The sequence below is a fragment of the Homo sapiens genome, chromosome 14 (genome assembly GCF_000001405.40).
Source record: "Homo sapiens chromosome 14, GRCh38.p14 Primary Assembly".
NCBI classification, from domain to species: Eukaryota; Metazoa; Chordata; class Mammalia; order Primates; family Hominidae; genus Homo; species Homo sapiens.
The window spans coordinates 25,323,382-25,467,560 of NC_000014.9; the positions used below are offsets into that span (position 1 = coordinate 25,323,382).

The 144,179-nt window shown below is 38.1% G+C and overlaps 1 long non-coding RNA gene and 2 pseudogenes across 1 annotated transcript; 2 read left to right on the forward strand and 1 right to left on the reverse strand.

Moving 5' to 3' along the window:
* The first annotated feature begins 27,913 nt into the window (after positions 1-27,913).
* LOC112268135 (uncharacterized) lies at positions 27,914-120,929 on the forward strand. The gene is made up of 3 exons (XR_002957614.1): positions 27,914-28,159; positions 53,012-53,091; positions 120,584-120,929. It is a non-coding gene; the product is annotated as an uncharacterized LOC112268135 (long non-coding RNA).
* On the forward strand, positions 34,384-35,387 carry OR7K1P (olfactory receptor family 7 subfamily K member 1 pseudogene; annotated as a pseudogene).
* On the reverse strand, positions 101,530-108,860 carry LOC401767 (glycerol-3-phosphate acyltransferase 4 pseudogene; annotated as a pseudogene).
* Positions 120,930-144,179: the final 23,250 nt, after the last annotated feature.

The window sequence follows — 144,179 nt, forward strand, 5'->3', positions numbered from 1 at the left end:
AAAATTAAACAGCTGATATCTTTTGCAATGTGAGATCTCACAATAATAAGTATAGACTAATGATGTTAACAATAATAATAGCTTATGGTTTGATTTTCACTTTATTCCAGACTGTGATCTAAGAGTTCTATATCTATAAACCTATTTAATCATCATCAGGTATACTGATAGTAGCCCCTGTTTACAGTGAATGCACAGACATGTCACAAGGTCACATAGCAATGTCAGAGAATGGCCAAGAAGGGATTCAGACCCAGGCTTTACAGCCCATGCTTCCAAACATTTCAGTGTGTCAATAAACATGGAATTTGAAATCTGATTATTATACCAATGACTACCAAGACTGAAGTATATCCAATTCTCAAATGAATTATACATCCATTTATCTCTTGGTCCCCTTCCCTTTTCTCACTGCCACAGAAAAATTATAATTTTTAATAGTTATTAATAATCAAATTTTATCCTTAGTATTATACTTAGACCTCCTGGAACCTCATCTCCACTCCAAGACAATGCTTGAACTAGACCCTTTTATGCAGAGTGAGGTTACCAATAGACTGGGAAGATTAGCTCTGAATACAAAAAAGAGATGAAGGGTGGCTTCTGGGTCAATTGCATGGAGTATTCCAGAAAGTTAGAAACAAATCATAGTAGGTTATTCAAAGTCCTAAGTTATAATCTTTTTTTTTTAAGTTTTTTTTTCTTTTATTATTATACTTTAAGTTTTAGGGTACATATGCACATTGTGCAGGTTAGTTACATATGTATACATGTGCCATGCTGGTGCGCTGCACCCACTAACTTGTCATCTAGCATTAGGTATATCTCCCAGTGCTATCCCTCCCCCCTCCCCCCACCCCACAACAGTCCCCAGAGTGTGATGTTCCCCTTCCTGTGTCCATGTGATCTCATTGTTCAATTCCCACCTATGAGTGAGAATATGCGGTGTTTGGTTTTTTGTTCTTGCGATAGTTTACTGAGAATGATGATTTCCAATTTCATCCATGTCCCTACAAAGGACATGAACTCATCCTTTTTTATGGCTGCATAGTATTCCATGGTGTATATATGCCACATTTTCTTAATCCAGTCTATCATTGTTGGACACTTGGGTTGGTTCCAAGTCTTTGCTATTGTGAATAATGCCGCAATAAACATACGTGTGCATGTGTCTTTATAGCAGCATGATTTATAGTCCTTTGGGTATATACCCAGTAATGGGATGGCTAGGTCAAATGGTATTTCTAGTTCTGGATCCCTGAGGAATCGCCATTACAAGAAAAAAACAAACAACCCCATCAAAAAGTGGGCGAAGGACATGAACAGACACTTCTCAAAAGAAGACATTTATGCAGCCAAAAAACACATGAAAAAATGCTCATCATCACTGGCCATCAGAGAAATGCAAATCAAAACCACAATGAGATACCATCTCACACCAGTTAGAATGGCAATCATTAAAAAGTCAGGAAACAACAGGTGCTGGAGAGGATGTGGAGAAATAGGAACACTTTTACACTGTTGGTGGGACTGTAAACTAGTTCAACCTAAGTTATAATCTTACACTATTTAATCAAGCTGTTCATTTGTGCAGGTTACTAAACCTCTTCTCTGATATTTCCTAGACAATAAAATGGAGATGCTAATACTTAACTAGTGGCTTAATTATTCATTTTATAAATGTATTTTGAGCATCTATTATGTCCAGGAGTACATTAAACCAATCATGTTTGGGCCCTCACTCAACTTACAGTCCAGTTGAGAAGACAGAAAAAGTATAAGCAAATCAATAATTTCAAAGAATGATAAGTACTCTGAAAGAAATTCAAGAACAATGGGATGAAGTGAATAGTGGGAGAGGTCAGAGATAACTTATTAGTTAAATGAAATTTGGACTGACAAATAAATGATGTGATGGAACTGATACAATAATGATGAGAGAGAAGACAGCAGAAACAGAAGGAATAGCCTGGGGAAAAGCATCAAGGTGGGGATGCACTTTACATACAGAAAATACAAAAACAGGCCAGATAACTCAGATGACATGACCCAGAGGGAGTAAGGAGGGAGGTGAGGTTGAAGAGAAAGCCCAGAGCCAGACCATATTAGTTGGAACTTAGGGTAACATTTGCTGTGAAATCGTGGTATGCATCATTATGTTTTGAGAACATGGTAAATTTATCAACAATTTTATATAAAATTTATCTTGGAGAGGATGGGCTAAAGGTGGGTTGCACTAGCCTTCCTTATATGTGGTTATCCTCTGTGTAGCATCAGATGTTATTTTCTTGGCAGTCCCCATGTTTCCACACATTGACTGTTGTTGCTGCTACCTATACTATCATGCTTATTTTGTGTATTCCCATTTTAGCACTTCACAGAAATCATATAATCTTAATGCTGGAAGGCCTCCACGGATCAGGTAGGCCAATGTCTTAATTTTACAGATGTGGAGACAGAGACCCAAAAGAGGAAAAGTTTTCAATGCTTTTTGCAGAACCTCTGCAGTCTCTGTGAGAGTTTTTTTCTTCTGTTTATGAACTTTTAAATCCTTCAGTACTTCTGTGCCTTTAATGGTTCTGGTCATTTCCACATCCCCAGGGCAAGCATCCTGAATACTGATTCTTTCAGATATTTTGCAAACTCACTTCCCATTTTAAGATGGGACAAGAGCAGTTTCTCCCTAACAACTTGTTATTGTACCTGCTTCCGTTCAAATTTAGTTAATTTTCTCATGAATAGTAAAATTTCCAGCACCGTAAGCCAGCTCCTTTTTTCCTGCTCTCCTTCAGGTTATGGCTGCTTAGTGAAGCAGAACCCATTTTTTTTTTTTTTTGTAGAGACCTGTGGATTTATCAACTGTCTGCAGGAAATGTTCTTATTCACATTGCTCTTTTTGCCTGAGCTATAAGTTGTTGTAAATGTCTAAAGTCTCTTGCCTGGGTGGGAAAATAAAGTGATCTTTTCTCACTTGCTTAGTCTGACTCCAGCAGTTTGCACATTTGAAGTGAAACATTGCTTAAATTGTTCCCAGTTTTCTTTGACATTTCCTGAAAGGCAGAGTTTAGGCAGGCTTTTTCTATTATCATTCTTTCTTTGCTTGTACCATTTCTGGCTGTGTTGAAGGAGATTGATAGACACCAGCATAATATCTCACAAATGGAACTGTTGTTGAGAGACTGTTTCTATGTGTGGCACTGGGCTCATTCTACCTGAGTAAACGTTTCTAAACCATTTGCTTCAGGCTTGATTCTCATGTTTGTCAAGTAGAAAGTATTGTTCCACTAGCTCTGGATCTGAACTCAACTTTTATGAACTTCTTGAAAAAAGGAAATAAAGACTTTAGACATGACATGGTATCTAGTTCACTTATTTATTAAAAATAAAACTTTATAGAAAATTTGCAAAAAAGTAAATGATATAGAATAGGGAACACATGATGGACCTATGTAGAAAACAAATTACTTGGGTACAACTTCCCAAATAATGCACAATGTCCCTTTGTATCTTTTCTTTATTGTTATTATTATTGTGTAAGTTCTGGGGTACATGTGCAGAATGTGCAGATTTGTTAAATAGGTATACACGTGCCATGGTGGTTTGCTGCACCTATCCACCTGTCATCTACATTAGGTATTTCTCCTAATGCTATTCCTCCCCTAGCCCCCCACACCCCAATGGGCCCCAGTATGTGGTGTTCCCTTCCCTGTGTCCATGTGTTCTTATTGTTCAACTCCCACTTATGAGTGAGAACATGTGGTGTTTGGTTTTCTGTTCTTGTGTTAGTTTGCTGAGAATGATGGTTTCCAGCTTCATGCATGTCCCTGCAAAGGACATGAACTCATCCTTTTGTATGACTGCATAGTATTCCATGGTGTATATATGCCACATTTTCTTTATCCATTCTATCATTGATGGTCATTTCGGTTGGTTCCAACTGTTTGCTATTGTGAACAGTGCTGCAATAAACATATGTGTGCATGTGGCTTTATAGTAGAATGACTTATAATCCTTTGGCTATATACACAGTAATGGGATTGCTGGGTCAAATGGTATTTTTGCTTCTAGATCCTTGAGGAATCACCACACTGTTTTCCACAATGGTTGAACTAATTTACACTTCCATCAACAGCATAAAAGCGTTCCTATTTCTCCACATCCTCTCCAGCATCTGTTGTTTCCTGACTTTTTAATGATTGCCATTCTAATTGGCATGCAATGGTATCTCATTGTGGTTTTGATTTGCATTTCTCTAATGACCAGTGATGATGAACTTTTTTTCATATGTTTGTTGGCTGCATAAATGTCTTCTTTTGAGAAGTATCTCTTCATATCCTTCACCCACTTTTTGATGGGATTGTTTTTTTCTTGTAAATTTGGTTAAGTTCTTTGTAGATTCTGAATATTAGCCCTTTGTCAGATGGGTAGTTTGCAAAAATTTTCTCCCATTCTGTAGGTTGCCTGTTCACTCTGATGATAGTTTCCTTTTCTGTGCAGAAGCTCTTTAGTTTAATTAGTGTAATTTAGTTTAATTAAGTCACATTTGTCAATTTTGGCTTTTGTTGCCATTGCTTTTGGTGTTTTAGTCATGAAGTTTTTGCCCATGCCTATGTCCTGAATGTCCTAGGTTTTCTTCTAGGGTCTTTATGGTTTTAGGTCTTACATTTAAGTCTTTAATGCATATTGAGTTAATTTTTGTGTAAGGTGTAAGGAAGGGGTCCAGTTTCAGTTTTCTGCATATGGCTAGCCAGTTTTCCCAACGCAACTTATTAAATAGGGAATCCTTTTCCCATTGCTTGTTTATGTCAAGTTTGTCAAAGATCAGATGGTTGTAAATGTGTGACATCTTTTGTGAGACCTCTGTTTTGTTTCATTGGTCTATCTCTCTGTTTTGGTACCAGTACCATGATATTTTGGTTACTGTAGCTTTGTAGTACGGTTTGAAGTCAGGTAGCATCATGCTTCCAGCTTTGTTCTTTTTGCTTAGAATTGTCTTGGCTACTTGGGCTCTTTTTTGCTTCCATATGAAATTTAAAGTAGTTTTTTTTCAATTCTGTGAAGAAAGTCAATGGTAGCTTGATGGGGATAGCATTGAATCTATAAATTACTTTGGGCAGTGTGGTCATTTTCATGATATTGATTCTTCCAATCCATGAGCATGGAATGTTGTTTCATTTGTAGTTCTCCTTGAAGAGGTCCCTCACAGCCCTTGTACAAACTACCATCAGAGAATACTATAAACACCTCTATGCGAATAAACTAGAAAATCTAGAAGAAATGGATAAGTTCCTGGACACATATACCCTCCCAAGTCTAAGCCAGGAAGAAGTCAAATCCCTGAATAGACCAATAACAAGTTCTGAAATTGAGGTAGTAATTAATAGCCTACCAACCAAAAAATGTCCAGGACCAGATGGATTTATGGCTGAATTCTACCAGAGGTACAAAGAGCTGGTAGCATTCCTTCTGAAACTATTCCAAACAATATAAAAAGAGGGAATCCTCCCTAACTCATTTTATGAGGTCAAGCATTACCCTGATACCAAAACCTCACAGAGACGCAACAAGAAAAGAAAATCTCAGGCCGATATCCCTGATGAACATCGATGCGAAAATCCTCAACAAAATACTGGCAAACTGAAACCAGCAGCACATCAAAAAGCTTATTCACCACAATCAAGTCAGTATCACCCCTGGGATGCAAGGCTGGTTCAACATATGCAAATAAATAAATGTAATCCATCACATAAACAGAATCAATAATAAAAACCACATGATTATCTCAATAGATGCAGAAAAGGCCTTCAACAAAATTCAACAGAGCTTCATGCTGAAAACTCTCAATAAACTTGGTATTGATGGAAGGTATCTCAAAATAATAAGAGCTATTTATGACAAACCCACAGCCAATATCATAATGAATGGGCAAAAACTGGGAGCATTCCCTTTGAAAACGAGCACAAGACAAGGATGCCTTCTCTCACCACTCCTATTCAACATAGTATTGGAAATTCTGGCCAGGGCAATCAGGCAAGAGAAAGAAAAGAAAGCATATCCAAATAGCAAAAGAGGAAGTCAAATTGTCCCTGTTTGCAGATGACATGATTGTACATTTAGAAAGCCCCATTGTCTCAGCCCAAAATCTCCTTAAGCTGATAAGCAATTTCAGCAATGTCTCAGGATACAAAATCAATGTGCAAAAATCACAAGCATTCCTATACAGCAATAACAAACAGAGAGCCAAATCATGAGTGAACTCCCGTTCACAATTGCTAAAAAGAGAATAAAATACCTAGGTATACAACCTTTGTATCTTTTCTCTGCATCTTTTGTTTTAGTATCTGTACAACTTGGAATAAGAAATGTTTATTTAGGAGGGGCTTCAAGATGGCTGACTAGATGTATCTGGTACTCACCTCTTGTATAGTGGGGACCAAAATACCAAGTAGATCGTCACACTTCATATAGATCATCTAAGAGAGAACACTGGAAATCAACAAAGTGATGGGAAGTCCTAACAGCAAGAAAGGAGATGGAAACAAGGCAGCCTGTTTGACCAGGATCCGCTGGGCATCTGAAGTGGCTCCCTAATAAAGGGGAAAAGTAAGTGAAAATCCCCCAGCAATCCATGTTCCTGCATGAACTCCTATAATATACACTGTTGGGGAGCCTGTCAACTCTCTTGAGCCTCTAGGGAACTGCCTGGAGATTGTGAGAAAGCTTTGCTCCAGAGAGAGAGCTCACACTGGATCTCACAAACCCATAAGTCCTGAGCTGCTGCAGCACAGCACCATTTTGAAAGCACAGCCCCTGGCAGCCTACATCCTGCCCTGCTGCCAGGGTCAAGGAAGGAGCCATGGGCAGCAATCTCATTTCCCCCTACCCCCAGCAGAAAGGCAGCCATGCATTTTCACATGTCCTAAGGACAAATTCCACTGCCTGTGTAATACCAAGACTGCAGGCTGCTGCAGGGCTGAGGAGCAGCTGCCTACCTATGGCAGCATCCAGGGATAACATCCCTCCTATATCTAGTAGCAGGGCTGCAGTGCAGCTGTGGCCGCCCCTACTTGAGCATTCCACTGGTTTCCTGGGGATTGCCCCATTCCTATCACAAGGAGCACCTGCATGGACCATGGGGGAGCCTGAAGGCAGGTCTGCCCAGCTTTGCTCCACTGCCTCCAGTACCTGAACATACCATCCAGGGGTCTTACAATTACCCTCACACACCATCTAGGGGCTTGGGGAATCACCCAGCCCAGTTTACTAACAGTGGCACCTGAGAACTCCTCCAAAGGTTTGAAATCAGGCCCACTCAACCTGCCACTACCCCTGTAGCTGGCACCCACCCACATGCACCACCTATAGGTTAGAGAAATGGCCCACCCAACACATTGCAGCCAATGCCAACATCAGCATGGGTTGCTTGGGTCCCTGAGGGTTGTCCCACTACTGTTACTGTCATTGCCCATGCCATGCTTGTTGCCCAGGGGCTTGAGAAACCATTCACCTATTTGACCCACCATATCCAATTTTCATATCAAAAAAAGCCAGCTGGAGGCTTAAGAATTGACCTGTCTATACCTGCCAATGCAAATTCCAGCATACACTGCCCTGGGTCCCATGAAAAGGCACTCTCAGTCCACAGCTGCCATTCCTGGGGCCTGAAGACTGGCCCACTGAGCATCCCAGTCCCCAGGAAAAATTCGTCACAGCCTCCACTAACAATTATACCCTAAGCCACCAGGAAATCACAGACACCACTGACACTGTTTACAGCTAAAGAAAACAGAGACTACACTACTGAACACACCCAGAATAAAAACCAAAGTGCCCTACCCAGCTACCATTATTGATACATCGTCAGGAAAAATTCTTCCCCTATGACAGAAATTTTAAAAAATTGGAAGAAGTTACTGTTACAGCAGGTGCACAGATATCAATTTAAGGAAACAAGAAACATGATAAAGCAAGAAAATATGACATCTCCAAAGGAAAATAATAATTCTCCAGTAAGAGATTGCAACTAAAAAGACATTTAGAAAATCCTGGGGAAATAATTTGAAACATTAATACTAAAGAAACTCAGTGAGATACAAGAGAATTGTGGAAAAACAATACAAAGAAACCAGAAAAACAATTCAGGATATGAATGAGAAATTTACCAAAGAGATAAATGTAAAGATGAACCAAACAAATTCTGGAGCTAAATAATTCATTGAATAAAATACAAAATACATTTGAAAGCTTAAACAACAGACTAGATTAAGCCGACAAAGAATCTCAGAACTTGAAGACAGGTCTTTTGAAATAACCAAGTCATATAAAAAATAAGAAAAAATAATAAAAGAATGAGCAAAGCATTCATGACATCTGGATATATGGGACACTATAAAGTGATGAAATATTCAAAATTTTGGCATCCCAAAAGGTGAATAGACAACAAAAGGGTTAGAAAACTATGTAACAAATAATAGCTAAAAAAGTCCCAAGTCTAGCAAGAGATTTAGACATCCATATACAAGATTTCCAAATAGATACAATGTAGAAAGGTCTTCTCCATGGCACATTACAGTTGAACTGTCAAAAGTCAATGACAAATAGAAAATTCTGAAAACAGTAATCAAAAAGTATCTGTCACCTATAAAGGAATCCTTATCAGTAACAGCAAATTTCTCAGCAGACACTTTAGATGCCAGGAAAGAATGAGATGATACATTCAAAGTGCTGAAGGAAAAACAAAACAAAACAAAACAAAAAAACACTGTCAGCGAACTTACTCTCTTCCCCCTTAGAAGAAACAGAATGGCTAAATAAATTTTTAAAAATGACCTAACTGTATTCTGTCTACCAGAAACTCATCTCACCTATAAAAACACATATAGAAAAATAATGAGATGGAAATAGATATTTCATGCAAATGGAAGCCAAATGTGAGCAGGAATAGCTATATTTATGTCAGATAAAACAGATTTTAAGCCAAAACAGTAAAAATAGAAAAAGTCATTATACAATGATAAAGGAATCAATTCAACAAGAGAATATAATTCTGAATATATATGTACCCAATATTGAAGCACCCAGATATATAAAGCAAATATTATTGGATCTAAAGCAAGAGATAGATTCCAATACAAGAATATTTGGGGACTTCAACACTTCACTTTCAGCATTAGACAGCTCACCCAGACAGAAAATTAATGTGAAACATTGTACTTAAATTGCACTTAGATCAAATGTACCTAACTGATATTTATAGAATGTTTTATCCAACAGCTGCAGAATATATATTCTTCTCTTCAGCACACAGAAATTTCTCCAGGATAGACCATATGTCAAGACACAAAACAAATCTCAACAAATTTTTTAAGTTAAAATCATATCAGGTGTCTTCTCAGACCATAGTGAAATAAAATTATAAATCAATACTGAGAAAAATTTTGAAAACTATAAGCACATGGAAATTAAACACTGTACTTCTGAATGACCATAGGGTCAAGAAATAAATTAAGGAGGAAATAAAAAAACTTGAAACAAACAAAAATGAAGATGCAACACACTAAAAACCTATGCAATACAACAAAATCACTGCTAAAGGAGTTTATAGTAATAAACACATACCAAAAAAGTAGAAAGAGTTAAACAATTTAAGGAGGTACCTCAAGGAACTAGAGAAGCAAAAACAAATCAAACTCAAAAATTACTAGAAGGAAAAATAATAAAGATCACAGTAGAACTAAACAAAATAGAGACTAAAAAAAGTACAAAGAATCAATGAAATAAAAGGTGTTTTGTGAAAAGATAAATAAAATTGATGAACCACTTGCTAGACTAACCACAAAAAGGGGATACCCAAATAAAACCAGAAATGAAAAAGGAGACACTACAACTGATACCATCAAAATACAAAAGACCTTCAAAGATTATTATAAACAACTGTACACTAACTAGAAAACCTATAAGAAATAGATAAATCACTAGACACATATAACCTGCCAAGATTGAATTAGAAAGAAACAGAAAACCTGAACAGACCAATAATGAGTAATGAGATTGAATCAGTAATCATCTCCCAAAAAAGAAAAGTCCAGGACCAGGTGGCTTTACTGACAAATTCTACCAAACTTTCAAAGAAGATCTAACACCAGTTCTCCTTAAATTAGTCCAAAAAATTGAAGATGAGGAGTTTCTCCCTAACTCATTCTATACGGCCAGCATTATCTTGTGTCTTGGTCTATTTGTATTGCTCTAAAGGATTACCTGAGGCTACGTAATTTATAAAGAAAAGAGCTTCATTTGGCTCATGGTTTTGCAAGTTGTACAAAAAGCATGACACCAATATCTGCTTCTGGTAAGGACCTCAGACTGCTTTGACACATGATAGACGGCGAAGGGGAGCCAGAATATCACATGGTAAGAGGAGAAAGAATGACAAGGGAGAGAGGTGCCAGGCTATTTTTATACCATCAGTTATCACAGGAAGTAAAAGAGTGAGAAGTCACTCATTATGGTAAGGATGGCAGAAAGCCATTCATGAGAGATCTACCCCCATGATCCAAACACCTCTCACTAGGCTCCACCCTAAACATTGAGGATTAAGTTTCAACATGAGATATTTGTGGAGGGACAAATATCTAAATTATATTACTTTGCTACCAAAACCAGACAAAGGATACAACAACAACAACAACAACAAAGAAAACTAATATCCCTGGCTAACACAGACTCAAAAATTCTCAACAAAATACTGAATCCAACAGCACATCAATAAAGTAATACACCACGATCAAGTGGGATTTATCCCGGGGATTCAAGGATAGCTCAACGTATGCAAATGAATAAATGTGATATATCATTACACAATGAAGGACAAAAAACACTATGATCATCCTAATAGATGTAGAAAAAGCATTTGGTAAAATTCAACATCTTTCATTATAAAAGCCTCAACAAACTAGGCAAAGAAGGAACGTACCTCAACATAATAAAGACTATATATGACAAACAATAGCTAACATCATACTTGCTGGGGAAAAGTTGAAAACCTTTCTCCTAAGAACTGGATCAAGACTAGAATGCCCACTTTTACCACTGCTATTCAACAAAGTACTGGAAATCCAAGCCAGAGCAATCAGGCAAGAAAAAAACAAATAAATAAAAGGTGTCCAAATTGGAAAAGAGAAAGTCAAATTGTCACTCTTTGCTGATGATTTCATCTTATACCTAGAAAAACATAAAGGCATTTCCAAAAAAAACAAAAACCTCTTTGGTCTAATAAATAAATTTAGTAAGGTAGCAAGATACAAAATCAACATACAAAAATCAGAAGCATTTATATATACCAATAATATACTGTCTGAGAAAGAAATCAAGAAGGCAATCCCATTTACAATAGCTACAAATAATAAAATAAAATGCCTAGGAATACATTTAACAAAGGAAGTGAAATACAAAGAAAATTACAAAACCCTAACAAAAGAAATTGAATAAGACACAAACAAATGGAAAAATATCCCTTGTTTATGAATTAGAATAATTAATACTGCTAAAATGACGATACTGCTTAAAGAAATCTACACAGTCAATGTAATTTCTATCAAAATAGCAATGTCATTTTTCACGAAGTAGAAAACAGTCCTAAAATTTTTATAGAACCAAAAAAGAGCTTGAATAACCAAATCAGTATGGGCACTGTATTAATCCATTTTCTCACTGTTAATAAATACATACCCAAGATTGGGTAATTTATACAGGATAAAGGTTTAATGGACTCATAGTTCTACATGGCTGGGGAAGCCTCACAATCATGGCAGAAAACAAGGAGGAGCAAGTCATGTCTTATGTGGATGGATGGCAGCAGGCAAAGAAAGAGCTTGAGCAGGGAAACTCCCCCTTATAAAGCTATCAGATCTTCTGAGACTTATTAACTACCATGAGAACAGTATGGGAAAGACCTGCTCCATAATTCAATTAACCCCCACTGGGTCCCTCCCACAACATATGGAAATTCAAGATGAGATTTGGGTGAGGACACAGCCAAATTATATCGGGCACAAAAAACAAAGCTGGAGCCATCTTCACACTACCTGATTTGAAAATATGTTTCAAGGCTATATTAACCAAAACAACATGGTATTGGCCAAAAAAAAAAAAAAATCACAAAAAACAAACAAACAAAAAACCCCCAGACACATAGAACGATAGAACAAAATAGAAAATCCGGAAATAAATCCATTGATTGCTCTTACAGCAATCTGTTTTTCGATAAAGACATCAAGAGCATACGTCAGGAAAAGGACATGCCCTTCAATAAATGTTGCTGGGAAAATTGGACATTCATATTCAGAAGAATGAAACTGGACCCCATTTCTCATAACATAAAAAAAAGATGGACTAAAGACTTAAATATAAGATTTTATAAAACTATAAGCTACTAGATGAAAACATAGGGAAAACATTTTAGGACATTGGTCTAGGCAAAGATTTTATGGATAAGACCTCAAAAGTACAGAAAACAGAAACAAAAGATAAATGGTACTATATTAAACTATTAATGTGGTGCAAATTAATTGCAGTTTATATTGTTACTTTTAATGGCAAAAACCACAATTTCTTTTACACCGACCTAAGAAAAAGCTTATGCAAATAAAATTAGTCACCAGAGTGAAGAGACAGTCTGTTGAATGGGAAAAAATATTTGCAAACTATGCATCTGACAAGGAATTTATATCCAAAATATAAAATAAATTCGAACAACTCAACAGAAAAAAAAAAAGAATTCCATTAAAAAATGGGCAAAGGACATGAAGAGACATTTCTGAAAAGAGGACATACAAAGGCAAACAGGTATATGAAAAAAATGCTCAACATCTGTAATCATCAGAGAAATGCAAACCAAAGCTACGATGAGTTATCACCTTACCCCAGTTGGAATGGCTGTTATTAAAAAGTCAGAAAATTACAGGTGCTGTTGAGAATGTGGAGAAAAGTGAACTCATACACTGTTGGTGGGACAGTAAATTAATACAGCCACTATGGAAAACAGTGTGTAAATTTCTCCAAAACTAAAAGTACCATATGATTCAGCAATCACATTATTGTTTATCCAAAGAAAAAGAAATGAGTATATTAGAGGGATACCTGCACTACCATGTTTATTCCAGCACTATTCACAATTGCAAAAATATGGAATCAACCTAAGTGTCTGTCAACAGATGAATGGATAAAGAAAATGTTGTATACACACACAGTGGAATATATTTGGCCATAACAAAATGAAATTCTGTCATTTGCAGCAACACAGATGGAACTGGAGATTATTCTGCTAAATGAAATAACATAATATTTATGTTATGTTATTAGGCATAGAAAGTTAGGCAGAGAAAGACAGATTTCCCCCATGTTCTCACTCATATGTAGGAGCTGAAAAAAATTGACTTCATCAAGGCACAGATTAGAATGATTGATACCAGAGGCTGGGAAGGGTGTGTGGGTTGGGCCAGGTGCAGGCGGTGAAGAGAGATTGGTCAATGGCTACAAATACACAGTTAGATAGAAGGTATAAGTTCTAATGTTTGATAACAGAGTAGGATGACAATAGTTAGGAGCAATATATGGTATATTTCATGGCAGCCTCAAGAGAGATCTTGAAATGTTTCCAACACATAAAAATGATAATTACTCAAGATGATAGATATGCCAAATACACTGACATTATCATTACACATTCTATGCATGCAAGAAATATCACATGTACCCAATAAATATGTAAAGTATTTGTATCAATAAAAAGTATTATATTGTATCTCTATAATATATGTATCCATAAAAATAAGCTTATCAAATAAAAAATAATAAAAATATTTATTTGAATTAGTTAATTATGAATTAAAATTTTAATTCATCAGATCATCTCTTTTCCTTTTTTAATTAATTAATTTTTAAACATTTAACAAATCATTTATTGGAAGTTTTTTTTTTTAATACTTTAAATTCTGGGATACATGTGCAGAACATGCAGGTTTGTTAAATTGGTATACACGTGCCATGGTGGTTTGCTGCACTCATCAATCCGTCATCCTCATTAGTTATTTCTCCTGATGCTATCCCTCCCCTAGCCCCCCACACCCCGACAGGCCTCAGTGTGTGTTATTCCACTCCCTGTGTCCGTGTGTTCTCATTGTTCGACTCCCGCTTATAAGTGAGAACATGTGGTGTTTGGCTTTCTGTTCTTGTGTTTGTTTGCTGAGAATGATGGTTTCCAGCTTCATCCATGTCCCTGCAAAGGACATGAACTCATCCTTTTGTATGACTGCATAGTATTCCATGGTGTATATGTGCCACATTTTCTTTATCCATTCTATCATTGATGGTCATTTGGGTTGGTTCCAACTCTTTGCTATTGTGAACAATGCTGCAATATACATATGTGTGCTGTGTCTTTATAGTAGAATAATTTATAATCCTTTAAGAATAGACCCAGTAATGGGATTGCTGGGTCAAATCGTACTTCTGGTTGTAGATCCTTGAGGAATCACCACACTGTTTTCCACAATGGTTGAACTAATTTACACTTCCATCAACAGTGTAAAATTGTTCATATTTCTCCACATCCTCTCCAGCATCTGTAGTTTCCTGACTTTTTAATGATCACCATTCTAACTGGCATGAGATGGTATCTCATTGTGGTTTTGATCTGCATTTCTCTAATGACCAGTGATGATTAGCTTTTTTTTTTCATGTTTGTTGGCTGCATAAATGTCTTCTTTTGAGAAATGTCTGTTCTTATTATTTGCCCACCTTTTTATGAGGTTGTTTGTTTTTTTCTTGTAAATTTGTTAAGCTCCTTATAGATTCTGGATATTAGCCCTTTGTCTGATGGAGAGATTGCCAAAATTTTCTCCCATTCTGCCTGTTCACTCTGATAATAGTTTATTTTGTTGTGCAAAAGCTCTTTAGTTTAATTAGATCCCATTTGTCAATTTTGGCTTGTGTTGCCATTGCTTTTGGTGTTTTAGTCATGAAGTCTTCACTCATGCCTATGTCCTGAATGGTATTGCCTAGGATTTCTTCTAGGGCTTTTATGATTTCAGGTCTAATGTTTAAGTCTTTAATCCATCTTGAGTTAATTTTTGTATAAGGTGTAAGGAAGGGGTCCAGTTTCAGTTTTCTGCATATGGCTAGCCAGTTTTCCCAACATCATTTATTAAATAGGGAATCCTTCCCCCATTGTTTGTTTTTGTCAAGTTCGTCAAAGATCAGATGGTTGTAGATGTGTGGCGTTATTTCTGAGGCCTCTATTCTGTTCCATTGGTGTGTATATCTGTTTTGGCACAAGTACTATGCTGTTTTGGTTGCTGTAGCCTTGTAATATAGTTTGAAGTCAGGTAGCATGATGACTCCAGCTTTATTCTTTTGCTTAGGATTGTTTTGGCTATACAGGCTATTTTTTTGGTTCTATATGAAATTTAAATTAGTTTTTTCTAATTCTGTGAAGAAAGTCAGTGGTAGCTTGATGGGGATAGCACTGAGTCTATAAATTACTTTGGGCAGCATGGCCATATTCATGATATTGATTCTTCTCATCCATGAGCATGGAATGTTTTTCCATTTGTTTGTTTCCTCTCTTATTTCCTTGAGCAGTGGTTTGTAGTTCTCCTTGAAGTGGTCCTTCACATCCCTTGTAAATTGTATTCCTAGGTATTTTATTCTCTTTGTAGCAATTGTGAATGGAAATTCACTCATAATTTGGCTCTCTGTTACTGGTGTATAGAAATGTTTGTGATTTTTGCGAATGGATTGTGTATCCTGAGACTTTGCTGAAGTTGCTTATCAGCTTAAGAAGATTTTGGGCCCGACGAGGGGGTTTTCTAAATATAAAATCATGTCATCTGCAAATAGAGACAATTTGACTTCCTCTCCTTATTTGAATACCCTTTATTTCTTTCTCTTGCCTGATTTCCATGGCCAGAACTTCCAATACTATGTTGAATAGGAGTGGTGAGACAGAGCATCCTTGTCTTGTGCCGGTTTTCAAAGGGAATGCTTCCAGTTTTTGCACATTTGGTATGATATTGGCCATGAGTTTGTCATAAATAGCTCTTATTACTTGGAGGTATGTTTCATCAATACCTGGTTTATTGGGAGTTTTTCACATGAAGGGCTGTTGAATTTTATCACAAGCCTTTTCTGCATCTATTGAGATAATCATGTCGTTTTTGTCATTGGTTCTGTTTAACTGATGGATTACATTTATTGATTTCTGTATGTTGAACCAGGGTTGCATCTCAGGGATGAAGCTGACTTAATTGTGGTGGATAAGCTTTCTGATGTTTTGGTGGATTCGGTTTGCCAGTGTTTTATTGAGGATTTTCACATTGATGTTCATCAGGGATATTGGCCTGATATTTTCTGTTTTTATTGTGTTTCTTTCAGGTTTTTGTATCCAGATTATGCTGGCCTTATAAAATGGGTTAGGGAGGATTCCCTCTTTTTCTGTTGTTTGGAATAGTTTCAGAAGGAATGGGACCACCTTCTCTTTGTACCTCTGGTAGAATTCGGCTGTGAGTCCATCTAATCCTGGGCTTCATTTTTGGTTGGTAGACTATTAATTACTGCCTGCATTTCAGAACTGTTATTGGCCTATTCAGGGATTTGACTTCTTCCTGGTTTAGACTTGGGAGGGTGTATGTGTCCAGAAATTTATTTATTTTTTTTCTAGATTTTCTAGTTTATTTGCACAGAGGTGTTCACAGTATTCTCTGATGGTAATTTGTATTTCTGTGGGATCAGTGGTGATATCCTCTTTGTCATTTTTTATTGCATCTATTTGATTCTTCTCTCTTTTCTTCTTTATTAGTCTGGCTAGCGGCCTATTTTGTTGATATTTTCAAAAAATCAGATCCTGTATTCATTGATTTTTTTGAAGCATTTTTCATGTATATATCTCCTTCAGTTCTGCTCTGATCTTAGTTATTTCTTGTCTTCTGCTAGCTTTTGAATTTGCTTGCTCTTGCTTCTTTATTTCTTTTAATTGTTATGTTAGGGTGTTGATTTTAGATCTTTCCTGCTTTCTCTTGTGGGCATTTAGTGCTATAAATTTCCCTCTAAAAACTGCTTTACCTGTGTCTGAGATTCTGGTATGTTGTGTCTTTGTTCTTATTGGTTTCTAAGAACTCATTTATTTCTGTCTTAATTTTGTTATTTACCCAGTAGTCATTCAGGAGCAGGTTCATGCATGTTCAGTTTCCATGCAGTTGTGTGGTTTTGAGTGAATTTCTTAATCCTGAGCTTGAATTTGATTGCACTGTGATCTGAGAGACTGTTATGATTTCCATTCTTTTGCATTTGGCCTCCAGACACTTTTAAGTTTTTCTTTTAATGTCTTCATTGACCCATTGGTTGTTCAAGAGTCTGTTGTCTAATTTCCATGTATTTGTGAATTTTTTGAAGTTCCTTCTGTTATTGAGTTCTAGTGTTATACCATTATAGTAAGAAAAAGTATTTGATATTGTTTCAATCTTCTTGAATTTGTTAAGACTTGTTTTCTGACCTAACATATAATCTATCTGTAGAATTTTCCATGTACAGTTGAGAAGTACTCTGCGGCTGTTGAATGGAATATTCTGTATAGTCTGTTAGGTTCATGTGGTCTAGAAGAGTGCTTAAGTTCAAAGTTTCTTCATTGATTTTCTCTCTGGATGGCCTGTTTGTTGCTAAAAGTGGGGTGTCAAAGTCCTCTGCTACTATATTGCACTCTCTGTCTTCAGATCTATTAATATTTGCTTTATATATTAAGGTGTGCTGGTGTTGGATGCTTATATGTTTTAAATTGTTATATCTTCTTGCTGAATTAACACCTTTGTTATTATATGATCTTGTCTCTTTTTGCTGATTTTGACTTGAAATCTATTTTGTCTGATGTAAGTATGACCATTCCTGCCCTATTTTGGCTCAGTTTGCATAAAATATCTTTTTACATTCCTTCAATTTCAGTCTATTTGTATCCTTGAAGGTGAAGTGAGTTTCTTAGAGGCAGGCAGCATATGGTTGGGTCTTTTTTTTTTCTTCTTCTTCTTCTTTTTTATCCATTCAGTCACTCCACGTTGTTTGATTAAAGAATTTAATCCATTTACATTCAAAATAATTATTGATAGATAAAAGACTTATTGTTTCTACTTTGTTAATTGTTTTCTATTTGTTTTGTGGATTTTTTTGTTTCTTTCTTTTTTGTGGCTAAGTGATTTTCTCTAGTGTTGTGTTTTCATTGCTTGATTTTTATTTTTTGTGTATGTACTATAGGTTTTTTTCTTTGTGGTTAGCATGAGGCTTAAAAGTCATCTTAATAAACAGATTGTTTTAAGCTTATAACAAACTTAACTTTGATCACAAAAAACTTTATATTTTTACTCCATATCCTCACTAGCATTTTAATTTATGATGTTACAGCTACATCTTTTTATATTGCTTATCTCTTAACAAATTATTATAGTTATTATTATTTTTCGTAGTTTTGTCTTTCACTATTTATACTAAAGATATAAATGATTCATACACCATCATTACAGTATTAGAATGTTCCAAATTTGACTGTGTACTTACTTTTACTAGTGAATTTTATACTTTCAGCTATTTATCTTACTCATTAACTCATTAGCTCCCTTTAGCATTTCCTTTTTTTTTTTTTTTTTTTTTTTTTGTTGAGATGGAGTCTTGCTCTGTCACCCAGGCTGGAGTGCAGTAACCCAGTGGCTCACTGCAACTGTGTCTCCTGGGTTCAAGCAATTCTTCTGCCTCAGCCTCTGAGTAGCTGGGATTACAGGTGCCCACCACCACACCCAGCTAATTTTTGTCTTTTTAGTAGAGGCAGGGTTTCACCATGTTGGCCAGGCTGGTCTCGAATTCCTGACCTCAGGTAATCTGCCTGCCTTGACCTCCTAAAGTGCTGGGATTACAGGTGAGAGCCACCATGCCTGGATAGCATTTTTAGTAAGACAGGTTTAATGATGATAAACTTCCTTAGCTTTTGTTTATCTGGGAAAGTCCTTACCTCTCCTTTATTTTTGATGCACAGTTTTGCCAGTTATAGTATTCTTGTTGACAGGGTTGGTTTTTTTTTTTCTTCTTCAGCACTTTGAATTTATCATCCCATCATCTGCTGGCCTGTAATGTTTCTAATGAGAAGTCTACAGCTAGCTGTGTCAAAACCCTTTTACATGTGATTTGCTTCTTTTCTCTTGCTGCTTTCAGAATCTTCTCTTTGTCTTTGATTTTTGACAGTTAGATTGTAATATGTCTTGTGGTAGTCTTACTTGGATCAAAACCAATTAGAGACCTTCTTGTACCTGGATACTTATATATTTCTGAAGGTTTGGATACTTTTCTGTTATTTTTTTAAATTATATTTCTACTCCTTTATCTTTATTTTTCTCCCTGTGACTTGAAAATTTTCTCCTTTATTTCCTCTTATGACTTGAAAATTTGCTCTTTTGATGCTGTACCATAAATCCTGTATGCTTTCTTCATTTCTTTTCATTCTTTGTTCTTTTCTCTCCTCTGACCATGTATGTTCAGATAACCTGTTTTGGGGTTCATGTATTTTTTTCTTCTGCTTGATCAGTTCTGCTGTTGATGCTATCTATTTCATTTTCCATTTTAGTCATTGTATTTTTCAGCTGCATAATTTGTTTGATGTTTTACAATTCCAATATCTTGGTTAATTTTTTTGTTCTGGCCACTTACTCTTTTCCTCATTTGGTTAAATTGTTTCTTTGGATTTTCTTGAAACTTGCTGAGCTTATTTAAAGAAGTAATTTTGAATTTTTTGTCTAGGAAGTACATATATCCATTTTTATGGTGTAAGTCATTGGCATTTTATTTTGTTCCTTCAGTGATGTTATATTTCCCTGATTGTTCTAGATCCTTGCGACCATGCATCAGTGTCTGTGCATTTGAAGAAGTAGGTACTTATTTCAGTCCTTGCAGACTGGCTGTATCTGGAAAAGACTTTAAGTAGTTTGTCTAGCGGGACATGGTGGTGGGCGCCTGTAATCCCAGCTACTTGGGAGGCTGAGGCAGGAGAATCACTTGAACACAGAGGTGGAGGTTACAGTGAGACAAGATCATGCCACTGCACTCCAGCCCAGGGTGACAGGATGCGACTCTGTCAAAACAAACAAACAAAAAAACAAAAAGAAAACAGTTTGTTGAGAGATTCTGGGCAAATCAAAATTCTCCTGTATCAGGGGAACCCGCCCCCAATATTTCAATGTAAGTTCTTTCTATTTTCCCTAAGTGTCAGCCGGTCTGAGAAATAAAGAGAAAGAGTACAAAGAGAGGATTTTTACAGCTGGGCCGCCGGGGGTGACATCACATATCGGTAGGTCTGTGATGCCCACCTGAGCTGCAAAACCAGCAGGTTTTCATTAAGGACTTCAAAAGGGGAGGGGGTGTACGAACAGGGAGTAGGTCATAAAGATCACAAAGCAAAGGGCAAAGCAAAGATCACAAGGCAAAGGGCAAGATCAAAAACTCCTGATAAAGGTCTATGTTCAGCTGTGCATGTATTGTCTTGATAAACATCTTAAACAACAGAAAACAAGGTTTGAGAGCAGAGAACCGGGCTGACCTCAAATTTACCAGGGCTGGGGTTTCCCAATCCTAGTAAGCCTGAGGTTACTGCAGGATACCAGGGTGTATCTCAGTCCTTATCCCAACTGCATAAAACAGACACTCCCAGAGTGGCCATTTATAGACCTCCCCACAGGAATGCAATTCTTTTCCTAGGGTCTTAATATTCCTTGCTAGGAAAAGAATTTAGCAATATCTCTCCTACTTGCATGTCCGTTTATAGGCTCTCTGCAGGAAGAAAAATATGGCTCTTTTTGCCCGACCCCACTGGCAGTCAGACCTTATGGTTGTCTTCCCTTGTTCCCTAAAATCGCTGTTATTCTGTACTTTTTCAAGGTGCACTGATTTCATATTGTTCAAACGCACGTGTTTTATAACCAATTTGTACAATAGTGGTCCTGAGGTGACATACATCCTCAGCTTACGAAGAGTAACAGGATTAAGAGATTAAAGTAAGACAGGCGTAAGAAATTATAAGAGTATTATTTGGGAACTGATAAATGTCCATATTAAAATGAAATCTTCACAATTTATGTTCAGAGATTGCAGTAAAGACAGGTGTAAGAAATTATAAAAGTATTAATTTTGGGAACTGATATATGTCCATATTAAGATGAAATCTTCACAATTTATGTTCCTCTGCCATGGCTCCATCTGGTCCCTCCGTTCGGGGTCCCTGACTTCCCGCAACACTCCTGCGGCCACTGGAGATGATGAGGTGTTGGAGAAGAGAATCCTGCAGCCTCTGAAGCTGTGGTGATGCTGGAGCATACCTGGGCTTGCTGCAGCTGGCAGAACCCTGAGGTGGGCCAGAGGTTGATTGTGCACTTCAAGCATGAAGCCTGGGACTGTGTGGTTCCACTTGGCATTGAGATTGGTCTGAAGGCTTTGTCTGCTGGTATCAGCCTGGAGTTTGGGGCCAAGAGGGGCTGCCTGGTGCTGGGTTTTACTGTGGTGGGCCTGGCTTTGAGGTCTGATACAATGTCCTGTGCTCATTTATCTCTCTTTTTTCCCATTGGATGGCCTGTCTTTGAGGTGGACAGAAGGGGAATATAGGTAACGTAAAACTCCTTCCTTCCCTCTTCAATGCATCTCTTATTATTGTGTTATGCCAGGTACTGTGATCTCTCACCTGATTTTCTGAGCTCTTATGAAAATATTTTTCTGCATGGATAGTTGTTCTAATTGATGTTTCTGTGGATGGACAATTGCTGGAGAGTCCTATTTCACCATCTTGCTCTACCCCTTTCTAATCTCCATTCAAAAGATAAAATTAAAGAATAGACTGATTAAATAGCTTGCCTGGGTCACATATTTCATATCTGCTGGGTGGCTACAATACCTGTGCTCTGAGTTTTAGATGCTTTTCTGAACTTTAATGTTTGTTGTTCTAAACACTTTTTAGACCACTTGAATATAGATTAAGCTCCATGTATTTAGAAAGGTTAAGGTTGACCTTTGTGCCAGTCATTCATTTGTTCACATGGTTTTGGTTTAAACTTGACCCTAATGTCATTTAAGGTGAAAGGTTGAACTGGAATGGCTTTTTTTCGTTAAGGAATTAAAAGTAAGAAAATTATTGCATTTCAAATATGGCCATGTTTTAACTCTTCTATGGTAACATATATGAAGCCAGACTTTCTTTCTTTTGCAGAGGAAATTACTTCTATAGAATCTGCTTATCATTATGCTGTGATAAACCCAGCTACTGTGACAAATCCCAAATCACCATACACATCTGGTAAATGTCAACTGACTTTACTGGCTTTCTAGGTTTAGGAAAACATAAATCCATATGTAAGAAGAGAATTTTTTAAATAATTAAGTATATCTTTAAACTGCAAGGGTTCTGAGCTACAATATCACTAGAATGGAGTAACTGCCAGGAAAGCTTCTCTGTTTTATCAAAATTCTTCATTTGTCTGAAATTTAGAAGCATTTGCTATATCAAATTCAGGCTAGGATCAGAGTTTATGATAGGAACATTTCTAAAATTGCAATTCTATATAAGTCAATCTGATTTATTAATAGTCCATTATTCAGTAAGACAACCCCAATATTAATGCTCTACAGGAATTTATGGAACCAATTACTCTTCAGAGATTGTCACTTGTTTACTGTGTACCATGCAGTAATGTTTGGTTAGGAATAATTCATAAGTCAACATAAATGTAGTATGCAAGTAAATCAGAGAGGAAAAGTTTTGGAATGAAGAGAGAAAACTTTCACGATAAAGGGTTACAATAGAAAGTTGAAAAGACATGAGAGCCCAAGGCAGGAGGATCAGTTGAGACCAGGGTTTGAGACTAGCCTGGGCAATATAGCAAGATTGCATTTCTTTATTTTTACTTTTATTTTAGGTTCAGAGGGTACATGTGCAGGTTTTTGATGCAGGGAAACTTGTGTCATGGGGTTTGTTGTACAGATTATTTCATCACTCAGGTACTAATCCTAGTACCCAACAGTTATTTTTTCTGATCCTCTCCCTCCTCCCACCTTCCACCCTCAAGTAGGCCCCAGTGTCTGTTGTTCCCCTCTTTGTAAGACCCGATTTCTTAAAAAAAAATATAGTCGGGCATGGTGGTGCACACTTGTAGTCCTAGCTGCTTGAGATACTGAGGTGGGAGGATTGCTTGATCCCAGGAGTTCAAGGTTATAGTGAGCTATGATTGTGCTGTTGTACTCCAGCCTGGGTGACAGAGTAAGACCCTGTATGAAAAAAAGATTGAAAAGAAGGTCAACCAGAATATTAGGGAATAGAATAGGATAATTACCTATAAAATCATTAGTATATGAATATTTTCTGTTTCTGATGAAATAGAAACTCTTTGGAAAGGTTTGAGAAACATTGAGGCCATAGAAATAAAATAACAGTAAAAGAGTGAGAAGTAAATTAGTGTATTTCAGCCCTGGATGAACATTAGCATCACTTGAGGAGCTATTAAAAAATACTAATCAATCTGAGACAAGACTTGAGCACATTATTTGAAAGTCCCAGGTGAGTCTAATGTTCATCTAGAGTTAAGAAACTCTAAATTAAATGATGCTTTGAAGGCTATTTATAGGTCTCTTACTTTTGAAAGATCAAAGATGCGAGCCATAAACAGCTTTATATCAAATTTTATCTTCATAACATTTCAAAATCTTTGTTTTCTGTGAAAGTTCTTAAAAAGAAATCTGACTTATTAGAACAATAAAAGCCCCTGATGGCTTATATTTCACAAACTTTTATATTTTATACTTTTATTTGGGTGATATATTTTTTAAAATTTGTGGTAACCCTTTCTTACTCATAGTAGCTATGGAAGAAATTAAAGAAAAACACAACCCTCATTTTAGAAACAACTTTAAAAAGACTATAGCTCTGTTTCTTCATGTTGATTTAAACAACAGCTGCCCTGCTTTTTATTCTTCTTTCTAAAGAAATCATCAAAAATTCTGTTTGGTATTTATATGATATGAAACATCTATTTTGTGTAAACATAGAATAACTTTCTACATGACATTATACATTTGTCAAAACCCATAGAATATACAACTTAAGAGTAAACCCTAACATGAATTATAAACTTTGAGCTATAATAATGTGATAATATTAGTTCATCAGTTGAAACAAATTTGCCACTATGGTGGGGGATGTTGATAGTGGGGGTATGTGGGGATAGGGAGTATATGGAAACTCTCTATACTTTATACTCAATTTTGCTGTGAACCTAAAACTGCTGTAAAATTGAGTTTATTAGTTAAATTTTTTTCTTTACTTTTCTTAGGAATTTAAATAGTAGTAACCAGGACTATTGGCTTTTTAAACTAATTTACAGCCAGTTATAATTATAATGGCCAAAGATACTTTATTAGTTTTCTATGATTGCTGTAACAAATTGCCAATAAAGTTGGTGACTTAAAATAATATATATTTGTTCTTTCACAGTTCTGGAGGCCAGAAGTCCAAAACCTGTATCAGTAGGCTAAAGTCAAGGTGTTGGCAGGGTCATGTTTCTTCTGGAGGCTCTAGGGAAAATCTGTTTCTTGCCTTTTCCAGTTTCTGGTGGCCGCCAGCATTCCTTGAGTCATGGCAGCATCATTTCATTCTCTGCCTCCATAGTCACTTTGCGTGTGTGTGTGTGTGTGTGTGTGTGTGTGTGTGTGTGTGTAAAATCTCCCTCTGTTTCCTTCCCATAAAGATACATGTGGTTGCATTTAAGGCCCACCTGGATAATCCAGGTTAATATCCCCATCTCCAGATCCTTAACTCAATCACCTCTGCAAAGACCACTCTGCCCCCAATTTTTGCCATATAAGATAACATTCACAGGGCCCAGGGATTAGGAAATGAACATATTTGGGGGTGGGGAGGGACACATTTTTCAGCCTGTTGCAAACACCAGGTAAAATCTTGACCTTAGGAAAGTTTACTTTAAAACGTGTGCCATGGACATAGATAATAGAAGGATGGCTACCAGAGTCTGGGAAGGGTAGTAGGGATTGGGGGGATGGTGGGGGTGGTTAATGGGTACCACAAAAATAGAAATAACAAATAAGAGCTACTATTTGATAGCACAGTAGGGTGACTATAGTCAATAATAATATATTTTAAAATACAGAATGTAATTGGATTGTTTGTAACTCAAAGGATAAATGCTTGTAGGGATGAATACCCCATCTAAAACAATAAAAAGTAAATAAAATGTGTCCCAGGTTAGAATGCCACCTAGTATCCTTCCATCATTCCTGATGCATCGATGGGAAGCATTGGTAATGTTCTCTTTTTATCCATTGCCTGAGCTTGTCTGTCTCTTTACATGGAAACCAGAGTGTGTCCTCTCCCCATCTCCAGTGACAGCTTCTGAGGAAAGTATTATATTTGATAAATGCTTACCTTCTACTGTGTTTCCTAGGCACATGGTGGTTATATTTATAATAATCATAATTACAATAATACATATTTATTGCATTAATTAAATAACAAGATCCCCATCCTTATCCTGCCTTATTTAATGGAAAAGGCAAATCTTGATGAGGTATTCCTGTATGTATGATAACCAATGTAATAGAGAAGGCCTCAGGTTTGTAGGAAACAAAAGAAATGTTTCCATTTAGAAGCAGCTGCAAGATAAAATTTAACGCAATTTCCAAGAACCCTGCCAATATGAGAGTTGCTGCTTGCCGGTCTTGTCAGTCTGTTGCCTCTATAATATAGCTAGTAAAATTAATTAAAATAAAATGGACTTTCAACAGAAATCGTTCGGGAATTAGAAACAAGTGTTAGCCATTGAGCTTTTTAGGTTGTTAAAGCATGACCTTAAAATGCATAAACCTGAGTGAATTTGGCAACTTGAAAAAGGCTTAGGAAACTTTTTGAAGCATCAGTAGCAGCCTGACCCTTGGTTTCAGAAGATACTATTTCCAGTACTTCAGAGGCGTGTGGGTGGACTGAGTCATTCTCATTCCTTCCCAGTGCAATCTCTCCTTTCCATCCTCCCCCAGCACCCATGAGCAATTGGCTCCCTTCTGTCCAGCAGAAGGCAATAACTTACTGAGAGTGCTTCTGAAAAAAAACTTAAAAAGCCAATCACACATATAAACATATAGCAAATCAGGATTCATTAATTTACCATTTATCAACTCTGCTTCCTTCCACTACTCTGATCCAAGCTGGAATATTGGCAAGAACACTTGGATATATCAACATCAATAATGCCAGGCCATTTTTCAGGTTAAACCCTACTGTAGGGTAAGAAGATGAATAATGAAGCATAGAACAAATGGCACTGGATGCTCTGTTCTGTTGGCACTGTTGATTTTCTTTTGTGCATTCTCAAGAGTGGGATTTAATTCTGTAAGAGAGAACCTGAAGGTCTTTGCATCTGTGAATCATGAAGTCTCAGCAACCCACAAAGCCCCAGGCTCCTTTCAAAAATATTTGTTGGACACGCCAGGAGATTCTCTATACCAATAAGGGCATGGTTAGAGATGACACTTTGCTGTCACTTTTGTGCTGCCGTCTCTGCATCTAGAAGTTATGCTCCTTGGGTTGCACTTGTGTCAATTAATTAGATATTAATAGCGGAACATATGTGCTGCTCTCCCCTGCTGCCTCTTGGCTTTAAACGGGCTGCTGAGGGTCGGTGAGAGATTACTGATATGTATGAAGACTTTGGAAGGATGTGAGAGGGGAAACATATTATGCTTCCAATAACTTCTAGATGCTTGTTCCCAGCTCCTGCTGCTCTGCTTTGCCAGAAGATGACTCCCTCCTGACCCTGCCTGTCATCATTTTTGTCCTTGAAACTCTCCCAGAAACAATTCATTGAATCAGAGATACTGTGGCTTTCCAGAGGCCTGCCTCTTGTAACATTCTTGAAGATAAATATTTAGGGGAAACAAGAAAGGCCATTAAGACTTTGTTTTCAGGGATATTGAGTTGGGAAAGCTAAAATGTGCCTCAGTACCTGACAGACAATGGGACATCCTCCAGTCCTGTGTTTCCTAATGCTTGCATGCCAAGTACAATCCCTTGAATGCAGCTTCCTAATCAGGGTTTTGAAGTGGAGGGTCTTCTAGGGAAAGACCTAAAGTTCCACTTTTCATTTGTTGTTTTGGCAACCCCTATTGTGATGGTTAGTATTAGGTGTCAACTTGATTGGTTTGCAGGATGCCTAGATAGCTGCTCAAGCATTGTTTCTGGTTGTGTCTGTGAAGGTGTTGCCAGAGGAGATTCACATTTGAGTCAGTGGACTGGGAGAGGAAGACCCACCCTCATTGTGGGTGGGCACCATCCATTCAGGTGCCAGAGTGGCTAGAATAAAACAAGTGTAAGAATGTGGGATACATTGGCTTGCTGAGTCTTCTGGCTTTTATCTTTCTCACATGCTGAATGCTTCCTCTCGTTCCTCCTGCCCTTGGATATCAGACTCGAGGTTCTTCTGTTTTGGACTCTTGGGCTTACACCAGTGTATTGCCAAGGGCTTTTGGCCTTAAGCCACAGACTGAAGGCTGCACTGTCAGCTTCCCTGCTTTTGAGGCTTTTGGACCTGGGCCGAGCCACTACTGGCTGCTTTCTTCCTCAGCTTCTGGACAGCCTATCATGGGACTTCACCTTGTGATTTTGTGAGCTGTTTCTCCATAATAGACTCCCTTTCATATATACGTATACCCTATAAGTCCTGTCCCTCTGGAAAACCCTAACTAATACACCTATTCTGTTTATCTAAAAGTCTAGCTAGTGGTCAGATCACTCACTGTGCACTGCCTATGATTTACCCTGCCTGTTCCAATAGATGACAAATCCTCAGGATGATAGCCTATTCAAAAAAGAGCTATTTTGTCAAAATTTCCAGAAGACTACTTTAAGTCTGCTGCTCATGGCGACTGGGACTGCCTCCTTTCATCACAAGCATACTTTTTCTCTTGCAGTATCTTTGCCCTGAGTAAAGCCTGTCTGCTCCAGTCTAGTCTGGGTGATTCAGATATGAGGACACTGGGAGTCACGTTGGCTGGTTCCGTTTCTGCACCACCTTCGTGAGTTACTTGGGTGAGTCAGTTTTGAGTTCAGTCTTCTGATCTATTAGATGATTGGGTTGGATCAAATGATGTCTCAGGTTCCTTCCAACTTGATTACCTTTGGATCAAAAGAGCTTTTTGAGTTACTTGGTATATTCTCAATAGCTGTTCACTTATTTGTTACACAGAAGGTTCTAGGAAAAGATCTAGGACCATCCCTATTCTTTAAAACCTGATATGTTCAAAAAATGGTGATGAACTACATGTTCATCACCATGATAATTCCTACATTTATACAGAGATAAGTAGTTTTATAAAGTGTGTTCACATTTATTATCTCAAATGGCCTGCTTAGGGCAGGCAAAGCTGGGGTTCAGAAAATTAAGGTGCTTATTCAAGACCTTGAGGCTAGTTGTTTTCATCTGTTTTGTGTTACTATAAAGGAATACCTGGAGCTTGGAATATATAAATAAAATAAGTTTATTTATCTCAGTTTTGTAAGCTCTACAGGTATGGCGCTGACATCTACTTGGCTTCTGGTGAGGGCCTTAGGCTGCTTCTACTCATGGTGGAAGGATAAGGGGAGCCAGTGTGTGTAGATATCCTATGTCAAGAGGGGAAGCAAGAGAGAGAAAGGGGAGGTGCTAAGCCTTTTTTAACAACCAGCTCTCATGGGAACTAATGGAGTAAGAACTCATCACCAAGGAAAGGGCATTAATCTATTCATGAGGGATCTTCCCTTGTGACCAAAACACCTCACATTAGACCCTATCTCCAACATTGGGAATCAAATTTCAACATGATTTTTGGAGGGGTCAAACATCCAAACCATAACACTAGTAAATGAGCTGGGACTAGAATCCACTTTTTCTCACTTGAAGTTTGGCACTCTTTCCACCTCACTGTAATAAAATAGTACTGAAACAATACAAGCCAGAATGCAGTAATATCATCCAAATGGTATAGACTATGCTCTGTGTATGTCTTCTGTAAAGAAGGTAACAAGTGAGTGGAAAAAGGTTACATTTTAGTTTCTCTTAAAAGATATTACAAGTGTCAATACTATTGCCATGGTGAACATTCCTGTTAGTTACATTTCTTAAGTACCATAGTCACCAGTGCAGCATTTATTTTGTTTTTATGAGCTAGACTTTATAGTGCTGGTTGTTTTCCTATTCTGGGCTGGTTTTTCCACCACCAAGGATCTTTGTTTGTATACCATTTTCTTATTTTGGTGCTTGAAAGAAATGATAGGTTACCTTGATAGAGAATGTTGATACCTGTACAAATTAGCTTTTCTCCTACTGTATAGAGGTCATCCTTATCAGAAATCTAATCTATAGCACTCTTCTTTGTTCTAAGAAATGGTATAGAATCAGATTGGCTGGTTTACTATTTAAGTCTCATCAAAGACCAATTGGAAGGATATCTCTTAACTTGGCATGACTAAGCTTACAAGCACTAGAGGGTAGAAATTAATGAGCAATTTATAGTTGTAGAATATTTTTCTTATTAGAATTGACTTCTCTTCTAATATCATTTTTTATTCTGTGCCTTTGTAAATTTTAATTGAATTAAATTTTACCAAAGAAGGACAGTAGCATTTGAGGTATACAGAAATGTTTAATACATTGGGGATGGGAAAAGAGAAAAAAAAACAATAGAGAGCCCAATTAATTTCTTCCCTGTGAACTCCCTATGAACCTTCTACAGTTAAGAGAGCAAACTGTACTCAAAACTCCATTGTTCAGGAAAGAGTCTTTGTTTAAAGAACTAATGCAAATTCCAAGACTTCAGCTTATTGAATTTACTTCAATGGCTTGTGGCCAAAAATTTAATGAGGACTGAAACAGCTGATATCTCCCAGCATTCAACTCTGTACCACCGGGTCTACAGCTGAGAGAGAGAGTTGTCTTAAAGTTCAAGACAGAGTTAATATATTCTGTCTATTTGCAACTTTCATCAGAATGAAGTCACCTTCATAACAATGACTTGTAGCATGAGTTTGTCCTCATTTGCCATTTTTAGCTGAAATTCTGAGTGAAAATAAAGGAAAATAAATCACTCTGTCCTTTTCTTTCTCTTTTTACCTTACAGATTTGGGGACTGCTTTTAAATTTCACAGTGACAGGGATGAGAGCAAAGGAGAAAATATCTTTTTAGTAATTTGCAAAGCTAATTTGAGTGATTAGCTTCATGAATGTTAGAAGAGTAAACCTGGAATTCTTAGTCTCACTGAATAATTAATAAGTAATTCTGAGTGGACCAAACTGAGATGAAGAATGAAAAATGAGAAGGCAAGGAGCACACAGTTCTTAGATCTCCCTGTTTTATCTCTATAAGCAATACACTGCTTTCAACATTTTTCAGTGTCTACCATTTATTGAATATTTAGAAGATAATGCACTACTATGTCATGCTTAGGGTATCTGAAAGACAAAGAGATGTGAATCCCAGTCCTTTCCATGTGGAACAGAGCTAGATTGATACAGAGAAATTAGGTTATTATTAGCCATTGTATGAGTGTGTGCATATGTGTTTATGTGTTTATGTGTATGTATGTATTTATATGTGTGTATGTATGTGTTTATGTGTATGTACGTGTACATATTTTCCTTCTGGGATCTTGACAAGTATCTTGGGAATTACAAATTGTATTATTTTCTCTGGATCAAAAGTGAGTAGGAATATTAGCAATCAGCATCAAACACTTGGATTTCATTTCAGCACAAGAACAGGCAGGAAGCTTCCTACCTTGCTCTTGCCTTACAGAATCTGGATAGGGTAAAATATTGGGCATTAGATAACAATAGGAGATAAACCCGAGATTAGAATGTTACTTGGGATCTTCTAGCTTTTTTCCTAGAGATGTATTTTTTCATGCTGAGCATACAACACTAACTCTAGTCAAATTAATACCAGCTTTTAATCTGAGTTGAAACTCTAGAGATGTTGGCTCTAATATTCACATGTAGAATAGCTGAACCTCAGGCACTGATGCTTTAACAAACAACACAGTTCAGCAGAAATAGACTTTTACTGTATATTATCAAGCAGGTGAATTTAATGTGAAAGTTATTTCCATAATTAAGGCTATTGAGAGTGTCACTGTAATTGTAGATACTTAAAAAAAGTTCCTTTCTAATTATCATCTGAGGGGTATGTGCTCTCAGTGGATTAATGATAGTATTACCCACTGCTGAACTAGACTCAGGATTAAATAGACCTAACATCTGCTGCTGTGACATCTACCCAATGCACTTTATGGTAATATATTGGGTCAGGCCTCTATTGACTTGTCTTTAAAAGCTATGTGTGCTTCAATTAGCTAGAAAGTTCTAGCATAAGTGGACTTAATGCCTGAATTAATGGGAAACCTCTTTCAATTTTCCACTTTATTTTGCAAATAGAAATGGAATTTCAATGCATGGCACAGGGTAAATGCTAAATATTAAGTTTATTGGGGATTTTATTTTAACTTCAAGCATTTCTTTTTTAACATCATAGAATGAAATTGACTAGGATAGAGAATAGTTTTTAAACTTTAAAATTTTCATTGTGGAAACTATAAATTGACTGAGGGAAAATAGGGATTCCTTGGGGAAAGGAGGTGGCTTTTTTGTAAATCAAGGCCATGAAACAGTGCGGCAAATTATCTCTGTACATATAGGTATTGTGAGTCATATTAATTAGAAAGTGGCAGTTTTTGGGGCAGGTAGGTCTGAGTTTGACAGCGTCCTCAGAATAATTATTATATGCAAATCTATTTTTATTAGGTAATAAAATCTATAAAATATTCACTGTTTATTTTTAATTATTACATAAATGATTGTGTTTTTTCCAAAGCAGCAAGCTCAGAATGCAAAGAGCTGAACTTGATAAAGAAGTTAGTCAATTGGCATGAGAATTTCTACCTAGAAAACATATTTTTTCCAATATGAATTTATTTTGATATAACTGGCTCTAATATCCTACTGAGGTTTTATAAGAGATGTTCCAGTGTGTGGCAAGGTAATGAGATAATGGAATCCTTGTGAGGTTTTATATGCTGGAAAGTCTTTTGGGGGTTTCCAGCCCAGCATGTAGGGAGCTTAGAAGTCACCACTTCTTCCTGACAACAAGAGAAACACTCAACAAAATGAGAAATCAACAGCTCTTCTTAGTTTCATCAGAGAAGTGAGGTCACAGGGAAAACCAGTGTCTCCCCAAGTTGGAGAGACAGACAGTCAGATACAGAGGATTACAACTTACCAGAACAGAAACCCACAACCAGGAAATTCCTTCAGAAGCAGTGATGGGGTAGGACAATCTGAACTGCAATTGATGTATTACTAGGGGCTCGGTGTGAACAAGTCTGGACAAGACCCCAGGGCGGGGGCTGAATCATGGGGGACTCTAATTTTTGTGAGTTTCACCTCCAGTAGCTCTACTAGGTCCTCACATAAATATCCCTTTGTACTTCTGTCAGAGGTGTATGAACCAGCACAACTCCATCTTGAATAGGAGCTGGGTAAAATGAGGCTGAAATCTACTGGGCTGCATTCCCAGACGGTTAAGGCATTCTAAGTCACAGGATGAGATAGAAGGACAGCACAAGATACCGGTCATAAAGGTCTTGCTGATAAAACAGGTTGCAGTAAAGAAGATGGCTAAAACCCACCAAAACCAAGACAGCGATGAGAGTGACCTCTGGTCATCCTCACTGCTATACTCCCACCAGCACCATGACAGTTTACAAATGCCATAGCAATGTCAGGAAGGTACCTTATATGGTCCAAAAAGGGGAGGCATGAATAATCCACCCTTTGTTTAGCATATCATCAAGAAACAACCATAAAAAGGGGCAACCAGCAGCTCTCTGGGCTGCTCTGTCTATGGAGTAGCCATTCTTTTATTCCCTTACTTTCTTTATAAACTTGCTTTCGCTTTACGAACTCTCCTTGAATTCTTTCTTGTGTGAGATCCAAGAACCCTCCCTTGGGATCTAGATATGGACTCCTTTCCTATAACACTTCCAGCAGGTGGGAGGGAAAAAGGAATCTTTTTAAAATGTTCCAGAGCACTCTGCTCTTCTTAATAAGGCCTACCCTCAGGAGAAATTATTTTACCAGAGTCTAATTTGCTGGAATTTAATTACAGTGGAATCTACCTGAGATGAGACTCTAGCCATTTTGTCCCACCTAATGGGGAAAAGAGACAGAGAAGCACTGATGAAGTTCACAATACAGAGGCACAGGCTTACCAAAAAAAGGATACCCAATCAGAGTAGAAAACTTCAACTCTCTCCATACCATTAAATACCTATTTATTGGTATTCAACTTGTATTAATACATCACGTTCGGATTTGAAAGAAAAGTTGGAAGGCATATAAAAGGCAGAAACAGTTGGAAGAGACTGAACAAGCATCAAAACCAGCCTCAGATATGGCAGAGGTGTTGGAATTATTAGACTGATAACTTTCAACAACTATAATTAATATGTTAAGGGCTCTAATAGAAAAACATAAACTGGATGTGGCTGAGGCAAGAGTCTCTGAGCTTGAGGATATAACAACAAAAAACTCCAAAACTGAATAGCAGAGGAAAAATAAAACTGAAAAAGAAACCCAAACCCCAAACCAAAAATACCAGAATAGGATATTTAAGAACTGGGAAACAACTACAAAAGGTGTAACATACATACAATGAGAATAACAGAGGAGAAGAAATAAACAGAAGCAATATTTGATGTAATAATTACTGAGAATTTCTCCACATTAATGTCAGACACCAAACCACAGATCTGGAAATCTCAGAGAACACCAAGCAAGATAAATGCCAAAAATGACACATGAGCATATCATATTCATACTTCAGAAAATCGAATATATAAAAGAATCCCAAAAGAAGCCATAGGGAAAAAAATACCTTACCTACAGAGGATCAAAGATAATAATTACATCTGACTTCTCCTTATAAAACATAAAATCAAGAAGAGAGTAGAATGAAGTATTTAAAAGATTGAGGCAAACCCCCCCCCACCAAACTAGGATTCTGTATCCTATGAAAATATCCTTCAAAAGGAAAGGCATAACACTTTCTCATACAAACAAAAATTGAAGAAATTGGTTGCGAGTAGATCTTCCTTGCAAAACATGTTTTTTAAAAAAAGGTCTTCGTAGAGAAGGAAAATGATACAAGTCAGAAACTTGGGTCTACATAAAGGAAAGATGAGTATCACAGAAGGAAATAAGTGAAAAATGAGTCTCAGCCACATGGGACCAAAGAATCTAACTCGTGTTTTGGAATTCTTCCTCCTCCACTTCTTAGATGACTTGGAACTGCAGCCTTTCCTCTTCAGGCTGTCCCTGAACCATGCACCTAGTCACAGTGCTTGCGAACTTGCTCACATCCTTCTGACTGTCAGCTTTGCCCTCACCTCCACAACCCCATGACTTCAACCTGTCCTTAGCTGACATTGGTTTCACCCCTGCCACAATTTCAAAGATAACTGTAGACCTCCAAACTCACAGCAGAATCATTTTATACATGAGCTGCCTGAAATAGATGTCTTTTAAAATTATTTTTGGATGTTTGCACAATCTACTCATGACTGTGATGGCCTATGACCCATTTGTGGCGACCTGTCATCTCTTGTACTACACAGTGATCAGGAATCCCCACCTCTGTGGCCTCCTGCTTCTGGTCTCTCTCTCTCTTTTTTTTTTTTGATCAGTCTTTTGGAAACCCAGCTGTACAGTTTGATGGTGTCACAAGTTCTCTCATGCAAATGTAGACATTCCTCATTTCTTCTGTGACCCTTCTCAGTTTCTCCACCTTTCCTGTTCTGACACTGCCACCAATAACACATTAATGCATTTTATTGGTGCCATCTCTGTGGTCCATTCTCAGGGATCCTTTACTGTTATACTCAAATTATGTTCTCCATACTCATAACCCTATAAAATGTGGGAAGTATAAAGCAAACCTTCTCCACCCATCGCTCTCACCTGTCAGTTGTTTGCTTATTTTATGGAACAGGCCTTGGAGTATACCTTAGTTTGGCTGGCTCACCTTCCCCAAGAACAGGTGTGGTGGCCTCAATGGTATATACCACAGTCACCCTCATGTTGAACCCTGCATTCACAGCCTGAGGAACAGAGACATCAAGAATACCTGGTGGTGGCTCCTCAGCATAACTGCCTGGTATCAATACCTGTGCTATCCTTTATGGAGTGTGGTTAGAAAAAACAGCAAACTCAAATATCTGGAGCCAGAAACGCTGCATGTTTGGTTACATATTTTTTTCAGCTCTTATGGCTTTCAATCCTCTTGTTGTTTCATATCTGGATATTGCTTCTTTTTGTAAATCTTTAATGGGATCAAGAGAGTATTCTGGAATCCTACCTACATTATAATCATGATTGAATCCTATTACAGCTGTAGAGCCCTCTTTATCTCTCCTTTGTGATCCAGACATATGGGATAAATGTACAACTCTCTGTTCTAAGAAATACCATTTTCAGAGCAGTTTTAGGTTCACAGCAAAACTGAGAGGAAGATGTAGAGATTTCCCATATACTCTCACACATGCATAGACTCTCAAATTTTCAACATCCTCCACCAGAGTGGTACATTTGTTACAACTGATGAATCCACATTGACACATCATAATCACCTAAAATCTGGAGTTAGCTGAAGGGTTCATTGTTGGTATTGTACATTCTATGGGTTTGCACAATTGTACAATGATGTGTATCCATCATTCTAGTACATACAGTATTTTCACTACTCTAAAAATCCTCTATGCCCTGCCTGTCCATTCCTCCCCTTTTCCCCACCCCAACTCCTTGTAACCACTGATCTTTTACATCTCCAAAGCCATGTAGTTGTAATCATACAGTATATAATACATATAGTCAGTTGCGTGTAGTAATTTGACCAGCTGGTAGCTTAATAGTCTGTCCCTAGGGGGAGTGGCATAAAGTAAGACAGATGATGAAGAGAGGCAGTTATTTATAAAGCAAATTTCTGGGAAAAAATGGCTAGTCCTCCATAGTTAGATCAGATTGGGGTAAGTATTTCATATGGTTTCTGAGCAGTGGTGGTACCAATCATTGTGAGGAGAACAGTGTGTAGGCTCTGTGACACTTCTGGATTAGGTGAGATCACAGCTAGTAACTGAAGATACAGGAACTGGTTCTAGTTTCAGAGAGGGCATAGATGAAGCTTAAACACATTTCAAATGTCTTCTATTCCCAAGAGTCCATATTACTGGAATTGAGAAAAGGGAACAAATCTGGAGATTCAAAGGTCCTAATGTACATTTAGGCATTTTTTTCCAATCATTAGAGACCTGACCTGCTAGGCTGACCTGGTAGCTAAAGGTCTTCACTACTTGATGGAATTGGAGTGATTAGCATATGCAGATAAAGTAATACTATTAGCTACCATTTGTTATACTCCTACTATGTACCAGTTATCTGTATGTTTTAAGTCTCATAACAATACTGAAAGATGTTTTATTACTTCATTGGACGGTTTATCTTTAAACCGTCCAATGAAGTAATGAAACACCTTTTTCTTTCTGCCTTCAAGAAAAAGAGAGCTATATTTTTAAATTGCTAATGATAAGCTCTCTAGGTATGTGGGACTACTGGAAGAATAAGAAAATGATAGAATAATAGAAGAATAATATTAGAGGAAAAATATAGGAGGAAACAGGGCCTGTGAAGAAGGTAGAGGAAGGAGAGAAAAGATGTACTCTGGGCAAAACAAAGAAGGGCAAAAGCATTTTCACCTTTGGAAAAGAAAATAGGAGATTACCAGAGAAGAGTACTAGTGACCTTGGAGCTAATTCTGAGAGGTTGGTTTGAGAAATGTTTTAAGATTGGGCTGGGAAAACTGGCTAGGCATATGTAGAAAGCTGAAACAGGATCCCTTCCTTATACCTTATACAAAAATTAATTCAAGATGGATTAAAGACTTAAATGTTAGACCTAAAACCATAAAAACCCTAGAAGAAAACCTAGGCAATACCATTCAGGACATAGGCATGGGCAAGGACTTCATGTCTAAAACACCAAAAGCAATGGCAACAAAAGCCAAAATTGACTAATGGGATCTAATTAAACTAAAGCGCTTCTGCACAGCAAAAGAAACCACCATCAGAGTGAAGAGGCAACCTACAGAATGGGAGAAAATTTTTGCAATCTACTCATCTGACAAAGGGCTAATATCCAGCATCTACAATGAACTCAAACAAATTTACAAGAAAAAAACAAACAACCCCATCAAAAAGTGGGAGAAGGATATGAACAGACACTTCTCAAAAGAAGACATTTATGCAGCCAAAAAACACATGAAAAAATGCTCATCATCACTGGCCATCAGAGAAGTGCAAATCAAAACCACAATGAGATACCATCTCACGCCAGTTAGAATGGCGATCATTAAAAAGTCAGGAAACAACAGGTGCTGGAGAGGATGTGGAGAAATAGGGACACTTTTACACTGTTGGTGGGACTGTAAACTAGTTCAACCATTGTGGAAGTCGGTGTGGTGATTCCTCAGGGATCTAGGACTAGAAATACCATTTGACCCAGCCATCCCATTACTGGGTATATACCCAAAGGATTATAAATCATGCTGCTATAAAGACACATGCACACATATGTTTATTGTGGCACTATTCACAATAGCAAAGACTTGGAACCAACCCAAATGTCCAACAATGATAGACTGGATTAAGAAAATGTGGCACATATACACCATGGAATACTATGCAGCCATAAAAAATGATGAGTTCATGTCCTTTGTAGGGACATGGATGAAGCTGGAAACCATCATTCTCAGCAAACTATCGCAAGGACAAAAACCAAACACTGCATGTTCTCACTCATAAGTGGGAATTGAACAATGAGAACACACGGACACAGGAAGGGGAACATCGCACACTGGGGACTGTTGTGGAGTGGGTGGAGGGGGCAGGGATAGCATTAGGAGATATACCTAATGCTAAATGATGAGTTGATGGATACAGCACACCAACATGGCACATGTATACATATGTAACAAACCTGCACGTTGTGCACATGTACCCTAAAACTTAAAGTATAATAATAATATAAAATAAAAAGATTGGGCCCTTTAGAAGCAGAACCTGAGAAGAGGATTCTTATGGAAATATTTAGTGAAGGAGGGCTCTCCAGTAGTGGAACCTGTAAAGAAATGAGGAAAGCAGGGTAGGGCAGAAGAAACTAAGAAAAATATGAGTTCAGGTGAAGTGTAGTCTCATCCTGATTGAAATGGACCTTGGAGCTTGTGTGGCCAGCAGCAACTGGGCTTGCCTATTACGGCATGGTATTATCCACTGGCTATGAGCTACTGGGGGTTGGTGTGTGACTTCCCAGTATCTCCAAGATAGGCAGGGTTCAGAAGTGAGCCATTTGCATCCAATACCCACAGACCAGGCTTATATAAGGGGATCATGTTGAGACACCAATAGCATCTGTTATGGGAAGGGGAGAGCCTGCTGCTTGGGAAGAGTCAAGTGGATGGGCCTGGAAAAGACCACAATAAGAGGCATCAAACAAGTTCTCAGGACCACATGGAAAGCAGGTCTTTACTTGCAGACCTCCTAGTCTTTGATTGAGCACTTCCCATTATCTGTATCTAAGAGCTCTTTCAGCTCTTGCCCTCATGCTGTCTGGTAAGGATCTTATTCAACTGCATCTAGAACTTTGCCTGTTGGTGGACCAGCAGGGCTAGTATCAGTCTGTTCCATAGGAATATACTCAGTGCTCATCACATTGCCCACTGTGGATATCCCTATACTTAGTGTCTAATAAAAACAAAGAATTGATAACTAATGGTATAGAGGTAGGCAGACTCCTTATACTTGTAACTGGGGGAGGTGCTGAATTAAAGCAGCTTAGACAGCCTTTACATTGGAAAGTGATTAACAGTTAGTTCCCTTGTAGTTATTAATAGCTGCTCATGTAGCTCACACTCCTGGAAATGTAAGGCCTCTGGTAAACTGAGTCAGAGAATATGGCTTACCTGTGAGATCATGGAAGTCCTCTTTTTCTCACATTTAATTTAAATCCTAGAACACACATACTGGGACTATTGCCCAGAATTTCAGATTGTTAAAACTAGGTTGAAGAAGAGATGCCAATACTCTTGGCCAAACAGCAGCAGGCCACTAATAGCAGGCCTGTCTCACCACCTCTCACACTCCTGTGTAGGAAGATGGGACTTGGATAAAAAGTTTTTACTCCCAATGGCCCAATGCACAAACCAGAGGAAAGAGAGAGAAAATTGTTCTGTGTTCTGGTCATTGGGTAATGCATCTGAAATCCAGTTCAAAGTGTCATACTTACGGTAATTGGGTTTCTCCTTTTCTGTGAATAAGTAAAGAAGGCAATATAGACTTGGAAATACATCTCGTTAGACTGAAAGGTAGGAAACCTATTTTCTGTTCTTGGTTTTGTCCTTGTGTAACCTTGAGAAAGTCATTGAACTTCTCCGTGCTTCTGCTTCTCCACTGTAACTGTGTAAATGTTTCCTAATCATCTTCCTAAATAAGAAATCAGGATGTGATTATTTTGCAGCCCAATTATTTTACTAATGATAAATGTGCTTGGGATGAGCTCAAAACGGGCCATTCAGGTGGCCTGGTCAAGGTGTTATGGTCATGCTGGGCTGTCATTAGAAGGAAGGAGACAAAGACGACTATGTCAAGTTACTCAATTAGGCAATTGTGTAAAATAATTCAATCCACTCAACTGAGAAAGAAAAATAGTCAACAAATTACTGTCATAGAGATAACTATGTCTAAAATTTGTTTAAGTGGCTTTTCAATTTTTGACTAATTTTCTTGGCAGCAAGCAAACTTTTTGGAAAATATGTTAAAATGCATTTTTATAATCTTTTGAATTCTTAACTTTTCATTTTATGAAAATATTATGAAAATTATATATTTGATTCTGATACTTGATGCTAATAGCAATGATACAACTCCACGTTTCTAAATTACATCTATTTAACTTGACCTCACAGAATTTTACATTTATAACTATCACACAGGTGGTGGGTATGTGGTTTCAGAGACATTAAGATATAAAGCACCTGGGGTGTGTACTAGTATTCACTCTCAAATTAGTTTAACGATTAACAGAAACTGCATATAAACTGTTTTGCTTTTTTATTGTCCTTTTCTTTAATCTGCTAAATTTCTATAAGTATCAAGAGAATATAAACGAGAGAAAAAAATAAGCAAAGGCTCTGGATCAATTACCAATCATCTCTGAATTAATTCTTTTCTTAAGTTAGTTTCTCTTAGACCATTGCCCTTTTTATCCCTCTTTAAGATTCTTGAGGGCTTTCTCCTTCCTGACTTTTGTCCTCAAACATTCTCATGAGGTAGACTTGGGAAGATGGTAACAATTGTATGTAACACTTGTGAAACATTTCTCAGTTCACCAACTCATACATATGGTCCCATTTATTCTTTCAGAAAATTGGTAGATTTGGTAGAATAGGAATTATTACTCCTTATCTAAATATGAAGGAATTGAAAGGCAGTTTTCCATGTGGATCAACCCGTGGCCCAGTGCACATGGATAAATTTGGAAAGTGACACAATAAGGAATGCCCACAAATGCCAATGGGATATTCAGGAAAGGAGTCTGTTTTTGCTGGTTTGCTCTGTTTCATATCCCTTTTTGAGTTGCATTCTCATTTAATATTTTAAATTTATTTCTTAGGAAATATTTGATACTTATAAAACAACAGTATAAAATACATATGAGGATTATGAAGCATAATGATAAGGTGAATTCCCATGAAACCAGCACCCTACATAAGAGTTAGAACAATACTAATAGAATTTTTTATTTATGTGTTACTCTCTTGCTTCTCTGCCTCCCTGATTGCTCCCCACCTAGAAATAATGACTACTTTAGATTTCGCATTTTTCTCTTAAAAAGTATTTAAAATCGTATATGTAGATTCTCCTCAACAATTCGTTGTTTAATTAGTTTTGCATTGTTTGATTTTGACCTTTACAAAAAATGACAACAGTTTATAGTCTTAGGAGATTTGCTTTTTTCATTCAATAGTATGTTTAAAGATTCATTTCTGAAGATTTGTTTGATGTGGTTTATTCATTTTTATTGTGGAAGAATAGACTTTACTAGTTTATTCATTTGTTTATCCATATCCTTGTCAATGAACCTTTGGATATTTGAGTGGTTCCCCAATCTTTTTTAAAAAAATTTTTTTTAATACTTTAAGTTCTAGGGTACATGTGCACAACGTGCAGGTTTGTTACATATGTATACATGTGCCATGTTGGTGTGCCGCACCCATTAACTCCTCATTTATATTAGGTATATCTCCTAATGCTTTCCCTCTGCCCCTACCCCCACCCCACAACAGGCCCCAGTGTGTGATGTTCCCCTTCCTGTGTCCAAGTGTTCTCATTGTTCAATTCCCTCCCATGAGTGGGAACATGCTGTGTTTGGTTTTTTGTCCTTGCGATAGTTTGCTGAGAATGATGGTTTCCAGCTTTATCCATGTCCCTACAAAGGACATGAACTCATCCTTTTTAATGGCTGCATAGTATTCCATGGTGTATATGTGCCACATTTTCTTAATCCAGTCTATCATTGTTGGACATTTGGGTTGGTTCCAAGTCTTTGCTATTGTGAATAGTGCCTCAATAAACATACGTGTGCATGTGCCTTTATAGCATCATGATTTATAATCCTTTGGGTATATACCCAGTAATGGGATGGCTGGGTCAAATAGTATTTCTAGTTCTAGATCCTTGAGGAATCGCCACACTGTCTTCCACAGTGGTTGAATAGTTTACAGTCCCACCAACTGTGTAAAAGTGTCCCTATTTCTCCACATCTTCTCCGGCATTTGTTGTTTCCTGACTTTTTAATGATCACCATTCTAACTGGTATGAGATGGTATCTCATTATGGTTTTGATTTGCATTTCTCTGATGGCCAGTGATGATGAGCATTTTTTCATGTGTCTGTTGGCTGCATAAATGTCTTCTTTTGAGCAGTGTCTGTTCCTATCCTTCTCCCACTTTTTGATGGGGTTGTTTGTTTTTTTCTTGTAAATCTGTTGGAGTTCATTGTAGATTCTGGATATTAGCCCTTTGTCAGATGAGTAGATTGCAAAAATTTTCTCCCATTCTGTAGGTTGCCTGTTCATTCTCATGGTAGTTTCTTTTGCTGTGCAGAAGCTCTTGAGTTTAATTAGATCCCATTTGTCAATTTTGGCTTTTGTTGCCATTGCTTTTGGTGTTTTAGACATGAAGTCCTTGCCCATGCCTATGTCCTGAATGGTATTGCCTAGGTTTTCTTCTAGGGTTTTTATGGTTTTAGGTCTAACATTTAAGTCTTTAATCCATCTTGAATTAATTTTTGTATAAGGTGTAAGGAAGGGATCCAGTTTCAGCTTTCTACATATGGCTAGCCAGTTTTCCCAGCACCATTTATTAAACAGGGATTCCTTTCCCCATTTTTTGTTTTTGTCAGGTTTGTCAAAGATCAGATGGTTGTAGATGTGTGGTATTATTTCTGAGGGCTCTGTTCTGTTCCATTGGTCTATATCTCTGTTTTGGTACCAGTACCATGCTGTTTTGGTTACTGTAGCCTTGTAGTATAGTTTGAAGTCAGGTAGCATGATGCGTCCAGCTTTGTTCTTTTGGCTTAGGATTGTCTTGGAAATGCAGGCTCTTTTGTGGTTCCATACGAACTTTAAAGTAGTTTTTTCCAATTCTGTGAAGAAAGTCATTGGTAGTTTGATGGGGATGGCATTGAATCTACAAATTACCTTGGGCAGTATGGCCATTTTCATGATATTCATTCTTCCTATCCATGAGCATGGAATGTTCTTCCATTTGTTTGTATCCTCTTTTATTTCATTGAGCAGTGGTTTGTAGCTCTCTTTGAAGAGGTCCTTCACATCCCTTGTAAATTGGATTCCTAGGTATTTTATCCTCTTTGAAGCAATTATGAATGGGAGTTCACTCTTCACTCATGATTTGGCTCTCTGTTTGTCTGTTATTGGTGTATAAGAATGCTTGTGATTTTTGTACATTGATTTTGTATCCTGAGACCTTGCTGAAGTTGCTTATCAGCTTACGGTGATTTTGGGCTGAGATAATGGGGTTTTCTAAACATACAATCATGTCATCTGTAAACAGGAACAATTTGGCTTCCTCTTTTCCTAATTGAATGCCTTTTATTTCTTTCTCCTGCCTGATTGCCCTGGCCAGAACTTCCAACAATATGTTGAATAGGAGTGGTGAGAGAGGGCATCCCTGTCTTGTGCCAGTTTTCAAAGGGAATGCTTTCAGTTTTTGTCCATTCAGTATGATATTGGCTGTGGGTTGGTCATAAATAGCTGTTACTATTTTGAGATATGTCCCGTCAATACCTAATTTATTGAGAGTTTTTAGCATGAAGGGCTGTTGAATTTTGTCAAAGGCCTTTTCTGCATCTATTGGGATAGTCATGTGGTTTTTGTCTTTGGTTCTGTTTATATGCTGGATTATGTTTATTGATTTGCATATGTTGAAACAGCCTTGCATCCCAGGGATGAAGCGCACTTGATCATGGTGCATAAGCCTTTTGATGTGCTGCTGGATTTGGTTGGCCAGTATTTTATTGAGGATTTCTGCAGCAGTGTTCATCAGGGATATTGGTCTGTTATTGTTCTATTCAGATTCAACTTCTTCCTGGTTTAGTCTTGGGAGAGTGTGTCAAAGAATTTATCCATTTCTTCCAGATTTTCTAGTTTATTTGCATAGAGGTGTTTATAGTATTCTCTGATGGTAGTTTGTATTTCTGTGGGATCGGTGGTGATATCCCCTTTATCATTTTTTATTGCATCTATTTGATTCTTCTCTCTTTTCTTCTTTATTAGTCTTGCTAGTGGTCTATCAATTTTGTTGATCTTTTCAAAAAACCAGCTCCAGGATTCGTTGATTTTTTGAAGGGTTTTTTCTTTCTCTATTTTGTTCAGTTCTACTCTGATGTTAGTTATTTCTTGCCTTCTGCTAGCTTTTGAGTGTGTTTGCTCTTGCTTCTCTAGTTCTTTTAATTGTGATGTTAGGGTGTCAATTTTAGATCTTTCCTGCTTTCTCTTGTGGGCATTTAGTGCTATAAATTTCCCTCTACACACTGCTTTGAATGCGTCCCAGAAATTCTGGTATGTTGTGTCTTTGTTCTCATTGGTTTCAAAGAACATCTTTATTCCTGCTTTCATTTCGTTATGTACCCAGTAGTCATTCAGGAGCAGGTTGTTCAGTTTCCATGTAGTTGAGCAGTTTTTAGTGAGTTTCTTAATCCTGAGTTCTAGTTTGATTGCACTGTGGTCTGAGAGACAGTTTGTTATAATTTCTGTTCTTTTACATTTGCTGAGGAGTGCTTTACTTCCAACTATGTGGTCAATTTTGGAATAAGTGTGGTGTGGTGCTGAGAATAATGTATATTCTGTTGATTTGGGGTGAAGAGTTCTGTAGATGTCTATTAGGTCCGCTTGTTGCAGAGCTGAGTTCAATTCCTGGATATCCTTGTTAACTTTCTGTCTCATTGATTTGTCTAATGTTGACAGTGGGGCGTTAAAGTCTCCCATTATTATTGTGTGTGAGTCTAAGTCTCTTTGTTGATCTCTAAGGACTTGTTTTATGAATCTGGGTGCTCCTGTATTGGGTGCATATATATTTAGGATAGTTAGCTCTTCTTGTTGAACCGATCCGTTTACCATTATGTAATGGCCTTCTTTGTCTCTTTTGATCTTTGTTGGTTTAAAGTCTGTTTTATCAGAGACTAGGATTGCAACCTCTGCCTTTTTTATTGTTTTCCATTTGCTTGGTAGATCTTCCTCCATCCTTTTATTTTGAGCCTATGTATGTCTCTGCACATGAGATGGGTATCCTGAATACAGCACACTGATGGGTCTTGACTCTTTATCCAATTTGCCAGTCTGTGTCTTTTAATTGGAGCATTTAGCCCATTTACATTTAAGGTTAATATTGTTATGTGTGAATTTGATCCTGTCATTATGATATTAGCTGGTTATTTTGCTTGTTAGTTGATGCAGTTTCTTCCTAGCCTCGATGGTCTTTACAATTTGGCATGTTTTTGCAGTGGCTGGTACCAGTTGTTCCTTTCCATGTTCAGTGCTTCCTTCAGGAGCTCTTTTAGGGCAGGCCTGGTGGTGACAAAATCTCTCAGCATTTGCTTGTCTTTAAAGGATTTTACTTCTCCTTCACTTAAGAAGCTTAGTTTGGCTGGATATGAAATTCTGGGTTGAAAATTCTTTTCTTTAAGAATGTTGAATATTGGCTCCCACTCTCTTCTGGCTTGTAGCGTTTCTGCTGAGAGATCTGCTGTTAGTCTGATGGGCTTCCCTTTGTGAGTAACCCGACCTTTCTCTCTGGCTGCCCTTAACATTTTTTCCTGCATTACAACTTTGGTGAATCTGACAATTTTGTGTCTTGGAGTTGCTCTTCTTGAGGAGTATTTTTGTGGCATTCTCTGTATTTCCTGAATTTGAATGTTGGCCTGCCTTGCTAGATTGGGGAAGTTCTCCTGGATAATATCCTGCAGAGTGTTTTCCACCTTGGTTCCATTCTCCCCATCACTTTCAGGTACATCAATTAGATGTAGATTTTGTCTTTTCACATAGTCCCATATTTCTTGGAGGCTTTGTTCATTTCTTTTTACTCTTTTTTCTCTAAACTTCTCTTCTCACTTCATTTCATTCATTTCATCTTCAATCACTGATACCCTTTCTTCCAGTTGATCGAATTGGCTACTGAAGCTTGTGCATTCGTCATGTAGTTCTTGTGCCATGGTTTTTGGCTCCATCCGGTCATTTAAGGACTTCTCTGCATTGGTTATTCTAGTTAGCCATTCATCTAATCTTTTTTCAAGGTTTCTAGCTTCTTTGTAATGGGCTCGAACTTCCTCCTTTAGCTCAGAGAATTTTGATCATCTGAAGCCTTCTTCTCTCAACTCCTCAAAGTCATTCTCCGTCCAGCTTTGTTCCATTGCTGGTGAGGAGCTGTCTTCCTTTGGACGTGGATGGGTGCTCTCATTTTTAGAATTTTCAGCTTTTCTGCTCTGTTTTTTCCCATCTTTGTGGTTTTATCTACCTTTGGTGTTTGATGATGGTGACATACAGATTGGGTTTTTGTGTGGATGTCCTTTCTGTTTGTTAGTTTTCCTTCTAACAGTCAGGACCTTCAGCTGCAGGTCTGTTGGAGTTTGCTGGAGGTCCATCCCAGACCCTATTTTACTGGGTATCAGCAGCGGAGACTGCAGAACAGCGAATATTGCTGAACAACAAATGTTGCTGCCTGATTGTTCCTCTGGAAGCTTCGTCTCAGAGGGGTACCTGGCCGTATGAGGTGTCAGTCTGCCCCTACTGGGGGTTGCCTCCCAGTTAGGCTACTGGGGGGTGAGGGACCCACTTAAGGAGGCAGTCTGTCCATTCTCAGATCTTAAACTCTGTGCTGGGAGAACCACTACTCTCTTCAAAGCTGTCAGACAGGGACATTGAAGTCTGCAGAGGTTTCTGCTGCCTTTTGTTTGGCTATGCCCTGCCCCCAGAGGTGGAGTCTACAGGGCCAGGCAGGCCTCCTTGAGCTGCGGTGGGATCCACCCAGTTCGAGCTTCCCAGCCACTTTGTTTACCTACTCAAGCCTCAGCAATGGCGGGTGCCACACCCCAGCCTCGCTGCCACCTTGCAGTTTGATCTCAGACTGCTGTGCTACCAATGAGTGAGGCTCCGTGGGTGTGGGACCCTCCGAGCCAGGCACGTGATATAATCTCCTGGTGTGCCGTTTGCTAAGACCGTTTGCGCAGTATTAGGGTGGGAGTGACCCAATTTTCCAGGTGCCATCTGTCACCCCTTCCCTTGGCTAGGAAAGGGAATTCCCTGACCCCTTGCACTTCCTGGGTGAGGCGATGCCTCGCCCTGCTTCAGCTCACACTCGGTGGGCTGCACCCACTGTCCTGCCCCCACTGTCTGATGAGCCCCAGTGAGATGAACCCGGTACCTCAGTTGGAAATGCAGAAATCACCCATCTTCTGTGTCACCCACGCTGGGAGCTGTAGACAGGAGCTGTTCCTATTCAGCCATCTTGGAACCGCCCCTTGTGGTTCCCCATTCTTAATGAATAGGAACAATGTTTATATGAACTTGTGCTTGTATGCAAGGGTTCTGTACATATTTATGCAGGAGCATGACCATAAAATATGCATCTACTAAACTTCAGCAGGTTATGGCATGGTGCTTTCCAAAACGGTTGTATAAGTTACACTCTTACCAATAGTGTAAGAGAGTTCTAGTTGATCAACGTTCTCACTATTTTATTGCTATTATCATATTTGTACATCTTTTCCCTCTTGTGGGTGTATATAGTGCTTTGTCTTGAAGTTTCAGTTTTAAATAGAGGTGGGATCTGCTTCTTTTAAAGTCCTTAATCTCACCTAGCAGTTGCCACCTCTCCTAATCCATTTGTTTGCAGAGAAATTGGACTGTGCTTCACAATTAAATAAAATCAGGGTCTGCTGCCCTACAGAGAAAACTTGAATTCTCTCATGCCTTCCTCCTGCTTCCTCATTAATACATTGTGCCTTCACCAGAACACAGGAAGAAGACACAGCTCCTTAGTCTTAAGACTGTTTCTTCTGCCACTCTGCTTACTCAGATTGCACAAACAAACATATGTGAGGCAGATCCAGTTTTTCTTGTTTTTGGTCTACTGCAAGCATGACTGCTCTGCTGAGCATATTAAGATCTGAAGCTGCATGGTTAGTAATATGTTGAGTGAAAGAGTCAGAAATTCGCAGTGGGGCATGAATGATGGATTTTCTATAGCAGCAGGGATAGAATCTGCTGCTCATCAAAGGCTGAAAAACAGGCCTCCCTTAGAAGTCAAGACAGAAGAAAAATGAGATTGGAATGAGAAAGTACATGATAGAAATGTGGATGTCTTCAAAGAAATATGAAAGTTAATGATTACGGGCATATGCGAGCTCCACACTGAGATATGCCTGTCCAGATAGCAATATTTTCATAGGTATTTAAAGACCCTGGAGATGTTCTTCAGCCCAAGAGAATATCAGCAGATATTCTGAAGCCTAGAAACGGTGAATGACTTGCTCAGGATTACACAGCTAGTTATTCACAGACCTAGACTAGACTCTGGGATATTTGAGTACCACATAAGCATGCTTTCCATTAAAGCACAAACTATTGCTTCCTCTATTTGGCTCTCTGCTTTTCCTTCTGCTGATTAAACTGAAACAATGCCATAGTATACAAATTCACAAATTAGAAATATATATTGTATTCTGTTAGAATAAAGGTTCATGACAAAAATGAAATAATTTTTTAAAGAATTTATATTTGAGTTCTCACAACCAAAATATCTTCTTCCTTTCTTACAAGCCAGTTGTGGTACAGGGACTTCTGTGAAGTGTGACTTGTTAGAAAACCTTCCCAGAACATTTTATTGGAATGGGAAATTGGTCAGGGAAAGGAAGGAGGCCAGGCAAGCAGGACTCACAGGGAATGATGGTCCAGCTCCACAGGGAATCTTGAAGATAGAGTAGACCACACCTTGGAGTTGTTTCCAAGAGGAAACAAGGAAGCTAGGGTATTTATATACACTTACAAGTCAGTCTTTGGTTAAGGTTATCCCTGTGGTGAGAGGAAGTGAATCCCCAAGCACTTCTGGCTTTCCTTTTGCACAAAGCAGATTCCAGCAGCATGAAGGAAGCCCAACAAAGACTCACAGCTGGCCGTCAGGATTAAAAAGCACATCAGTAGTTGGCGTGCATGAACGTGGTAAAGAAATCCAAAGAGATATAGCAGAGCACTGACTGCTTCCGTGGCTGCTTTAAACTAGATCTTTCCTATTAACAGAATTCTCTGAAGCAGTGGTGGTGTAGTAAAACTCTACTACCTAATATATGTCCTTGGGCTGTCTCACACATGGCTGATAAAAAAACAAATTCATACAATATTTTTTGGGGAAAGTTTGGCAATATATCTCAAAAGTCTTAAATGTAGAATTTTCTAATAAAAATAAGACATATTATTTATCAAGTGTTTAATATGTTGCAGATATCATACTATGTGGTTTATTTCTAGGATCTTATCTAAAACTCTCAACAACCTAATAATATAGATATTATTACTATCTTCATTTTATAGATGAGGAAACTGAGTCTCATTGATTGATTGAATTGCCCAAGTCACACAGTTGGTAGGTGGTATAGCTAGAATTTGAACCAGGTCTGTTTAATTCCAGGTACTGTACTTGATTCCAGAACCATTTACATTAAATGATTAGGAATAGGTACACAAATTTTATCCATAGTAATGTCCTTACAGTGTTTTATATTAAAAAATTTGAAACTACCACAAAAACCCAAGAGGACAGGGTTCAGTGAGCTTCTGGATAGCTGAACATATGGAGGTTACTAAAGGTGGCACACTCAGGGAGGACATGGAAGCTTTGTACCCTTTCCCCCATATCTTGCCCTATGCATCTCTTCATCTGTATCCTTTACAATATCCTTTATAATAAAACAATAATGCATTAGTCCATTTTCACACTTCTATAAAGATACTACCTAGGACTGGGTAATTTATAAACAAAAGAGGTTTAATGGACTCATAGTTCCACATGGCTGGGGTGGCCTCAGGAAGCTTACAGCCATGGCGGAAGGTGAAGGGGAAGCAGGTGCCTTCTTCACAAGGTGGCAGGAGAGAGAGAGAGAACACAGGGGAAACTGGCACTTTTAAAACCATCAGATTTCATGAGAACTCCTTCACTATCACGAGAACAGCATGGGAGGAAACTGTTCCCATGATCTGATCATTTCCCATTGGGCCCCTCCCTCAACACATGGGGATTACAACTCGAGATGAGATTTGGGGGGGATACAGGGCCAAACCACGTCAAGTAAACATTAAAAAAATCTGAAACTATTAATATTTACATGTCTAAAAATTGAGGTCTAGTTGAAGAATTTGTATTAGAACTATTTGATGGGATAATTTTTAACATAAAACTAATATTGAAAATCTGTATTTTGTTTGACATGAAAAACTGTTCGCTATACAATATTAAATGAAAAATCAGGTGAAAACAGCTATAGATTATGTTTCCATTTTTGCGAAAACAAAATAACAAAACAAAACAAAACTACACATGAATGGTTAGTGAGCTATGTGAAATAACAGATCTAAGCACTGGATGGTATTTTTGACCATTCTTTTCTAAAGGTTTATGAAATGCACTCACCTCTTGCTATGGTTTAAATGTGTCCCTCAAAGTTAATGTGTTGGAAATGTAATCTCCAATGAATCAGTGTTGTGAGGTGGGGCCTAATAAGAAGTAATTAGGACATAAGGGCTCTTCCTTCATGAATGAATTCATGCTATTAAAACCAGAGTGGGTTAGCATTGTGGGAGTTGGTTAGTTATGAGAGTGGGCTTGTTATATAAACAAGTTCAACCCCTTCTTGCTCCCTCTTGCCCTCTCTTTGCCCTTCTTCCATGGGATCATGCAGCAAGAAGGCCATCACTAGATGTTTTGTTCTTGGACTTCTGAGCCTCCAGAACTGTAAGCCAAATAAATTCCTGTTCTATAAATTGTCCAGTCTGTGGTATTCTGTTATGGTAGTGTAAAATGGACTAATCCACCTTTCTAATTCCTTTTCAAGGCATCTCCACAAAGTAGTGAGGGGCTAGAATTTTTCTACAAATATTTTGAATTTGATAACCACAAATGGATGAAGAGGACCCTACTAAAACCTTGCCCATAGAGTAATTTAACCTGTTTTCATACTCACTTCCTAAGATTTGAGCACTGTAATCCTGGTAGCCTCTGCTTGGAAAGTTCTTTCCCTCTAAACCACCCTATTAATTCATAAGCATTTTTCACATCTCAACCCCAGGAGGGTCAGCCATCCCTTCTTTTTCAACATTTCTTTTCTCACTTAATAAAATATGTAAGCGCAAGATATTATGCTGGGCACCAAATAGGACACCAGAAGAGAAATTAGCTTAGGGACTTGTGTTCATAATATGTCACAGAACATTTGGACAGGAAGAGATATATGGATGAATGAGATTCAAAATGAGATTTTTCAAAGGCTTATTCTGAAATGAATGGGAAGGGTCATGTGTGTATTTACAAATAACTCATAAGCTGTCATGCATATCCATTTTTAAGTGCCTATTAAACTACCAAAATAATAATAATAACAACTATAAGCTGTCATGCATATCCATTTTTAAGTGACTATTAAGCTACCAAAATAATAATAATAACAACTAAGGCCATAAAGGGCCATATATGGTTTACAATTCTTCACAAATATTACTCCAGAAATAACAGGATATTTGGAGGAAGATCTCCAAAAGGTAAATATTTTAGTCTTTGTTACTTATTTCCACAACTAAAGCAAATGGCTATTGAGTATAAGCATCTGCAAATATTTTTCTTGAGCATGTTGTTTAAAGAAGGAGAACTTGGTTACTGGGCTAGTTTGAGGAAAGCACTTTGGGCAGAATTACTTACCTTATTACACTTGATAGATGTATGGTGACGTGCATCACTTTAGGTACCACTCACACAACCAGCCTGAAGGACAACCACAGAGGACAGCAGAGGAATAAATAGAACTTTAAACAGAGAACTTGGTGTTACTTCAATAAGTCTCACATGTGAATGAGTAGGAGGCTCTGAAAGTTGATGTTCAGAAGGATATCATAAATCAAAATTCATTTGGCTTTGAAAAGTTGTCTGGAAGAAATACATAATATAATTTATCCTTATTCTTCTTTTAAAAAGCCTAGAATATCATTTGCTCTTATATACTGTATTGGAATCTATTCAGATTATTCAAGTGTTATAGTTCAACAATCCTTGGTGAAAGGCCAGGAAAACCTGAATGACAACACTACATTTGTTTTACAGGTAAAAATGGAAATTGTACAATCAAAATCGAGCTTCAGAAATATAATTCAGCATGAGAGAGTTACGCAGAAATTAGTGATCCCATTAAAAAGATGCACTTTAAGAATAAATATGATTTTTGTTAGTATTTAATTTTAAAAAGTTTAAATAAAATGTCAAAAATTGTGGTGTACATTGGTGCACTCATCCCATTTGAAGTTTTGTAGACTTAAATTTCTGCTTTCTACTAAATTATTTTTTGTTTACCCTATTTTTCTACTAACTTTGTGTTATTCACATCCACATATCCAAAGGTAATTAAAATATTGATGACTATTAATTTTATGAGAATATCTATACTGATATCTGTCACTTGTTCATTATGAAGACCTAATGGAGGAGCGATATCATTCCCTTTGATGTTAGGAGATCTAATTTCTAGGTCCAGTTCCATTTGTAATAAGCTCGATGACCTTGGGTAAGTCACATAATTATATGTTAATCTTCAATTTTCTCATCTATGAAATGAAGTTGGACCATATGATTTTGAAAGTCCCTTCTATCTCTGAAATTATACTGTCAGCTCTCATTTTTACTAATTTGGAGGAGCAATGATCTGCTGTTACGACACAGTAGATTAATCCCCACTGTATTTGCCTAATTGGCATGAAAAGCGACAGAGACTGAGGAATGGATGCAGCTGTCTTTGGTGCAAGTGGGTACAGGCTGAAGCTCCTCAGTGCTCACTCCTGAAGATTTTCAGTGCCTTTCCATTTTTCATTAGCCCCACTGTCCACATGCTCTTGACCATTCTCAGAGTCGGGATCTGACCATGACTCTAGTGACCTTCAATATATATAATCATAAGTTGGTGTCCTTTGTCTTATAGTTGTTTCCTGAAGAATCGTCTCAAATGTATACAAATCCTGGCATTTAATTGTGGGAATGGATCTGCTACTGTGCACAAAAGTGAGTTGCTTAAGAATGCCTTATCTATTTCACATTGGAGTGCTATAGACTGTAAATCTATGGACATGATCTTGGGAAACCTCTCTGACCTATCTCAGAGTAATGTTTTTAAACACATAAAATACACAGGATTGCAAAGAAATGAAATAAATAGAAATACAGTTTCATTAATAAATCAAAATTTAAGACCTGTATGAATATCATTTTCATCTAGACTGTAAACTCCCTGAGATCAGGAAGTATGTCTCGTTCATTGATTTATCCTAAGTGCTTAACACAGTGCATAGTTCAGTCACTTATTTAGTGACACTATTTCAAAAATCTTCTTTCTTTGAAGTCTGCATCCTCATCAGATTTTAAGTTCCTTGGGGATAAGTGTAGACGCTTATCCACTATTGCCTTTCCAGGTCTTATATGGTGTTCCAAACTTAGTTGGTGCTCAACTAACATTTATTAAAAGGACATATAGTTGAGCTAGCCCTGTACATTTTCTGCTCTCTTCTGGCTACTTTGAGTACTGGGTTATTGGCTTATTGCTGGCAATTCTGTTCTCTGGAGGTACAGGTTGGCCTGAAGTCTTGAAGAACTAAGGAGGAGGGTATATTAGTCTGCTAGGGCTGCCATAACAAAATCTCATAGACGTGGTGACTCCGACATCAGAAATTTATCCTTTCATAGTTCTGGATGTTGGAAAGTCCAGCATCAAGGTTCTGGCAGGGTATGCTTTTTGGTGAGAGTTGTTTTCCTTCCTAGCTTGCAAATGGTCACTTTCTCAGTTTCTCCTCATATGGTAGAGAGAGAAAGAGCTCTCTTGTATCTCATCTTATAAGGACACTAATTCTATCATATCAGGGCCCCATCCTTATGTCCTCATTTAGCCTTAATTACTTTTATAAATGCCATATCTCCAAATGCAGTCACGTTGGGGGTTATGTCTTCAACATATGGATTTTGGAGTGATACAGTTCAGTTCACAGCAGAGAGTCAGTGTGGTGCACTGAAATATGAAGGAGACTCCAAAGTCTCATTCTGGCTGTGCCATTAACTAGCCAAAGAGAAAATCCACTGTTTTCTCACATGTAAACTTTTTGACTAGATAATCTGAAGTTTCTTACCTACATTCAAATTCTTTGCACCTGTATGAAGATCCCAGTGAATCTCAGTAGAACAAAGTTGCTGCCCAAACTGAAAATTGTCTTTTAGAATATTATCATACATCATTTCTGAAAATACCACACAATCAAGTTAACTTTTGATTGAAGTGCTTCAAAGCTTTTCAGTGAAGTTTAATACACAATATGGGTTGGTAAATTAATGCCAAATCAGTAGTTCAGAGATCTGTACGGCTTCCTGGAGAATGAAATGGCTTGAATTTGTAACTGGCATTAGGAAAGCTAGCAGTGCTAGAAAACTAAACTAACATTCACTTTTACTTCTTAAAGTTACTTCTTTAGATCTTCTCAGGGTCATATTGATTCCTTCTTTGTTGTTATTCAAATAGAAAGAGGTAACAAAATAACTTCTAGAGTGTATTTTTTGAAATAAACTTATATCTAGGAAATTAATAAACAAATATGATTAATAGAAGTATTCATTAGACATTAATCAAATAGTGACTTCAACACTTTTAAAAATGTTTATTTCTGTCCACATGCTCTTCCCCTCTGATTTCTAATGTGTTTAATATTCTTCATAGTAATATTATGCAAGCTAAACTAACTGATATGTACTGCTTTGCTGAGAATTTCAATATTTTATAGCTTGATTAGAACCAGTGTTTCTTTTCTCAGAAAGAAAAAGGCTGACAATGTTTAATAATTTTTTATAGAGCGTTTCCATGATTATTAGTGTTTTAAAAAAGGTCAGACATTTGAATAGGTTTCATAAGTCTTAAAAGCAGCAAAAGCTTTTGAATTGATTAATTTGGGCTACTAATTTTACAGAGTACTAGAAATAAAAGGATTTTGAATGATAGTATAATCCAGCTTTGATGGTATAATCCAACTCTCACACATTACAATGCCCACAAATTCTCTATGACTTGAAGTTATACTTAGCTGCAGTTATTTAATCAGTCATTCAAACCACTAATTTATTTATGTTTTCATTTATTTATTCATCATTTGATGAATGAGGCAGTACAGCATAGTGGTTAATAGAATGGGCTTAAGTTAGAATCCTGGTTTCTCTATTATTAGTAGTGTGTGACCTTACTCAACTTCAGGAAAGCTTCTGTTTCCTCATTTTTAAGAAGGTGCTAATGGAAATGCCGACTTCTCAAATTTGTTTCAATGATTAAATAAGACTGTATTTGTAAAACATTTAAAAGGAGTGCCTGACACATATAAATGGCTCAATAAATGTTAGTCCCTCATATATACCCATAAGGCTGTTATAAGGATTAAATAGATGATGGGTATAAAGATTTCAGCCAAGTACCTGGCAAATAGAATCCATCAACAAAGGTGAGCTAGTATCATTAGGAAATATACACGTAGGTTTTGGGGACAAAAAGATGAATAAGTATCATTGACTTTTTAGAGTCCCTTCAGTCTTTATGTCTTATTTCTTTAGGAAAAACTAGGCTAGGAGAACACAATTCAGGTTCTCTCCAGATGCAGAAGATAACTAGAAAATGCCGAACAGAAAAATAACCAGAAGAGTTCATTATGGTTTTTTTCCAGAACGATTACTCAGTGGCTTGTCCCACAGATGAAAGATATTAACTCATCTTCATTTAGGAGCTTCAGACTAGGGGAAATAAAATTATGGAAGAGATGAAGTGGAGATAGATAAATCGTCTTTGAAGATAGACTTTAAAATTTTAATTTGTTTTAGAAAGGTTAATACTTAGAAGGGATTGACTAGAGTCTTAAATTAATGAGCAATGTGACTAAGGAGATAAAAGAAACACTAAATGCTACCAAGTCCCAAAAATTAAAAAGGGGGGTATCTTTGGAAATCTTATGGAGTTAAATTTGAGCAAATTAAGAGCATAATTTTCATACATAGAAGTTAATATAGCATAAAATTGATTATTTAAAGAAGTAGTACTGCTATACAGGATTCTGGGAAAATAATGAAAAGGTCATAAATAGTTATTCAGAGAAGCTGAGATAAAGGGTAACATCTTCCATATTCTTACAGGACTTCTCATGGGACTTTTGGCAACAAAGTCTATATTATATGGACTGAAAACCTAATCCAATAAGGTTATACTATGCTCCCATATTTTTTCCATTGCTAGTTAAGTGGATAATTGATTATTGTTATTATGATAAACCGGTGAGCTTTTATTGTAGTTTGGAGAATTTACATAGAAAAATTCTTTCTCCAGTTTAGCAATTCAGTATGTAAATCTCTCACAAGACATTCATGTTTAGGGTAAATCTAAAGCCTTCATAATGCAACTGAAGCCATTTTTTGCTTTTGTCTCAGAGGATGTTGAATTCTATTGCTCTAATAGCTCTTAATGGGCAAAAAATAAAAGGAATAATATGATTTCTTCAGCCTTTTTTGCAAGGATGTTATTCTGTATTTATTTAATTATCTAGGTGGCTGTCAAAGGTTTCCATAGTTCTCAAATCAGAATATTCCATAGGGTTCTGAACTGTATGTATGGTCATTATTAAGTCCTGTAAATAAGCACATCTCATTGTACCTATGTCCTGAATCACTAAACATGTACTGCAAGATTATGTATTCTTCCAGATATGCATCTTTTAATGCTTTCATTATACCTTCAACTGATGCATTATTTAAAACTTTAATATGCCTCTCATGTTCCTGTTAATACATCCATCTCAGTGCAATTTTTAAACCATTGCATCTCATTTTACATTTTTCTTCATGCATCTCTGTGCTCACTTCCATTTAGCCATTTCATTATGCTTTCTCACTATAATGCTCCTTTTTATTAGTTTTGGATTTCTCCCTGAGAGTGGGGAGAGAGGTGTGCTTGCTTCCTCTCCTCTCGTCTTTAGTATGACCTCAGTAAGATTTTCTAATTTTTTTGTAGCTATCCTCTCCTATCTGAGAGGATCTCCAGGGATCATTCTAGAAGTTTCTTTTCTGAGTGAATTTTCTGCTTTGGCTCTTTTTCATTCTTTACATGAACTGTTTGTTTTCTAAGGAAACTGCTCCTACATACTGTTTATTCAAAGCCCTCACAGACTATATTCTAGGAACTTCTGTGGCAGGAGAGGTGGGGGAGAGTGTTCATGTTTATTGTTTTACCAGGTATTTTAAGTTTCCTTGTATTCTAGCATTGTTGAATAAAAACTGACAGCATAGACTCTCTGTGTACATTACTTTGTGTGATCTATATTAAAAGAAAAAAGTGATGAGAAGGCAGCTCTTATTTATTTTTCACAACATTTCAAGCCAGTTTTATGTTTTGATTTGTCAGTCTTTTATTAGGTCCTAAATGGAACATATGAGGCAGAGAAAACACCTTTTCAATATTATTTGTTGATATTTTTCTCAAAGGCAGATGTCTAATATTCATATTTCCCAGTAGACTTCTGGGAACCATCAAACGTGAATATGGGTGATAAGTAGGACCAAAGTGCTGCCCCCATTTTTTCCCCTTTGTAAGCCACCATGATTCTTGAAATTACCAAAGCTAGTTATTGGTGAAACATTTTCTATGGTATCAATTAAAGGTTCAGACAAAAATTAGCATTAAATGATTAGGGAAATATAGCTGATTTTAAATGGTATCTGTCTGGCAATCTTTGGAGCCATCTCTTCTAACTTTCTTTTTAAAGTTTCATTTATTCACTTATTTCCTTATTCATTCATACTCACTGAATGTGTGACACATGCCATGTCTGTGATTTCTACCCAAATTGAAAAAAGATAGAATTTATATTATAGCCTTCAGTATAGTCAGACAGACACTGAAAGTCATTCTACTGATGAAAATGAAAGAATTTCTATTATTTGGAAGGACAATGAAGTTGCACGCAGAAAAACACTTAGTGATCTGTGTCTGCTACCTGAATCAAGGCAGCCCTGTCAACCTGAAAGAAATTTGGAGGATATGTATTCTTCTGTCTATGTCTGCCTTTGGGTGAGGCCTGAGTTATCCTAAAGTTGGGCAGCTGTCCATCATCAGTAAGACACTTTTCAGTATCCATTTAGAAACAACATGCAGCTCAGGGTGTATTTCCCTCCTCCCCAGTAGGGGTCGTAGACTCTATGATATAACTTGCTGGAGATGGTGGTTTTTGATGTGTTCCAGTGGAAACAGCAAATCATAAGATCCCAACGTGGCTAGAGAAGCTCTTCCTCCTGCAGAATGACTCAGAGTGAACACTGATCACCCCAACACTGGAGGCTATGTCACTAGAGTCTAGCCTGAAGTCAAAATAGACTTTTTTTACTTCGTACTTCTAAGCATGTCAGCTTGCATTTTCATTATTTTATTATAGTAAACATAATTGTTTTATAATCTTTCTGATAATTCCTATCTGACATCTGCTGCTATTTGTTTTGTTTTGTTTTGTTTTTCCTTGCTGGTTCCTTGTTTTCTTTTGTGTGTCATTTTCATTCTATTTTTCTCAGTGTCCTTAAAAAATGATTTGCGGTGGTACTCCGCAACCTAGAATTATATCATCTTAGTTTGGACTGAATAACAAAATACCATAGATTGTGTGGCTTAAACAACAAATGTTTACTTCTCACAGTTCTGGAGGTTGAGAAGTCAAGCTCAGGGTGCCAACAGATTCACTGTGTGGTGAGGGTCTTCTTGGTTTGCAGACTAGCACCTTCTCACTATATCCTCACATGGCAAAGGGAAAGAGATCATCTCTTTCGTTTCTTTCTTTCTTTTTTTTTTTTTTTTTTTAACTTTCAAAGGTCCCAGCTCTAAATTCCATAATCTTGGGGATTAGAGCGTCAACATATCCATTTTGGAGAGTCAGTTCATAGAAGATGGTGTCTTCCTCTAGAAAGAATGTGGATTGCCTTTTGTTTTAGTGTCTTGAGGCTCCTATAATAAAATACCTTATCCTGAGTAGCTTATAAACAGCATAAATTTATTTCTCATAGTTATGAAAGCTGGAAAGTCTAAGGTCAAGGCTTAGATCTGGGGTCTTGTGAGGGCCCCTTCTTCATAAACAGCACCTTCTTGCTGTATCCTCATTTGGTGGAAAGAACTAGCTAACCCTCTGGGGTCTCTTTTACCAGGGTACTAATTCTATTCCTAAGGGGGCAGCCCTCACGACCTAATCACCTCCCAGAGACCCCACCTTCTAATACCATTACCTTCAGAAGTAAAATTTCAACATATGTGTTTTGGGGGGATACAAATATTCAGACCATAGCAGTTTCTGCCAGATGCTGAGCGCACTCAGGGACCAGTTTAAACCAAGTTTACAGATTCAGGTTTCCTTGACCAGGCAGAATATGTATATATGAATGGCCAGCTTGTGTAAAGTTTGGATTATGGCCACTGCCACTGATTCTAAGGGATTTTTTTTCTTATTTTTGCATCTGTGACACAGCTATGATTTTTGAGTGTCTGTGGCAGGAAGGAAACAAACAAAACTCCCCACAATCTTAATTTTTGTAAGCCACTAAATTTTGAGGTTGTTTGATTAACTTGGGCTAAGCTGAGAATAATGAGAATGCTATACAAAAATTTTTGTTCAGGGATTTTTACCTTTATTTTTTAGTAGTGTAAAAAGAGTTTCATTAAATTAACAAGAGGTTTTAAAATTAATTATTCATCAACAAGATAGAACACTAAACATTCATTAAAAATTCTGTGTTGGAAGAATAATTATGGAAGCAATGCTCATGATATTATTAATCAAAAGCACTTTACCTTGTAGTATGTATCACATGATTCTATCTGGGTAAAATGAAAATAAATTAAATGTATATTTCCTTTTCACATTTTTTTACATTTTCCAATTGCACAATAGTCATGAGTGACTTTTATGTTCAAAAATAAAATGCCTTCTTTTTAATGCCATCTTCTATTTTCCTAAGCAAAATTTAGTATCTTTCCTCTCTGAATATGTGTTGTTCTGTATCACTTTGTTTAGAGATAAGATTTTATTTTATCCTGTCAATCTCTTAAACAATAAAAACCATATCTATCTAACATTATTAGGAGAATCAAAAGAGATAATTCTTATAAAGCAATGAGCATAATGTCTTGCATATAGTAACCACTGAATAATTTGTTTTTATGATCTTGGCAGTTTTAGAGATGGATATAATTTTAAGTCTTTTGGCAAAAGTGGAGTGGCAGGATGATTTTTTGGGTGAGCACTTACTCCTCTTTGCTCCTGGAAAGTTATCATTTCTTGCAAGTGAGTCTTCATCTTCTCATCGGGAGTTTCAGAACCCAGATTCTTGAATACACACATGCACTACCCATTTCCAGTATGCTCCACTGGAAGGTGCTGCTAATGTAAAAGACACGATTAACATACGATTCATGGGAGATGAATCAAAAACAGTTTTTGTTGTCTTCAATAGTCTCTTAAAAATGTATTCAGTAAGAGCATCTTTTTTCTTGCCACTAGATTACTTTTCTTCTTACTCATAGATAATGAATAGTTTAAGTCTAGAAACATATTTTCAATTTAGAAACTTTCATTGTCCAATCCAAAACAAATTAGCATTTCATTCTTCATTCAGAAGAATGGCTTCTCTGTGTCCTCCTTTAGTTAATGCTGAAAGTTTGATTTGGCAATTGCCCACTTTTGGGGAAGGAGCTATATTTGTCTTTTTGTTTCCCCTCTGTACATGCTCACTGGCTACTTTTTAGACACCATCATGATCCACAATCTCCTCTTGGAAATTCCTCTTCACATTCTAATCACCTTTTAGATTCTTGGTCTAGCTGAGGGTTCCAAAAGTGACAGAAACATTTGTTGAATATTTCCTTGTAAATTCTGTATTTTGCCTTGGCACTTCACTTTGGTATGCAAGCATGATTGTGTCTTGGTGGCCGGATGAGCATTTCGGTGCTGACATCCTTTTATATGACTGTTTTAAGGAAATGGTAGAGCACAGCAGTGAGACAAAGGCGTTGGGAGGAGCAGAACTCTAGCAGTGCTGGAAAGCCGACGGGAAGTAGTAAACTTAGTGGTTAAAAACACATATTTTAGAACTCAGGTAAGCTCTTCCACTGATTAGCTATAATTTCGGGCAAGTAAATTAACTTTAGATTTCTCATCTGTAAAATAGGATAATAATAGTGCCTGTCCTATAGTCTGTTATGAGGATTGCATGGGATAATGCATGTAAAGAATTAGCACAGTGTCTGGCATATGGCATGATAACAGGCCATAAACAGATTTAGCAAATATTGTCAAAATAACATGATGATGTCCTTGTGGCTTTGCAACTTTGAAGTTGTTTCAGGTACTATCCTAAAGTCTGTCTGCTTCTGAAAGCCACCCTCTCCTCACACTTTTTACCTGACACTGACAACTATATTTATCTATAGTTCCCATTGCTATAGAAATAGAAAGTCTCCATCTATTAGAGCTTTTAGCCCAAGGAACACTTGAGACTTGGTTCAGGTGGAGTCTGAGACCTGGCTTGGTTATCTCAAGATCATTATCTCCCCATTAACATGACTTTAGGTGTGATTCTACACTTCCCCCTAACTCCCAGCTATAATCCATATGATTTTCTTCTCAGCCTTGATACTAAAATGGCCTTGGATAACTTTTCCTCTCTGCTTTCTTTTCTGAATTCTGCCTCATAGTCTAAAACCATACCACATTGATTTGACTAAAATGCTAGCCTTTTCATTTAGAATATTTTTACGTGTTTCTATAATGCTCTTTCTAAATCACAAAGCAATTTTGTCATTAAATCATGTATGCTCTCTTTAGTTCCACTTCAAAATGGCTTTCCCAGAGTCAGATGAAAGTCTTCAAAATGACTTCTGACAACTATCAAAGAAAAATGGCATTCTTGCCACCACGTTGTTTCTAATCTATGAGAAAAGGGTGACAGGCATTGAAGAAAGAATGTAACCACTTTCACTAGAGGATTGCTAATTTAGTAAAGTTATCAAAACTCCCCAAATCATCAGTTAAAATATTTTTTCAAGATTTTTGTCATCCAACTTGTTTCACACATACTTTGTGTGTGGAGGTGGGGGTGAGGTAGGGATTGGGGGGGTAGGGTAGGGTAGGGGTAGCTTCTTATTTCCAAATAATCAAGCCTAAACATCTATTGACACTAAATTAGAACACCCTATATTTGGATCAGAGGCATGGCATGGTGGTTCATTTTCACATTAAAAAATGTGTGATGGTTAATGGATGTGATGATATGCATCTTTTTAAGCACCTGAGAAAATGTCTTTAAGCTACTGTTTTCTTTCAACTTTAGCTGCTGGAAATATGCAAAATTTTAAATTTTACAGGTGTATTAAAAGATACATTTAAGATTAGTATCTGTATAATAGACCAAGATATTTGTAATTTTTCTTTCCAAGTTTTCTCCATTTTTTTCATTGATACAGTGGAGAAAGAACCTTGGCATTTGGGTGCATTGCAGTTGCCTCTATTATCTGATTCAGTGTGATCTAATAATAAAATATAGACTATGTTAGCCGCACCACCATCATAGAATTTCAAGGAATAAGAAGTAGCAGGACTTAGGGAATATTACAATCTAATAGAGGCCAGTGAATCTTTTATAAATGAATGACTATTCATGTAAAAATATTTGCCTTAATTTTGTGTTAATAGTATGAGAAATGATGCTCAAAAATTCCTAATATTTGGGGAATCTGTATTCTAGGGTTCTGCCCTTGCACTTGTGTCTCTCAGGCACGTGGGTTTCTGTAGCAAAACAAAGGGCGGCAAAATTGAGTAGGAGGTAACATGATACTTTGCAACTTTTTTCAGGGCAGTAATACTTAGAATGATTTTCCTCTATGATTTTGCTTCACTATGATGTGCTTAGGTATGGTTTACTTTGTATTTATCTTTCTTGAGTTTCATACTTTTTGAATCTTTGACTTGACATTTTTCTTCATTTTTGAAAAATTATTGGATATTGTCTTCTCAAATATTACCTCTACCTTTTTTTCTACCTATGCCTCCTGGAACTCCAATTATGTTCATGCAACAACCTTTTCATTGTGTTCTATAAGTCCCTTTCCTTTTCTCTATAATTTCTAATCCCTTTTCTTTAACTGTTTCAATATGTATATCCAGTTCACTGATCTTTTCTCTGGCTGTGTTCAACTTGCTGGAAAAGGAATTTTTTCCAAATATTTGTTAATTCACAAAATATGGAGAAACTGCTATATGTCAGGAACTATTTTAGGCATTGGGGGTGCATTAGTGAACAAAACATATAAATCCTGCCCTGGTAAAACTTATATTCTGTGGCGGGACACAGACTATAAATAAAAAGTATAAGTAAGTATTTTATGCAGTACTTTAGAAAGTGTTGATTACTGTGGAAAAAATAGAACATGGTAAATGTCACCAAATCAGGCCTCATCAAGAAGGTGACATTTGAGCAAAGGCTTGAAGGAGATGATAGAGTGAGCGACAATGGGACAAGCAGTACAGAGAGCCTATGCTTTAACAGGATCACTCTGGCTGCTGTTGAGAAGAGATTATGAGGTCAAGACTGAGAGCAATAGACAAATTAAGGGCTACTGAACCAGAAGTAGCAGCAGATATGGTGAGAAGAGACTGGATTCTGAAAATATTTTGATTATAAGACTAACAGGATGTGCCAGTTGACTGGGTAATGTGAGAAAAAGAGAGATGTTGAGGTGGATTCCAAGCTTTTTTGCCAGTAGCTGATACAGAGAAGTGTGACGGGAAGACAGGAGTTCACTTTGCAGCATATATTTGAGTTATAAAACACTCAAATGCCCGTGTAATTAGGCAAGTCATCACACTCTCAGCCACTTCACCCAGTTTTATTGCTCATTAATCTTATTAATTTTTTCATGTGTTGTTTATTGTTTGTTTGACTATTAGAATGTGAGTTACAAGAAAGCAGGGATCTTTTCCAACTTGTGTACCACCGGATCTTAGAATGTTTCTTGGCAAAAAAGTATGTGCTTTATAAATATTTATTGAATTAATTAATGAATGCATACAGTTTTCCAAATTTGCAGTGGGTAGATTGATACTTGCATTGCTGAATTCTTCACTGTAGTTGCGAAGGTTAAATAGCATATAAAAACACAAGCAGAATATAGACATAAATGCCTCTATATCTCTGTGACTTTTAAAATTAATGTTGATTTCTGTATGGCTTAAAAAGCAGGCTGGCATAGTGATTTAAAGCACAGGCTTTGGAGCCAGAAAGACCTTGATTTGAATCCTAGTGAAGCTATTTTCTAATTGAATAACTTTGGGAAAATTGATTAATTTTCTGTGCCCTTTGTTTCTTCTATAACTTGGGAATAATGATATTATCCTTAGTTTTTTGGTAACTATTCAATAAAATTATGCTCATAAAGGGTATGTGAGACATAGTAATTGTTCAAAGTCAGTTATGATTATTATTATTATTCTGTCTCCTAGTTGATATACCTGACTGGGAATATTTATAATGTTTACAAGGCACCATTATATGTCTTCTATGCAGACCTCATGTTCTGTCTATTGCATCTTGTTTTTTTTTTCTCCTATCCGGTAGAACTTTCCTTTTATCAGCCTCTTCATTCCAAAATTTACTCCATACCGCACAGTTTTGGATGATGGTATTTTCTAAGGACTAAAGATTAATGGAAAGGACAGCTAGGGACAAAAGTAGCCAGACATGTTAGGCAATAGAATTGAGCAAAAGTCAGTTACCTGACATTAAATTCAGGTGTAGGGGCTTTTCATTTCAAAACCAGTAAACCTGCCAGAATTCTTAAGGAAAAAGAAGTCCCAAAGGTGAAGTTCTGTCTTCTTTGCTTTACACAGTTACAGGTGGGAAAATCAGTGAGGTGGTATAATCACACAGAAAGGATTAATGCCACATGAATATTCTCCTATGATTGTGTAGCTGGTGAGCCTCCTTATGCTTATTCTCAGAAGGCTGTCTTGATAACTTTGCCTTACAAACCTCTAATGAGTGAGTGACAGAGGATGAGGGAAAGTGGAGGAGAGGGCAGCAAGTGAAGGTTGATCTACTGCCAATAACTAGCCAGGCTCTGAGCAGGGATCTACCCATTGGGAGCAAGCCTGGAAAAGCGCATTAGGACTTTTTCTGGAGGGTAAGCTGTAAACTGTCAGCCATAGCTGTTTTAAATGACTAGCAAACACCTCCAGGGTCTCCTTTGTCCTTTGAAGGAAGATTATTTTTGGTTTAAAGTTTGGAGTAGTAAAGCCATGTACAATGTAGTGTGTAAATGAAACAGTAAAACTAACTTTGGCATACAACAATTTAGTGGAAATTGATGAATATCACTAATGCTATTTGGCACTTTTTAAGAAGGTCCTTGTCAAGGGGCTTTATAATTTAAACAAAAAAGTGCTCTGTCCTTGTAAATTATATTCTGGTGAACTCTCTAGTAAAATGCTAATTATTTTTCAGGTGCCAAAAAAAAGACAGAATACAGGAGCCGGGATGGTATGCACAGCAGGGACAGAGGTGCTCTTAGTGGAAGCTGGATCTGGGGCTCATGGGTCTGCCTGTCCATCATGTTGACAGCAGTAATTAAGCTTTCTAGACACAATGCAGTCAACTAAGTGTGTTAATTTTTTAATGCAACACTGCAGAATGATACAATGGAGGGCATTATAGCAAAGGATAAACTTCCTACCCTAAGATGCTGGTGCCCTGAGAGGAGTTAATGGCATAACAGAACAAATACCAGTTTGCTGTGTGCTCATTAAATTTTAAAAAACTTAACAGGGAATATAGAGATAGAAAGTAATAAAATGAGATAATTTTACCTTCTGAATTTTTTTTAACTTTTCTTGTGTTGCCACAGGTACTCAGCATTACCTGCATGAAATACGTCAAGGAATAGCTGCTCTGTTAGCTATGTAATTGGGCACTGTAATTCACTTGTCCTTTTCCTTCCTCCCTCTGACTCTTAACTACCCCATCTTACTAAGACAAAGGCAAATCATATATGGGTCCATTAATTTGGACACAGAAAAAGTTGGAAGTCTGGCATTTCTTCCATTTACTTCGGACAGTGATGGCTAACTTTCAGAGGTTCTTGTGCTCATGTTGTTTAGCTGGAAGAGACAAAATGATCATGCTGACTCAAAAGATTGAATGTGGGCCAAGGACCCAGGAGAATGCTCAGAGTTCTGTGACCTCTCCGAAATTACAGCAGTATTTCAATGTATGAACATGTTGGAATTTTTCTGAAAAGTTTTAAACTTTCAGCCCTTTGAAATTATATTCAGTATTTTGATGTATAGACATGTTTGAATTCTTCTGAAAAGTTTTTAACTTTCTGTATATTTTCAAATGTGTCCATAAACCTGTAACAGTTAATGCGTCTGGTTTGCATGCCCTTACACACTCCTTTGTACATATTCAAATTCCACACATCTTCCAAAATCAAATCTCATTGTTCATGAACTTTCCGTAACTATTCTGACTCACAATGCATACTTCCATCTCAGAACTTGAATGAAAAAAGTACAACTGTTGTAAGTGTCCCCAGAGAAAGTTATTTGGTGTGTGAGAGAAAGGAAATGAGGATGGGATGTGGTTAAGGGGTCAGGAAAGTCTTCCTGGGGAAGTGATGCTGGAGCTGAGGTCTGAAGGAAGGTCAGCAAGGAACAAGGAAGAGAGAGAGAAGAGTAGATGCTTAAGGCACATTTTAAACTGATGACTAGAGTTGATTTGGCGATGGTTGGTTGAAGAAAATTTTCAGATATTCATTATGAAAATGGTTGTTTCCCTTTCACATATAAATACTAGAGCTAGGGGCTAGGACTATGACAAGACAGTCTTGCACACAATTGTGTAGATTCTGCCTACTTGGGGTAACATCTCACTTTGCAATTGAGAATATTTTGTGTGACTGTGTTTTCTTCTAAATTTATAGTTTCTTTTAGGTAAACGTCTAGGTCTACTCCTGAGATTCTGAATTATGTCATTGATGGGGCCCAGGCATTGGCACTTTTCAAAAACTCCCCAAGTGATTTTAGTGAGAAGCCAATGTTGACAACTACTGTTAGAAAGCCACCAAAGAAACATTAACAGGATTTACAAATTATAATACCCAGTGTTGACAAGGGCATAGGACACGGATACTCTCTAACACTGCAGCTGAGAGTTTAAATCACTGTGAACTTTCTAGAAGACTATTTGATAATACATTTCAAACACTATACAATTTCGTATTTTTTTCCCCTAGCAATTCTGCTTAAGGAGTCTACACTAAAGAAACCATTTAGTATATGGACCAAGATTTTATACAAGGTTGCTCTTCAGAGTGTTTCTATGACAAAGGCTGATTGAAAACAATTTAAAACCCTGGCAAGAGGGGATTAGTTAAATTAGTCAATTCTTTTTAGCAGTTCTTTTTATAATGATATACAACTACTAGAGATGATATAGCAAAATGCTTAGTGATATGTGGAAGTGTTCAAGGTATAAAGTGAGGAAAGCAATTACAAAGTAGTATGTATAATGCCTGTACTAAAGAAAGAATTGGAAAAGCCACAACAAAGTATTTAACTATATCACTGTTAAATAATATTTTAGGCCCGGGGCGGTGGCTCACGCCTGTAATCCCAGCACTTTGGGAGGCCAAGGCGGGTGGATCACCTGAGGTCAGGAATTCGAGGCCATACTGGCCAGTGTGGTGAAACCCTGTCTCTACTAAAAATACAACAATTAGCTGGGTGTTGTGGCAGGTGCCTGTAATCCCAGCCGCTTGGGAGGCTGAGGCAGAAGAATTGCTTGAACCTGGGAGGCGGAGGTTACAGTGAGCCTAGATCGCTTCCCCTGCACTCCAGCCTGGGTGACAGAGCGAGACTTCATCTCAAAATAATAATAATAATACTACTATTTCAGATGATTAAGTTTTTTTAAATTTTTTTTTATTTTTATAGATTCAGAGGATAAATGTACAGTTTTGTTACACGGATATATATGTATAGTGTTGGGGTTTGGGCTTCTAGTATACCCATCACCCAAATAGTGAACATCATACTGAATAGGTAATTTTTCAAACCTCACCCCTGCTCCACCAATCTCCTTCATTCTGGGATCCCCAGTGTTTATTATCTTCTTCTGCGTGTCTGTGTGTACCCATTGTTTAGCTCCTACTTGTAAGAGAACATGGAGTGTTTAATTTCCTGTTCCCGAGTTATTTCACTTAGAATAATGGCCTCCAGCACCATTCATGTTGCTGAAAACAAAACAAAACAAAACAAAAAGATTGCTTTCATGACATTGCTATTGCAAATAGTGCTGAAATAAACATACATATGTCTTTTTGATAGAACTATTTCTTTTCCTTTGGGTAGATACCCAGTAGTGGAGTTACTGAGTCAAATGCTTGTGCTATTTTTAGTTCTTTAAGAGATCTCCATACTGTTTTCCACATCGACAGAAGTTGTACTAATTTACATCCCCACCAACATTGTATAAGTGTTCCCTTTTCTCCACATCCTTGCCAATGTCAGTTGTTTTCTTACTTTTTAATAATGGCCATTCTGACTGATATGAGATGGTATCTCATTGTGGTTTTAATGTGGTTTTAACTGCAGGATTGTTAGTTTGTTGGTTACTTATATGTCTACTTTTGAGAAATGTCTGTTCATGTCTTTTGCCCACTTTTTAATGGGGGGTTGTTTTATTCTTATTGAGTTGTGTGAGTTCCTTCTAGATTCTGAATATTAGTCATTCATTGGAGACAAAGTGCAAAAATATTTTCTCCCATTATGTAGGTTGTCTGTTTACTGTGTTGACTACTTATTTTGCTATGCAGAAGCTTTTTAGTTTAATTAAGTCCAATTTGTCTATTTTTGTTTTTGTTGCATTTGCTTTTGAGGTCTTAATCATAAATTCTTTGCCTAGAGTTTTTCCTACATTTTCTTCTAGGATTTTTATAGTTTCAGGTCTTACATTTAAGTCTTTAATCCATCTTGAGTTAATTTTTGTATATGTTGAAAAATAGGGGTTCAGTTTCATTCTTCTGCATATAGCTAGCCAATTTTTCCAGCACCATTTAGTGAATAGAGTGTCCTTTCCCCATTGTTTATTTTTGTTGACTTAATCAAATATCAGTTGATTGTGGATATTTGGCTTTATCTCTGGGGTCTCTATTCTGTTTCATTGATCTGTGTCTGTTTTTATAGTAGTACCATGATGTTTTGGTTACTAAAGCCTTGTAGTATAATTTGAAGTCAGAAAATGTTATGCCTTTAGCTTTGTTCTTTTTGCTTAGGATTGATTTGGCTATTTGGGATTTCTTTTGGTTCTATAGGAATTTTAGGATTGTTTTTTCTAATTCTGTGAAACATGACATTGGCAATTTGATAGGAATTGCACTGAATTTGTATATTGCTCTGGACAGCACGGTTGTTGATTCAGTAACAATGTTGATTCTTCCTATTATGAGCATAAGATGTTTTTCCATTTGTTTGTGTCATCTGTGATTTGTTTCATCAGTGTTTTGTAGTTCTCCTTGTACCTCCTTGGTTAAATTTTTCCTGGGTATTTTATTTTTTTGTGGCTATCACAAATCAGACTGAATTATTGATTTGGTTCTCGCCTTGGTTGTCATTGGTGTATAGAAATGCTACTGATTTTTGGCCGGACACAGTGGCTCACACCTGTAATCCCAGCACTTTGGGAGGCTGAGGCGGGCAGATCACGAGGTCAGGAGATCAAGACCATCCTGGCTAACACGGTGAACCCCGTCTCTACTAAAAATACAAAAAATTAGCCAGGTGTGGTGGCACATGCCTGTAGTCCCAGCTATTCAGGAGGCTGAGGCAGGAGAATCGCTTGGACCCAGGAGGCGGAGGTTGCACTGAGCCAAGATCATGCCCTTGCACTCCAGCCTAGGTGACAGAGTGAGATTCTGTCTCAATAAAATAAAATAAAATAAATGCTACTGATTTTTGTATGTTGGTTTTGTATCCTTAAACTTTTCTGAAGTCATTTATGAAGTCTAAGAATGTTTCAGAGGATCTTTAGAGTTTTGTAGGTATAAGATTGTGTCATCTCATAACGGAGATAATTTGACTTCCTCTTTTCCAATTTGGATGCCTTTTACTTTTTTCTCTTGATTGATTTCTCTGGCTAGGACTTTCCAGATGCTTTTTAATTTTTTTTGTTTTTTTGCTTCTCTGAATTCTGTCAACATCTTTATAATAAACATGCATTATTTTTATATAGAAAAATTACAAAATTTTAAGAAGAACATTGACAAAGGAATACACACATTATTAGAAGGATAAATGCCTTACCTCATGAGACATACTTCAAAAAATAATATGAAAGAGAAATCCCGACTGGGCTGAATACCAGACAACCTGGGATCTTGATTAAAAAATGCAGAATCCTGGACTCCTTCTTTATCAAATTCTCCAGGAAGTTCTGATGTAGACTTTAACTAATAGGGTTTTGGAAATTCCCAGGAGAGTTCAATCTTGTGGCATCTCTATGATTTTAGTTAATATTTTTCCCTTACCTAAACCTTTCATGTTTCCAGACATAGTTTCAGAGAATCTCATTTGATGTAGGTTTATTTTAAGGAATCAAGAGAAAGTAAGTGTCAAATCCTTGTTTGGACTTCAGTGATAACTACACCATTGGGCCTCATGGATAACGAAAGCCATCAGGACAAAATGCATCTAGAGTGGCCTGGCCACACCTCAGGAAGCAGGTGTCTGAACACCCTCTGCTAATTCCCTTATGGTCTCCCAGTTACTCTGGGGAGGCTGCTATGTACTCACTTCACTCATTAAATCAGGCAGCTTCTGCTTGCTTATGTCTTCTCTCCCTCATGGCTTCCTGGGTCCCATTTGCTTGTGCTTTCTCTTTCTCTCCTTTTATCTTTCTCCTTCTGTTCCTTCCACTGAATCTCTTCTTCACTCTTCAGTGCTGAATGCTGGGCACCTTGCCAAAGGCATCTGCCTTTGGGTGAGACATTCACCCATGGTCCAGTCCTCTGTGGCAGTGCAGCCATGTGTTACAGAGCATGGACTATGCTGAAGAAACCACAAATGCCTTCATTCATTCATTCATTCAAAAAAGTGCTATGGAACAATTACTGTGTGCCAGGCAGTATTATTCTCTCAGAAGCAGTTGTAGCTTTGGAAGGTCCTCAGAGTGTTTTAGAGCTTTCTCTGATTTTTTCTTGTATCTAGGTTTAGCATTTAGACATTAGTGGGAGTGGCTTATTGACTCAAGGGGGAAATGATCCTGAAGGAGAGGAGTCAAGTTTCTTTTCAGAACTCTCTTGTCCCTCTTTGTTGAGTCTGTCTGCTCTGATCAACTGATTTTTTTTTCCAGAGAGAGGCTGCTGAGCAACATCCTGCTCATTTCCACAGTGGCCTAATTTGATCCTGGGAACAAATACTCCTGCCTGTGGTTTCTTCCTTCCGACACTTCAGTGGTTTGATTATGGAACCAATTAAGGGATTTACCTCCTCTTGCCTTGCTTATTTAGTGTATTTTAATATAATGCAAATAAGTTTTAATTGCTCATTTCTGTTCAGCAGTCTAGCATGTCCCTAATCAGGTGGAGGGAGAAGGCACTGTTCTTTCTTTGGAGCTGTCAGGGCTGTCAGCACTAGCGTGGGGTGGGTGTGTGACAGACAGCCTGATGTAGTGGCTACACAGAAGAAGGAAACTGACTATGGAGGACACATACCTCTCTCTACCCTTACCTTCCTCTTGCACCTTTTTGATTCTTTGAGACCGTGATACTCTTTTCATGTCATAGAAATTGGAGGCTCAGAGAATCAGTGTTTCATTATCAATTGTCAGCCCAGAATTTGGGCTTTTTGACCTTGAAGCTTAGAATCTTTCTAGTGAGGTTTCCTGTTGCTGCAAGGGAGGATCCTATGGAACTCGCCTTTTTTCATGAATAAATGAACAATGAGAGGCTTTAAATTAAGTAGCGTGGGTAAACAAAGGTAAATCTGTCTGGCTCCTTCTCCTACTCCTCATTTGAAGTGTATATTATTCTCATTGTGGGCTCAACTGAAATTCCATTTTTCCACTGAAGCTTTTCAAGACCTTTTTAGCCTATGCAAGGTTTACCTGATTTGAATTTTTATTTTTTTATGATCCATTCAGGGCTCGGATTGTATCTGTATTATTGTCACTTATATTTTTATCATATGTCCTATCACAATAGACAGTTGACAAACTATTTGAAGGGCAGAGTCCAGGGACCTCTTCCTGTGAATTCTAGCTGTATATATTTGCAAGTGATCATTACTCAATGTTGGTTGGTTGACTGATTTTGGAAAGCTGCTGAAAACCTCTCGCAGAAAGTCCTTCTTTTCAACTTCTGGGCAGAATTGCTACCTCCAATTCTATTCCCTAAGAGTTTTGGGTGGACCTTGAAGAGCAAGTCCCTTTAGACATAGAATATATTTTAGAGTTAGGGGGCTTCACTTGTGTAGGAATTCATTTTATGAATCATGAAACTGAGGGCCAAAGAACTTGCTGCTTTCCCGATTCCTGGAGCTAGTTAGACATTCATGATGACATTTTGGACTTGAAAGCTTGAAAAGGATGTAAGACTTGATGTTTTACATTAGCCCAGGGAAATCTCCTGCTGGGAAGCCAACACACAAAGCGTTTTGGATGCTCCTGAGGATAAATAATACTCTCACAGACCCTCTAAGCTATGAATATTACTAAAATGGCCCTTTTGACTAATAGAAGTCTATTTTTGGAATGTGAAGCTAGAAGAGAAATTTGGAGCAGAGATCTGAGTCATTCTCTGTTATTCTGGTTAATTACCACAACTCTGCTTGAGGGATACTGACTGTTGCTAAGTAATAAAAATAGATAAGGCCCACAAAGGAAAGTGGGTAATTGTTATGAAACTTGCAAGCACTTTAGAAAGATAAGACTGAGGTGGAAAGGAAAATCTTACTGAAATGGAAATCTAGTAAGAAAATGAAACTAATATTCTATACAGCCTATGCTTAGAAATCAGTCAAAGCAACTAAAGCAAATAATATCTTTATTTCTTTGTAATTCAGACATTTATTGCCATTCCATTTATTTCAACTTAAATAGCTTATTAGTAAATTTCTATTTGAAGGCTTTTAAAATTGCTAAATCTTCAGATTTGCAAATGGAATAGGCCAATTTTACCCATTAGATTAATAGGAACAAAAATGTAGACCCTTTAATTATTTCCCAAAGAGTAGTTATTATAATGACAGCAGTTATGGACCAACCCACTGGACCTTCAAAAATGAGAAATCAGCAGATGGAGGATAAAAAGCAGTCATAGATCTGTGAATGATGGTTAGTTTAGTTATGATTAGTTTATGCTAAGTCTAACAAATTGAACTATATATGCTTGTACTAACACTGTTGTTTTTTCTTCTTCTATTTATTGCTTTCTTCTTTCTTTTTCACCTAAGCTATTTTTTTGCTTTACTTTTGTCTTTCTACTTCTAATTTTAACTGCATTTTTGTGTGAATTTCTCTTTTTTTCTATTTTCTCTCTTTACCTTTTATCTTGCTCTTTTTTTTTGTTATATTTCCTTTCTGATTCTCTCCTTTATTCCCCTTTCCTTTCTCTTCTTTTCCTTCTATTTGCAAAGTTAAATGGCCATGGGTATTTAGGCATTAATTATTATTTAATAGAATTTGATTTTCCATATTTAAATTTTAAATCAATTTAGTTTATGTATACATATACATCTCATTTTGACCTCTTGAATTTGTAGAATTTTTATGCCTATCACATATGAGCATTTATGAGCAATTACCATTTTCCAGGGAATGCATTAGGTGCTGGAGCTAAGAAGATACAATGTTTTCTAGTCCCAGGCCTCGAATTGCCCTTAAGGTATTGGGAGACTCAGACTTGTGAGCCAATAATACAATGCGAAGGTATCAAGTACTCTAGTACTAACAAAAGCTTGCCTTTGGGTAAGAAGAGAATGGATACTTACCTATGCCTAGGGATGTTGAGGGAAGTTTCCTAGAAAAGAATCTACTCAGGGGAGGGAAGTCTTGAAACAAGAACAGAGCTGCAGGTAGAAGACTGAGAAGAGGATATTGGGTTTTATTACCATGTGACCTTCCACAGTTATTCTCTGGAAAGTTAGTGGCCTTTATGAAAATGCGTCCTAAAGGGTAAGCAGTGGACACACTCGATTGTGTGTGCTGGGAAAAAGGCATACAAATAACTTCTGACAGGAATAAGAGTTTTATATGTATATGTGTGTGTATGTATGCATGCATGTATGTATGTATGTATTTATGTATTTATTTATTGAGATGGTCTCTCACTGTTGCCCAGGCTGGAGTGCAGTGATGTGCTCTCAGCTCACTGCAACCTCCTTCTCCTGGGCTCAAGCTATCCTCCTGCCTCAGCCTCTTGAGTAGCTGGATTATAGCCATGCACCACCATGCCTGGCTAATTTTTGTATTTATTGTAGAGACAGCGTTTTGACATGTTGTCCGGGCTGGTCTCAAACTCCTGACCTCAAGTGATCCACCCACCTCAGCATCCCAAAGTGCTGGGATAACAGGCATAAGCCACCTTGCCTGGCCTGGAGTTCTGTTCTGGGTTACATGGCAGCTTCAGGCCATCATGAGGAGACAAAAATTAGCAGAACCTCCACTAGAGCAGAATTTCCCAAACTGCTCCAGAGAGATGTTTATAGATATTAAGAAAACTAACATTCTATGGTTTAATAGTTTGGGAAATAGTGAGGTTAAAAAAGTTTATAAGTGGCATTCAGGACTATTCTAATATGCTAATAACCACCAAAAGTCTTCCAGAGGGATATATACTAAGAAGATTTCCAAAGTGACTTGACCTTGGGCTTTTCTTCATGGGTTTGAATGGAGGGTTCCTGACATAAAAGCCCACTTTTTTTTTGCTCTAAGCACAGAGAGATGTTTTTCCTCTCTGCCTCTTTCCTGGAGATTCTGTTCTGAAGCAAATATGAATAGCTTTTTATACTATGTGCCTGCCTGCTTGCAGAGCCCCCCCCAAAAAAGAGAAATATAGTCAAAGCTAGTTTCCTGGCTCATTCTGAAAGTTCACTCAGCACTGCAAGGATTAGCCACCTATAAGCTGAGTAACCATACACAAACCTCAATACCTCTCTGAATTTCTGCTTCCTTCCTTGACACTTCATCCAAAGCAGTTAAGGGAATGCAAGTACTGCTAATAAACCCTGACTGTTGTACCTTTCCTAGGGGAACTAGAAAAATAAGTCTTTCGTGCCAAAAGAAAAAAATCTTCTAGAGGTTGATTTTTAGGCATTTTGTCAGACAAGAATAAGCTTGTTTGAAAATAAATGGGTTAACAGAGAGTTCCAAATTCCCATAGAACAATATCACATAGTGAACTGCTTTATCTCTCTACTCTTCAACTGGGCCTTTGGTGAACTTTGGTTTCCTAGTCTCTTCTCTAGAAAGGGATGCCCAACAATATCTTGCTGACTAAAGAGTCAAACGAGGACATGCAAACCCAATTAGTACTCACCCCTTCCGAAAAGGGCCATCTGGAGGCTCAAATCTTGTGTCTTAAAAAATTGGCAGCTTTCTTCTTAGAAAACTACATTTGGTGGTGTTTAAAGAATTCATCCAATGTGGCTTGAGTTTTATGGAGCTCTAAACATTTGAGCAATATTTGGGAAAATGGCAAGCTTAAAATGTTTCTGAGTAAATCTACAGCTATAGTTTTTTTTCCCCCACTCCTGAGTCCTAAGGATGAGTTTTCTGAGTAAAAATGGAATTATAGATGGACTAAACAACTAAATAAAACCTTCGGCTTTGTGGAAAACTTCCAGGGTAAGTTAAACAGTCCATTTAAATTATTTAATGCTCCTTATATAACTAAATTTTTATGTATGGCACCTATGACCTTTACTGTGTAATGTCTTGACAAGATAAGCTACTAGAAAAATAACTCAGTGAGGAGTGAATGTTTATAAGAATTTTTAATTGCAAAGAAGCACAAGGGTCTTTGCTTTGAGGACAAAGGGTTATTGAGAGGTCACCTGTGTATTTTCTTAAGAATCTTAAAAGTCCACCTGTATTGAATTTTTTAAAGCCCTCTATTCATGTGGAGATCTATCTGCAAACCTCATGGTTAAGTCCAGATTTGAAAAATAGAATGCCTACATTTAGGATCAGGAGGTAAAATGAGATAAAGTGAAATAAAATAAATTTGAGGGGAGCACAAGTTTTTACTTTGTCATTCTCTGAAATACCTATAGTTACTACGGAACTATGAATTCTTGGAGACCCCTAAGGCATTTTAAAGTGTGTTCACTAAATTCATTTGAAGCATAAAAGGTAGAAATTTCATCAACCTTCCTCAGTTTTCTGCTCTACAACCAACACTCAAGACTTCTACATTTCCTCGTTACTGGTTACCATACTCATCGTAAGTGTGCCCATGCCACTAGTGCTTAAGTGTGTCCCTCTTCAAAGCATGAACAAGGTATTCCTTGTTTCCCGAGAACTGTGTGTGTTTATGGGGGAGAGGCAGCAGTATTTAAAGGACATGAGGGGACATTTCTCATTCATCCAGGAACTACTGTGTCTGGGAGGGGGGTGAAGGGTGCCGCAACAACTTTAAGGTTAGTTCTAAGCTTCACAGAAGCATCCCTGGTGCCATCAGTGACGCAGGGAGACTAGTGTTATTGTTGAGGTCACCAATCCATTAGCTACAGAGATAGTCTTGTAGGTGAGAAGTTCAGCTACTTTTCACTTGACTCCAGTTTCTTCTGCTTCTAGCCACAGATACGGTGACTTTCACCCTCACTTAGCTCTTGTTGAGTGGTACGAAATTTAAGGAGGTAACCTGTCTGGGTACTAGATATGCTGATTTCCCTCTTCTTTTATTACTTTAGTGACATGGGAGGTAGGGTTGACGTGAGCTGTAAGAACTGAATAGGTCTGAAAGGATCACTTCCACATGGTAGAATGCTGGCTATGCAGGGTTCAATCGGGACAGCAGCAGAAAATGAAGTATTCTGGTGATATATGATTTTTTTTTTCCTTAAATCAAGACCACAATTTGCCGTTGGTGAACTTTGACTGATGTGTTATGTAAGCATCCAGATTTCTATTAAGATGGCATAGGACAATTATATCAAATTATAAGAGGACCAATTTTAGTCATTTGATTGTTGTGAAGATAGGAAATGAAACTTCGCGTTGACTACTGATAAGAAAGAGTGCCATCTAGAGGCGCTGCCTAGAACTCCACCTTATTCTCAAGAATCATCCTTCAATGTGACCTTCAGCTGTGTTGCTCTATAACTGTGGCGCTGAAGATTGATAATGAGCGAAAGGGAGAAGTACGCGCTGCCATATGGCAATAGACTCAGATATTATAAGGACTAAATTGTGTTGACACAAAGTGAGGGCTTGGTCCTTACTTCGTTCCTAAATAATGCCCTTTCTCCATCTTTCCAGGGATGCATCTAGTCACTTGACAGCTTTTATAGTACGGTAGTTTGCCTTTAGTCTTTATATTTTAAAGTTTTTTTTTCTATAACAGAAATAAAATGCTTAGAAATCATATTATTTTTCCTTTGTTAGGAAAAGTAAGTTGGTCAGGTGATTACATCGTCGTTTTTTTAAAGCTCTAAGAGGAGAAACTGGAAAATAAAGAGCAACATGGGAGGTGCAATGCCATCTCTCATTCTACTTTGACACATTTAATTTGACTAATTGTTAAGCCAGGCTCCTTAATCTTCCTGAGGATTAGTTTCTTTCCCCCATACTGAATCATACTACTTAATAGTATTAAAATAATTCCCAACCTAGTGCTGATGTTTGCTTTACAATCTTCAGGACCACAGTAAACCACAGATTTGGATAAGAGACCAGAAAGAGGTTCGAAGTCACACATGTCACCATTATCATGCTATAGATATGTGGCAGGATTTTCCTACGAAACCAAATAATACATCAATAATGACTTCACCATTATTCTGATAATATGATGGTTAACAACACGTGAAATAGTGGCCAAGGTAAAAATTAACCCCCATTCCCCGCGAAAGAAACACAAATGAAGTTGGCAGTAGACCCTGAAGTCTAGAGTCCTTGACTAACAAACTACTTCTAAAATGAATGGCTTTCTCTGCAACAGAGAAAACAGGCAGGTGTGTTTCAATTAAATATCTGCAGTATTGGATGTTTCTGTTGTGACTTTCACATAGGAAGTTTGGACAAATGCCTTTGTTCTTTGGGAAAAGTCTGGTTCTTACGGTAGATATTTCTGGATTCTGCTGTGATAGGTGAGCTAGAGTGAAGCAGTGAAGACTCCACAATTTTCAATGATAATCTTTTTGAAATTTGTTCAGGATGATCCACACCCCTCGAGATGGTGATTACTGGTATTTGGCTTACCAATGACACGTTAAAAAATGATTGTATCATTTGTCTCCAAACTTCAGTCACCAATGGTAAAAGCTCAGTTTGTTTGCCTCCTTCTTGCAGTTAATTAAAAAGAGGATTTTTATAGCCTCAAGTGTAGTGTAATTTATAACAGGCATTTCTTCCTCCTGTTTTTAATTACCATCTTTGCATGGTGATGTTGGACCTTTTCCCTTTTATTGACTACTAATGCATAGTTTCCCGAGACCAGCTCTATGGCTGTTAATTAGAAAATAAAGAAATTTTATTTATTTTTAACCACTTTCAGCTAGGCAGAAGAGTAGAATTGTCTGATGGGGGTTCATTTCCCCTTTATTTTTCCCCATTAAAAAGGCTATCTTCCCTATCAAATAATGTTTTCTACTCCAAAATATGTTATGGATAAAAGTTTAAGAAGACTGGAATGTGTGTCCAAATCTAAGTTATAATTCTTTTGTCACCCTGACTATTGCATTGCGTAGGCAAAAACGCAGAGTTTTTCAGTGCTCCCAGAAGAACTCTTGGCATTTCTAATTCATTGAATAAATACATGAATGTATTTCTTTGCTTGCTGATCAATATAACCCGATTCATGGAGGAGTGGAGAAAAGAAAAGCAAGAAGCAAAACAATAGTTACTTAGATATTTTGGGAATCTAGAGTTTCAAATAATTGAAACACTGGAGTAAATTCCTTGGTGTCAGCTTTGTGCAGCAAGTGTTAAATGGGTGTGTGCAATCAGTAGAAAGGGGTACTGCCACAGCTTGGCCATTGGCCTGTCTATTTACTTCAAGTTTAGAAGTGGAGCTGGAAAAAGTTTCAGAGGAGAGAATAATAGCACTGTCAGTCCAGGATATAGGGCTGCAAGTCTCTGATATTTGTATGCTTTCTTTTTTATTCTTTCCTTCCTTTAGAAATAAAGAATAAACCCAAAATGGCAGAGGAATTTGCTTTTTATTCCCACAACCATATCCCAAAGCAATCTTATAAAAATAAGGTAAATTCATCTTTAAGTGATAAATGCAACTGATTACTAGGATAGAATTGCCCATATTTCATGGAGCAATTGGAAAGATTACATTTTTAATTTAATCACTATAATCTACAGATACTATTTTTCCACTTTAGAGATTTTAAAAAATTAGTGAGTGGCAGAGCTAAAAGTCCAATCAGCCTTGTCTACTTGCAAGGCCTTTTCTTTCTCTTGCTGTACGGCTGAGATCACAGGTGTGAGCAAACCTTGAATGGCTTCATTTCCTTTCTCCTTGGGAAGGTAAAATCAAGTTAAGACTTCACCTTGCCTGAGCTTCATTGGTAGAGTCACAAATGTGAGCCCGACAATGGCAAGTGGAGCTGTTTGGAGCCCCCAAGGTAGAGCTAGGTGGCTTGGAACATCTCCACTATGCAGGTTTGCTCAGCAGCCATAGCGAGCTATAGATGGGAAGAGATGCTCGTCCTTTTCTCTTTCAAGCAGATCTTTAGGCCACACGTGTCTGTGGCAGCATTCACTTTCAAAAGCACATTCTTACTTTCTAATGAGAATAGAGAGCTTCAGTCTCTAAAATCCTGTGGATAGTTTTTATCTTAATGTTCTTAACATGTTGTATTCTGTACTTATGGTACCAGCATCCCAATGATGTCCTAACTCTGTGCTTCAAACATCAAAGGCAATGTAACTGAAATCTGATGCTTAGATTTTAGGGATGCACTAAGATCTGTAGACACGATTGAACAAACTAATGGGCTTGGTGGGAAGAAATCCTGGCAATAGGGTTTTTGTCTTGTCCCAGGTCTTAGCAACATTTTGGAACATGAATATTTTTTCAGAAAAAATAAAAGCTAGGATTTTGATAAGGATTGTGTTGAATCTGTAGATCAACTTGCAGAGTTTTGTTATTGTCTTATACTATTCAGGCTGCTATAACAAAATACCTTAGACTGGGTAGTATATGAACAACAAAGATCTATTCCTCACAGTTCCGGAGCTGGGAAGTACAAGATCAAGATGCCAGCTGACTCAGTGTCCAGGGAAGGCCTGTTTCCTGCTTCATAGATGGCACCTTCTTGCTGTGTCCTCACATGGTAGAAAGGCTAGCCAGTTCTCTGAGGCCACCTTTATAAGGTTACTAATTCCAATCATGAGGGCACTGCCTTTGTGAACTAATCACCTTCCAAAAGCCCCATCTCCTAATACCATCACCTTGGGGGTTAGCCTATCAACATATGAATTTTGGAGAAACATATTCAGACCATAGCAGTCATCTTAATGATAAGTCTTTCAATCCATGAACTTCGAAAGTTCTTTCCATTTATTTAGGTCTTCTCTAATTTCTTTCAGCAATATTTTGCAGTTTTTAATATACAAATTGCTGACCTCTTTTGTTAATTTTATACCTATGTGTTTATTCTTGTAGGTGATATTGTAAATTAAATTGCTTCCTTTATTTCATTTTTGGATTGTTCATTGCTAGTGTATAGCAGTGCAATTGAGTATTGAACTTGTAACCTGCAATTTTGTTGAACTTATATATTAGTTTCAATAATTTTGATTTTTGTGTGAATTCCTTAGAAGTTTTTATATTATGAGACCATGTCATCTATTAGTAGTGATGGTTTCACTCCTTTCTTTTCAATATAAATACCTCTAAATATGTAATATTACTTGTCTATTTAAATTTACTCTTTCTTTTTTTTTATTATTATACTTTAAGTTTTAGGGTACATGTGCACATTGTGCAGGTTAGTTACATACGTATACATGTACCATGCTGGTGTGCTGCACCCACTAACTCGTCATCTAGCATTAGGTATATCTCCCTATGCTATCCCTCCCCCCTCCCCCCACCCCACAACAGTCCCCAGAGTGTGATGTTCCCCTTCCTGTGTCCATGTGATCTCATTGTTCAATTCCCACCTATGAGTGAGAATATGCGGTGTTTGGTTTTTTGTTCTTGCGATAGTTTACTGAGAATGATGATTTCCAATTTCATCCATGTCCCTACAAAGGACATGAACTCATCCTTTTTTATGGCTGCATAGTATTCCATGGTGTATATGTGCCACATTTTCTTAATCCAGTCTATCATTGTTGGACATTTGGGTTGGTTCCAAGTCTTTGCTATTGTGAATAATGCCGCAATAAACATACGTGTGCATGTGTCTTTGTAGCAGCATGATTTATAGTCCTTTGGGTATATACCCAGTAATGGGATGGCTGGGTCAAATGGTATTTCTAGTTCTAGATCCCTGAGGAATCGCCACACTGACTTCCACAATGGTTGAACTAGTTTACAGTCCCACCAGCAGTGTAAAAGTGTTCCTATTTCTCCACAACCTCTCCAGCACCTGTTGTTTCCTGACTTTTTAATGATTGCCATTCTAACTGGTGTGAGATGGTATCTCATTGTGGTTTTGATTTGCATTTCTCTGATGGCTAAATTTACTCTTTCTATAGTAGGAAGATTCCTCAAAGAACTAAAAGTAGATCTATCATTTGATCTAGCAATCCCTCTACTGGGTACCTTCCCAAAGGAAAATAAGTAATTATATCAAAAAGACACCTGGATGTGTATGTTTGTTGCAGTACAATTCACAATTGCAAAGATATAGAATCAACCTAGGTGCCCATCAACCAATGAGTGGATTTAAAAATGTGTATATATACCATGGGCTACCACTCAGCCTTAAAAAAATGAAATAACATCCTTTGCAATTCTTGGAATGAACTGGAGGCCGTTATTCTAAGTGAAGTGATTCAAGAATTAAAAACCAAATACTACATATTCTCACTTACAAGTGGGAGCTAAGCTATCTACTGGTATGCAAAAGCATACAGAGTGGTATAAGGGACATTGGAGACTTCGAAGAAGGGACGTTGGGAGGACAACGAAGTATGAAAAACTACCTGTTGGGCACAATGTACACTGCTCAGGTGATAGGTGCACTGAAATCTTAGACTTCACCACTATACAATTCAACCATGTAGCTCAAAACCACTCTTACCCTTAAAGCTATTGAAATAAAAAAAAATTTTTAAGTTACTCCTTCTTCTTGAGTAAGGTTTGATCATTTGTGTCTTTCTAGGAATTTGTTTGTTTCATCAAGTTATTTCATTTTTTGGCATACGATTTTTAATAATGTTTTCTTGTAATTATTTTTATTTTTAAAAAGTCAGTAATGATGGCTCACTCTTTCATTCCTCATTTTTGAGCCATACTTTCAGCCTTTGCTTCTTTTCTCTTGGTTAGTCTATGCTAAACTGATTCTATAACCCATGAATAGATTTCAACCTGCAGTTTAAAACTTAGCCCTGGGTGCATTAAGTAATCTATCTGGCCCTCTAGCTCCCCTCCATAACATGAAAACCCCATAAAGGGCCTTTCAAGTTCTAACAGTTTAAGATTCTATAAAATTGTATTCTAGAGCATTGTGGGTTCTTGTTACATTGTTTCCCAGATGAAGTCCTATGTGAGTAGCTGGTGCATCTAGAACAGTGACGCCCCAAAATGTGATTCCGTGCCAACAGCATCAGCATTACTTGGGAACGTCTTAGAAATGTCAACTCTGAGGCTCAACCCCAGAACTGGAAACTCTGGGGTGGGACCCAACAACTTGTGGTTTTTATAAGCCCTCGCATTAATTCTGACATATGCAAAAGCTTGAGCATGACTGGTCTAGAACAATCTCCTCGGAAATAGATTCCCTACATCTCTAGTCTTCTGATTTTAGCGTCTCTGCTTCTATACCTCATCCCCTAGCCCCCAATATTCCTTGAGAAAACAGTTCCTACACTATCTCTGGGTGCTAAGACAGTGCAGTGAGGCACTTCAGATAAAGTAAAAGTAACTCCAGCCTTTCCTGGCCCATTGTGCACAGAGTTCCTCTTCCTACAGAGATACCCAATGGTCTTGAGAAGGGAATGAGTCCAATTTAAAGAAGAGTTTCTGCGCCCTCTAGTGGAAAAGACCGCAGTTTCTCTTCTCTTCCAGCATAAACTCACATTTTATGTGCTGATGGAGGCGTCAAAATGCTGGGCTGCTTGGTTGTTGTTGATTTTCATAGATATATAATACAAGGATTGTTGCTTTTTTGTTTTTATTACGTTTTTAATATTTTTGCCATGTCAGGTTTTTCCAGCATAGGTATTACCCATTCCCTGGGTCAGAAAAAGCCCTCTTGAGATATCTAGTTAGATATCTTAGCTATCTCCTACGTAAGAAGGGTCCTCCAGACTAGTGCACACTCGTGATGGATTGCAGAAGAGGGAAGTTTCAATAAGGTACTTGATAATCCTCTGTGTGTTTGTCTCCATTTCACTTTTTTTATTGAAACATTATGTAGAATATAAGTGAAATTTTTATATTGAACAATCCTAAAGAGAAAAAGGAAAAGGATGATATTTAGCCCACAGTCCTTTTTCTTTTTCAAAAAGAAGACTGCTGTATCTGTGAATTTAGCCATTTTGATTTGTTTACAGCTGTATTTCTAACTGTTGTCCCTGCCCTATGACATTATCACACAGTTAACAAAGTCAGCAGATCTAGATGCTAATCTAAATATCAGAAAATGATAAATTAGCTATCTATTAACTTGCACTCTTGAACAAATTACAAATCATTCTGATTCTCACTTTCTTTATCTATAACGTAGGGGTGATACATCCTCAAACCTACTCATAGCATTGCTGTTGGAAATTACTTGATCAATTAGTTTAACATATACAGCACCCCCTGTGTGCTAGGCAGTAGGGATAAAACAAAATTGGGGTGGGGGAACCCTGTCCTATTAGGACATAACGTACAGTGGATGGACAATAAAAGACAAGCAAAAACTAGAAAGTATATCACCTAGTGGTAAGTATTAGGGAGAAAAAATGTCTGACCATGGGGATAGAGAATGGTTCAGGGAGGAGATGAATATACTTTCTAAAGAGTCAGTCATGGAAATCCCACTGAGGACGTGACATTTGAGCAATGATCTGAAGGACATAAGGGAGTAGCTGTGATGATATCTGGGAGAAGAAAATTCCACATGGAGGGAAGAATAAGCCCTTGTTGAGGGCGTGCCTGTGGTGTCCAAGGAACAGAGTAGGGGCCAGAGAGTCTGGTATGGAGTGAGAGGGGGAAGAGTGGCAGGAAGTTAGGTCAAAGAGGTGACAAGGGCAGGAGGAGAAGACATGTCTGGTCTTGGGGCCACTGCAGGATGTTGGCTTTTACTCTGAGATGGAAGCCACTGCAGAATTTTTTTTTTTTTTTTTTTTTTTTTTTTTTTTTTTTTGAGACGGAGTCTCGTTCTGTCGCCCAGGCTGGAGTGCAGTGGCGCGATCTCGGCTCACTGCAAGCTCCGCCTCCTGGGTTCACGGCATTCTCATGCCTCAGCCTCCCACCACTGTAGGCTGTGGCACAGTCTCCTTTCAAATCCTGCAGTAGCTGGGACTATAGGCGCCCGCCACCACGCCTGGCTAATTTTTTATATTTTTAGTAGAGACAAGTTTCACCTTGTTAGCCAGGATGGTCTTGATCTCCCGACCTCGTGATCCGCCCTCCTCGGCCTCCCAAAGTGCTGGGATTACAGGCGTGAGCCACCGTGCCCGGCCCGCCACTGCAGAGTTTTAAGCAAGGGACCACCATGATCTGATTAATTTTTAAAACGATTACCCTTGGCTTCTTTGTTAAGAACAAACCATTAGGGCACAGGGTGGAAGGAAGAGACCAATTAGAAGGATGATGGTGGTTTTCTTCAGAAAAGTAGCCAAGATCATGGTGGGAAGTGGTCAGATATTGGATCTGTCTCTAAAGGTAGATTCAATAGATGTTGCTGATGGGTTGGATGTGTGCTTTGAGAGAAAGAGAGGAGTCAAGGATGGCACCAGGACATCCGGAGTGAGCGAATAGTAGGATAAAGTTGTCTCTCCATTTCTACGTTTTCCCTTAATCTGGACAACTAATTAGAGTGAAGATCTGTAGATGTCTTCTCTAAAGTGTCATCACGTGTCACTTGTTTTCTTCCCTAGTTCAGGCCTTTTTCTCAGTCATCAAAAGTCTGTATCTCAGAGTGCTAGTTCCACCAGCTACATAACGGAAAAGTGGTTCAGTATTCAACTCAGTTGGAAAATGCTGTATTTCTGTCTCTTTTGTAGGTTTGGCATAAAGGCTCTGAGAAAAAATGCAACAAAACACATCTGTTTTACTTCATTCAATTTAGTATATCCTTTCTTTCTTTGACTTGAAATATCTTTGATTCACTTACCTTCTATTTATATCCCCGAAAAATTTAAGATACATGTTGGGAAATGTTGAAATAAAACAACCCCACCTCCAGGACATCCTCTAAGCCTCCTGTTAACTGTTACCACATTAATTTCTCTAAAATACACTTTTGCCATATCATTTTATCCTCGAAAGTCACATGGCTGTCCCCTTGTCTATAGGGTGAACTCTAGACCGTCTAACTCCACATTCACTCAGCATTGTTCATAGTTCAGTCCTGATGCCTTCCACGTGCGATCCTAGTGCTCTGGTGCTCTCAATGGCCTCCAAAGCCTCTAGACATGTACTCTCACAACTTCTCCACTTAAATAATTTCTACTCATTAGCATTGCCCAGTGCAAGGGCTGTTTCTTCTAGGCAACTTCCCGTGACCACTGCAGGCTGTGGCACAGTCTCTTTTCAAATCCTGCAGCATACAGTGATCATGTTATTCATGTGCTTCTTAACATATATTACTGTGTGCTAATGTTAACACTTAAATTGTGTACCTTTGCTTCAAAATATATTCCTTTGAAAGCAACAATTATCTCTTGTTCTTCTTTGTATCACCTATGAAACCTAACACAGCAACTTATATAAAATACATGTTTAGGCCGGGCACGGTGGCTCATGCCTTTAATCCCAGCACTTTGGGAGGCCGAGGCAGGCAGATCACCTGAGGGCCGGAGTTCGAGACCAGCCTGGGCAACATGGTGAAACCCTGTCTCTACTAAAAATACAAAAATTAGCTGGGTGTGGTGGCATATGCCTGTAATCCCAGCTACTTAAGAAGCTGAGGCAGGAGAATTGCTGGCACCTGGGAGGCAGAGGTTGCAGTGAGCAGAAATCATGCCATTGCACTCCAGCCTGGGCCAACAAGAGTGAGACTCCATCTAAAAAAAAAAAAAAAAAAAGTTTATATATATTTGCTGATTGATTTTAGTAATTTTGAAGCAAGCTACCGGAGTATAGTAACAGGATTTGCCATTTTCCAGTTTTATTATGCCATTATGCTACATATTTGCCCTCATTGTGACTCATGCTATTCTATTCCGTATCCTGGTGGGCTTGCATGGATTTCTGTGATACATTTATTCTCATAGCATGCTGGTAACGTCATGACCAGAGTAGACTCGAGTGTGAAGAACTTGGGGCCTTAGCAACTTAAGACAGTGGGAAATAAGAAAAATTGAAACCAGGAAAGAACAGATTGCTGGGAAAATTGAGTCAGTTGTAAGCCTTATCTTTAAGGGAAGAGCAGTCAGTATATATGGTGTCTATGAGGCTTGGCACCTGTGGGCTTTTCTCCCCCACCTATGGTGTGCTTGAGGGAGGTGTATCCCAGGAGAACCTGCAGCAGAGTGCTCCTGGGGAGCAGATGAGCTGCCCTCTCACAGCTGGGGGATCCATCTGTTCAGAGCAGTGTATACGCCAAGACCAAGGGATGTAGGAAACAGAATTCAGCTTCCTACGGAGGGACTTGCAGGTGTTAGACATGGCATCTCAGAGAAGCAGGCCAGTCTACTGTGCTAATGAGGACCTGGATGCTCAGCAGAACTTCCGGATGCACAAACGGAACCATCAGCGGTGGGTAAGTGGGCGACTGACAAGGCTCAGAGCTTATCAGAGGGAGTAATTCATTTTCTAGCCTTTGGAGTCACCAAAGGAAGTGTACCACTTGCAACTTTCCCTAAGACTCAGTTCTCTCCTTTCATTAAACTAGGGAACTTAATGCCTACCTTGGAGGGTTGTTGTATAAACTGAATGATATAATGTAAATAATGTGCCTTGTGCTGGGCACATAGTACATCCTTAAATGTCTCTATTGCTGGGTGCAGTGGCTCATGCCTGTAATTCTAGCAGTTTGGGAAGTGAGGTAGGAGGATTGCTTGAGCCTAGGATTTCAAGACCAGCCTGGGCAACATAGGGAGACTCCATCTCTACAATATAAAATAAAAAAAATGTTTCTGTTCATTCTGTATATCTACCCACTGGAGTACCAAAATTCCTATTTTGATCAGTATTAGTCAGAAAATGGGTGAACTGAGCCTGTGGTTAAAATATATCAGTAAATAACAAGGGCTATATAGGCCTGGGGAAGGTAGGGTAGGGAAGTAATATGGCTAGCTGGGCCCAGCATGATCACTATATCTATTGAAACCAAGCAAATGAAAATAAGTGAGCTAAAAGGGCAGCCAGAAGACAGTAATAATACATGATAACACTAGTAACAAGCATTTTAGTGCTTACTAAGGGACAGGTAGTGCTCTAAGCACTTTACTTTCTCCAGTAAATCTACAGGGTAATACTGTCATATCCCCATTTATAGATGTGACACTGAGCTATTGGAAGGTTGGGTTTTGCAGCTAATAAGTAACACAGCTGGGATTCAGAACAGCAAGAAAGCTCTGACGCTTTTGAATTTTGGACACTAGAAGAAAAGACTAGAATAGATGTTTACAGCTTCTTTGGACTAGGCCAGACTTGCTGCATCAGAATCATCCAGAAGTCTTTTTAGAAACACCAGTTCTCAAGCCTTATCCCTGGAGGTTGTAACCCAAAAGGTTTTGGTGGTTTCAGAAGTCAGCTTTTAGAAGGCTGCCAAGGTGATTCTGAAAAGCAGCTGCACTCGGGAGCCCCTGAGCCACATAGTTTCCAAGCTAGTGTCCAGGTCACCTCCTTTATTCCCAGTTTGTAATTTAGAAAAGCAGGCTATGAGCTTGAGATTTGCTGAGATTGAAATAATAATTTATTTTAGCGCTGGTTAGTTTCCAGATTTAGAGCCTACAGACTGCATTCTAGTGCTTTCCGTGGAGGCAGTGCAGTGGTGCCTGAGGATCTCACAGGCAGCAGGGCCACTGGCTGACCACTGGATGGCATCCCTGGCCTTCCTTTTCTTGCAAGATTCCTGCTTAGAATTCACAGCTCTTGTTAGAGTGCTCCCATGGCCTCTTGCCAGTGTCTGTTCTTACAACAATGAAATACAATCAGTGGATCCCACCAAGCCCCTTGACCAGCAGGGGTGTGATTTCAGACCCAGGTAGGCCCTGTGTGAATGTACAGAACAGGAACTTTTTAACGTGAAGGGAGGTTTTTCATTTACAAAAATAGCCTCCCCCTATCTCATTCTGGAATATGTTTATAGATTATGCTTTTAGTGATGGAGGATGACAATGCAAAAGAGAAGTCCAGGAGAGGTGATCAAATAAAGATTTTCAGCAATGAAAATCTCTGAACCTATAATGTTCAAATCCTGTCTCCTATAGGAAAATAAAATTTGTTTATATCTGATTTTAGAAGCAATTGTGTTCTGTGAATAAGGATATTTATTTGTTTTTTATTTACTGCCCTCTAGTGGAAACACATTAGAAATTTAATTTACTTAAGATTTTCAAGATAGAGTACGGCCGACTCCAGTAGGGATGTCTCTAAGACACAGAGTTCTGGGAAGTTAAATGAGTTTCTCATTAAAAAGATATTTTGAGACCAGGTCAATTGCTTTTCTCAGACAAACATTAAGCAGAATCTATCATTTAGTTTACATTTTTTACACCATTTATATGATCATAGGTCACAAAAAAGCTTGACCATAGAAAGATTGGACATTGAAATGTGCTTTTTAGAAACATGTATTCATGCTGTCCAGGCTTTTTCATTTCATTTAAATATGTGCTTAGTGAATATGCAGGGGCTTTTAAGTTATGTTGTATTTCTGACCTTTGCTTTTCCCCCTTACTGTTTTCATATTTTATTGAATGTTTAGCTTTCTTACAAAGTCCAAAATACTCTTTCCTGGGCAGCTTTGCTTTACTGGAAGATACTATGCTCCTGCTGGTCTTTCTTTGAGTTTGTCATGCTGACAGGCTGTAATTCTTATTAGAGTTTTGTTAATGTACTAGAAGGAAGGCCAAACCTGATTCTTGGAATTGAACCTCAGTCTTGCCATGGAGATACTTGGCTACATTCTGGATTCAGAGGAAATCTCAGCTCTCAGGACTGCTCCATATATTGGTGGGTACAGAGAGCTGGACAGCTCCCAGGTCTGCTGTCCATGCAACATTTTATAGTCTGCAGTTTCTTTAGTTGATGTTTTCAATTCCAGAATAGCAACAGAGAGAGCACCTAGCAACCAAGGGGAAATATTTAATCCCTCACCTTTTCTCTTCCTTAAAAAAATATTAAATTTTCTTGCCTTACCTTTCCTCTCTCTTTCTATTGCTGGGAATTTTACTTATTGCATTAGACTGCATACACATGCATGCTATAAAAACTAATCTTATTTGCTATCCCCTTAAAAATATAATCAACGACCCCTTTGCAATACCCAACACAATCAAATCACAATACAAACCATCCTATAGATTTCCTAGAGGATAAAGCGTCATTGGTTGTGTGTCTATTTCCTGCTGTGTCTTATTTTAAGCTCCCTGAAGCTGAACACAGTCTCATTTCCATCTTTGCGAGGGTACTAGCTTACCTCGTGTAACGTCTAGATGTGGTCACTTGGATTGCGTCTCTGTAGACATTTCTAGATTAGTGAATATGCAGGGGCTTTTAAATTATGTTGTGTTTCTGACCTTTGCTTTTCCCCCTTACTCTTCTCATATTTTATTAAATTTTTAGCTTTCTTACACAGTCCAAAATACTCTTTCCTGGGCATATTTGCTTTACTGGAAGGTAATATGCTCCTGCTGGTCTTTCTTTGAGTTTGCCATGCTGACAGGCTGTAGCTCTTACTAGAGTTTTGTTAATGCACTAGAAGGAAGGCCAAACCTGATTCTGTCAGATAACATTAGAAAAGCCACAACATTTTGTATCGTAATGGGTATCGTTCAAACGTATTTGAAGGTTCAGAAACTTTGATACCAATTAAATAGAATGCTTGTTGAGGTTCTTGTGCCATGTAAGGTGTAATAGAAGAGACCTTGTATAAGATAATTAACAAGAATTATTGAGCACTTGCTATGAGCCAGACACTGTTCTCACTTAGTTCTCACCACCATCCTTTGAGGCGAGGATGTTGAAAGAAGTTTTACCTTTATTGTGGTTCATGGAAGACATATAATACAGAAAATCAAGACTATCTTGCACAAGGAAAAACGACAATGAACCTCTCGGTTAGATGCCCATGGGGTGCCAGACTGTGGCCCTCCCATCTGTAGGCTTCGACATTTTGAACAAGGAATACCTGAGAGTAGATCTGAAGGTGACTCACATTTGCCATATTTGGGTACAGTTTTATGTACATCTGCACACAATGAATGTCAAGTAATGATTATCTGTTTCACTTTGGCTCACCTGTCACCTTCCTTGAAACGAACTCTATGGGAAGCGGTGGTGCAGTGAGTCTGAGATTAGATCTGGAGGGAGTTTGATGATGTAGAAATGTTAAGGACACTTTGGGTCCCTTCATCCAGCAGGAAGTGAGTCTTACCAACTCTGTCTCTCTCAGACAGTGCTCGAATGAGAACTACAAATGTTTGTTCCTGCTACTCTTCTTTTAATTTCTGTCATACTTACAAGCCTCCTGCTGTTCACATGATCTTTCTTCAATTGTGGTTTAATGGAATTGCTTAGTTTTGTGCTTAACTAAATTAGAATCTCATTTTAACCTCACCTCACCTCCTTCTGATTCTCTCCAATCATTTAAGTTGAATTTTTGGATGTTCCCTGATTCATTGTCACACATTTAGGCAATCTTTGTATCTGTTCCCTGGATGACTGACCATAATTCTCATGTGGGGATTTTGCTATTATTTTTAAACTATCATTGGAAAACTATATTTTTAAATTCTTAGGAGACAACTTGTAGTATATACCACGTACAAACAATAGGACTGTTATGCTATGCTGTTTCCTTTCTCATGTTCTTATTAAAAGATAATGACTCCTTTAAAAAAGAACAGGCTGTATTCAGAGCAGTTTAATACTGCTATGTTCCAGAAACCTGGCAGAATCATTAATAAGGAAACCAGTTGTGTGTAGATTTAAATTAATCAGCAAGCATCTAGCAGCTAGTAACCTAAGGGGAGGGGAAATCTTTCTCCTTGAAAAGAGAAAATATACTCCCTTCTCATTGAGAAAACACACACAAGCACACAAGTGTGTGCACACACACATTTATGGAGAAACGGACATATGGTGTGACCATAATCTTTTCTCCTTCGTGGTTTCTGTCACACTGTATGAAAGAAAAAGTTTAATTCTTTAAAAGATGCACTGCACTCCCAGGAGAATGATTTCCTGAGGGATGGAGCAATCATGCTGGCTTATATTCACCATTGTGAAGAGACTTATTGGATGTCAACTCCAGTAGCACAGGGAGCCACATTCACGGTTCCACGTCAAATTAGGTAAGAACAGAGATGCAGACGTAGGGAAGAGAAAGCATGGAACAGGCTGCAGGCAAATTAGGGCTTTCCTATCACCAAAACCACTGGCAAGGCCCTTTCTTGGAGTCTGGATTGATGATAGCTGAGATTAATTCTAACTCAGAAATTTTGTCTCTCTCTTTAATAAAGGCATATAAAAACCAAGAGCAATGAACAAATGGGAGTTTGACACTTGACAAAGTTGTTTAAGGCTGTAAATGTTTGAATAAATTCCATAAGAGCTAAAAGAGATTTAAAATAAATTGGAAAGCTGTTTATTTTGAGCTAAGCTATCATTAATTGAGAATTGAGGCACCCAATTTACCTCTTTACATTGTGATGTATCATTTAACCATACTACTTCTTTATATTAATGCTTAGTTGTTAATATACTCCAGTTTTTGTTTTGAAGGAATAATTTAGTTGAAAAACATGTGGATATCTCTTTGACATTAGTAATTTGATACTTATGGGAAAATTTTTTACATGAAACAGAAGGACTTCACGCAATGGATAAAACATTGAACCATGTTCCAAGAGCCTGCATTCCAAAACCACCTCTACCCCTTACAAGAAAGTTTACTTGGGACAAATCTTCTTCCTCCTTGAGCCTCAGTTTATCATGAGTAAGACTAGTATAAGGAAAAGACCCCACCTTATCTGAGCCATAAGGTGATTTTAATTATCAAATACAGTTAAATCAATTTAGAAGTGCTAGGGAAGTTAGGAATTACCATAAAAATTTAGTTTTTGTATCTTGAATTTTTGTTTTGTTTTGTTTTTTTTGTTAGTGAATTCATAGCTCTGTTATCACCTCTGTGATCTTAGAGAAGCTGCTTCCATTCAAAGGAGCTTAGTTCTTCCATCCATTAAATAAAAAGACAGGACATGGCGGCCATTTGGTGAGCTCTGGCCGTGAGGCAGGAGACTTGCTAGCTGTGATGTTTACACTGTGCTCCATTGCACCCTAGTTCAGCACTACCTGGAGAAAGACGTTGGTACCCTGTGTTCACTAGAATAGTTCCACCTTTATCTGATTTAATTGGTCTTCTAAATAAACTTTTCTTTACTGAAATTCTTCTCCAGCTAAGCAGAAAAATAATATTTAGGAACCATTGGATTAGATAATCTATTATTTCATTTCACAAGTCCACAGTTGTATTTCTATTATCATTTTTGCCATTGTTGTTAATACTACAGCACAGACATCACCCACACTGGTGGCAGCACATCTGAAGAGCAGTCATAGAACTTGAAAGAAAATGTCAGATCTTGGAAAGCTGGCTTGTTTTGCAAATCTAAATAAGCAGAATGGTAGAAAACATCCCAGGCCTTTATTTAGGTCTGTTTTACTAATCGTGGGCCACTACTTGAGTGAGAAGGTGTGTGTGGATTAGCATGCCCTGACTACTCTGGGTCTGCTGGTGACACGGTCACATTAAAGGAAATAATGCTTTCATTAAGGTACAAGCTCCTTCCTTCCTCAGGTGGCACTGACACATTCTCTAACACTTGCTCCTTTCACTGACTCTGTACGATGCCAATGTCCTGATGCTCCACCTTTTTAAACTAGCAAGACATCTGATCTCTTTTGAAGATATTGACTTACTGGCCAGGCACGGTGGCTCACGCCTGTAATCTCAGCACTCTGGGAGGCTAAAGTGGGTGGATCACTTGAGGCCAGGAGTTTGAGACCAGTCTGATCAACATGGTGGAAACCCATCTGTACTAGAAATACAAAAATTAGCCAGGCGTGGCGGTGGGCACCTATAATTCCACCTGAGACATGAGAAGTGCTTGAGCCTAGGAGGTGGAGGTGGCATTGAGCCGAGTTCGCACCACTGCTCTCCAGCCTGGGTGACAGAGCCAGAGCTAGACTCAGGTTCTCAGATTCTGTCTCAAAAAAAAAAAAAGAAGAAAAGAAAAGAAAAAAGGTACTGACTTATGTTTGTACATTTATAAAACAGAAAAGCTAATTGTGGATAAAATATTCCACAAATAAATGACAAGTTTGTGGATAGAGCCTGGTGGTAAAAGTAGGTAGAAATGTGACAAAAGGAATATTTACATCAAGTCTTATGTGATATGTGATTAATCTCATACCAACTTTCTTAACCAAAAAACAGCTGAGATAAGAGCCTCACGTTTTTAGGGCCATACTTAAACAAAAGCTCACTTTATGTCTCTCTCTCTGTCTCTATACCTATAGATATTTATATATATAGACATCTAGATTCATATATTAATATCTGTAGCTATTTATATGTCTAGATATCTCTATGTGGAGTAGATCTATATATTTAGATAGATATATCTATATGGACCTATACTAGCTCTCTCTATCTCTCTCTCTCTATATATATATGTATGTATATATATCCATACTATATATCCTTATTTATAGAGAGGCAGATAGAAAGGTAGATAGATATAGCTTGGGTTAAAATAATGGCAAGGCTGTTGGGGATTGAAATATATCTACCTATATAAATAAAAGGTAAAACAGTATAAGCTTAAAGAGTAAAACTGAACATATTACTACTCATTTTGGCCATATATTCTCAAACCATCAGCACCATTTCAGGTAGCATTAACTTTTTTCAGGTTAATTTCAGGTTAATTAAAAGATTCTTCAGATTCTTACAGAATCCTCCAAGAGATGTTCAACTTTCAGACGGAGTTCTCTTTTTCCCCTTTAAGGGGGAATTTACCTACATGTGATGTTCCTTGTGGTTTTTTCCTTCAGATTATTGTTCTCCATCATGTTTACTGCTTCTGATCCTCTAATTTCACAAAGTTTTCCTCAGGCTGTTGTAGACAAAAATGACAAGCCTGACACTAATCTTATCAGTAATGATTTAGCTATTGTGTTCATCTGAACCACAAAGAACATAAATACTCTAAACATTTAAACTGCATTTGATTTTTTAAAATATTACTATTCCATACAGTATAGCCCTGTCATACTATATTGAAGGTCTTTAATACAGTTTTAATGCAAAAAGACATTAAACACAAGTTAAAATAATGGCAAAACAGGTGTTGACATTCTCTGGTTTATTATGTTCGAATCACTCTTCTTCAGTCCAGTATAACCTATGAGGCTGACAAGGTAGTTATTTAAAATTACTTCTTAGTGGCTCTTGTCCTAGACTTGCAATATCTATTAAAAATCTTAATGAGGGGATTAAAAACCTTTTTGGCAAAGGTAAATAATACAGACTCTTTTATTAAAATGGATAATCTGAAATGAAATTTGAAGCTGGGATAACAACAGTGAGTAGGCTAGTGATTTAGCTCCTCTAAAAGACAAGCTTCCACCATTTCATTATGGAGTCTAGAAATTTGGCCCTAGACTATTTTTTAAAAAATGGGCCAATTTCATTGCATGGAGGGTTATTGACATATGTATCCCTTTAAGAAAATAACATCTCCTGTGTGCTCTGTGATGAGATTTCACATTAAAATCTTGTTTCTTATGTTGCTAAGGTTTTGAGACTTAATGAACTTGAAGTGCATATTTAAAAAGGTAATTAATGCTCAATAATTTTTATTTTCTTGTTGATTTTATTTTTAAAAAAGATCTTAAACTGCATAGCATGAAAAACAAGGCAGATGCAAGAAAAGCTCTGAATGGAACCAGTTTGAGTCAATATGTGTGTGTGTGAACACATGCACACATATAAAATATACCTATATAAATAGTTTAATACAAATAGAATGATATTTTATATGTTGTTTTTAACTTGATTTGTATCATTATTTTATAGATTCTTCACATGCCAATAAAAAGAATACCACACCATTTTTGTCTTTTACATATTAAATATCCAATAAGTATGTTTTAAAGAAATTTATAGTGGTAGAATATATATTCAGTGGCCTGCATGATTTGACATTGTTATATCTTAAAAGAAAAATAGGAGTGTGTGTAGAATATGTGGCCTCCAATATTCTAGAATACAGGTGTTAAAAATGGACATATGTGTGTTAAATATATAATATGTGTGTGTGTATATATATAATCACTGATATAAATAAAAACTGGTATCTATCTATCTACCTACCTACTTACCTTCTGAAATAGTCATTAGTATGGAAGAATGCTGAAGGATGCTTCAAAAATGTAGAAGGATCATGTGTAATTATATATAATATATATAAATATATATAAAGTTTTTATTAATATCAATGATATATTTAGATTTTTAAAAATCTGATATATATGATATAATTATCATGTATATATTTTATGATTTTTGACTTATATGATTCATATAAAATGATAATATATTTATAAATCACATAAAATGATTTATATGATGCATATAAAATAATAAATTTATGAATCACATAAAATGATTTATATAATTCATATAAAATCCTTCCAAATCTTTGTAGCATCCTTCAGCATTCTTTCATACTAATGACTATTTTGGAATATATTCTCTTCTACAGATCTGGTGGTTAGGTACTTTGAGGACTATCTGAAGATCCAAAATAGATTTCTTGTGGTCTTTGTGGCAATTAGGTAATCAGTAAAGCAGGTTGCATGTGCATACCATCTTATTCTCAGCACTGATTAAGTACTGAAGAGGATATAGAAGATAAAAGACATGATGAGGACCGCCTTGGGTGATCTGTTTATGATAATCAATGTTACCCATTCTTCAGGGCTTAGCTTAGTCATATGTATTGATCCCATTAATCCTATTTTGTTCTTCTAAGACTTCAAACCAGCAATTCTTACCTCCTCTCCATGACTCTGTGATTTGACTTCTGCCTTATCATCCTCACACAACTTGCATTTCAACCACATGAATCTATGTACAGTTTTCTAAAACACAATGTTTTCTCTAAGATTTTTTTTTCCTGGTTTTAATGACTTTCCTAACTCCTCTCTTTCTGGTAAGCTCTTAATTATGCTTCAAAGGTCAGCTCAAATATCATCTCCTTTGGAAAGCCTTCTCAGGACCTCTCTTAGTAAAATTAATCATTTTTTCCTCTTTCCATGTAAAATAGTATAAGCCTGCTTTTTTTTATTAACACTTATGGCAGTGCTGTGATTACTATTTGTTAGTGTTTGTCTCCTCACGTAGAATTCATCTTTCCATTTGTAGCACTGAGTACAGTTTCTGAAAAATAGGAAATACTAATACAACCAACATATGACCAGGTCTCCATGGAGAATCTTTGCTCTTGAAGCCAAACTCTGCATTCATGAAATCTTCAGAAAACATATTTAACTTCAGAAAGCATTAGCAGTAATATACATTTTATAAACGATTTTGGGGAGAAAAGAGGATTAAGGCTTTGTATCAAACACCAAATCACTAACAACTTGATTAAAAACCTTTAGCTTTTTTCTCCCTATTTCTTTCTGTCAGGTTTCTCTTCTGCATCCTCCAATGCAAGGGGCACATCAGAATCTTTAAGTGTGTATAATGGTGTTAGTGTTGGGGGCTGGTGCATGCAAGTTGTATGTCAAATGGATGCAGATTTAAAAAGTGTACAGGGTAAATATCCAGTCTGGTAATTATGCACAGGAATGTGAGACCCTCTATGACCTAATTTCTCCAACTTTCCGGCCACATCTTTTGCAATTCCCTTCCTTGCCTATTCTGTTTGTAGTTTATGGTACATAACAGGACACTTCATGACAGAATTTCCTCACTCATGCACTTTGCTTTTTCAGTAGTGCAGTGTTTCACATCTTTACCTGGATTATCTCAATTCACTCCTCAAATTCTCTAAGAATCCTTACTTAAAATGTTGCAAGTCCTCCTTCTCTGTGCACTAGTGGGAGAAACTGTTCTACAGAAAAGGAGAAGCACATGAGCAAGAAATCAGCATGACAAAGAGTATGTTGTGTGCCATAAATGAAAAAGGAGATTCGCTGAAAAAGGAGGTTCAAATATGGATGTGCTCTCTTTCATACTCCTGTTAGTCTATGAGCTTCTCAAAGGTGGACAGTAAATTATGGGTTTTTGCCTGACATATAATAACTGATTAATAAGTGTGTTGAAATGAACTATATTCTATCCCAAGTAGAATGTAGGCTTTTTCAGAGAGCATAGTTTGCATGTCTTTTAGCATATGCTGTACTGACCACAGTTCATTATTCGACAAATTAATTTTACAATTTCTCATTGTTTTGCTACCAAAAATTACAAACCATACTTACAGAGATAAATCTGTGAATTGAGTTTCCATAATGCAAAACTTATTGGAATAGTTCACAAGAAATTTAACTGTGATGGGTCAATTTAAAATGTGTAGCTTGTTAATGACAATGTTTGTCCTTAGTCTGACCAACTCAAAACTGTTAGTCAGACTAAATTAACTTCATCTTGATGTATTTTGGGATGATTATTTGGAGATCTGGCAGAGATCGTGATATACAATTTGGTGCAATTAGAAAGAAATTTTTTATTTATTCTTATTTCTATTTTATTATTTCTTTGAGACAGTGTCTTGCTCTGTCACTCAGGCTGGAGTGCAGTGGCATGATCATAGCTCACTGCAGCCTCAACCTCCTGGGCTCATATGACCCTCTGGCCTCAGCCTTCGAAGTAGCTGGGACTACAGGCATGTACCACCATGCCTGGCTAAATTTTTCATTTTTAAACCAATAGGAAAGCTGTTTATTCTGTTTGGCTGTAGTGAAATCCTTTAGTCACTTTGAAACTCTGTTGTATTATGTATAAAAATGGAGAATGTACAACTATAACTACATGAACCATATGACTCACTTAGGCTCCATTTAATTTGATACAGACACCATGATTATCTACATTATGGGTTGGTAAACTACATCCAGTGAGATATTTTGGGCTACCACCTGTTTTTTCAAATAGAGTTTTATGAACACTGCCAACCTCATTCTTTACATATTGTCTGTGGCTGCTTTCTTTTTCTTTTTTCCAACTTATTTTAAGCTCAGGGTTACATGTGCAGGATGTGCAGATTTGTTATCTAGGTAAACATGTGCCACGGTGGTTTGCTGCACAGATCATCCTATCACCTAAGTATTAAGCCAAGCATCCATTAGCTATTCTTCCTGATGCTCTCCTTCCTTCCACCTTTCACTTTCCAACAGGCCCCAGTGTGTGTTGTTCCCTATTATGTGTCAATGTGTTTTCATCATTCAGCTCCCGTTTATAAGTGAGAACCTGTGATGTTTGGTTTTCTGTTCCTACATTAGTTTGCTGAGAACAATGGCTTCCACCTCCATCCATGTCCCTGCAAAGGACATAATCTTGTTCCTTTTTATGGCTGCATAGTGTTCCATGGTATCTATTTACCACATTTTCTTTGTCCAGTCTATCATTGATAGACATTTATGTTGATTCCGTGTCTTTTCCATTGTGCATAGTGCTACAGTGAACATACACATATCTGTGTCTTTATAATAGAATGATTTATATTCCTTTGGGTGTATATCTAGTAATGGGATTGCTGGGTCAAACAGTATTCCTGCCTCTAGGTCTTTGAGGAATCGCTACACTGTTTTCCATATGGTTGAACTAATTTACACTTCTACAAACAGTATAAAATCATTTTTTTCTCTGCAACCTCACCAGCATCTTTTTTTTTTAAACTTTTTAATAAAAACCATTCTGAACTGGCATGAGATGGTATCTCATTGTGGTTTTGATTTGCATTTTTCTAATGATCAGTGATGTTGAGCTTTTTTCATATTTTTGTTGGCCACATGTATGTCTTCTTTTGAGAAGTGTCGGTTCACATTCTTTGCCCACTTTTTAATGGGGTTGTTTTTATTTTCTTGTGTATTTGTTTAAGTTCCTTGTAGATGCTGAATATTAGATCTTTGTCAAATAAATAGATTGCAAAAATTTTCTTTCATTCTGTAGGTTGCCTCTTCACTCTGATGATAGTTTCTTTTGCTGTGCCAAAACGCTTTAGTTTATTTAGATCCCATTTGTTAATTTTTGCTTTTGCTGCAATTGCTTTTGCAATTATATTAGTATACTTTAGGTTCTGGGATACATGTGTAGAATGTGCAGGTTTGTTACACAGCTATACATGTGCCATGGTGGTTTGTGGCACCCATCAACCCATCATCTACATTAGGTATTTCTCCTAATACTATCCCTTCCCTAGCCCCCATACCCTGACAGGCCCCAGTGTGTGATGTTCTCCTCCCTGTGTCCGTGTGTTCTCATTGTTCAACTCCCACTTATGAGTGAGAACATGCAGTCTTTGGTTTTCTGTTTCTGTGTTAGTTTGCTGAGAATTATGGTTTCCGATTTCATCCATGTCCCTGCAAAGGACATGAACTCATCCTTTTTTATGACTGCATAGTATTCCATGGTGTATATGTGCCACATTTTCTTCATCCTATTATTGATGGACATTTGGGTTGGTTCCAAGTCTTTGCTATTGTGAATAGTGCCACAATAAACATATGTGTGCATGTGCCTTTACAGCAGCATGATTTATAATCCTTGGGTATATACCCAGTAATGGGATTGCTGGGTCAAATGGTATTTCTGCTTCTAGATCCTTAAGGAATCACCACACTGTTCTCCACAGTGGTTGAACTAATTTACACTCCCACCAACAGTGTAAAAGTGTTCCTATTTCTCCACATCCTCTCCAGCATCTGTTGTTTCCTGACTTTTTAATGATCTCCATTCTAACTGGCATGAGATGGTATCTCACTGTGGTTTTGATTTCCATTTCTCTAATGACCAAATAAACATCTACAGAACTCTCCACCCCAAATCAACAAAATATGCATTCTTCTGAACCCCACATCACACTTATTCTAAAATCAACCACATGATTTTAAGTAAAACACTCCTCAGCAAATGCAAAAGAACAGATATCATAACAGTCTGTTAGATCACAGTGCAATCAAACTAGAACTCAGGGTTAAGAAACTCACTCAAAACCGCACAACTACATGGAACCTGAACAACTTGCTCCTGAATGACTACTGGGTAGATAATGAAATTAAGGCAGAAATAAATAAGTTCTTTGAAAGCAATGAGAACAAAGACACAATGTACCAGAATCTCTCGGACATAAATAAAGCAGTTTTGAGAGGGAAATTTATAGCACTAAATGTCCACAGAAGAAAGCAGGAAAGATCTAAAATCGACATCCTAACCTCACAATTAAAAGAACTAGAGAAGCAAGAGCAAATAAATTCAAAAGCTAGCAGAAGGCAAGAAATAACTAAGATCAGAGCAGAACTGAAGGAGACAGAGGTACAGAAAACCCTTCAAAAAAAATCAGTGAATCAATGAAATGAGTTATTTTGTTGTTGTTTGTTTGTTTTTCATTCACCAGTCAGTTTTATTTACTCACAAAAACAAATCCAAAGCCTGGTGCAGCAGCTCTGAGCTCAGACCTGCCCTGCCCTGTTTTGTAGGCCTGTACTTGAAACACTGAACATGACGTGTCCTTCATTCACCACAGCACTTTAATCCCCACAACAGCCCTGCGAAGTAGGAATCACCACCCTTCCCCCCGACTCATGTTACAGATGGGGAAACCGAGGCACACATTCAACAGAGTGCACATCACATGGGGAGTTCAGGGTTAGCCTGGAGTATGAACACATGTGACTCTTGGTTCTCACCATGGCCCAGTCAGTGGCCCACTTGGCCTCTTCCCCTCCCTTTGGTGGCCCCATCAGCAGCAGCATAAGAATCTAACCCTTCGTTTTGCTGAAAGCCCCTGCAGATGACAGTTTCCTTCCTATCATGTCTGCAGAGCTCCAAGGCTGGGGGTGACATTGAGGCCAAATTCAGCCACAATGTCTCAGCTGTGCCTCTCCTCCAGAGTGAGTGGCCGCCCCAGCATGTCCCTGGCACATGGGTATGCATAACAGACTCCTGTCCCACACCCCTAGCACTTGAACGTGGCCACATCTCCCCAACCACTGAGCCCACACAGCGTGCACAGGTGGGGGAGTTGACTTTAGTGGCATTCCTCCTGTCACACGCATCCATGTGAAGAGACCACCAAACAGGCTTTGTGTGAGCAATAAAGCTTTTTAATCACCTGGGTGCAGGCGGGCTGAGTCTGAAAAGAGAGTCAGCAAAGGGAGATGGGATGGTGCAGTTTTATAGTATTTGGGTAGGTAGTGGAAAATTACAGTTAAAGGAGGTTGTTCTCTTGCGGGCAGTGGCAGGGGTCACAAGGTGCTCAGTGGGGAGCTCTGGAGACTTATTGTCCAGGAGAAGGAATGTCACAGGGTAATGTCATCAGTTAAGGCAAGAACCAGCCATTTTCACTTCTTTTGAGGTTGTTCAGTTGCCTCAGGCCATCTGGATGTATACGTGCAGGCTTGGGCTCAGAGGCTTGACATTCCTGTCTTCTTATATTAATAAGAAAAACAAAACAAAATAGTGGTCAAGTGTTGGAGCAGCAAAAATTTTGGGGGGTGGTATGGAGTGATAATGGGTGATGTTTCTTAGGGCTGCTTCGAGAGGGATTAGGGGTGGCTTGGAAACCTAGTGTGGGAGAGATTAAACTGAAGAAATATTTTGGGGTAAAGGGTGATATTGTGGGGTTGTTAGAAGGAGCATTTGTCATATAGAATGATTGGTGATGGCCTGGATACTGTTTTGTTTGAATTGAGAAACTAAACAGAAGACACAAGGTCTGATTAAGAGAAGGAGAAAAACAGGTATTGAAGGACTAAGAATTGAGAGGACCTAGGACATCCAATTAGAGAATGTCCAAGGGGGTTCAGTGTAATTATTTGTTTGGTTGGTGAGTTTTTGGGCTCTATCCTTGAGTTTTTTTATGTTGTCGTGTAGCAGGCCAGATTGATTTAGGTAAAAACAACACTCTTCATTTAAAAATGTACAGAGTCTTTCTTTTTCAGTAGTGAGTAAGTTGAGGACTATTCCTGTCTTTTTATATTAATAATAATAAAAAACAAAATAGTAGTGAAGTGTTGGTGTCATAAGGGGAATAGGAAGTTGTTCAGCCCTATTTGAAAATTGATTTTGGGGGGTAAAGAAAACTAGTGTACATGTGCCTGTCCAATTGATGGATAGACACATGTAGGTGGAGGAATCACAGAGGAGGAAGAGACCTTTGTAAGGCAAAACTGGAAATGTAAAGTGAAAAGATGAGAGGGAGCACCAAAAGGGCTTGACTGAAGTAATGGGGGCTGTCCCTGAAGCCTTGAGGCAGCACAGCCCAGGTTAAGTTGCTGAGACTGATGGGTCTCAGGGTTAGTCCAAGTGAAAGTGAAGAGAGGCTGGGATGAAGGGTCTAAAGGAATAGTAAAGAAAGCATCTTTGAAACCCTGCACCCAGACTCTTAGGGATTTAGTGAGGGCAGCAACCCTTAGAGGTTGTAATGGGGATTGATGGGGCAACTGGGTAGGGGGGAGGTTCTATTTTTATGGTGTATGAGAAAGCGCATAGTGTGTATGAGTAACCTTTCACTGCTATTCATGGGGCTGGGTATAAGCAAGCAAGAGGAGAGGCTAGGAGAAGAGTTCAAAGAAGAAGGGGAAGGTAGCCAAGGATGGAGTGATATGAAGGGCAAATGTCTTAAAGGAAATGAGAGGTTCTAAGATGTGGGTTAGTAAGGCTTGTAACCTACAAGGTAGAGGTTATGAAAGGATGATAGAATGGGATGAGCCTGTGAGGCTGGAAAGAGGAATTTTTCTTGGTCCAAGAACCATTTGGCTTCTGTGGGAAGAGACTGATACGCGGAAGTTTCAGTGGGAGAGTAGGTGGGAGTGATAGAGGAGAAAGAAAAATACTGGCTGCTTCTTTAGCTGTCTTATCAGCATAATTGTTGCCTTGAGCAATGGGATCTGAGGCCTTTTGATGGCTTTGCAATGAAGGACTCCAGCTTCCTTTGGAAGTAATGCGGCCTTGAGATGAGTTTTTATTAAAGAGGCATTAATGATGGAGGACCCTGGTGTAGTGAGGAAACCTCTTTCAGCCCATATAACAGCATGGTGGTGCAGGATATGGAAAGCATGTTTAGAGTCAGTGTAAATATTGAGTTGGGAAAGGATTTAGGATCTATAGGGTCAGCTAGGTTTCCCTTTCTGAGTTTATATAATGGGTTTTTTTTTAGGATAGCAAAACCAGGTATCCAAAGGCGAAAGTACCCAACCATGCCTAGGAAGGAAAGGAGTTGTTGCTTTGTAGAAGGGGTTGGGGTTTGAGAGATTAGCTGGACATGATCAGCAGGGAGAGCACGTGTGTCTTTATGAAGAATTATGCTGAGATAGGTAATGGATGAGGAAGAAATCTGGGCTTTGGAGGGGGATATGTAATATCTTTTTGAGAATAGATGTTGGAAGAGCAGGAGGGTGTCCTTTTGGGAAGTTTCACAGGGGTCTACAAAGTAGAAGGTCATTAAAATATTGAATAAGGTGAGAAGCAGATGGATGGAAAGAAAGTAAGTTATGAGAAAGGGCTTGACTGAAGTAATGGGGACTGTCCCTGAAGCTTTGCAGCGGTACAGCCCGGGTTAAATTGCTGAGACTGATGGGTGTCAGGGTCAATCCAAGTGAAAGGAACGAGAGGCTGGGATGAAGGGTATAAAGGAATAGTAAAGAAAGCATCTTTGAAATCCAGAATAGAATAATGGGTTGTGGAGGGAAGTATTGAAGATGGGAGAATATATGGATTTGGCACCATGGGGTGGATAGGCAAGATAATTTGGTTGATAAGTCGAATATCCTGGACCAGCCTGTAAGACTTGTCTGGTTTTGGAAAGGTAGGATAGAAAGGTTGTAAGGAGAGTTTGTAGGCCTTAAGAGGCCATGTTGTAACAGGCAGGTGATAACAGGCTTTAACCTTTTTAAAGCCTGCTGTGGGATGGGATATTGGCATTGAGTGGGGCAAGGGTGATTAGGTTTTAATGGGATGATAAAGGGTGCATGATCGCCAAGGAGGGAGTAGAGGTATCCCATACTTGTGGATTAAGGTAGGGAGATACAAGGGGAAGATGCGAAGGAGGCTTTGAACTGGGGAAAAGGGTGGCAATGAGGTGTGACTGTAGCCCAGGAATAGTCAGGGAAGCAGACAATTTAGTTAAAATGCCTCAACCTAATAAGGGAGCTGGGCAGGTGGGGATAACTAAAAAGGAGTGCATAAAAGAATGTTGTCCAAGTTGGCACCAGAGCTGGGGAATTTTAAGAGGTTTAGAAGCCTGACTGTCAATACCCACAGTAGTTGTGGAGGCAAGGGAAAAAGGCCCTTGAAAATAAGGTAATGTGGAGTGGGTAGCCTCCCTATTGATTAAGAAGGGGACAGACTTACCCACCACTGTAAGAGTTACCCAAAGCATCTGTGATAGTCCAGGAGGCTTCTGAGCTGATCAGGCAGTGTCAGTCTTCAGCCACTAAGTGGGAAGGAGTCAGTCAGAGAGCCTTGGGCCAGAGTTCCAGGGGCTCTGGGAGTGGCTGCCGGGTGAGTTGGACAGTCTGATTTCCAGTGGGGTCTTGCACAGATAGGACACAGCTTAGGAGGAATCCCGGGCTGTGGGCATTCCTTGGCCCAGTGGCCAGATTTCCAGCACTTGAAACAAAATCCTTGGGGAAGAGGTCCTGGAGAAATGCCTGGCCACTGCGGTTTAGGTGTTTTGAAGTTCTTGTGTGCTAGAGATGTGGCTGGAGTTTCTCTCACAATGAAAGCAAGTAATTGCAACTCAGAAATACGTTGCCACTTGGCTGCCTCTTCTCTATTATTGTACACCTTGAAGGCGAGGTTAACTAAGTCCTGTTGTAGGGTTTGAGGGCCAGAATCTAATGTTTGGAGCTTTTTCTAATGTCGGGAGCAGATCGGATAATAAAATGCATATTGAGAATAAGACGGCCTTCTGGCCTCTCTGGGTCTAGGGCGGTAAAGCATCTAAGGGTTGTTGCCAAAAGGGCCATGAACTGGGCTGGGTTTTTATATTTGATAAAAAACAGCCTAAATGCTAATTGATTTGGGAGAGGTCGGATAAAGAAAAAGGAGCATTAATCTTGACTATGCCTTCATCTCCAGCCACCTCTGTAAGAGGAAATTGTTGGGCAGGTGGGGGGAGGGCTAGTTGCAGAAAGAAACTGTAAGCCAGAGTGTGAGGAGGGGAGGTGTGTGTGAGGAGGGGAGGTGATAGAAGGATTATAGGGTGGGGGAGTGGAGGCTGAGTAAGAATTGGGACCCGGCGCGTCTTGGTGAGGAGCAGCCTGGGGAGGAGGGGAGAGGTCAGATGGGTCCACAGAAAAGGAGGATTCAAAGGACTCAGAGCTTGGGGTGGAGATTGAAGGAACAGACAGGAGAGAAAGAAAGATTTGGGATGAGTCACATTGGGAGCGGAGATTAGGGAGGGACCGATTTGAAGTTCTTGAAAACACAGGCTAAGGGAGAAGAAGGGGGACTGGAGGATGGAAGGTTGTCCATAATGAAGGAGGTAAGTTTAAAGAGAAAAGTAGAGACACGGAGAAGGGGGTGGTGAGCAGCCCTGGGCTGTAATGTGGGTGAGCAGCCAAAGCAGGCATTCCCGCAATTGACTTGCCACCGAGGAAATGTAGATGAATGATCAAGGCAGGTGTCCTTGTGGTGATCAGACACCAATGGAATGTGGGTGAATGATCAAGGCAGGCATCCCCGTGATGATCAAACACCAAGGGAAGACTGTCTTCCTGAGTCCATGACCAGCGTGGGAGTTTGGGGTCCACAGATAAAATGTGTCTCCTTTGTCTCTACTAGAGAGGAAAAAGAACTGGAATTGGAAGGACAGGGAGACTGAAGGGTAGCGAGAGAGGCTGGAGAAGAGAGTGAAAAGACCACTTACCTGATTTGAAATTGGTGAGATGTTCCTTGGGCTGGTTGGTCTGAGGACCAGAGGTTGTAGGTGGATCTCTTCACAGAGTGAGGGCAAGGACAGGGGACCGGTGTCCCAGAAGAGTCCCCTATCCTGGGTCTTCGTCACCAAATGTCACGCGCGTCTGTATGAAGAGACCACCAAACAGGCTTTGTGTGAGCAATAAAGCTTTTTAATCACCTGGTGCAGGTGGACTGAGTCCAAAAAGAGAATCAGCAAAGGGAGATAGGGGTGGGGCAGTCTTATAAGGTTCAGGTAGGTAGTTGAAAATTACAGTTAAAGACGGTTGTTCTCTTTCGGGCAGTGAGGCGGGGTGGGGGTGGGGGGTTGGTCACACGGTGCTCGGCGGGGAGCTCCGGAGACTTGTTGTCCAGGAGAAGGAATGTCACAAGGTAATGTCATCAGTTAAGGCAGGAACTGGCCATTTTCAACTTTTGTGGTTCTTCAGTTGCCTCAGGCCATCTGGATGTACACGTGCAGGCTTGGACTCAGAGGCCTGACACCTCCAACAACTTATTGTAAAAGAAACAAGGCATTTTATCCTGGGTCGCGACACCCAGCAGCATCCGTTCATACCGCCAAGGGCAGGTAGCTCCGGTGCACAGGGATCCCACTGTGCTTGGTGAAATCCAGAGTCCTGGGATCCAGAGCAGCCCAGGGAGCCCTGGATTCTGGAAAGGATGCAGCAGTGGAGGCAGCGGCGGCAACTCCAGCTCCTAGCCCGGGATCACTCCACACGGTGGCCCCAGCCAGCTCGAAGCAAGCTCATGAGCGACTCCTGTCCTCGTGGTTCCTCACAATCATCTTTTTGTATAGCTTCTGCTGCTCCTCCTTGAACATGTCCTTTACCTTCTCCCTCTTCAGGCCCCCATCCCACAGCAGGTCGACAAGTTCTCCCTGCCTGGCGATGGCGGATTTTATCGTATTCATAAACTGGACGGCATCTTCATCTGCCCCTCTGGTCATGGAAGGCAGGTACCACATGCTGCAGATAATGGCCCAGCTGGTCATCATTCGCAGCAGGTAAGTCATCATCCCTTATTTGCTGCTGTTCCAGAAGGCATTGCCGAATTGATGGTCATACTTGATAGCATCAGGGTAAACTGTGGCTCCAATTTCAAAACTTCCCTTTTTGAACATCATCACCGATGTATTATTGATGCAAATTCCTTCTGGGAAGATGAGGGATAGGCAGCTTGCTTATATCTTGCACTTGTTCAGTCAGTCTCTTAGCCAGCAGGTGGCGATCCTTCACTTCCAAGCGCTCAAACCAGATGTGTGGGCAAGTCTTCACCATGGCTCTCTGAATCAAACCTATGAGTCCCCCATGCATTTGACCCACTGTGGCATAATAGCCATCGCTGGCCAAGATGATCACATCGATTGGCGAGGTATGAAGCAAGTATCCCGCCACAGTCGTGCCCACCACTAGAAGGCTAATCCCTGTCAAGGCCAGCGCTATCCTGCGCAGCAGCAGGAAGCAGTACCAAATCAGCCCTGCTAACCCGCACAGGACCGTGACCTGAAGGGTGATGTACCTGAAGTTATAATTGGTTCTGCTCAGCAGGTTCCAGGTCTCCAGTTCTTCTGCTGAGAATCTCTTTGTCACCTCATCATCCATAATGGTCTCCATTCCTTTCCGGCAAAAGTAGAAAATGTCAGAGAGCTGGAACTCTGGAGTGTTGTCCAGAGCCTTACTACTGCCACTTCAACGAATCTCTTTGATCTCTTCTTCTAGTGAAGTGGGATCCTTTGCAATATTTCTGTTGGTGTAGGGCTTGTAAAGCTGGTGCTGCTTCTTCTTGGCTCTTTGCCAGTAGCTGGTTTTTTGAAAAGATTAACAAAATAGATAGACCACTAGCCAGACCAATAAAAAAGAAAAGAGAGAAGAATCAAATAGATACAATAAAAAAATGATAAAGGGGAGACACCACTGATCCCACAAATACAAACTACCATCAGAGAATATTATAAACACCTCTACATAAATAAACTAGAAAATCTAGAAGAAATGGATATATTTCTGACACATACACCCTCCCAAGACTAGACCAGGAAGAAATTGAATCCTTGAATAGACCAATAAAAAGTTCTGAAATTGAGGCAGTAATTAATAGCCTACCAACCAAAACAAGCCCATGACCAGACAGATTCACAGCTGAATTCTACCAGAGGTACAAAGAAGAGCTGGTACCATTCCTTCTGAAACTATTCCAAGCAATAGAAAAAGAGGGAATCCTCCATAACTCATTTTATGAGGCCAGCATCATCCTGATACCAAAACCTGGCAAAGACACAACAAAAAAAGAAAATTTTAGGCCAATATCCCTGATGAACATAGATGCGAAAATCCTCAATAAAATACTGGCAAAGAGAATCCAGCAGCACATTAAAAAGCTTATCCACAACAATCAAGTTGGCTTCATCCCTGGGATGCAAGGCTGATTCAACATATGCAAATCAATAAATGTAATCCATTACATAAAAAGAATCAATGGCAAAAACCACATGATTATCTCAATAGATGCAGAAAAGGCCTTCGATAAAATTCAACACCCTCTTGCTAAAAACTCTCAATAAACTAGGTATTGACGGAATGTATGTCAAAATAAGAGCTATTTATGACAAACCTACAGCCAATATCATTCTGAGTGGGCAAAAGCTGGAAGCATTCCCTTTTAAAACCAGAACAAGACAAGGATGTCCTCTCTCACCACTCATATTTAACATACTATTGGAAGTTCTGACCAGGATAATCAGCAAAAGAAAGAAATAAAGCGTATTCAAATAGGAAGAGAGGAAGTCAAATTGTCTCTGTTTGCAGATGACAGGATTGCATATTTAAAAAACCGCATCATCTCAGCCCAAAAGCCCTTAAGCTGATAAACAACTTCAGCAAAGTCTCAGGATACAAAATCAATGGCAAAAATCACAAGCATTCCTAAACACCAATAACAGACATACAGAGAGCCAAATCATGAGTGAACTCCCATTTACAATTTCTACAAAGAGAGTAAAATACCTAGGAATACAATTTACAAGGGATGTGAAGGACCTCTTCAAGGAGAACTACAAACCACTGCTCAAGGAAATAAGAGAGAACACAAACAAATGGAAAAACATTCCATGCTTATGGCTAGGAAGAATCAATATTGTGAAAATGGCCATACTGCCCAAAGTAATTGATAGATTCAATTCTATCCCCATCAAGCTACCATTGACTTTCTTCACAGAATTAGAAAACAACTACTTTGAATTTCATATGGAACAAAAAAGAGCCTGCATTGCCAAGACAATCATAAGCAGAAAGAACAAAGCTGGAAGCATCACACTACCTGACTTCAAACTATACTACAAGGCTACAGTAACCAAAACAGCATGGTACTGGTACCAAAACAGATATAGAGACCAATGGAACAGAACAGAGGCCTTAGAAATAATGCCACACATCTACAACCATCTGATCTTTGACAAACCTGATGAAAACAAACAATGGAGAAGGATTCCCTATTTAATAAATGGTGTTGGGAAAACTGGCTAGCCATAAGCAGAAAACTGAAACTGGACCCCTTCCTTCCGCCTTACACAAAAATTAACTGAACATAGATTAAAGACTAAAATGTAAGACCTAAAACCATAAAAACCCCACAAGAAAACCTAGGCAATATCATTCAAGACATAGGCATGGGCAAAGCCTTCATGACTAAAACACCAAAAGCAACGGCAACAAAAGTCAAAATTGACAAATGGGATCTAATTAAACTAAAGAGCTTCTGCACAGCAAAAGAAACTATCATCTGAGTGAACAGGCAACCTATAGAATGGGAGAAAATTTTTGCAAACTATCCATCTGACAAAGGGCTAATATCCAGAATCTACAAAGAACTTAACCAAATTGACAGTAAAAAAAAAAAACCCATCAAAAAGTGGTTGAAGGATATGAAGAGACACTTCTGAAAAGAAGACATTTATGTGGCCAACAAACATATTTTAAAAAGCCTTGATTCTCTTCTAGGGTTTTCATAGTTTTGGGTTTTACATTTAAATCTTTAATCCATCTTGAGTTGTACATGGTGTAAGAAAAGGGTCCAGTTTCAATTTTGTGCATCTGCCTAGCCAGCTTTCCCAGCACTGTTTATTAAATAGAGAATCCTTTCCACATAGCTTGGTTTTATCAGATTTGTCAAAGATTAGATGATTGTAGGTGTGTGGTCTTATTTCTGGGTTCTCTATTCTTTTCCACTGGTCTGTGTGTCTGTTTTCGTGCCAGGACCATGCTGTTTTGGTTATTATTGCCTTGTAGTATAGTCTGAAGTCTGGTAGCTTGATGCCTCCAGCTTTGTTCTTTTCGCTTAGGATTGTCTTGGCTATTTGGGCTCATTTTTGGTTCCATATGAATTAAAAATTTTTTTTTCTAATTCTGTGAAGAATGATAATGGTAATTTAATGGGAATAGCATCAAATCTATAAATTGCTTTGGGCAGTATGGCCATTTTCATGATGTTGATTCTTCCATGATGTTGAACCTCCTGAGCATGGAATGTTTTTCCATTAGTTTGTGTCCTCTCAGATTTCTTTGAGCAGTGGTTTGTAGTTCTCTTTGAAGACGTCCTTCACTTGCCCTGTTAGCTGTATTCCTAGGTATTTTATTCTTTTTGTGGCAATTGTAAATGGAACTTCATTCACAATTTGGCTTTCTGCTTGCATGTTGTTGGTGTATATGAATGCTGTAGATTTTGTATCCTGAGACTTTGCTGAAGGTGCTTATCAGCTTAAGAAAGTTTTGGGCTGAAAGGATGGGTTTTTCTAGATGTAGGATCATGTCATCTGCAAATAAAGACAGTTTGACTTCCTCTCTTCTTATTTCAATATTATTTATTTCTTTTTCTTGCCTGATTGCCCTGGCAAGAACTTCCAATACTGTGTTCAATAGGAGTAGTGAAAGAGGGCATCCTTGTCTCGTGCCAGTTTTCAAGGGCCATGCTTCCAACTTTTGCCTTTTCAGTATAATATTGGCTGTGGGTTTGTCATATATAGCTCTTATTAGTTTGAAGTATGTTCCTTCAATACCTAGCTTATTTAGAGTTTTTAACATGAAGGGATGTTGAATTTTATTGAAGGTATTTTCTGCATCTATTGAGATAGTCATGTGGTTTTTATCTTTAGTACTGTTTAAGTTATGAATCATTTATTGATTTGCATATGTTGAACCAGCCTTGGGGATGAAGCCCACTTGATCATAGTGGTTAAGCTTTTTGATGTCTGGTGGATTTGGTTTGCCAGTATTTTACTGGGGATGTTTGCATCGATGTTCATCAGGGTATTGGCCTGAAGTTTCCTTTTTTTGTTGTATCTTTGCCAAGGTTTGGTCAGGATGATGCTGGTTTCATTGAATGAGTTAGGGAGGCGTCCCTCCTTTTTAATTTTTTGGAATAGTTTTAAGTAGAAATGGTATCAGCAATTTGTACCTCTGGTAGAATTTAGCTGCAAATCTGTCAGGTCCTGGAGTTTTTTTTGTTTGGTAGGCTATTTATGACTGAATGGCTGCTTTCAATAGCAGAGTCGAGTAGTTGCAACAGAGATGCAAAGACAGTATGGCTCACGAAGCCTAAAATATTTATTTTCTGGCCTCTGATCACATTCCATTTTCATGTATAGTGATCAAATACAAAGAATAGGTGTCAAATATTTGCTTGGAGTTTTATAAGGTTTTCCTCTGGTCCACAATGGAAACTAAATATAATAAAGCAAAATAAAATTAATTTTAAAAACAAAATGTTTGATCTGTATAATATTGAATAAGAGAAAATTTTTAGATGATTTTATTTTTATTTCTATCTGAACACTTGTGCACCAATAGCTCTGGGATGCCATGTGACTTGATGTGAAATTTGAAGATCCAATAACAATGTTCCTTATCATTAATAATGAACATAGTCTCTCCTCTTACGCATGATAGCCATTACTTTACTATATTTTTGATTCCTGTTGTATTCTCAGTTGCTTTAGCCCTAAATGCATGGATGATCTCATAGGTAAACTAACAAAACCGAGAGATCCTTTTGCATGTTGGATTATAAATTAGATACAGAACATATCAATTGTGCCTCTTCTCCAAATTAAAATAAGCATGAAGAATACAGAGGAAACAATTAAAAAAATTGAATGCTGAGAAAATGGTTGATATTTATACCCCCAATCAATGACATCATTCAACTAAAATTATAAATCCACAGTCACACAACAAATGTCTGCTATGAGTTATCTCCTTTGGCAGAAGCATTATAGAGCTATTTAAGAGCTTCACTCAGATGCATAATTTGTCTATCTTTGAAAAAGTGTGATATTTATTTTCATTGTATTCTGACAGCCTACTCATATGATTATGCATTATGATTATTCTCCTTTTTGGAGCCTTCTCACACTTTACAAAATTAATGTGGTGTATCCTTCATCACCATTTTCTAAAAATGGAGTATTTTCAATCAATGGATCTAGCCAAACAAATAGCCTTATATTCTTTGACATTTTTTAAATCATGGCAGAATTGAGTGCTTTATTTTTTTCTTTTGATTTAAACAAACAAAACAGAAAAAAAACAAAAAAAAACCTGTCAACAAAAGTAATTAGGATGTCAAAAATAAAAGCTTTATTCATAATCATTACAGAAATGCTGAGGTGTGTTTAATTTAGAAGTCAGATATTTTGAAATGAAAAATCTTAGCATTTTGTGGAAATTCATACTTGCCTTGTGATTTTCCATTTATCTCCTTCCCTCTTGTGTTTGAGTCATAGAAGAACTATATGAGCTATCAGGCATTTCTTTCTGAGGCTTTGTTTTTTTTTTAATTGATTTGCTCTTCTTTTGGGTAAATAGGTCTAGAAATGAAAGGATCTAAGAAAAGAAATATTAGATTCAAGAAAAATACTGTCAAAAACTGAGTTAATATTTGAAATGTATTGCAAGTACAATTTGGAATTGGTCTTAATCCTCCAGTTGTTGCCTCCTGTTCAGCTCTGCCTGGGCAGGCTGGCCTTCGTTTGTTTAGAGACTGGCATGATGGATGAGCTGGTGCTAGGACAATGTGTTTAAGTAAAACCTGGGAGTTCCTGGGTTAGCGAAACACAATTCATGTAAAGCCTTGGGAACATCCAGCAGCTGTATTGCTATTTGCCTTATCAAGGAGACTGATTGAACCAAACCACGTCCAATTTTTATTTTTGAAAGAGGAAAAGAAATAATTTGAGGGCATTCTCCCAAACTTTGAACTTGATTCTCATTCAAGCAGAAAACTTTGAACATCTTTCTAGAAAATAGTAACAGAAACACCTGGAGAATTTATGGTGAGGAATACTCTAGGCTCCAAACTCCTTACAGACTTTCCCATCTGGCCTGAAATGACAAATAGAATTACCTACATTTCACAGGCAAGAAAATAGAAGTAAGGAGAGAATAAATGGTTTGGGCAAATTGGAAAGGAAGGAAATCAAGCTTCAGTTTTCTGGCATTCTTTTATCTGCCCTAGAATAGTAAACTTTCAATTGTTTGAAGATGTTGTTTTGTTTTTGTTTACACAGTCCAGATGCTACAGAATACATACATTTTACAACATCCTCACGTGGACATCTAGTCAGTGGTTAAAAACCTGTAGTGGGGCAACCCACTTAATTTTGGTATGCTTTTGACTATAAGAAGATTCCTCTTCAGATTAACTATGATTTCCCTCTTTTATCTTCCATTCACTTGTTCTAATAATTCTACTTTTTGGAGTCATATGGAACAAATCTAACATCTGTGTTACATCCAAGCCATTCAAATATTTGAAGATAGTAATCATACTCTCTTTGGATTAAAATGTCTTATGTCCTTTGATGTTTCTTCAACAAGTGTGGTTTTAAGGCCCATCCTTACTCTGATCTATCTTGTAGGTTTAGTTTTTTTCTTCTAACTAAAATCCGTTAAAATAATGCAAAGCCTAGAACAAAAATGCAACAATTTAGCTATGATCTGATCATGAAAGAGTTGACATAAATTCCTTCATTCTAGATTGTGTGCTTCTATGAATTTAGCCTAGGCTCACTTTTTTTTTTTTTTTTGAAGCATCACATTACTTAAACTCAGCTTATTGTAAATTAAAATCCTTAAGACCTTATGTATGATGTTGCTGTGTGATATATTACCTCATCTTTTCAGGTAGGGTTGCTTTTCCAGTCTAAAATGCACATACACTTATCTCTGTTCAATTTAATCTTATTAAAACCAATGTTTCAGTTCAGTCTAACAGACATTTTGGAGGCTATTTTGTTTTTATATTTTAGAGGCAGGGACACACTGTGTTGCTTAGGCTGGAGGGCAGTGGCTATGCAGATGTGCAGCCATAGAGCATTGCAGCCTTGAACTCCTGGGCTCAAGGGATCCTCCTGCTATGGTTCGGATATTTGGCCCCTCTAAATATCATGCTGTAATTTGATCTGCACTGTTGAAGGTGGGACTGAATGGGGGGTGTTTGGGTCATAGGGGGAGATCCCACATGGATAGATTAATGCCCTCCCTGGGGAAGGGGGAGTGAGTGGATCTATTAGTTCCCACTAGATTTCCCCTGAGAATTGGTTGTTGAAAAGAGCCTGACCCTCTTCCTTTCTGTCTTGCCATGTGATCTGTATACACCAGCTCTCCTTCTCCTTCTGCTACAAGTGGAAGCAGCCTTAGGCTCTCACCAGAATCAAATGCTGGTTTCATGCTTCTTGTACAGTCAGCAGAACCATGAGCCAAATAAACCTCTTTTCTTTTTAAATCACCCAACCTCAGGTATTCTCTTATAACCATACAAACAGGCTAAAACACTCCCATCTTAGCCTTCTGGGCAGTTCGGACCACAGGCCTGTGCCATCACAGCCAGCTAAATTTTGCAGTTTGGTTGTAATATCTAGCATGCACTTTATCCATTTTGAGCCTTGTCTTATCTGCAAATGTGATGACCATGCCCTCTATGTCACCATCCAAGACTTTGGAAATCATTTTGCATGCTACACAACTAAGGGAAAATGCTCTCCTTCCTAATGTGTATCCTTTGCTTAGTACCATTTTAGTCTGGATATTTAAAAATCGTAATTCTCCATCTAAAATGCCCTTATTTCCGAGTCCAAATCTCTTAATCTTTTGTTAAGGTCATTGTTAGTGACCTCATTAAATCCCTTGCTAAAGTCCAGGCATATTATGCTTATGTTTGCTATGGAAGATTATTCAATCTAATAATTCTTTTTAAGAAAGAAATTAGATGCATCAGCCATAACTTGTTGATAATGAACCTAAATTGAGTCTGGTAGTCCTAACTCTAGTGAAACTTTATGGCGAGTGAAATGCAGTAAAGACTCAGTGAAATGCATTAGTCGTGGCTCAAATATGACCTGAAGCTTTGAGCTTTCATGGATTATTCAACTAACTACTAAAATATTTTATTTTATATGCTTTGAATCAGGAGAAAATTAAGCTAATAATACAAGTATTTTAAAATAATTTCAGGGAGGAGCTCACAAATTTTCTGGGTATTGAAATGCTGTATTCCAATTATCCACAAATATAATATCAAGATCTAGATCAGAATTTCTTCATACTGAAGAGTCACACATCCATTAAGAAAGAACACACTGATTAAGTCTAGGAAATCTATCTCACCCACAAGAAGTTTGTCAAATAATTTTTTGAAAAGAATAAGAGGAAATATATTAATTAGCCAGAGAAGGATTCCTATTGTGTCTGGAGTTGGTTCCTTCCAGTGAGTTCGTCCTCTTGCTGACTTCAAGAATGGAGTTGCAGACCTTCGCAGTGAGTGTTACAGCCCTTAAAGATGGCATGGACCCAAAGAGTGAGCAGCAGCAAGATTTATTGTAGAGAGCAAAAGAACAAAGCTTCCACAGTGTGCAAAGGGACCTGAGCGGGTTGCCGCTGCTGGCTGGGGTGGTCAGCTTTTATTCCCTTTTTTGTCCCCACCCACATCCTACTGATTGGTCCATTTTACAGAATGCTGCTTCTTCCATTTTACAGAGCACTGATTGGTCCATTTTACAGGGTGCTGATTGGTCCATTTTACAAACCTCTAGCAAGCCACAGAGCACTGATTGGTACGTTTTACAATCCTAGCTACAAAGTGCTGATTGGTGCATTTTACAATCCTCTTGTAAGACAGAAAAGTTCTCCAAGTCCCCACCTGACCCAGAAGTCCAGCTGGCTTCACCTCTCACTATTATCATCAGCTTTTACATTTCCAAAGGTATGGGGGGATTATTGTCTTTATTTATTTAGATTTTCTTTGCTTATTTTCCTCTGACTCGGCAGATGATTGCTCTGTTCTAGCAAACATGTACGTCTTGAACTATCAAAGAAAAACAAAGAGCATACGAATTTTGGAACAATTCTTAGATGTCATGAAGTTCAATTTTCATCTAGGTGGCATCTTTCTCTATGATATTCTTGACAGATGGCCAGTCAGTCTTTACCTGAATGCCTGATTGATATAGTTTGTATGTGTGTCCCCACCCACATCTCATATTGAAATGTAATCCCCAATGTTGGAGGTGGGGCCTGGTGGAAGATGATTGGATCATGGGGGCAGATTTCTCATGAATGGCTTAGCACAATCCCCCTTGGTACTATCCTCGCAATAGTAAGTTCTCTTCAGATCTAGTTGTTTAAAAGTGTGTAGCACCTCCTTCTCATGCTCTTATCCCTGCTCTGGTCGTGTAATGTGTCTTCTCCTTCTGCCATGATTGTATGTTTTCTGAGGCCTCCCCAGAAGCTGAGCAGATGCCAGCATCATGCTTCCTGTACACACTGCAGAACTGTGAGCCAATTAAACCTCTTTCACTTATAAATTCCCCCTTCTCAGGTATTTCTTTATTGCAATGCAAGAACAGCCTGATACATTCATGTAACAGGGAACTCATTATCAATAAAGAAACTACTCTAAACATGAAAAAGTTTAAAAGTTTTAAGTATTAAAATGTTTTAAAATAATATTTAGAAAATATACCTTCCCATGGCTTTCAGCTTTTACTCTGGGTCTTGTCTTTTGTGTGAAAATAGAATAAGTGTAGTCTTTCCTCTACCTGGCAGCTCTTCAGATTTTAAAGGTGACTATCTAATTTAAAAAATTGTTTGATATTCGAGTATGAACTGTAGATCTTTTCCCTCTGCCTAGGCCAAGGAAAAGGGAGAAGCAGTGACATGAAACTCCCATGGGAAGGCATAGTCGTAAGGTGGTTAAATTAGAAAACAAAGGACTTGCAATCTACTCTAAGTTCTTACTTTAAATATGATTTGAGAGTCTCTCGTATCTATGCCTCAGCTTCACCATCTGTAAAATGAGACCCATGCTATTTTCCTAAATATAGAAGAATGCTATTGAGATGTAATGAGAGAATAAATGTTAAAGATCTCTGTAAAGAGAGTTGTAAATATAAACACTTAAGACTTTAGAGGAAAAAAATAAGCAACAGAAGAAGTTATATCTGCACCTCTGGTCAGTCATCAGCATTCTCTGTCCCCACTTTTTTTTTTTTTTTTGCTTTCTCAATGCCTGGTACAAAGGATTTGTTTTCTCTGACTCCCTCTTTCCTAACTATGAGTCCTCCCTTATTCTTTTCATCGACGAGTATCCTTCATTCAGTTTTTCTTTGACTGTTGGCCCAGATCCTGAAAGCCCTTCTTTTAATTGCTCTGCTCTTCATCCCCTTATCCCTAATCAACTGTCACATTTTTATTAGGAAAATAATTTTTAAAATTTCAAATCCTAACTACTATTCTGTCTAGTTCTATTCTGCTTCCTTATAATTTCAGTGTTCACAAATACATTAAATCCCTAATTAAAATGAAATAAAATACAAGCTTCTTTTGGGTTTGCCATATATCACCTTATTCTTTCTTCTCTTCAAACCGCTTACTCCTGCTTTATAATCCTTGCTCCAAATCCTCCTTTTATATTACCAAAAAAAAAAAAAAAAAATCAAATACCTAGGCCTCCTCCTGCTAAGACCTTATTTCTAGTTTTTTAGCCTCTGTAACTCCTCAATACCTAGCTCCATTTCCAATTTAAATCAGTCTTTCTATAAGAATAATTCTGCACTCATCTTTTAATCTGCATACTATGAATACAACCAAAGGGGTTTAAAAAATAAAAACCAAAATGCTTTTAGAATTGGTGGAGAGAAGGGACTGTATGTTGGGGATTCTGAATCTTTTTGTTTAAGAAATGCCAAATTTGGGCACTTGGGTGTAACATTTGGGATGACCCCAAGTTATCCAGGTCTTACTTACTATAGTCACTTCAAAGGAAGAAACAAAGGCCAAGGCAAAAAGGAAAAGTGTGTGTCCTAGCAGACAATATATTTTTCCTCCCATAATATCATTACTTGTGATGGTAATCACATTGCTCCGAAAAGAAAACAGATTTCCATTTTATTTTATGGTCCTAATGAATAGATCTCCATTTATGCTGCCACAAAGTCGTTTCAGGGTATGGGCTCTTCTTTTTCAGAGTAGTTAGAATAATGGATGATCTTTTCTGCAATTACTCGGGTGTAATTAAATCTGTGGATTTTGCTGACTACTCTAACAGTTGAGCACTGAAGCTTATTCCTGGAGGTTTATCTATCAATTGAATGGCAACTCTCCTGCCTAGCTATGCCCCTGTAGATGGGTTTATGAATTTATGGTTCATAGTACCCTTTTCAGAACATACTGGGTACAGCTGAGATGAATGAGGAAGGAAAGGGGAAGCGTATTTCTATGGAGATGTACTCTAGTTGTACTTTTCTTATATCTGGGTAAGGCAGAGACCTGAAGAGGTTTTATGTGAGATGAATCTGCTTAGATAGGCTGAAAACAGGTGCCCCTGTAATGGGAAATAGAGCATCTGACTGACAAAAAGCCGCATGATGTAGAAACTTTGTCCCATTCATTTTTGTATAACTGATACCTAGCATGGAGATTGGCATTTAGAAGGTTCTCAATAAGCAATGATTGACCTGAACATGGCCTGGGATAAATCACACTGAAACAGAATCTTGGTCCTTAAGAAATCTAGAGCTAAGGCCAACAAGAATATTTCCCTTCTGACTTTGTCCTGGTGTCTATTTTAACAACCAGATGATTGTTCAACACGTTGATGAACACTATGCAAATATTAAGTTGCATAAATTTAATGTTCAATTTCTATTTTCATAGCATCATAGGATTAGAAGATTTCATGACCCTCTCTATTTGGGTATGAGTGTTCCTACGTGATACTCATAGATGAAGTTTTCTATTGTAGCGTTGAAAACTTCCTTGCATTGATACCCACAGTAGCAGTAAATATTTTTAATAGTTGTACAATTATTCCAAATATCTAATTCAAATCTTTAAATATGCATCAAAGCCATTCTTTTTTTGTTTCTTCTTCCCTCAGTAGAAAATCTTTCTCTTCATATAGAACACCTGCAAATATTTTTTGCTAGAAATTAGACTATTGTCTAAAAGCCTTGTCACTTCTCTCCCCAGCTTCTTGGAGATCAACAACAATCCAAAGGCAGAAGGGAAGATAATTAGAAATTGAGGATGGGAAAGAGGAAGAGAGAAGAAATAATGACTTTCAGAGGACTTTCTCTCCCTTAGAACAAAATGAAAAGGAACACCTAAAATACTCAGCATGTGGTACTTTTGTCTCTGCTTTCTTACCTTGGGCCCTGTGATTCTTATTAAGAATAGTGATTGTCCTATATGTCCAGCTTCCTCTATTTATGAGGTAACAGAATTAATTTCTTCCTCAAGTCCCATTACTGGCATTGCTTTCTTCTTGACCAAAGCTGAGTTCTGCACCAATGCTGAGTCTTCTCATTTTGTAAAATATTTATGGTCATAATCCACAGTCATATAGGATAGTGGTCCTATAAGATTACAATACTGTATTTTTACTATACCTTTTCTATGTTTAGTTTTGTTTAGATATACAAATACTTACCATTATGTTACAGTTGCCTATAGTATTCAGGACAGTAGCATGCCATGCAAGTTTGTAGCCTAGGAGCAATAGGCTACACTATATAGCCTAGGTGAATTGTAGGCTATGCCGTCTAGTTTTGTGTAAATGTACTCTTTGATGTTGCCTCAATGATGATGTCACCTAACAGTGCATTTATCAGAAGTGCCCCCATCAATACACATGACTGTATTTGGTCTTCTTCCTAATTTCCTGATATATGACTACTAAAACCTTAAAATCTCCTAAGTTATAAGAGCGTCTTTTTTATGCTAATGATATGACTGGTGGCTGGAGACCCCTAGATAGCTTCAGGATGGGAGCTGGTCACCAGAAAGACCAAGGGTTGATTAGAGAGAGTTGGGGCTTTCAACCCCACCCTCCAATTTCCAGGGAGAGGAGGGAGGCTATAGGTCACATTGATCACCAATGGCAAATAATTTGATCAATCATGTCTACATAATGAAACCTCCTTAAAAACTCAAAAGAAGAGAGCTCAGAGAGCTTCCATATAGCTTTACAATGGAGGTTCCTGAAGGGTAGTGCACCAGGAGAGGACGTGGAAACTGCACCCTTTCTCCCATACCTTACCCTAGGCACCTCCTTCATCTGGCAATTCATCTGTATCCTTTGTAATATGCTTTATAATAAATGGAGTAACATAAGTAAGTGTTTCCCCGAGTTCTGTGAGCTGTTCTTACAAATTAATTGAACCCAAGGAGGGAGTTATGGGAACCCCAATTTCTAGCCAGTCAGTCGGAAGCACAGGCCACGACCTGTGCTTGCAATTGGCATCAGAAGTTGGGGGCAGTGTTGTGGGACTGAGCTCTCAACCTGTAGGATCTGACGCTATCTCCAGGTAAATAGTGTCAGGATGGAATTAAATTACAGGATCCTAGCTGGTGTGCACTGCACAATTGTTTGCTTGGTGTTTGGGGAAAAAATCCCCACACATGTAGTCACAGAAGCATTCTGTGTTGAAAGAGTGTAGTAGGAGAAACAGTTTGTTTTTTCCACTCATACATAAATAGTCTAAAATAGGACAGAGAACACTAGAAGTGTGCTTCCACATTACTACAACATATACATCTTGACCACTGGCTTATCTCCAGTTGTTATCTTGCCAATTTCCAATCGCTTACTGATTTTCTATTACTGAGTAGAACTCAGTAGACAAAAGTGACTATTCTTCAATTTGATTCATTTTTAAGGATTAAATTTTAACTCTCTTTCACGTTTTTGCCATGGTGATCTAAGAATTTGACAAAATTTAGAAATAGCACTTGCTTGCTCCAATAATGAGTTCTCAAGAGAAAGCCAACTTGTTCTTTCTTTGCTGGGCTTAATATCTATTCCTAGGTTACTTATGAAAGAGTAATGAAAGTAAAGACTATGGATGAGATATTTTATTGGCTATTCTCAGGTTTCATTTTGAGGTAAGTAAGTAGAAATCGAGTAAGGCAAATAATAGAGAAAATTTGAGCTTTGTGCCAGGAGAGACTTCTTTCTTAGTACCAGTTAGCTGCATTTTCTTTTTTCATCCCTTCTGGAAGGTATGAGTTTAAGTAGGTGTCTGACAAGCCTCTTTGGTAAGATCCTTCTTTTAGTTCAAAATTTATAGAAGTAATCATAACTTTTTATTGTCCCTACATTACAGTGGAAATATGGGAAAGGTCCAGAAAAGTACTGCTATCGAAAGAACCATGATATAGCAAAGTGAGGGCATGGTAGACCAAAGTGAGGCTATTTACAGATGGTACTATGGGTGCAAATGTTATTGGTGACCAAGTGTAGTCTCTGGGGCTGGGGTTCTCAAAGCATGGTGCTTGGGTCAGCAGCATTAGCAACTCCAGGGAGATTATTCAAAATACAAATCCCTTTTCCTGTCCTAAAAATACTGTCCCAGTAACTCTGAGGGTAAGGTAATTCTGATGTGAGCTTAAGTTTGAGAACCACTGGTCTGGTGCAAGAAAGAGTTTTTGCATCATGTAGATTTCAATAACATCTCATCACTTGCAGTGTACACAAGCTTGAGTAGATAACAAGACCTCTGGATCCTCAGTTTTGTTATCAATGAAAGGGGATAATAACACCTCCTTTTTAGAGTTGTTGTGATGATTATAGAGCCAGGGAAAGATACCATGTTATTTAGTGCTTCTTGTATACCAAACATTGTTGAAAAGATTTTATGAGGAATGACTTTTATTCTTCAAAACAACCTGATGAGACAGTACATTTTACAGCTGAGGAAATGGAGACAGAGAGGTTAAATAACTTGCCCAAGCTCACACAGCAAGTGAGTGTCAGAGCCAGATGTGAACAAATTAGAATTAGAACCTTTGCTCATGACCACCTGCCATTTATAAGGTGCCTGACGCATAGTAGGAAATGTTAATTCTCTTTCCTACTTTATTCTCTTGGGATGTCATGATATGATCTATGGAAAATTATTACTTACTGATTCAGTCTGGTTATACTAATAGGAAAAATTAACTTTAATTTAGTACAAATTGAAAATCAAATCAGTGGAGATTCAAATTAAGGCTTACAATATGGGTAATTCCTGGACATTTGAGAAACCAGTATTAGTCTTAGTCTTATTCTTGCAATCTTGACCATTTCTTTCTCTTTCCCTCTTTCTCCTACATGAGTTTAACGTAGAAAAATTAGCAAGCTAAGTCACTGGTTGTCAAACTTCTTGGCTCAAGGTCCCCTTTACACTCGTACAAATTATTGAAAATCCAAAGAATTTTGTTTATATGGGTTGTGTCAATCAATATTTACAGTATTAGAAATTAAAATGGAAATTGTTAAAATGCTTAATTTATTTAAAACTAAATTACATGCTAACATAAATAACATATTTTTATGAAAAAAATCATATTTCCAAAACGAAACCATTATCGAGAAGTGTGGTATTTTTCTAATTATTAAAAATATGTTGAAAGAGTGGCTAATAGAAGACAACTGGATTCTCACACTTCTGCATTCTATCTGTTGCATTATCATGCCAGGTAGCCTCTGGAAAACTCCTCTGTATACTCACAGGAAAATGTTAGTGAATGGAAAATGATTTCCTAGTATTATTACAAAAATAGTTTTGACCTCACAGACCCTCTGAAGGGACCAGGGGTCATTGGGTCATATTCTGAGAACTCTCTGGGCTAGCTGATAGTCGAATAGAGGTACACAGTTAATCCAGAAATCTCATGCTCTAAGGCTTTCTCTTTCCTCTTAATAACAATTTTTTGGTTACTGATTTATCGACCAAGAATTAATCAAAGTGAATTCATTTATATGGAACTATGCCAGAAGCCCCAAGAGTAAGATATATGATAATGTATGTAGCACAACAATTGTAAAATAAACTTTATTTTGATTAACTTATTATTAACTTTGACAGCTGAGCAAAACCATTTTTAGCACCAATAGAAATAGAGCAGAAATAAGATAGTGGGAAAGTGGATAGGTGAGCTTCCATGACAAGAAATAGAACTCTATTTGTGTGTTTTTATTGCTCACAAGTGGTTTAGAATGCCTGAAAAATACACTGTGTCTGCAGCATCTACTTGTGTTAGGAGATATGTAAAAGTTTAGCAATCCTCTCTCTTATTTAACAATGTGTGCTTGAAATTGAATTTAAGGAATATCTGAAGTTTGCTAATAGTAAAATAGATCTACTACAAAGAGTAATTATTTCAGTGTCAATCTTTTGATAAATAGGCAGCATCCCTTAAGTTTCTGGGGAGTTTATTTCTAGTCAACAGGGATAGTGTGGAATAAGGATGACGTGATTAAAGTGAAAGAAACATTTAGTAACATTTATTTTATATCAAAGCAGTTCACAACAATTATTCTTTTACTTATTGCTTCAAATAACCAGGAATTGCACTGCTAAGAAAAAACTTTAAATAAATGCACTATAGGATCTCTGTTCTTTTATTTGCTGAGTTCCTTAAACTTCATGCTTTACATATGAATGTGACATGCTTATCAACCTCAGTTTTGATGTTCTTAAGAAAGATAGAATACACTGGGTATAGTGGCTCATGCCAGCACTTTGGGAGGCCGAGGCAGGTGAATCATCTGAGGTCAGGAGTTCAAGACCAGCCTGGTCAACATGGTAAAACCCTGTCTCTACCAAAAATACAAAAATTAGCTGGGCGTGGTGGCACACACCTGTAATCTCAGCTACTCAGGAGGCTGAGTGAGGCAGGAGAATCTCTTGAACCTGGGAGGCGAAGGTTGCAGTGAGTTGAGATCACACTGTACTCCAACTTGGACAAAAGAGCGAGACTCTGTGTCAAAAAGAAAAAAAAAGATAGAATACGGTTTTCTATATATGGACGGAAAAAGTTCAAATACTCTGTACTATAAATATGTATATACATGATATCCTAATTCAATTTCAGTGGCACTATAGAATGTGGTAAAATCGCAATAGGTTAAACAGGATGACTCATGCTATAATAATGCATAGTTTAGCCAGAAGGGATACATAAAATATATACAATAAACATAATAAACATAATGTTTACTATACTATAGATTATATTTGGCATGTTTGCTCTGTATTTTAAAAGCGTATCTGAAATTTTATATCATCTCCAACAGATGGGAAATAAACAGTAACAGGAGTTGTTAATTTTTTTTATTATACATTGGGAGAAAGAGTAATAATGCTTGGAAAAACATATTGAGGCTAAAAAACTAAATAAAATGTTTTTAAAACCCATTTTAAAATCTTGTGGGGGAAAGGAATAAAAAGTAAGTTGAAATGCTTCAACATCTGTTATCAGTAATGGCAGCCCTAAAAGTCAGTTTCTGTTAGGTAAGAAAAACACTTTTTGGTTAAAATATAGCCAGCTGGCCTTTGAGATACTGGGGACAGGTATTTGTGAAGTAGATGAATTAAAGCAGAAGGAAACTATAGAACTCAAGTGAGAGGCAAATTAGAACGAAGTTGAAGACTCATTTAAATACTGGTTTAGATCTGAAAGCAAAGGGTAATACACGCACACAGATACACACATACATATTATCTTTTGTAAGCAGGGCATTTTGAGACATATTTGGTGCTGCTTTAGGTCTTGACAAAACCATGTGAGGAATACTTTCATCTTGTCACCTTTGTTCATCAGTATAGTTCAAGCTTTCACCCTCTCCCTGATTTTTGCTTCCTCCTAACTGGTATACCAGAAGCACGTCTTTTCCAACTGTGCATAACCCTCCATATTTCCTCCACAATAATTCTCTTAAAAATATATATGGTGAGCTGGACATGGTGGCTCACTCCTATAATCCCAGTACTGTGGGAGGCCGAGGTCGGCGGATTACTTGAGTTCAGGAGTTCGAGACCAACCTGGCCAACATGGCAAAACCCTGTCTCTACTAAAAATACAAAAATTAGCTGGGCGTGGTAGATAGAGCACCTGTAATCCCAGCTACATGGGAGGCTGAGGTAGGAGAATCACTTGAATCTGAGAGGTGGAGGTTGCAGTTAGCCAAGACTGAAACCACTGCACTCCAGCCTGGGAGACGGAGAAAGACTTCACCTAAAAAAAAAAAAAAAAAAAAAAAAAAAAAAAAAAAAAAAAAGATATAGTCATGTCATCCCCAAGTTTACAAGCCTTTGTTGGCCCTGGTTGCTCACAATCTACACTCAAGCATGGCATGTATGGATCTTCAATTCTCTGACCCAACACATTTCTCCAGCCTCCTCGACCACCCTCACTGCATCGGCCTATAACCTCCAAGCTATAGTCACCATGCCTTCTACTCTTTTCCACATACTGAGCACTTTTCAATTGTTCTGTATTCTGTACATGCTCTTCCTCCAGCCTGGAGAGATATGCTCCTCTTGAACTTCTCTATTTATGGAGGTTCTGCTCATCCCATAGATATTGATCCAGTATTTCTTCCCTTGAAAATTATCTCCAGGCTGCTCAGGAAGAGTTCCTCTACCTCAGTCTTATCTTAACAAGAACAGTCTATTCACAAATTTATGGAGGTATTTATTACATAATGTATTTATTACATGTTTACAGTTGTCCCTGGGTTGTGGGCTCCTTCTGGATAGAGTCTCGTATTTTCATCGCTATAGCCCTAAGAAGGATATTTTATTGGTGATTGGGAAATATTGACTGATGGTAAGATTAGCTGGTGAGATCTCTGAAATACCTTTAACAGTCATGGAAGTTTACCATTCCACAAATGGAAATGAAGCTTGGAATGTTAATCTCCATGATATAGAATAACTCAGGTGGTAGTGGTGGTTGTCAGATTAAATTGAAAGCAAAGGCCAAATAGCCTTCTTCTGAAAACTTCAAGAAGAAAGAGAGAAGCAAGCATACCTGGGAGAAAGAATGGCAGCAGAGTGGGGAAATTCTACAGAAAAGGGAGGCTGAAGACAAGCAAAGTATGAGAAAGACCTCTTGGTTCACATTAGATTTCCTTCTTCCCTGAAGGGCAATCTGATAGAACCTTTAGAATTGAAGGGGAAGCATTTCATTCATAAATTGTGCTTCAAACTGTTAAATGTTTTGTTTTTGCAAAAGATGATAGACCTGGCAAAGAATTAATGCCATTTTAGAGAAAGGTGATAAGAATAGATAACTCCAATCTCTTGTTTCATCAGTGAATACAAAACCCAGGGAGGGTTATTGAAGGCAGATAGGAGAGACTTCTGTTTGCAGAAGTCTTCTCTGGGTTTGGTCAGTGGCTCCTGCTTGGCCCATGTTGCCTTCTGTGGGACCACAGAAAGCAAAGAGCCTGACCTGTAGTCTTAGGATTTGAAAAAGCCTCACCACCTCCCACTTTCAGGGGCTGGCTGATGAAATTGTGGGTTAAAGGTTGTAGTGTCTTTAATCCCCTTCAGGCTTTCTAGCCCACCCTCTTAGTCTTTAAGCTCCCACCTTCATTGTTCTCTCTTTCCCCAAGGTTAGAAGGTCTAGCTCTACCTGCACTTGACCAAGCTAATCAATTAAGATATTAGAGATCCAGTGTGCTAAATCTCATTCCCCTCAAATCAGTTAATCTTTCTCAAACCAGATGCATTGGGAAGAAAACTGTGAGCAGAGAGGTATAAAGTACTCATAACGGGCTTTCAAGCATTAATTGGATGAAGAATTTGCCCTTCCATTATGCCATGTGGGTAGTGGCTTATGTTGTCTGTGTATAAGGCTGACCTCGCCCATTATCTTTACATTGTCTTGGTGTATAGTTCACATGAGTACTGAAAATAATAAAAAACATGTTTGCATGTGGAAAAATACTGAATGGAACAAGCTAAAGTAAAATGTAATCCAGTCTTATACATCCAGGCTAATGGGATTCTACTTAACTAGGGTGAAAAGGGAGAGCATGTGGATGACTCTGTCAACACAACGGGGACAGAAGTTGGCTGACCTTGGCATATATGAGAGCCTCCTGAGCAGCCAGGGGGATAGAGCAGGGGCTTCTGCCCGCAGCCCTCTTCTCACTGAGGCCTTAATGAAGCTCAGAGCTGCTCAGCTCTGCACAACCAATTGAGCTGTGCCTCTCCCACCGCTAATTCCTAAGAATGTTGGAAAGGTAGCTGGGGAAGCAATTAGAGAAGAAAAAAAAAATTCAGTCTTGTTGCTTTTTGTACAAAATCAGGGTTTTGTTGTTTCTGTTGTTTTTTTCTGGCACAGACCAAAGGAAATAAAGCAGTTCAAGACTTTTATGTCAAATTGTTGCTTTCAAATTGCCAGAGGAGAAAATAAAACACAGATAAAAGAGCATGCACACACACATACCCCAGACACATATATTTCAAATTACAGATTTGCATACCTTTTCATTTTGTTTTCCATCATGTCAGATTAATTCATTTTAATTTAACAAATATTGAGCATCTTCTATGTGCAAAACACTAAGTTGAGTTGTAGGTGTGAAAAGAAAAGAAATTAGGCTTACATTTCAAAACATCAGCATCTAATAGGAGAAAGAGCCATAGATAAGAATCTCAGATACAAAGATTTAGCATTTATCATAATAATAACTATGATAAGAAAGTAATTATCACATGTTTTGAGCTCATCTTATATTTTCTTGGCCCCACCTCTTCCCAGCCACTTTTGCAGGGACTCGTTCTGTACTGGTTTTAGTCTGCTTTGCACAGGGCCAATCTGATGGTGCCTCACTTTGGCCTCTGCTTCTTGCTTCATGTCCAGAGTCTTATCTGAAGCAATTGTGTAAAACACCTGCAGGAAGCTGCTCAACTCATGCTTTAGCAACCTGGAAATGTGGGGGAATTTAGTTGATGCAGTAGAAGGCATTGTATATCTCTGATCATTCAAGAATACGAGCTAATGGATAAATGTTTCCTCTTGTCATCACCTGGAACACCATTCTAAGGCAGATCTCATAATGTTTTCCTGAAGGTCCCCTGCAAAGCATCCCCAGTCAATTGCAGTGGCAAAGAATCCTAGTATTACCTTTCCATCCTCCCTGTATTCCTGCTTCCTAGGATTACCTCCCAAATAATGTACCTGCACATGGGTGGGCCTTTGCTTCAGGCTGTCCTTTCAGGTGAACCCAGACCAATAAAAATAATAGTAATTAGTATTTTTGAGTATTTACAATGCATCAAACATTACATTGAGCACTCTATATGTAATATCTCAATTGATTCTTCCCAGATATTTATTAAAGTAGAAAGAGGTATTACTTTTCTCATTTTACAAACGAACAGTTAAAAAAACTTCAGTAACCTGTCCAAGGTCATATTGTTGGTGACAGTGCCAAAATTTAAGTGTAGGTTTGTTTAACATTAAGGTCCAAACTCTCCCAGCAACCACACAAAGCTTAAAGGTGTATGGTTGGTGTGGTGGCCATTGCGTGCTCCAACATCTCTTCCATTTCTCTGTGTATAGCCATGTGGGAGTTGGCCTTGCCTTCCTTCCCCCACAACTTCAGAAGTGACCTTTGGTTGGTCTAAACCTGATTAATGTTTAGTGATTGTGTTAGACATGTCAGGCATCTCCCCATTTAGAGCACTACATTTCCCAGGCCACAGTGATTGGTTCATGTAGGAGCATATGACTCAAGATGTTTCCATTAGAGGTGGTTAACTGCTTAACACTGGAGTTCTCAGAGGTCGGTCCTTGGATCTCTTCTGTATCTATACTCATTCACTTGGTGACCTCATGCAGTCTCATGTCTTTAAATACCATTTATATATCACAGTCTCCAAAGGTTTATATCCAGTGCAGACCTCTTCTTGGAACTCTATACTTAAAAGTATAGTTATTCATCACATAGCAATGGGGATACATTGTGAGAAATGCATCATTAGGTAATTTTGTCATTGTATGAACATCACAGAGGTACTTACACAAACCTAGATGGTATAGCCTACTACACACCTAGGCTATACGGTATAGCCTACTACACACCTAGGCTATACGGTATAGCCTATTGCTCCAAGTCTTGCATGTTACTGTACTGACACTGTAGGCCATTGTAACACAATAGTAAGTATTTGCATATCTAAACATAGAAAAAGTACTATAAAAATAGGGTATTGTAATCTTATGGGACCACTTTCATATATTTTGTCCATCATTGACCAAAACATTATGCAGCTCATGACTGTTTATCAATTACCTCTTAGATGCTTCCACTTGCATATCTAATAGGTGTGTAAAATTTAACACGTCTAAAAGTGAACTCTGGATCTCCTTTTATCTCATCTCAGTTAATGCTAATTCCTACCTTCCAGTAGCTCAGGCAGAAACTTCAGAGACATCCTTTACTTTGCCCTTTTGCTCACACCTCCTGTTGTTCATTCACAAATGATTGGCTCTGCCTTTAAAGTGTTGGCAGAATCTGACCATGCCTGTACTTTACTGCCTCCAGGCATTCAGGCCAGCACACCTTAAGCCTGGATTCTTACACCTGGCTTTTCTGCACTCCCATGACCTCCCTCTCCCCTACTCCTAATTTAACACTTACCTGCTTTAACACTTTTTTTTTTCACCTTTGGAAAATGCTTCCATTACTCACAGAGAACTAGGTGGTTATAAATTCAAGGCTGTTGGCTATGAATATCCATGATCAGCATTTCGATTAGGCCTTTGGGGCAATGTAGTTTTTGGTGATTGTTAAAACGCTCTGGAGGCTTACAGAGCAATATTTTAAATAACATCTGCGACAGGAAAAGGGGGGTGCTGTTACTTTCTTGAATTAACTCATAGCTGGAGAGGTCAAGTCATTTCTTGGGACAATTTTTATGTCTTCACCTGTAACTTGGGTACCTTAATACAGGGAAAGAGCTTCAGGCCAGTAGTCAGGAGAGCTGGTATTAGTTCTGCCTAATTAGCTTTTTCCCTTAGATAAGTCACTTATGTTTTTTGAGGTAAAATCCCCTCGTGTATAAAATGGGATAGATAATACTTGCTTACCTGCCTCACAAGGCTATATATCATTTTATATCAGTTTAAAATAATATAATTTATCAATGATAGGTTTTTAACATTTCCCGTGAAATCCTGTTAAAAGATGTATGTGAATTCTCATCTCTCATCTACCCCGAATTGTATGTAAAATTGTGTGTGTGTATGTATATAATACATTGTTTCTTTTTTCTGAAAATAAGGTCTATAGCTTTCATCACCTTCCCAAAGGGATCATGACCTAAGAAAGATCAAAGTATTTTGGCAGAGGTGCTTTGTAAACTGTAAAGTACTATTCAATAAAAAGACCATCTATTGGACTAATTCTTACCCTCAAATGTCCTAAAAGACTTAATTATATGTAAAGACAGGAATTTTTTAGTAAAAAATGGTGACCTTGGCCTTTAGAAATCAGTGATGAATCAACAAGCTTTATGTGTCTATAGCTCCTTAGCAAGATTGGTAAACATGGCTTTCCATACAATTGTCTAGCATATAGAGTTCAGCAATCTTGATACTGCCGTAATCGAGACCTGACTATGAAATTTTGATGGAGGATGACGTAGCTACCACTAAAATATCTGAATAGCTCTCACTGCAATTCTCCAGACACAATAGGTTACTACATTGAAAATTTCCTTCCAATATACACCCTCCCTCCATTTCTTCCTTCCTTCCCCCTGATGTGGTTTGGGTTTCTGTCCCTGCCCAAATCTCGAATTGTAATCCAGTGTTGGAGATGGGGTTTGTGGAAGTTGACTGGATCATGGGGGTAGATTTTCCCCTTTGGTGCTAGTCTCATGATAGAATTCTCACATGATCTGGTTGTTTAAAAGTGTGTATAGCACCTTCCCTGTTTCTTCCTCCTGCTCCAGCCATGTGAAATGCTGGCTCCCCCTTCACCTTCTGCCATAATTGTAAGTTTCCTGAGGCCTCCCCAGAAGCTGAGCAGATGCCTCCATGTTTGCTATACAGCCTGTGGAACTGTGAGCTAATTAAACCTCTTTGCTTTATAAATTACCCAGTCTCAGGTATTTCTTTATAGCCATGCGATAACAGACTAACACACTTCCTCGCTCCCTCCTTCTCTCCTTCCCCTTCCTTCCTCCCTCCCTCCCTCCCTTCCTTCTGTCCTTCCTTCCTTTCCTCCCCAGGCATTTACTGAATACTCAGAAAGACTTGAACAGCACCATGTTGACATCACTTCCTCCAAGTGACTTGTCCTGTGAGTTTGGAAAGGGAACACCCTTGTCCTAGGAAATAAGTTCAGGACTAGGAGACTGAAGCATGTCTGGGGGCCCAGGTCTGCTATTAAAATCACTTTGTGACCCTCTGTCGGTCACTTAACCTGCTGTGCTGCTATTTGCTCATCTGTAAAATTGCTCTCCCTCTTGGGCTTATTGTGAGGATAAAAGAAAATAATAGGTGCCAAAGTGCACTGAATGGTAAGAGTCTAATACTAAATCAAGTATTATCATTTTAGAAGTTTATCCCTGAGTAGTGCTGACACTGACATATGGAAGTTAAAGCTGCAGTTAGGGGTCTGCTTCATCTTTAATCCACCAATAATAAAGCATTCTCCAAGCAATGACCCAATTTCAAGTGCCCTATGGTTATTTGCAACTTTTTCTTCTTATTTTTGGTATAAGTATAGTAGCTTAAAATTTTTGAGGACAAATCCAATATCAACTAGTCTGCAGTATTGCATCTTTAAGTATGCATTCAAAAAATGTACCAATAAAGCTATTAGGAGCCTTATTACTGGGTTTAGGTCTGTGTGATGGTTTTGTTTAGTTCAACAAATCTTTACTAAGGCCTGTTATGTGACAGATGCTGGGGATACAGAGATGGATAAAGCATATCCAAAACCTGAAGGAGCTAACTGCCTGGTAAGAAAAGACAATTAAGAAAATGTGTTCTAAGCAATGGGGGGATATAATTAAAGCATCTCTCCTTTAGTAAACAAACATTACATGCTAGGCATAGTGCTAGAACTTTTCATAAGTTATTATTTTTATACATTCCAATAAAATAATGAGATAGGTAATTTTACATTCATTTTCAAATGAGGCCTTTGAAACCTCAGAAATGTTGAGTAACTTGGTCAAGATCTCACAGCTAATTGGTTTTGGCAGGATACAATTTGGCCTCCTGACTTATAGATGCTACAAGGAAACAGAGGAAATCCCCCAAGGAGGACCAGAAAAGCAACTAAAGAACTGCACTGAAGTTTAAATTGAACAATGCACTTGTCTAGTGCTGAGGGTTGGGACAGATTTTCTTTAATAGATGCAGTGGTATTACATCTTGATTTTGGAAAACAAACTAAATATTGATCAAAAAAGCTGTATCATCATCTTGATATTTCTAAGACACAAGCAGATATAGGTAACTCTAAAATTTTCATAAACAAAATCTCAGATGTTTAAAATAAAAAATAAAATGACTTTTTTCATGAAAACCGTACATTTGGTAAACCAAACTAATCAAGCATTCACTGAATGAGTAGGCGCCTATTATATATTCTATTCTGACCATAAAATTAACAAAGACCAGTTCAGGCTAGCACTGTCATTTGTGTATTTCTTGCATTTACAATATTCTTTACTGACAGTTTTGAGACTTGGGTAAATCAGAGATGTTTCCTTAGTCTCCCGATAATTACATATTCCCAAAACTCCGCAGTGAGAAGTGAGAACTTCATTGCTTTACCTGATATCTTTACACTTTATTGTCATAAATGCACTTTGAAAATAATAAGCTTTTAAATCAGGAATTGGCAAACAATGACTCATGGGTGAAATCTGGACTGTGACTTATTTTTGTATGGCCTGCTAGAGCTAAGGGGTGTTTTTATATGTTTAAAAGATTTTTTTTTAAAGGGAAAACATAACAGAGACAATACGTAACCCATCAAACCTAAAATATTTACTCTATGTCCCTTTACGAAGTTTGTTGACCTTGCTTTAAGTTATAATAAGTAGTTATTTTCTCAGGGAAGGGCAAGTTTTCAAGCAGAAGAGAGAAAGGCTTTTGGGCCCTGGGTATATATATTTCTCACCCACTGAGTGTAAGGTTCTCCCCGGGGCCCGAAAGCTTAAGGAGATGAATAACTCCTCCCTTCTCAGGCCCAGTCCCAAGGCACAAGGCCACCTGTGTCAGCAGCATACGTCAGCAGTGTGCACCAGCAACATAGCAGGAGCAGGAAAAGAGCCGGCCGGAAGACACGTACCCCTGAAGATCCAGAAAGAGGCCATCCGGTTACAACATAGCAGTTATGTCAGACTAAGACACTTCCTATTTACAGGAGACTATAAAACCTTTGTCCCATCCTCACTTGGTGTTGATGCCATTTTAGGCCTCAGCCCGCCCACACCCAGGCGCTCATTAAAACAGCATGTAGCTCCACACCACCTCGTGTTGTCTGTTGGCTCCCTCTCGGGGTTCGAACCGATACAAGAACCTTACACTGAGGAGCAGTGGGAACCAGACAGGTGCGCCACTCAGCTCTCCCTCCAGAAGAGAACTTGCCCTTACATGGAGTGTAGTCTCTGCCTGGGACTCTTCCAATATCTGCCCTGGCTTTTAGGCTGAGGCCTTGCTCTTCCTGGGCAGCCTCAATGTCTGACATGACAGTGTCAAATGGGTTATCCTAGGATAAACGGCTTTACTCACAATTTAACATGAGACTAGACATAAGAGGTGAGCAAGAAAAGAAATAAGATATTAAGATAATTTGGGGAGAGTGAAGTACAGTTGTTTCTCAGTGGTATACTAAGGGTTTGGTTTCAGGACTTCTCCCATACTCAAATCCATGCATCCTCAAGTCCCTCAGTCAGCCCTGAGGAACCTGTCTATGTGAAAAGTATGGAGCTGCCTATCTTATGAATACTATATTTTTCAATATGCATTTGGTTGAGAAAAATGTACATATAAGTGAACCCACACAGTTCAAATCCATTTTGTTTAAGGGTCAACTGTATAATTTTGCTTGAACATTGTATGACAGTCAGTTGCATAAACTAAGCCAGGCTTGTCAGATTTGGAAAATAAAAATATGGGAAACCCAGTTAAATTTGAATTTCAGATAAACAAATCTTTTAGTATATGTACATTTCTTAGCATAATTTCTGAAAGGGGAGTGCTGAGTGTATATGGCGTGTAAAAGGAGTTCTGTACTAATTAAAAAATATATTTGTATAAGTGTGTCCCAAATATTGCATGAGACATTCTTATACTGAAAAATTATTCACTATTTCCATGACATTTAAATCCAACTACATATGTCCTACATTTTGTCTGGCAACTCTAGCTGTAGTGTTATCTGCTTAATACTATTAAAATCATTAAAACATGAATCATATCTTAATTCATCAGAAAAACTAGTCTTTTAAAGTTGAATGGGAATTTGATATTCTTTTGTCTATCATATTTATTTTAAATGAGGGAACTCAGGCCTGGAGTAGGTGTCTTGTTATGCGTAATAGAGCAAGTTAACTTCAGAACCGTGTTTAAATCCAGTGTGCTCTTGTTACCGGAAAGGGGTCCTGATCCAGACCGCAAGAGAGGGTTCTTGGATCTTGCACAAGAAAGAATTTGGGGCAAGTCCACAGAGTAAAGTGAAAGCAAGTTTATTAGAGAAGTAAAGAAACAAAAGAATGGCTTCTCCATAGAGCAGGGCGTTCCCGAACACCCCACCTTAGGCACAATGCTTGTTTATACATAAGATAACAAAGCCAAAAAAAAAAAAGTCATGGGGGAAATGTGCTCTATTACAAGGGCTAGTGACAAAGGATTCTTAAACTTTGTGTAACTACTGACTTTCACAAGAATCTCTATTGTTGTCTTTAAAGCAAAACTTAAACTACAAGTACTTTGTCCTTAAGATATTGGAACATCAGGACATTTCCTGGATCTGTGAAGTCTTGAGTCTGTTTAATAAACATTATTAATCTGTTACCTTTAAAATAAATATCTTGTGACTAAGAATGCCTAACCTTCTGGGAATGAAGCCCAGTAGGTATCAGCCTCATTTTCCGCAGCCCTTATTCAAGATGGAGTCACTCCAGTTTGAATGCCTCTGACACTCTAACTTCCGGTTCAGAGTTCTTTCTACTCCATTATCAGTCCCCTTCCAAAAGGACACATTTCGGGCACCTGTGATTCTTTTGAGCTTCATTTGTTCCCTTTTATTTCTATCCTCTTTCTTATCAAATAGGTCTTTATCATGAGCTGGCTTTTTTGTTTTTGTTTACACATAGAATATGAATAGTTAGTACATTTCACAAAATATTATACCTGTCTGCTTGGATCTGTACATCTACATTTCTATTTTCAACATTACAAAGGTTGTTGTAAAAAGTTCAGAAAATATAAAACAGTACAAAGAAGAAAATACAAACTACTTATAAGTTCTATGTTTGCAGATAGCTAATACAAACATTTTGGTGGGATTTTTTAATTTTGTATTAAAAAGAATATTGACATAACATTTGCTCTAAATAAATATAACCTCTATAGACACATATAATTATATAAAATATGCATTACATATTTTATATATTTAATGTTATATTTATTTTAATATATTTTATGTAAACCAAAAATAAAATTCTAAGCCCCAAAACCTTCTAAATGGACGCTTCTCTTGGCCAAGGGCATTACAGAGTTAACCTGAAAAACTAGTTCAGGCCTTGATAGAAGAGGGGATCTCCTACATGGCTCATTATACCCTCCACCATTGACATCTACACAAACCTTAAGTCTGATGATAAATATTTACAATCTATTCTCTCTGAAGCCTGCTACTTGGAGGCTTCATCTGCATAACAAAACCTTGGTCTCCACACCCCCTTATCTTTCCTTTCTACTGATAATAACTCTTTTAACCAATTGCCAATCGGGAAATTTTTAAATCTACTTATGACCTGGAAGCTTGCTGCCCACTGTTTTCACCTCAAAATTGTCCCGCCCTTTAAGATTGAACCAATATAAATCTTGGGAGTGACTGGAAATATGATAATGAGGTTCCTAGGCTTCCTGCTCCTAACCTGATACTAGTTGTGACTCCCAGGGCTGCTAATAAGGAAATGAACTGTATTGCTCTTTTTGGGCTGTTATGTAACCTAGCAGGGACAGGGAGTTCTTGGTTTGGAGGGACAAGGTTAACTTTGGGGGTAAGGTAGACCAGGGTGCAAGTGCCTGTCCGGTTGGTAGGGAGACAGAAATAGGTTGTGGATCCACAGAGGAAGAAGATGCCTGAGGTGTTAATGCAAACAGACAAATGGATTGAGAATAGGTGTTGGAGTGTGTAGGTTCCTCACTGGAGAGTCTCAGTTCAGCCTTGGCAACCCAGAGTGAGGAGAAAAGAGGGAGTCCTTCATAACGGGGGTGACAGGTTAATTTAGTAACCTTCCAATCATCACTAGATGAAATCACAGACTCCATCACTCACCTCCAAAACCAACTAGACTCCTTAGCGGCAGTCACCCTACAAAACCACAGAGTCCTTGACTTCCTTACCGCCGAAAAAGGAGGCCTATGCCTCTTTCTGGATGAACAGTGTTGTTTCTACCCAACCAATCCAGGTTAGTACGAATGCTGTCAAAAAGCTCGAAGATTGAGCACAAAAACTTAAAGATAATCATCCCACCTGGCCCCAGTGGTTCCATGACTCCTGGGCACCCTGGCTACTGCCTCTCCTAGGTCCTGCCATAATCTTCTTCCTCCTTTTAGCATTTGGATCTTGTCTCTTACGTCTCCTTACCCAGTTTTTACAGGACTGTATTAGAGCGTTCAGCCATGGAACAGTACAAGATATGAGCTGCTCCAAGAATACTGGCGGCTCCAGGAATGGAAGTCCCTATGACCCAGCCTCTCCCACAAACTGTCACCCCTATCCAGCAAGAAGCAGCCAGATGACAACGATGCTCCTCTTCTATTACCTATCAAAAGGCTGGAATGCTAGGGACAAGCTGCCCCAGGGCCCCCCTGCCCTCAATGCTGCTGACCCTTACCCTAAATACTCTGCAGCTGCATTCCTGAACCCTTATCTAGGCACCACAGCAAGGTCACCAGAATTGCAGAGCAAAACCCTGATTACAGCTCCCCCAAGTGGCACAGGGGAGGTCATGAGAAATGTGGATAAACCTAAGTTACACCCTCTTGTACATTCCTGTATTGTAAGCCAGTCACGAGATGATATGTGGTAAAGTTAACTGACAACCCGAGGGTCTCTCTCCCCCATATAAACCCCTCATTTTGGACGCTCAAGCCTGCCTCCTCTGACTGTGGTAGAGCAGCCCGGCAGGTTAATAAACTTACTCGCTTGACCTTGGGTCTCTCTCTCTCTCATCCTTTCTCTCTGCCAAACTTACAGTATTGATTGATGTATTATGTCCCCCTAAAATGTATAAAAACAAGCTGTACACTGACCAACTTGGGCGTATATCATCAGGACCTCCTGAGGCTGTGTCACTGGTGTGTCCATAACCTTGGATAAATAAACTTTCTAAATTGATTGGGACCTGTTTCAGATACTTTTGACTTCATATTATATTATGTATAATAATCATATACATATTTATAAAATACATATTTACATATTTCTAATATATAAAAAACATATCTATATATCTTATAACCTGTTCTTATAAATTAACATCTATATGTGTTTTTTCTTTGTTATCAAATATTTTCTACCACACAAGGCAATTAATGGCTAGATAGGGCCTCTATTACATGATTATACCATGTTTTATTCAACTACTTTTCTACGAAATACATAAATACATTGAGTTTCTTTTATTTCCCCTGATGGTGATTGATGCTTTGATGAACATTATTATAGATAAAACTTTGTACACTTTACTGATAATTTCCACATTTAAAGGGTAGACATAAATTTCTGAGTTATAGAGGGAGCTTGTTTTAAAAGCTATTGATTTATATTATCAAAATATTTTACAGAAAGTTTGGGCCAGTAAACAGCTGACAAGCAATGTAGAGTTGGCCTCTTTTCTGTACCTTTGTTAAGCATGTTTATTGGCAATTAAAAAAACATGTTCATGAGAAAATTAAAATGATTACATAGATTATTTAATTTTTCATTTTGTTTCCAAAAGACAGGTAGAATTTTTTCATACATTTTTAGACCATTTGTACTTTTTCTATAGTGAATTGCTTACTTTTCTTTTTTGTTGTGTGTATGTATGTGTGTGTGTTTGTGGGTATATATATATATATATATATATTTTTTTTTTTTTTTTTTCTGTTAGAAAGTCAATTTTCTTACTAACTGGAATTTAAAAAATATATATTAAGGTTATTAATAATTTGTTTTATCATATGCCAGAAATATTTTCCTCTAGCTCATCAATAATCTCTTAATTTTATTTGTGAATATTTTTATTATGCAGAAATTCTGAGTTTGTATGTAATCAAGTCTATCAATTTTTCTTTGAAGTTATACTGAAAAAAGTCATGCTGGGAAAGTTACACCCTCCTTCATTTGCAAAATATACTCATCAGTATTTTTCTTCATTTTTTAAATAAACAAATTGAAGTGTTTGCACTTAACTCTCTAACCCAGACCAAATTTATTTTGGTGTGCAGTTTTCTTCTTGATTTTTCTGATGTGAGCATTTTAAATGCAATTAAAGAAAAAAAAAGTCTGTAATAAAAATAGTTTTTTCACATACAGTCATTTTCTCCATTCCTGCACAGAAGTACATATGCAAAGAATGTGTAAATGTTATGGCCCCCAGGGAGATCTCAGGAGAGAACACTTCTTTAATGTCTTAATGCTTCAAAGGATCTGTGAACAAAGAAGGCTTTTCTTTTTCTATTGACCTATTATATTTGCATAATCTTTTCTGATGTCACAGAGAAGAAGAGAGAAGACTTGTTCCGGCATCAGAAGGCAGAACTAGGACAGATGGGTGAAAGTTATACAGAGACAGAGTTCAGCTCAAAGTAGGGAAGACAATGCTGCCTAGAAGTCATTGTTCTTTTTACCTTCTCCAGTGCAGGTCTTCACTCAGAGGCTTGGTCTGGCATTCAGAGAAATGCCTTTATTAAGGATGCTTTGTGATGTGAGTTAATGGATAGGTATTCTACCATCAAGAATCTGGGGTGGGAACAATGTCTTTTAGTTAAGTATTTTAAATCTTCCTGTTATGGTTGCTACTTATTATCCCAATAGCAGATACTTAAAACAAACATTTTACTTTGCTCACAATTTTGTGAGTCAGGAAGTGAGGGTAATTTTGGCTTGGGAGCTTTTGTGAAATTGCAGCTAGTTGTTGGCTGTTGCAGTTAGTAGTTAGTGGTTATGCAGTCATCTGAAGGCTCAAGTGGGCTGGATGTTTCAAAAGGTTCACTCATGACTGGCAGTGCATGCTGGCTGTTGGCTGGGAGCAGAGCAAAGGCTGTTGACCTGAGCTCCTGCATGTGGTCTCTCAAGCATATTGATCTCAGAGTAGCTATACTTCTACTTGGCACCTGGCCTCCCCCAGAGCAGGTATTCCAAGAGAATCAGGTGGAAGCTAAATGGTCTTGTCTGATTTAGCCTTGGAAGTCACATAGGATAACTTCTATCATACTCTGCTTGTCAAAAAAGTCACAAACCTGCCCAGATTCAAGAAGAGAGAACATACACTCCATCTCTTATTGGGAAGAATGTAAAACAAATGTGAGAACATTTTTTAAAAACTGCCACAAATATTTATACACATTTTTACCCTGCCTCTTCTTCAACCATGGTTCTTGTTTTGTGGCTCCTCATCTGTGTGACTCTACCAGCTTTGTTCCAATGCAGAAATACAGTTGGGGGGTGGGAATTAGCCAAAAGCAAACATATAATTTTTGTCTACAGGGCATTTCAAGCAAACCATTTAAAGAATTTTTTATCATAATTTTGCATTGAGTTACTGTCTTTTTTGGATAGATTTGTTAGACATCAAAAACATAATTGCATCCTAAATTCATTATATATTCATTTATTTCCAGACAAAAGCTAATTTTTCTAGGAAGAGAGAGAGCAAATACTTCACATTGCATCAGGGTCTATTTACCTTCTCTATGCCAGGGTTCTGAAGTTGACCCTGGTTGCTGGCCTATAACTCTCTGGAATGACCTGCTGAATCTACTGCCCCTTTATGGATTTCTGGGATTGACCATCTGTGACCACAGGCTTGGTTCAGCTCCCTTTGTTCAACATCCCTGGTGGGCAGGCTCTATAAGGAATGCTATAAGAGATTCCTTTCTTAGATGGGAGAATTAACTAAATGCCTTCTAAGATTTGATATCCCTTGTATGCATACCTTTTAGAGCTTAGATAGTACGCTTATTTAAAGTGGAGAACACTGACTTGTGGATGAGTTTATGTAACTCACATAAGCATTGCCATAACCTGGGAGCTGAGGAATCAGGCAGGCAGCCCCTTCATTTGCTGTCTGGCTGCATCTGCAGAGCTGTGTGTCTGCTTTAATTAGGACACGTTTCCAGTTCCAGAAGGGTATGAATGCAGCATCTATTTGTTGGTTTGTGTCCCAATAACATCACAATGGCCTAGGGTTTATTTGCATCAACTGCTCTGGGGAGCGGATGACTTTTTGATTGTTACCTTGCTCAGTTTAGCTTGTCAGGGACCCACAGCAGTGGAAAGGGGAAGGAGTGAAGTTGTGTAACACAGGTGCAGTGCTGCTCTGTGCTGCAGCCTCTAAGGGGGTGGCAGCCAAGACCATGGGATTTGGTCTAATGAGACAGTGAAAACTAGATCCATACAGTGAGTTAAATCTCCCTTTTTTGACCTGCTTTAAAGGCCTTCCTGCTGTTCAAGTTAAAAAAAAGAGTTAATGGATTGGGTAGAAAACTCTAGCTATGATACATACACTGTAGGTTTAATATTCCATTTTAAAGGTCCATTTCTTTCAAATAAAACATATGTTTGCCTTTTTTTTTTCTTTTGCTCTATGATATGTGGTCATCATCTAGGGATCAGAATTTGCCTTTGTAAGCCCAAATCCTTGTATTTACTCTTTGCTTCCTAATCTAGCCATTTGTTTTCATGCACTATCATACTGGGGCTCCCATGCTTCCCAGGCAAGGAGACTGGTTCTTGCCCAAAACAGAAAAGATATTAAAGCTCTCTGGCATTAGCCAATAATGGTCTGACATTAAGGTCCTCCTGAGGACCTCTCACAACGTTCTGAGTCACAGTTACCCGAACTACCTCTTAGTTTTGCTGTTGATCCTGCACTGGCACTTGAAGCATGCCTAAATCCTCCTGCCTTTGCCCTTCTTTCCTTGAATTTATGACTTACTGCCTCTTAAGTCTCACTGTGACACCCAGAGATGCAGCCATTGAACACTGTTTGGCTGAAAGAGGATTTTTTTTCTTAGCATAGCAACATTCAGGAATATTTTTCTACCAAAGTAATGAATAGCAGAGTCCAGCATATTTCTCCACAGAAGCCAGGGGTTGGGGGTAAGATTGTACTTTATATCCTGTTGAGGTCTACAGTTCATTAATTAGTTCAACACATGTATTTATTGAGTACTTAGTGTGTGCAAGGTGCTGGGACATAGCAAGAAAATTTCACGTCATGAAAAGTGCCATGAAGAATATTTATGCAAGACAACGTGACAGAGAGTGATTGGGGCCACAGAATTTACGTGGCCAGGGGTTGAGAAAACATTATAAATTCTGTGGCCAGGAAGGAGTTTTCTAAGAGAGTAGAGACCTGAATAGCAAGAAAGATTAGCCAGGCAGAGATGTGGGGGAAAGAAAATTCCAGGTAGATGGGGTGTGTAAAGGTCCTAAGGAGAGAAGGATCCTAACAAGTGCAAATGGCCAGAGGTGAAGTGAAACAAGGTAGAGAGTTTGCAGGAAGATCTTTTAAGGCCTTGTAGGCTAGGGCAAGAATTTCAACGTGTATCCTTAATGGTTATGCTAAGCCATTGGAGGTTTTTAAGTGGGTAAATGGTACAGTGTGAATTTATGTTGGGGCCAAGACTGGAAGCACAGAAGCCAGCTAAAAACCTACAAGAGTTTTTTTGGGTAAGAGATAATGGTGAAATTCATGAGAGTATAGTATCTTCATTAGAAAGGAGTGGTTAAAGAATGGATGGGACTTGATGGATTTGGATGGTGAATGGTAAGAGAAAAAGCAGGATCAAGGATGGCTTCTAGGTTTTCAGTTTGAACAATTGAACAAGGTGGTGCCATTTACAGAGATGGGTGAGGCTGGAGGAGAAGCAAATTTGGAGAAAGCAAATACTGGCATTTAGAGTCTAGAGGAAAGACCACATTTGGAAGTTTGCCATTATATATGGTATTTAAATCCATGAGATTATATGCAAATGGTTCTGCAATTGAAGTGTTAGAAGGAAAAGGCCAAGAGACAGGTAAGGAAATGATTTCTTAACTTAAAAAAAGAGGAGTCTGAGAAGTGGAAGAGCAAGAAAGAAATGGACTTCACCTGAAGCAGAAGGGATTATTGGAACTACACAGACACATGAACCAAACTGGACACCTGAGTGAAAACTAAAACAAACCTTATAAAGATCTTTTAAAATTACATGTAAATAAAAAGCTGAGTGCACATATCATGTGTGTAGCTTACTGGATTTCCACAATATGAAAATATTTGTCGTACCAAAAAAAATTCTGATTTGGAGGCCACTAGACTAGGGTGGC